The sequence below is a fragment of the Bactrocera oleae genome, chromosome 3 (genome assembly GCF_042242935.1).
Source record: "Bactrocera oleae isolate idBacOlea1 chromosome 3, idBacOlea1, whole genome shotgun sequence".
NCBI lineage: Eukaryota > Metazoa > Arthropoda > Insecta > Diptera > Tephritidae > Bactrocera > Bactrocera oleae.
This window is the reverse complement of record NC_091537.1, coordinates 23,598,310-23,742,488: the sequence shown is the minus strand read 5'-3', so window position 1 is coordinate 23,742,488 and position 144,179 is coordinate 23,598,310. Positions and strand designations below refer to the sequence as shown.

Genomic DNA, 144,179 nt, shown 5'->3' with positions numbered 1-144,179 from the left:
GCGCTAACCACCATATCTCACCAGTTACAGACACCAACCACCCCACCGCATGGGTTGACACTTTGCTGTGGCTAAAGTAGCAGATATGTCGAATGAAGCACGCATGAACTACCAAATTGGCCGCTCCGTTCAGCAGCCACGAACTTATAACTTACATACATACATATGTATGTATAATGTAATACAGCATACATATGGTATAAATAGTATATTTATAATCTTATAAGTAAATCTAAATACCCTGCAGGGAATTATACTATTTTTATTTTGACCTCTTTAAAAGAGTTACGGGCTAAACGATATTTTGAAACAGCTCAAAACAAATCTAAATAAATCAGACTATATCATCCCAAGGTCGGATTTCAATAGTTACTTCCAGGTGAGAATACCCTCTTGACGTGAATGGAGAAGAGGTTAAGTAGGGGAGGAGGACACTATCTCAATCTATACCGACGGGACTAAACGGACTGCTCCGAGGATCTTGATATCTCTCTCTATCCGTCTACTAGGAAATACTAGGCATAAAGAAGGCCTTGTAATTCTATCGAATAATTACAGAAAGCTACCATATACCCAGATTGCCAGACGGCATTGCTAGACTTGTAATCGCCAAAAAATAATTACAGCGTAGTCAACAAATGTTAGAAGGCTCTAAGTTTATTAGCAGGTCAACTCCATTTGTCCATAATTTGGGTTCCCGGTCACAGGAACATTTGCGTCAACGAAAAAGCAGACGAGTTTACCAAGTTAGGAGTTTCTCTGAATCTGAGGCAGAGTTCAATACACAATTTGAACCAATAGCTCAGAACAGTTGGAAATCTATAACTACTACAATATAAATGTAAGCTAGCGAAGCAGATATGGCCAAAATATGGCAATACTTAAATTTGAACAGATAGCAAGATGTAAAGGTCTACGATAGTGTATCAAAATAGCGCATCTACCTAGCTACCTACCTACTAATAAATTATTGACTTTATTTGAAATTGAAATGTTGAAGTTTCAATCAACCGCGTGAAACACAGGCTTCCACAAAAATGCCAGTTTTTCACTAAACATTTTGAGAGTGGTTCGCATTTCCTACAGGGTACTCACATATATGAATTTACCAAATGTATGTAAAGCTGCTAGTGTAACTGTGTGTATAAAATTAGCTTTTTGTTCAAACATGGTCACACTTTTCAAACACCAAAAGCGACTACTAAACAATAAGAATAGTAATACTATTTACTCAATGGCTGAAAAATCCGTACCTATTAAGTATACATGCATATGTATATATACATATGTACATACGTACGCACACATATTTAGATGTGCACATGGCTGCCGAATTGTCATATTGTACTCAAAGTTGTGGTGACTTTAAATTAATAAAACAGGGGGCGTATGGGCAGTTGCCGCCGCACATGCTGCAGGCGATGGCGTCCATCGCTCTAACGGGTCTTATCAGCTGTGTTTTATTATTATTGTTGCTGCTGGTGCTTATTTACTGTTATGTTTCTTTTATTGCCTTTGATTGGTATTATTAATACGGTTGTTGTTGCTGTTGTCGCTGTGGCTATAAATATACTTAGGTATGTGTACATAACTGAACCGCTGAGAATTTGATTTGATTTGTTGCTATTAAATAATAACACAGCATATTGTACACACATACATATAATGAATTTTTGACTTTACACACACGTTAAATAGTTTTGTCTCCAAAATTTACACTTACAGCTTATGTCTCTTATCTACTGGAATGCTATGTTAAGTACGTACTTATGTATGTTATATATGTACATTTACTTAATTTAATCGAAGTAAACATTTTTGTTGTTGTGCGTACAACACAACAACAGTGTGGCTGCTGCTAATATCGTTTTTGTTTATATATACTTAAATACATAGATTTATACATGCATATATGAATGTATGTACATATGGTATATAGACCGGCTATACACAAAGATCGCCTTTTTGTTTTCGTTTTCATTTAATTTTTGCTTTATTTGCCGTTTAGTTATGAGTGTTGTTCGAGTTAATGAAATAAGAGAGGGCTGGCTGGCTGGTGGATTAGCTGGAGCTGGTGGGGTGCATTTGTGGTTTTATTGCGTGCTGTATTTAATTTGTTGCGGCATGTAACGCTTATCGCCAACAACACCAAAAATTATTCCTTGTATGAATATATTGTCGATACTACTGTACAGATGTATATATGTGTATATTAGGGTGTTCCTTATTTCCCATATTGATTTTTGTTTTTGCAAACTATCCTATCCTAAAACAAGCATGCAACGTAAACAAGATTTTTATTTTCAGTTTAAATCGTGCCTAAATCATTTTTCTTTTCCTAAATAAGTATATAACTAGGGAATTTCTTGTTCAATATCATTAACCCACTACTTTGAAAAACATTATATTTTAATTTAAAATTTAGCGCTCTACAAAAAAATATTTAAATTGGTTTTTTTTCCATAAAAACATTATTTTAAAAAGTATATGCAATGAAAGTAGTACACCAAAAGGCCTTCATACAAGTGATTTATAAATTCTATAAAGATCTACTTTACGTTGCATGCTATTTTTAGAACAAAAATTTACACTTCAAGGCTGTTTTAAAAAAAAATGTAATTGGGACATTACGAACACCCTAGTATATATGTACACATGTTCATAAGATTCATAAAGAAAGCAATAAAATAAGTTCTTACAAAAGACTATTATCAGTTACATTAAACCGAATTTAAGTACGTACATACAGACATGAACATCAAAAGCGGTTTTCATCTCCACCAGTTGTGTGATATAAACCCACAGAAAAGTCTCCACTTAAAAAATATACAAATACCATACTTGTAGTTGCCGAGAAGAAACTTCTAATTGTGTTTGTAATTAAGTGCAACACAAAGAACACTTGTTAAAAGAATGGAGTTCATATAAAGCAACAACGCAAACTCGTTAATTTTTTCGTGACTTCAGATAAGTAGTCGGGTTAACACGTAGTTAGTTATAATTACCTGAAGACTGATATACATATGTATCAGAAATTTCAATAAAAGTAATATGTCGACAAAAGACTCTAATAATTTTTCTTAGACAATACATCCGTCACGCTTTGAAGAAAACAACGTAAAGATAATAAAATTATTAATTATAAGTTCTGATATCTTAAACTAGTTATGACTTTCTACTCCTTAATAGATTTCTTTTTGTACTTTTTAATATCGTAAATGTCTGAGATCAAGAGCCAGATGGATAATTTATAGTTGTGTCCCGCGCGAAACAACTTTTTTAAGGTTTTAGGGAAGTGCAAGATGTGTTATATGGAAACGCTAAATTTTTTCTTACAACTTGTTGCGTTTTGATTACGTACTACTTACTCGTATATAGGATGAGGAATTGAAAATAGTAAGAAGTGAGTTGTGATACCAAATACTTACTAGCACGCCGTTGTTTTAGTTATTGGCAATTTCCTTCAAATTCAGGTTTTCTTTTACAGTATACATATGTATGTAAAACATAAGTGAGCTCGTTATTACCTGGCGGTTTTGGAAGTGAATTAGTTGACACAAGTTTGAAGATCTTTTAAAGTATTATTTGGTATATTATCCTATTTAAATGTCAGATAAAATATAAGATTAATAAATGTTTCCTTGATTCCAACTATTACTCTCTTTCGTCTTAATTTTGATTTTAATATTAGAATTTTAAATTTTACTTCCAACTTTTGACAAAATGTTTTTTATAAAGTAACAAAATTATTTAATTATACCCTAAACAATAAACGATTTTTTTTTTTCGCTTGGTACTTTGAAAAGCAGCTTTTTCAACACCTCTAAGAAAGTATTTCCAAGTATGAGCTCTTAATTGTATCGGAAAGATTCTCTGCCTTACAGTTTTCTATTTTCTCTTGTTATCAGACAGTGAAATTCAAAGCTCGCTTCAAACTACTTGAATAAACATATCGTTTCATAGATTTTGTAGGAAATTTAACCTCTACAAAAAAGTATCGTACAATATTTTCGTTAACCCAACCTTTTAAAAGATATAAACGATTAAAGTTTGGTTATTTTAAGGCAAATTTTATTTTTTCTTATAAGTTTTATAACTACACCCAATAAAATATATACATACAGTTTATAATTAGCGTGACGAGATGAGTTGATTTAACCATGTCAATCTGTCTGTCTGTCTATCTGGATATACTCGACCTAGTACCTCAGTTTTTGAGATATCGATCTCAAATTTTGCATACGTCCTTTTCTCTCCAGAAAGCTGCTTATTTTTCGAAACCGCGGGTATCGGACCACTTCAGGATATAAGTGGTTCAACGGTACAATCTCCTAAGGAAGTGTTCAGATCAGTTTGCTATATCACATATGTAGCTGTCATACAAATTGAATTATTAAAATGAAGTTCTTATATAGAAAACGTTTTTATTTGACAAGATATCTTCACGAATTTTGGCGTGGGTTATAATCTAAAGCAACGGTATAACTTCCGAAGAAAATGTGCAGATCGGAGCACTTTAGCATACAGCTGCGATACAAATTGATCGATCTACATAAAGCCAGTCTTTGTATGTATCTATTAGCGTTTTCTTTTCTCACAAAAATGCTTTTCTCTGAATGTTGTCTTCTAGCCTGAAAAAAGTGCAACATTTTCTGTCCTTCTCAAAATGTAAGGATGAGAGTTAGCGATGTTTATTTATCGTTTTTGATAGTTATTTATTTTTAAATCAAGTACTAATTATATCTAATGGATTAGTTTTGTTAAGCTGAATAATAAATATTGCAAATGAGTCGGCTGGCATTTTTTTTGTTTTTTATCATGTAAAAAATGGAAATGCACCTGTAAAGGGTATTATAGCTTCAGTACTACCGAAGTTAAATTTTTTTCTTGTTTTGTAAAAATAAAATAAATTAAAAAGAATTTTAAAAAAGTAGTTCTTTTAAGTTTAATCACTTCTAAACCCATTTGATTTTCGAATTCACACTAAGACATTTTTTTATGATTAATTATTAATTTAAAGGTTACTTCCGTTCACATTTATGTCTGTGCTATTCGTAGAAAACAAAATTTCACACATATAGTGCATACTATGCATAGCGAACATTCATAATCCACTTGTTCGCTTTTATGGCTAAAATCAGTTTTAATTCGCGTAAATAGTGTAATCATTAAAACTGCCGCACAAAAACGCAGTAAATATTTCATCAAACGCTAGAAATTCAATAACCACGGAAAACAACAATATACAGACAGTGTTCGATGATTACGATTATTAGCCAACTAACAGCAGTTGCTGGCAATTGCGCTGATCAACCGAATAAAGAAAACTCAACTACGAATTGATTGCCGTAATGATCGATTGAATAAATGAATGAATGGGCAACGGAGTGAGTATGTGTGTGTGCATGCATCAATGGCGACATAGGCCAGTGGAAAAACAATAACAGCTATGGCGCTTGTACGAGTAATAACTTCCACAGCAGACGCGCTGCAGTGAAAAGTAAACAACAAGCAACAAAAACAAAACAAATTCGAAGGAAATTAGCGGCACAAGCAAACATACAACTGCGCGCACCTTTGTATGCATGAGAGTAAGTGTGTGTGTGTGTGCGTCGAACAAATGTACAAAAACAGTTGTTGATTGAAAAAGGCAAACATAATGAATACAAAGTGAAATGGACATAATTAACTTATGTAATTTTGTTGTTTTTGCTGCCTATGCACAGTGGCACACACACACACAGCCTAATGCAAGCGCAAACTTCATACAAGCTTATAAACAAATTTATGTCTATTTATATTTTCAAACATAACATACATACATACATCCCCAAATATACATACATTTGTACATTTCCAAATATGTCCATCTGCTTGCATTAAGCGCTTACAGGCATACACATGTACATAAATATTAATCGCGTAATCATCATACTTTATTGTTGTTGTCGCCACTTTGTTATTGTTTTCATTTTGCCGCTGTATTTATACGCTTGTTGCCATTTGCAGCACACATTATTACTTAATTGCACTTTTGTTTTGCGCGCTGCGTTCAATCGCCATTACACACACACACACACACGCACATATGCATAGCTAAATAGACAGGTGTTCGCGAGTACAAAACGTTCACATATGTATGTATGTATACAAAAGTTTCTCAGCTTCTTATTATAACCTCTTTTTGCACATGCAAATCGCTTGAATTTTTTCGACAAAAGTCAATGTTTTCAGTTGTTTTTATTGTTTTACCTTTTTATACCCTGAACAGGGTATATTAAGTTTGCCATGAAGTTTCTAACACACAGAAGGAAATGCCGGAGATCCCAAGCCCCAATTTTATATATAAATGATCAGCGTTATGAGCCGAGCCGATTTCTGTCTGTCCGTCTGTCTGTATATACTTGTATGTATATACGCGAACTAGTTTCTCACTGCTTGAGATATCGATTTGAAATCTTTTACACATTGCTTTTCTCCCCAAGAAGCTGTTCATTTGTCGAAATCACCGATATACTTATATAGTTTTGTATATTTTGGCGCTCTTATAAAATTGACGCGTGTATACAAGTAATTTTCTTTTGCGCCGGAGGTTCGCATTAGTTTTTCCACAAATGTTTAAAGAGTGGCTTTTTTATGTCTACGAGAAGAACTAACATCTATATGTTTAAAAGTTTGAAAGAAAAACTGGACTATTAACAGAGGCTCAAAACTTCAACCAACATCACTAAATCTCTGAACTAACGTCAATATACTAAAGAAAACACCAAAAACTTAGTTTATAACATATTTTGAACTTCTTCCTAAATATAAAGCTGCTTAGAGTTCGTGTATTGTAGTAGCATAAATAAATATTCATACAAAGCAAGTAAAGCTCCACTTTAATGAGGTATTCACCTACTTCCTTGTATTAAATTCTGCTGAATTACTTTGTTGTCGTTTTAAGATGTAACATTTTAGAAAAAAGCGGGTGGTCTAGAAAGAACAATATCGACTTTTTCTTTTATAAGTCCCTCCTTTATTATGGGAAAAAATTATAAAAAGAAGATTACAATGTGAGTGTCTGTTTACGACGCCAAAAGTTTATCTGGTGATTTTTATATATTATGTCAATGGGCTTATCGTTGAATAGAACGCGACGATTTTAAGCACTGTTTGTTGTTTACTTTTGCGATGTTATCGTCATTAACAGAGGTTGATGGACAACTCCACTGAATGCTTTGTGCCACTCAAACACTTGTATTCGTCATAAAGTAGACTCCGCAAAACACTTCTGAAACATTTTCAACAATTCTGTAGCCGTGTCGGCATTGTGCCAAATTTTTTATCGCTTATGTTTGCACGCGCTGTTTATGCGGACTAGTCGAGGTTAAATTTTAAGTGTAAATTTCCTAATTTCATTTTTTATAAACAGTAAACTAAGTACATTACTCTCAGTTTATTGATAGATTTTACCTGGGTAAATTTTATATATTAATAATAAATTAAGATTGAATTCTGAGTTATTATATTGTGAACAAAGCATTACCTACATTTTAACGGTTGTAAGTTTTCATATAAACATCATATTCAATTATTTACAACATCATCTAATTAAATTTACTTAAGAGACAGCAATTAGACTTGCGTTTCGTTGTATTTATGAATATAAAATGATAGAGTGTTATCATACTTTGAATCAGGGTTGCAAATTTTTTAATTCAAAAATTTTGGATTAAAAATTAAATTTTCATTTTTTAATCCAATATTTTTGGGATTAAAAATAAAAAATTGTAAATTGAAAATATTATTTTCTGATTTGAATGAACGCGAAAAAATGTCAATTTTACAGAAATTCTTTTTGAATTCTTTACTATTTGCTTGATATTAAAATTTTTATTTTTTTTTGTTCAATTAAATTAATATTTTTAATTCGGTGTGTGGGATTAATTTTTTTTTTTAATTTTTAATCCTGTATGTGTAATTTTAAAAAAACATCCCGTTTTTGGGATTACAAAATATAAAAAAATTCTAATTCATATGTTAATTCGATTATTTTTTCAATGCATTATTTGCAACCCTGCTTTAAATTTAGACAAAATATCTAATAAAAACTTGCTCACCAAAGGTTCACTTAATAATACTGATAAGCTGATAAATTTAATTCACTGGTAATTGTTTTATAAAGGGTGTGTGTTTTCAGAAGTATGGCTGTCAAATAAAAGAACTTGTGTGGTTTTTATTTAATTTATTTAACAAACTTTGACAAATTAACGTGGAACGAATTTTAACTGGCAACGTTTATTTCTCGCAAATTTTATTTTGCACTACAGATGGAGTAATTTTTTTTAAACCAGTTACGACTCAACAGCTGGAAACTAATAATATATGGGCTAGTACCTAAATTCTTGCTGGAAAATTAGTGCAAAATTGGACCATCGGTATGGTCTTCATGTACTCGTATAAGGGCTTTCTTACTTATTGCTTAAAAATTTATGAACTAATGAGGCCAAACTATTCACCATTTAATCAATTTATTTAAAGCAAAGCTTAAAACGCCCAACAAAACACCCTTTACTATGAAAGCAAATAAGTAAAAGTTAATTTCACGATTTTCATTATCTTCGCTGATGTGTGACCAGATAAAATTTTAAATAAATAAGATAACTGAGCCACATGATCCACTCACTTTTTTCATTAACTTCAATAATTGCCGCATTTCAAAACATAATATTCTATAAACACTCGTATATTAAAGCTTAGAAAAGCTTTTTGAGCCATTTGCAATTCAGTTCTTATAAATTATATATTATATATTACATATTTTTTCATACTGGCGTTGAGTTTTGTTGTATTAATTTAGGCATATTTTACTATAGCAAAATTTGTTTATTATTTTTAAAATTCCAAAATCATAAATTCAGTTGTTGATCTGCATTCCATGACCGGTAGATATATGGTACACTACAATTATATACATGTCTAATATACTTGATATGTATGTAAAGTTAAACACAATACCCACATTGTCACTATTGAATGCGTTTTCGTTGGTGTCATCGTTTCACCTTTTTGCCACAATACTTGAGAAAGCCAATTCAATGCCGTGGCGAAAGGCTAATACTTTCTAGATTGCGCATTGTCATTGTAATCTTCTTCATTGTTGTTCGCAACATTTTAACATAGAAAGCATGTGAATGACGCAGCTATTACTTTTCGGCCGATAAATGCGTGAGATTTACATATATAAATACATAGTAACGTATTCATGCTTAAACCCTAAAAATTAGTTTAACGCAACTGAAAGTGAGTATATGAAAATTAGGAGCGAATTAAAAACTACTACTACTACTACTATGCAACAATCAAGATGTTATGGGTACACAATTAGCTACCGTAAGGGGTTAGGGTAGACATGTAAAAATTACAATTATAAATATTTTTTTTGCCAGTAAATTATTTAATTTTATAAAAGTAACAACATAGTATCATTAAAAAGGTTCGATTTGCCTTGACAGAAAATTAAAAAAAATAAATAAACCGTTCGTTGGCACACCTATTAAATTAATGCATACCGCGGCGCCACCCAAACAATCTATCTCAAGGTAGCCCGAGATTTCCCGTGACCAACTTGATACAAACAGCGAAAATAGCAGTCGCTACCCACTTCTATTCCTCACGGGAGATTTCAGTGCAAAGAAGGATTCATCTCAACTTACACTATCACATCAACTTTATTATGACGGGAGGGAACGTACTTCGAGACCTGGCAGGGTTTTAACTGAACGGTGGCAGCTTTGGTAGTAACTCATCAGCCATTTCTGCGTGGTGTCACCCCTGCATACTCAGGTGACAGAATACCTTGATCAGTAGCCCAGGGTTCAAACCAATCCATCTAATAGTAGTCTAAAGGCAGCAGGTCATTTAGCGTTACGCAGTATGCACCGTATGGAAGCGAACCTGCTCTACTCCCCTTTGCCAATTATCGACTAACTCGAAAAGTATTTGTCTTATTATTTGCTTAAAATCAAATAATCTCAAAGAATATTTCTACGATAATATACTTTAAGAAACCGCAAAAAATCTCGATTTTTCGAAAATTCTGACTACTGCTAAACCCATATTTAAGAATTCGTTTTCGTAAGTAATGTTTTTAAATATAAAAGAAAGATATACATATGTATATAAATATAAATAAATGAAGCATGTGGTCACATTTAAGATAAGGAAATTTGGAATGTTGTATAATTAGATGATTACAGAAAACCTACAAACTGAGCTGCGTTAAACAAAACGTATAAATGAAATAATAATAAATACTATATAACTGTTCATAACTACACATATTCACATATGTATGTATATACATATGCTCACTCAAAAGCAAAATAAAGTTCCTGGCGTCATATTTTGAACCTCGCATCCGCCTCTCATTCGCTTTCTCGGTTTCAAGGGAACCTCATATGCACATGCCGAAAGAGCTCTCTTTCGCTCTATCTCTCTCTTTAGCACAGCAACCGTCATGCGCCAATTTTCGCGCGCGCTTGTAAAGAGTACTGGCTAAAAATCCATTTCCGTGGCCACTTTGCACACAATATTTGTATAACTTTATTTAATGTTTGTTTACGAAAATCTTTTCTCTACATGCTTTTGAGATTTTTGCGAAAGGAGAAATGCCAAAACACAGACTCCTCGCATTAATCTCATTATTGTTTGTTTTGTTGCTATAACAGCAGCTCTCTTCTGCTCACACAGATAAGTAATTGTATCTAGATATTGTGTTTAACCTACTGTGCATTGATGATTCCCTGTGCCCCCATGGATATTCGTTGTTGCAGGTAACTTGTTGCTTCCAAGAAAAATTATCGCTGCAATGTAACGCAACCAGCTACCAAGCGACCGAGCAATCAAGTGTGAGATTGTCGCATGCGACTTGTGATTTTTGAAAGCTTGCAACTTTTTGCGGCAACTTGGTAACTAGGTATGAGGGTGCATACAAACTTTGGTAATCATGTGGGTATGTGTAGTGGCTGGTTCGTATGCAAGATTTTTCAATTCTTACGTTTTTAAGTTAATTTTTTAATTAAATGCAAGAAAAGCTGTCACGATGTTATAAAAAACAACAAAAAATAGATTATAAAATATTATCTATTTGCGTTGAAATTTAATTTCTGAGATTTAAAAGCTCGCAAGAAATGATTTTGGAACACACTGCTAAAATAATTTTCACGCAATACTTAACGGTGCTGCTGTCATTAGGACAGGGTACGAACTGAATAATAATCGGTCAGAAGCAGAGTGTCATTGGAGAGAGTCTACCGTTAGCACTATTTCTTAGAGACGACCTTACCAAGAAAATTTATTTCGAAATGGGATTCAAAGTCTCACTGAGCAGTAAAAGTGAATGGTTGGTCTCCATCCTCGAGGAGTACCATGGGCAGGTTTCTAAGCATTTTTGAAGCTGAGATCTATGCCACTAGCAGATGTGCAGATATTACTCCAGAAAAAAACTATCACTCTCAATCAAGCAATATCGTCCATTGAAATCAACAATGCTTGGGAGTTCATAAAGATGCTTAACAGGGTAGCCAACGAAAATAACATCTAACTAGCATGAACCCTGGACATAGAAACATCAATGGAAAGAGCAGAGACACCAGAGAACATACTCCTGCATTGCCCGGAATCACAATAAGAAGTAGTCAGGCTATCGGGCAAATAACACCGGTGAGAGAACACATTACAACTATTAACCCAGGGGCTTTACTATGGCTCTTTGATTTGACCGGGTTAAACGAAGTGTTGTGATAACAGGAGAGAGCACAATAGACCACAGTTCGGAGTACACTCCTCAAATTTCTATATATCTACGTATCTAATGTTACTGATTCAACAGGCTGCCATTAGGTTCACCTTGTATACGAGTATGTGCTCCTATCTTCGGCGGCAATCAACTACCGACAATTTGAAAGTTGCCCATTGTTAGTTAGGTATTGCTTCTATGTACTTCATTGCAATATTTTTGTTGTTGCGATTGTTTAAGCGCACGCTTTGAACATGCATCATTGACTTTTCCTTCGAATAGACAACCCAGCTGGGAAGCTTGTACGCCTAGAAAGTGCAGGCACTCGAGCCAAGGTAATAAGTATATGTAGAAATTGTGCTAAGCAGCCCCATGAGGTAATGAACTTCTGGCAGTTCCACGAATAGAGAATTCTTGAAGTGAGATTAAAAGTGAGAAGACTGTGCAGTATATAAATTCTAGAAGAATATGGCTTATAACTGTAGCTTTGCCATAAAATTCAAGTCATTTGAAGAGTGGTTTAATAAAAAAGTGCAGATTTTCTTTTGTGAGTAAATATGCCGCAATCTGAGTTATACTTTCGCCGACTCTTTTGAAGAAAAGTAAATTTTGCTGTTATTCTTGTTGCTGTAAACAATTTAAGATTTTGACTGAGTCTGAATTAAGAGTATTTCGAGATATTTAATTCTAGAACCCTACCTTAACACAAAGACCTTGTTTACTTTTTTATTGAGCTCCCGGTTCTCGACAAGCTAGGACGGATGACGTACAGTTCTTTTAATAGCTCATGTAATCCATCGGTGTGTTTATAATAGTTGTCCCTCTACGCTGTTAAACCTGAAAGGTATACAACTCACTGTTTACTCTGTTGACACTTCAAAATGCCGTATATACAACCAATGAAAATGACTGCAAATACTTCCACCTGGGAGCTTTAATAAACTCACATACGTCATTGAAAAATATGACGGTATGTACACATGTGCATGTGCCTATTCCCAAAGCGTCTCTACTTGTCTGACAGCTATGCCATTGGAGTGATGGAGGGTCACGATGGGGCCGCATAACTGTGGTTGTGGCGTCGCCGAACGTGTCGCTATGCTGGCAGCAAGTTTTTTCGTAGTTTCGCTTGACTTCAACGACATACTATTTCCTTCGCCGCTACGTGTTTATCCCGTGATTGCCTGCAACACTACGCTACCTCATATATGTTTGTCGTCATTTTGTTATTTTTTTATTTTTCCACCCAACAGGTTTGACTAGAATAATTTCTAATTTTCTTGACTAACGCTTCTGCACCCAGCCGCAGTTTGCGTAAAATTTCTGAGTACACACTTCATAGTTGTATTGTTTGTGGAATTTTCATTTCAGACAATTCACAAGAGTGCATGGCCAATGGTCCCGTATGCGTACCTTGTCATAAATCACGTCGCGCTTCAACCAATTCTTTATCAAAACGAAAAATTGCTTTAATTACACTTCAAATATGTTTTCTAAGGTAAATGTATAATGTGTGTAAATAAATGTGACGAACATGAAAGTGGGAACACACTGTAAATATATACATACTTGTATATATCGTGTTTATTTTATGGCTGAAAATTAAGTTTTTGCGACTTACAATTTTCGTGTAAGATCTGGTTGTAGAGTATTAATAAAGAATGACGGAACACTCTCAAGAAGTAGAAGAATAAGTAGGGAGTCCTAAAGGATAGTTAGGTTAGGTTAGGTTATACTGGTCGGCTGCCATAACATTTATAGACCTATTGGTCCTTAATAATGTCAGATGGAGGTTCAATTTTGTTTGAGCTGAATTATTCGTTACATAGGACGTCTACGCTGTTTGCGAACTTTAAGAGCGACTTGGTATCTTGAACTGCGAAGCTCCTAGATATCTAAGACGGGTTCTACATAAGGCTGAACAGAAGTATAGGAGTTATTCCAGTATATATGTTGCCTCTTTTTGGCAGCTACTACTGCTTCCCTGCTTCTAAGGACATTTTCTGACGTAATGAGATGTGAAATGATTGCCTTAATCCATCAAGCGCGTCGCAAGGTCGGTGAACGGTCCAAAACGATATGGCTACCGATACCAATTTTCATAAAAAAGATTTGTACAGCGATGAAACTCACTTTTGGTTTAATTGATACGTTAATAAAGAAAATTGTCGCTATTGGAGTATTGATAATCCTTAAGACATTGTTGAGACGCCGATACATCCTTAAAATTTTACTGTTTTCTGTGCTCTATTGGTGGAGGAAATCATTGGTCCATATTACATTCAAAATGAAACCGGTCATAATGTTAATGTGGCGTGATCTCTAAGATCTTGCGATTAAATACCACTGGACTATTTTTCGTGGGGTTATGTGAAGTTGCTTGTCTAAGCAAATAAACCTAAGGCAATTGACGCCTTGCTAGAGAATATTCGGCGAGTTATTGCAAAGATGGGTCCCAATCGATGAAAAAGTGTCGAAAGTTGGAACTTTCGACTGGAATTTATTCATACCTGTCGCGGCGGTCACTTGCCAAAAACCATTTTTAAAACAAAAAGGCAAACACTTGTCTTCACATGCCTAAAACATGCTCTTCTGGTTGTTGCAAGCTTCGTGTCAAAGTTAATAAATCATGTAGAGGGTAAAAAATATATTATGTCATTGAAGCTAAAGTAATCATAATCATTCGATTCGACAACCATATGAGAAATTTCCCATAATAGCAACAAATAACCTCCAAATACCTTTCATTCCATTTCTAAACAATTTTCTTCGCAATTACCTTAATGAAACACTCACTTGCACAATCACGTAGAACAACTGGAAAACAAATAAATACACTTGTTCACACGTACATAGGTATGCATAGGTGAATGTGTCGGTGAGTATGTTTTACATGTCTATTGAATCACTTTTGATGCCGCGCTAATTTTCCAATGCACTTAATAAACAAGTTGCGCCACGAAATGGAGTAAATGAGCGGGTGATCGGGTGATCGGAGCGGTGACTGTGCATTTGCAAAGCGAGAGTGTAAATGAATTCATTATTATTGTACAATATTTGGCAGTCAATAGGCTCAACACTTGCCACACTTTTGTTTTTGTTGCGTAAACGCAGACATACCTCAATGCGTGCCACATGTGGCTAGGCCGAGCAGTGAAACGAGCATTCCACTTTTAACAGATTCTGGCGGTTAGCAGTAGGCGTTGGGTGGCTGCGGCTGCGGCAGACAGACACTCCACAAACAAACACACGCCAATTTTAGAATTTGCCTCTATTTGTAAACAAAGAATTGGGTAAGACGACAAACAGCGCCGATGAAGACGCCGTAGAAGTAACAAAAACGCTATAAAAGCAAATAGTAAAACGCATAAACATTTGAATGCGAAGCTAATAAAGTCTAACAAAAACAAGAATTGTAAGAAGAAACAAAATTACAAAAAAAAAAACCACAAAATTTTTGTTAGAAAAACTGAAAATTTTGGTTCAAAGCATTTCTAGCGCATTTTTGGAGGCTGTTTGGGCATTGCTTTAGGTCTTATGCGAACAGTACGAATTGATTGTGCGTGGCGGCGAGAAGTTAGCGAGAATTTACTTAAGTACGTGTACGAAAATAGCGTAGAAGCCAAAATTGTGGGCGCTTTTAATCACCCGTAAGTTGCAGCAGATTCTAAACTGTCCGCAGTATTCAGTAGAAACTAAAAACAAAAAAATAAGAGATTATTTTAAGGCAAATAATCAAACAGATAAAAAAACAAAGCAGTAGTCCATTTGAAACGATAATTAATTTTCGCCACTTTAGCAAAGAATGTCTAAATTTGCTTTCGCTACTCGTTAGTTTTTATACCTTACGCTCGAATAACGGAAATGAGGCAATTTTTGGTCACTACATACTTCTATGTAATATATGAACTAAAAACCAACTAACCAATAAAAAACAATCTGTATTTGGTTTTTGGTATATGCTATAATGGTTCGATGTAGCTTACGTCATATTTTGTGAATATATCGTGTCAAATAAAAAAGTTTTCCTTGCAAGGACTTGAGTCGGATTGGTCAGTTTGTGTGGCAGCTACATATGTGCTATAGTGGTTCAATATCGGCGGTTCCAACAAATAAGCATCTTTTTTTTTAAGAAAAAGATGTGTGCAGAAATTCTGATCGATATCTCAAAAACTGAGAGACTAGTTCTCGCATATGCAGGCAGACAGACGGACATGGCAAAATCGACTGACCTCGTTAAGCTAATCGTTTATATATACATATACTTTATGGGGTCTCCAACGTTTACTTTTGAGTATTACAAACGTTGTGGCAAACTTAATATATCCTGTTCAGGGTATAAAAATAATATCCGTTTGAACGTGAGTGAGAAAATAAAAATTTAAGTAGCATTGTCGGGATACGCAATTTCGATCTCTTTCGTTTGTCCTGAGAAAACAAAAATCCAGTAGCCAAACTAAAGTAATTAAGTTAACTGACGACAGCTTTCATATCAACCTAAGTTGTATAATTTTCATATACAGTTTAGCACCAATAAAACTTAAAAATTTGCATGTTAATTCTTCATTCTAAAAAATCTGTTTACCTTGAGCTGTCTTCGGAACTGTGGAGAGTAGCAAATAGAAAAGGCAACTGGTATTAAGTAAAAGTAAACTAGTAAACTAACTGATCAAACAGCGATAAAAATTAATTTTTATAATGAGCGTTGATCTCAAATATAATATAACGAGTAAAAACGAGTGTTTTCAAAAACTAACCTTTTTTATACCCTGAACCGGGTATATTAGGTTTGCCACGAAGTTTGCAACACCCAGAACGAAACATCGGAGATCCTATAAGAAATATGTATATATAAATGAGTAGGACGAGCTGAGTAGATTTACCCTTATCCGTCTGTCTGTCTATCTGTATATCCGCGAACCAGTCACTCAGTTTTTGAGATATCGGCCTTTTGCACACGTTTTTCTCACCGAGATCGGATTACTATAGCATATAGCTGCCATACAAAGTGAAAAATCGGAATCAAGTACTTGTATGGGAAACTTTTTTATTTGACAAGGTATCAAGGTAACTGTAGAATCTCTGAAAAACTTAAGCAGATCAGATCACTATAGCATATAATTTTCACACAAACTGAATGATCAAAAGCAAGTTGTTGTATGGAAACTTTTTTATTTATGAAAATGTGTGAAGCTCGCGTTTTTTCTTGTTATCTTCTAAGCTTATAACTGTCTGTAAACAACACTAAACGTAAGATATTAAATAAACTTTTATTTTAAACCATTTTTTGCTTAAATGTAGATTAAGAGTTGACTGTGCGTGGTCAAAACTGTAAATTTAAAATATTCTCATTTTCTTTTAATACAATATACATACTTATGTTTATATGAGTATTTTCCAAATCAGAACAAAAAAGTAGATGCCTTAAAAAAATACCCAAGCTTTCAGATTGATTTAATGAGCACGCTCCTCCGTAAGTAAACACCCGAGCTGGCAAGATAAGCATAGTTGCTACTGAGCTCGCGTCTCTATTGAGTGAAATAACCGATACGAACATACAGACACAAACATATTTATATGCCTGTATGCTTATATAAGAATAAATGCGGTGCCAACAGATTTCATGACACCCACACATGCAAACAGTTCCACTCATACGAGCACACAGCGGCTTCTTTATTGTTTTATTTGAGTGGCCATTTTTTCGAAATGGAGCCAATTTCATCCCGGGACCCATAAATCGGCGAAAGTGACAAAGCACCGTAACCGTTTGCATTCATTTTAACCATATGGATATATGTCTGTTTGTATATTCATGTACATACCTATATGTACATGTAGGCGCACACAGGCACTAACTTACTTCACAGATGTGCATGAGTCAACTCACTGAATTGCGCACAGACGTCGGTACAGCTGAACCCACTCACAGCCAACCACGCACACTAGAGTGACTAATGCCATTGTAACTCTCTGGCAGCAACAGCAGGCAGTCGTGGTGAATAGAGCTGCAGCTGGGCATGCAAATTCTGCAGGAGCCGGAAATCGGGTCAAGGCTGCAGTCCCGCCAACCACTCACACACGCAGACACTTTGGCGAATTTCGCAACTACTTCCGCCCACCTAACGGCATTGATTGATTGCAAATCGATGGGCTGTGTATGTGCCAAGCATAGCCCGGACAAGCAGGTGCATGTGTGTGTGTTTGTGCGCATGCATAGCTGCAACGAGCAACAAGCCCCAAACATTTGCGTCCAACTTGGAATGGCACTGGCACTGGATGAACGATGCCTGGGTGCTCGGACATCTTAGTTCCATTTGTTTTATCAGCCTTGCTGACGCACGCGTACACTCACAGCTGCAGTGCTGCCAACTGCGGCAAAAACAGCTGCAACCACCGCCATCTCGCTGCAGGCCGACGTTTGCATTGCTTTCATCCTGAAATGAACAGCGTTGCGTAACTTCTGTGTTTGGCATTTTGCGCTATTTGTATGGCAACACCATACATGACTACATTTTGCATGAGTATGGGAGAGTGTGCCCGCTGCTGCACAGTAGCGCAGCTTGTTGTTGGTAGTGTCAGACAATAAAAAATTACCATCAGTTGCACAAGAACTTGGTTTTGATCGTTCAATTCGTATGCCATATGCTATATGCTATAGTGGTCCGATCTTAAAAATTTGTTTGGAGATTATAGCATTGTCTTAGAAAATATTTTGTGCCAAATTTCGTGAAGATACCTCGTCAAATAAAAAAAGTTTTCTATACAAGGAGTGGATTTTGATCGATCAGTTTGTATGCCAGCTATATGCTGTAGTCGTCCGATAACACCGTTACTGTCAGATGAGCAGCTTCTTGAAGAGAAAATGACGCGTACAAAATTTCAGATCGACATCTTTAAAACTATGGGACTAGTTCGCGTATATCATCATGTTGATCATTTATATCGACATACACTTTAAGGGGTATCCAACGTTTGCATCATTATATTTGAGCTGATCATACTCACGTAAAAATATTTCCATTACAAAAACCTTTCGTTAGTCTTCGCATACTCATTGTACACTGTATTTAAGTGCATATTCTCTAATTTTCCTTGTCTAAACTATACTTAGCATAGCACTAAAACACATTCAATAATAGGTAATTAAATATGCAAAAATTATGTGTAAATGCGTGACAATAAAATTTTGGCGCACAAAAACACACGCTAATGACTGACAACCTAATAGCTTGAACACAGCAGGATGCACAGGTCTGTTAAGCGCCTAAGATGCGATAGACGTTTATTTGCAAGCTCACTAGTTTTTAATATATGGCAGCAACGAGACATCATCCAAAGATGTATGCAACCAAGTGGCAGCATAGCTACTTATATGTGTGCGTATATATGTATGCCAAATATTAAATAATACCCGTTACTTAGGTATACATACGAGTACAGGCCTCACGGTTGCCGGCACTTTATTGAAAGTATACTATTTAGTAAAGCAAATGGCGTGTCATCGTCAGTCTTTGCATATGTATGCGTGTGTACGTAGGTAATTATCGTGTCCGGAAGTATGGAATGCGGAACCGGAAGAGAGTAATTGAATAATGTACTTTTAATTAGTGAAGGGCGAAGAGTTGGGACGATTATATTAATTTTAAGTTCAAACAATATCAGGATCTGATACAATCTTTAAGCTTCTGTAAGTGAGATCTCAAGAACAAGTGCTCTTTGATTAAATAAGCTTCAAATACGATTCACCATCCACACTACCCCAAAGTAATTTTGTGGTACATCTTGTATTGTTGGGCTCCAAAACCTGATTTGGTCTCTGAAAGAACTGAACTCTTCTGAATTACTGTGTACTACTTCCCCTGTGTTTGTTTGAATATTTATATCACCTGTGTAGCGGCTGTTTTTTTTTAGATGTCTGGTTTTCACAGAGACAACACTTTTATTTTCCATAGTCTGCTTGACAGTTGTTACTAGATTTATACTCAGTATGGCTTGCCATTTCATAACGAGCAGACTTATCTTGGTAATTCGCGCAACTAAAGATCGGTTTCGCACCACATTTACTCTAGTGGATCCTCAGAGACACCGTACAGTTCGCACCGAAGACGCTATTGTTGCTGTGGAGCAGAGTATCGAAAGAGACCCGAATGAGTCCATCCACCATCGCGTGCAACAATTGGATTCTATCCACTTTATGGAAGATAAGTGGAAGGATCTTGGCTTGCGGGCTTACAAAATCCAACTCGTACAAGAATTAAAGTCGAACGACCATCAAGCGCGTCACATAGTCATTGAATGGGCCCAAAACGAGATGGCCACCCGTTCAGATTTTGATAAGAAAATTTTGTTCAGCGACGAAGCTCACTTTTGTTTGAATGTAACAGTCAAAGAGAACCGCTATAGAGCCATGATTAAGGACTGGAATTTGAAAATTTTGATGTGGACGAACTTTTGTTCCACAAGACGGCGCTACAAGCCGCACTGCCAACCAAACAATCCATTTCTTGAAGGAAACTTTTGAAGGGAATTTTTGTGGTGAGCGCATTTTCTATCTACACAGATAACCCCGAGCCGATTGACGCCTTGAAAGAGAATATCTGGCGCGTTATTGCGGACATTAATTGCAGCAAAAAATATTCGGAAAGTGGGCCTCTCGGCTGGAATATATTCTGTCACGTAGCCGAAATCATTTTTAAAACATAATTGCAAACCGTTGTCTTGATAATAAAGTTAAATTCTTAGCCATAGCATTAAAATGCGTGCGTTTTATTACTTCTTGGAAAACACATTACCAAAAATAAACACCCTTTTATATACAATTCAAAATAAAATAAACAAGACAAGAATCAGTTACTCCAAAGCTATAACACCCTTTACATGTGCTTTTCTTATAGTTTAAAAGAGTATATGAAGACGTTTTGCTTGATTTTCAACTGTCAGTTTCTATAGCAGCTATATGCTATAGTAATCCGATCTGAGCAAATCATTCAAAGATTATAGCGCTGCCTTGGATAATAGTTATATAACTAAGTATCTATGTTCTTTGTATGGCTTTGTTCGTAAACACTAAACAATCTCAGCAAAGTTTTATGTGCGTTTCGACACTTTTTAATGGCCAATTTGACGCGTCGTGTGTTTTGTTCGACCTAGCGCCGTATTTATGTTATTCTAAACTGTTTAATATTGTCATTAAGTTTTATCGCTTTTCTTATGAGAACTAAATAAAAACAAACGGTGAAAAACTAATCAAGTGAAAATGATCTGTCGAATTTAAAGCGGCATTGAGTTACTTTTTACTCGCTGAAATGTGTGCGTGTGCATGTGCGGCAAGATTAATAGCTGCAGCAATTAGATCGATAATGGGGAAACTGATAAAAGCTGTAACATTGAAAATGAGATAAAAATAGTAAAATTACATGAAGCAATGCCAGGCCATGCGCTCTCATCCACTCAGCCATATGTAGGAGGCACCTACTGGGCGTTGACGCACAGCAAGTAGCGAAAAAAATGTCATTGCGCAGATAGTAGTCAGATAAGGCGACGCACTGTCAGCCAGCGAGTCGGTGCAGCGAGCAGAGCATATGTTTCTCATTGCCAAGCAATCGCGCGAACCAAACGCGTGTGCTGGTTGAGCAAGATGTGCTCCAAAGTGAACAGAAAATCAATCGCACCCATGCGTCGCGTTTCTGTTATCCTGTTGAAAAACCAGGGAAATCTATTTATTGATGTTTTCATGCCGTTGTGACGTCACGATGAAAATGCTGCAACATCGCGTATGGCATGAGATGTGCGACAACATAACATGAAAAATCAATCAAAATAGAGAAGCATGCGAAGCGGTTGAGCACTAGGCGTGGAGAAAGCACAAATGAGTATTTACAGCAAACAACGGCGAAGCGTTGAAATGATAAACTGCAATAGGGCTGCTGTTGCCACATCGACAGCTGCAACAGCTTCAAAAGTCAACTAGAGGAGCATTTACAGAGGCTCACAGCAGTTGGCAGTAAGCAGCTGGCTCGCCATTCCCTAAAGCATTCTGAGCGATGCGTTGGCCACGGCGTATGAGTCAACTGTTAACTGGCTTTGTCCCTACGAATACACTTAACTTGGTTGCTTTGTGTTTGTATGTGTGTGTGCGCACATATTTGCGCCATTCATCCCCGATTGTGGAATGCTAGCAAATAGGGGTGAAGAATTTGTAGACACCGTCAGCGCAAAGCATTTTATCGCATTCCAAGTTGGAGCAAATGGAGCGACTTTTAATACATATACTTATATGTATATTATATACCAATATGTTTACATAATGCGTACATACATATGTATGTATGTTGTTAACAAAATTCTTGTCGCATGCCATAGACTTCGCGCAGACGGCGCCATTTTTCTTCAACCACCTTTCTGCGTGTCTCTATGTCCTTTGTGGCGCCATTTGTATTGTGTTTGCTCAGACACTCACCAGTGTTGTCCTGTGTGCCAAAAGCTCTAATTTATAATAACAAATTTACAGTTACGCAATTTTTAATATTTTCTTAATTTACTCATTGTATTTGTATATCCTTTTCTAAAAATACTAATTTTTATATATTTTTTTGTTTATTTTAGAGTTTCGTTAATATTATAGAGGGCATTATAAGGTATGTAATTGCTGCTTAATTATTTATATTAGGTAGTTAAGATTCTTTATACGTTTAATTAAAACTAGCGCTTTCGATTTCGAGCCTTCAAACATTGAATTATTTTGTTAAAAAACAAATTTCGCGAAGATTATCTAATATTATATAAAAGTTGTTTATAAAAGGCATATGTAGGGAACTTTTCTATGTTGTCTAAAAAGGGAAAGAGTAGGTAAATAAGGGACTAGGCTTAGACATCCGTTGTTTTTAATACAACTCGAAGCTCCGGCTACCACCAGAGGAGATTTCCATCACCTCATATGTAGATAATTCTACAATAAGATATTGACGTCTCACCGATATTTCTTGCTTCTCTTCTGCAAGGAGCCAGACACTCTCCCCCACTAAATCCACAGCGACAATTTTTACGAATTGGATGAAGGAATACAGACTGATTCTTAATATCACAGTTGGTGAATATACCCTTGGCAACCTTTGCTCCTTCACTCGGCATACGATCGTGATTATTGCCAGAGCATATAGCAAAAACAAAATTCTCAATTCGCTTACTGACAGCACTTAGGGAAAAGACAAAGAAATGATGTTCGCAACATACAAGGCCGGCCGGTTAACAGCTATGCAGCACCGATATGGTCGCCTGGTCGATGTGTTGAACCGAAGAAGCTTCATACGCGTCATGTCTCCTGTCGAACATCTGCAGTCGAAACGGAGCCTCCTCCTAAGAGCATCAATCGGTCAACCCTTGATTACGTCGACGAAATTGAACAATACGCCGACCAAACTACGGAAGCCACTAGCTTCTGTCGCGCACTGACGACCATTAACAGTAAAGCCATTAACACCTTCACCCAGTGAATGGCTTATTTGAAGTTAAACCACCATAGCAGACGAAGAGTTCGAGTCGCCTCGAGAATCAGGAGTAATCCTTGCGCAATTTCGTTGTGAATATTGTAGCAGGTTAAACTCCTACTTATCCAGACCAATTGAGCCCGACATTCCAGATATATGTATATCCTAACCTCATATTTGCATGCCGGGGCTTGAAAACTGACAAAAAGACAATCAATAGACTTTTAGTGGCAAACTCAGTAAATATCATTTAAGCGGAGTCCCCATTAGCTGCCCAAGACAGGACCTTCAAAGGTTTTTGTGCTATGAATGTTAAAAGTACAGCTCAGATCTTGGAATGCCACTAATATATTAGGTTGTATGGATGGTGGACAGACTAAAATGCAGCTATTTTTTAGAAAAGAGGGAATTTAGTAAAAGTCATTACATATCACTTACTCATGCGTTCTAACCTTTAGAAACTCGGTTATCTCACATTGCTCTGGAGTGGAAAAATCTCATGATTTTAACCAAATTTACCGAATTGTTGAATAGAGCTTAGTTTGACACATTACTTACTTGAAAGCTAAACGTGTCTAATGATGACTAAGGCGGCCATTTGCGTTTCAGCTGTTCCTTTAAACTCCTTTAAACCAACCAACCGTTTATAATTTAACTTTTACTCTGAATTCAGATTTTGACCTTCAACAAGTTTTTTTATATGTACCCTGAAGAAAGTATCGCCACGAAACTTGTATTACGCCACAATTTTTGAGATAGCGATCTGAAATTTTGCATACGCCTTTTCTTCCAAAGAAGCTGACATAGAAACTGATCGATCAAAATTCAATACTGGTATGTCTTTTTTATTTAAGGAGATATCTTCTTCGAAATTTGTCCTGGATTATTGCGGTATAATCTCCATAGAAATTGTTCAGATCAGACTACTAGAGCATATAGTTGCCATAAAAACTAAACGACTAAGGTTCAAGTTATTGTATGGAGCTTTTTTATTTTGAGAAAGCGAAGTAACGTTTCTTCTTGTTTTTCGCCATGTAACTACTAAATTTCTTCAGTAATTTATTGATATTGGTTGTACTTGGCAACTCTTACGCCCTTTGTGACTGCTGACTAAACATGTGCCACAAAATATGCATTTCCCACAAATCATTGGCATTTCTAAATCGTTTTATGTAGACACATAACTGCTTTCTTATATACAAATATAAATTTATATATATACATATACTTTTTAATATGTATTTAGTTATACACATAATTATGTATGTACATATATGTTATTTTTGACAACATACAGTTCACATGAAATTTAGTCACTCTCACTCGGTGGTTGAAACCCCTTTCTTCAAATTTCGCTTAACTGCCATTGTTCGTGCTTATCTATAAAGTAACCACTCGGCAACTGTAGGTAATTGCTGTTACTGGCTGGCTTTCAGTGCTTGTATGTAGCTTTCCTTGTTTTTGCTTGTGATTGTTATGGGGAGCACGCGCATATCTTCCAGATAATTTTGTTCGCCTGTTATATTGAGACGAAGTATTTGAGTTAGAGTTGCTTAAGCATTGAGTTTAGGCTCCAATACACCGGATAGACCACCGCCTGTGTGGAGCGTTCGCACTCAAATTGCATCTAGTTGGGGAATCTAAAGCGATTGGAGAGGGAGCGTGTGAATATTTGTTTATAACAGTGTGTGTGTCGCATGTAAAGTAAACAGTCTAATCATATAAAAAAGAATTATGTGTATATGTGGGTGTGAGTGTTTGGAGTGTACAGGGTGCGTGAGTGCAGTTTGTATTCTCACAAAGGGAACAATGTAAACTTAAACAGGGGAAGAATTCAGAATCGTTATAGGGAGTATACTTAGATAGTGCGTGGAGTGGAATCAAACCTTGCGATTCAGAATATTTATTGTGCTGAATTTAAAAAGGGATGTTTTAGTATAGGCTTACCATAATAAAATTTAGCGATTTTTATATTCAATAATTAATTTCATTTTGATCAAGTTAAAAATTAAATTTGCAACTATTAAATTAAAAAATTATATTTGCGGTTTTAAATTTTTAATCTTAAGGGGCGAAACCAGTTTAGGAGGCCGACATTCGAGTGTTTTTTGTGATTTTATTTAACTGAGAAAGAATACTTAGAATTCGTTTAAACTTGCAGGGTAGTTTATTCCTAATTTGAACTACACTTTTAAATCTTTCGATGCCATTTTCTCCGGAAGTGGTGTAGTTAGAGGGTGGTGTCCATTGACTGTCGATATTAGAGTTGATTGCTGGCGGAACACCTGGAGGTCACAGTTTTGATCTGAAATCATTAATCTTTTTTTTTTCGTTAATAACATATTTTCTAAGAATATGAACCAAACTCTGGCCAAAGAAGTTGAAAATTTAATGTTATGGAGGTGTTTGAACAAAATGGTATGTGTTTTTATATTATATTGTGTTTCCCCTTTCCTACATAACAAAATATATTTTACTTAATAATATAACTCCACAGTGTGGTTAATATTTTTCGGACTTGAATGGAGAATAATCACACAAATTTTCGGATCGATTCGGAACTAATTGGAATTGCGTTTTGAAACTTAAGTAACATATTCTTGAATAAATGAACTAACAATTTATACAATAAAAAATTTTTTTTTTAAATTATCTAAACTGGTTTCCCTCTTTAAACATCTTGGATAAAAGTTACATTATTTCCAGCATTATAGATTATAAATTAAAATTAAAATTCGTATTTAAATAGTAAGCCGTTTCTAAATGAGAAGAACAATAAAAGCTTACGAAAAAATCAAATCAGATCCAATGCCATCCTTTTTCGTTAAAGTTTCAATTAAAATCTTCCAGCAACCTGTCTCTCACACTTTGTCTCCCCTAATTCCCATTTCCCCAGGCATGCTTCGTCTGCCTCCCAATTTGTGTATGCATTTCGCTCATCTCTCGCATTTAAGGTAGTTGTACCGCACATTTTTGTTTTTGTACTGCTCTATGCGTTGCTTTGTCAGTCGTGTGCAGCCAGCAACCTCCACTCGCCAGCTAAAGGCCTTGTGCTCACTTCCGATTTTCCATGCTAAGTTCTAATATTTTATTTTTCACATTTGTGCGGCCATTTTCCTCATGGAGCAAAATTTTCCCAGGAAAGCAGAATTGCTCCGCAGGACTTATTAATATAGATATTTTCCATTCCACACATATCACTTGAGTGTACTTCTAGTACATGGTCGTATTATCGAGACGCGTTTTGCCACAACTAAAACCAATAACAATATTATACAGCAACAAAATTAAAGTGAACAAAAACAATTATCGCAAATAATGAGGGATATATATAGGTGGCAGGCAGCAGGAGGCAGCCAATGTGTGAACTATATGAGGCGTTGTGCTACTGTTGTTATTGTGAGCCTGTTTTTGCGAAGCTTACACGAGCTTATGTAGGTCAAGGTTTTTCATTGACAATTTTGGAGGTCGCTCAGATGTTGCAACAAATGCTACACATACACACACACATGCAAATTTGCAAATGTGTTGTATAAGTATTGATATGTGGGGTCTTGTTTCGCACAGCTACTATGAATTTTCGCTTTGCGCGCTTTTTTCTGTTTGTTTATTTTGCTCTCTCTCTCTTGCGTTTACGGCGGAAAAGGCTGCGCCACTGAAAGTTTTGCTGTAACCTCAGCCTGCCTTTGATGACCATGAATAAGCTTTCAAGTTATTAAAATGACTGAAGGTAAGGAACGCTAAAACTAAAATACAAATTATGAGTGCTGGAGATGTGTGTGTACAAACAGCTTGAACCGAAGCTCGTTCCGGTGACTTATCACTAACCCTTGCAGGTTCATGTAAAATTAATTTTTTATTTTATTTTTTATTTATTTCATCTGGTACATGTCTATAGAGATGTTTAACATCTGTGCATAGATTATACAAATACAATATATTTAACAGCTTATTTCCTAATATTATAAATATTCTAGCATAGATAATAGTATAGTACACGTAATATTTCGTAACAAAATTATACATATAAATTATAAATTATACCAAGTAAGAGCAAAAATGAAACACTTAATAGATAGCTACAATTTACTTGATCAAGGGATTTTTTTGTTTATTATAAATTAAAATAATTTCAGAAAATCAAAAACTTTTTTGTGTTATTTTTTTATAAAAAATCGAAATTATTTCAAAAAAACTATCCTTCTATCAGGTACTAGTTTTTCCTGTTTTCAAAAAGCTGAATAAACTTCATTGAAATTTGCCAAATTTCCAACTACCACCGACTGCTTACAGCTGCTGCTAGCTACCTGCTCCGGAGAGCCCGAGAACTCTTTGCTAATTATCGAATAACTTGACAAGTATTTGGATATACTTAAAATTTTCAGAGAATAGTTCTTAGATATTACACTTATAGAAAAATTTTGAAAATTCTCCTAACCCTTTAAAGGCCTGATGCGGTAGCCATTATTTCTCTCTCTCAAACAAACTCATCCGAAAAATTAATGATGAATATATGCGATTTTGGAGAACTTTCTTGCATATAAGTCACAAGCCCTTCTTCAATGTAGCTAGCAATTGAGATGAGCCAGAAGCGCAATAACAAGGTGCCATGATCTTAAGAAATATGAGCAACCCTGATTCGCCGAGGTTTTATGATCTTGGAAGCAATCTGATTCTGTATGTACAATATATATATTATAAACATGTAATATTTATATAGAACTAAAGATTATAATAATGTCTTCCTAAAATTTCCCTAAATACCTTTAATAATAATCTTCAAGAGTACTGATGATTCTGAAACAATGCAAATATTAGGTGCGCGATTAAGTTCCCGCTGTTTGTTAATAGATGGCTCCATCAGTTAGTGGTGATCGATTCTGATATATCCAAAACATGATAAATTTAACCCAGACATTTTAAAAAGAAACTGCGTTTCTACATTAGTGACGTTTTCTATGTCATATACTTTTGGTTGTGCGAATAGGTCCGATTTTTTCTATCAGTCAAAGAAATCGGCAGCTGAAGCACATTGCGAGCATCGGCTTTACGGAGGTGCTGCTCCAAGTGATACAACGAGCAGTGTTTGGTTTCGTCGCTTCAAAGACGGTGATTTCAATATTAACGTCTGTCAGCGTGCAGAAGGGCCAAATATTTTCGAAGACGGTGACTTGGAGACATTGCGCGAGGAGGATCCGTGTCAAATGCAAGAAGAGATTGCTTCTGCAGTGAGAGTCACCCGCCAAGCCATTTAAAAGCGACTGCATGCGCTGTAAAAAAAAACAATGTGATTCTCCTGCATGACAACGCTCGTCCTCACGTTGCCAAATCCACTGAAACCTACCTGGAAACACCTAAATGGGAAGTCCTACCTACCCGCAATATTCTTCAGATATTGCACCGTCCGATTTTTATTTGTTCCATTCGATGTCACACGATCTGAATTAGAAGCAGTTCCACTCACAAGACGATACCGAAAAATGGCTTGATTCTTGGAAAGCATCACAAGATAAACAGTTTTACCTTAATGATATTCGAACTTTATAATAATATAACAAACAAAAATGTCTTTCTAGAAACATATAGAAATATACCTGTATTATTGAATACTCCACCGGAAATTGTCTTAAAGATGTTTAAAACATAGAAAAATATACAGTTTGGCTGAGTTTATTTGCGTGGCATTGTGAAGGTTTGCTATAGCAGAGCAGATTACGCCACTCAAAGTCAAAATATTTCTTATGCCCCAGTAACGAGTTTCGAACAGAGTTCTCATTGATTGCTTCGGTAGTAAAAAAGTAAAGTTCTAGCAATATAAATTTATTATTTTTATTTTTCTGCCTTATTATAGCTTCGGTGCAACCGAAGTTAACGTTTTTTACATCTCTTAATTTTAACAAAAAGCCGTATTTATTCAAACTTTTAGGGCAAATTCGTATAAATGGAGAATATTTGCCTTCATTAGTAGTTCAAGCAGACAATTCGTGTGTACTATTTACATGTGCGCACTTGTAGCAGATTTCAGCGTGCAACCTATTTATATTGTATACGAATTATGCCTGCTGAGTAAGTAAAATGTATTTATAAACACTACAGCAGTTATTGACATGAATATTCCGAAAATACTCGTGCCACACTCAAATTACCAGCTGCTGCACCACTCTCCAAACGAGCACCTAGCAGATTGCACCGCCTTTGCCAACTCGCCCGGCTTTAAATGCACCATTACACTCTCACTTTTAATACCTTGGCAGGATTAACCGATTATGTGTAAGCCTGAAAATGACTCCGAGCACTCGTGTACGGTGTTGTTGCATTTCGAAAATGCCGTGCCTAAAACTAGGCCAAACAATTCAAAGCATAGTTCCGATACACACACAGGCAAACGTACCGACGTGTGTGTGTGTGTGTGTCGGTGCATTTTCCGCCCCAGTGCTGCACAACTGTTGCTAAATATAGTGCAAATTTATTATCAGTAACTGCACAGTGGGTTGAGCATGTGCGTGTCTCGTTAAACTTAAAAATATGTATCGATTCTCGAAAATTCAAAGCGGCAACTCTCTTCGCGAAAAAATCGCACGGAAAAAGGAGTTAGAGTCCTGGTAAAGGATCTAACTTTCAGATTTTATACTAGGCGTAAAGAAAAATAAATCGAATTTCGCTTTTCCAAGCTTTATAAAATATGCGTGTATACAATTTTTGATGTACTGAAATTTTATTACAAAATGGCGGCTACAGTACCAATCTTTGGAATCATCTTCTTCAAACGACCCATCGATAGATGACGATGTTTCTTGAAACTCGTGCTATCTTATGTTTAAGGTGCGCCAAGAAGCGACATCCGCAGGGAACATGTTTTCACTATTATTGTTTAATAATAGAAGTATAGATAGAAGTGTAAATAATATAATAATAGAATGCTTTGAATATCAGATTACGCCATGCAGCGATCTCGTAATTTAACAGTTATTTCGAAAGGCATAATTCCATTTATTTAAATAGATATCAATAAAAGTATTTTTGATTATTCTTGACTTTAAAGGTACTCGATGAAGTGGGGAAGGGTTAAGGTTATCCCACAGCGGCTTTTGGAGTTTCAAAATCTTATAAAGGGTGCTTTTTCTAGAAAATTAGTATTCAAGAAGAAATGAATCGCATATAATTTAATGTTCGGGCCAAAACTTAACTTTATTATAAAAATAAGGGTTTGCCATTACCGAGGAGAGACAACATTTTTGACCACGTTTTTGCAACACTTGGGACCGTGTGTCTGCAATTACGGGCCAACTATTCTCTTTCCCTTTGCATCACAGCATCTATGACGATTATCCACTAAGAGCGGTAATTTGATCACCATTTACGCCCATACGAAACACTGCTCGCCGATGCGCAGTTTGCTTGCTTGGAATTGAAATAGCAAGGCATGAGGCTATCGTCATTTAAGTATTGATTTTTGCGCCCACCTTGACGATAATACGCCGCAGCGCTGCTCCACACGACTCGCAACAATTGCTGCAACTGCTTGCGGCACGGTGCATTCGGGGAGTATTCGTGCGCCTCGACTTGGCTTACGACTAGTTACGGCAACATGTGGCGCCTCTCGGCCGTGTTTAAGTGTGACTTTGGCGTGCTCGATGTCAGACGGACTGCTGCGAGCGGACGGACACAGCAGCGTGTGGAAAGTGAAAACAACGGAAAGGCTTTGCAACACAAAGCAGCAAATGAATGCAACTAAATAGAAGCGTATGTGTGAGGTTTAAATAGAATAGAATAAAATAGAATAAAATGGAATAAATGTTAAGTGTAAGGCAGATAGTAAACAATTAGAACAACAAAGTGTCAGTCGTCAGTCAGCTTGTGACAATGACAAGTGGGGGCAACGACGCTGCTCACATAACAAAGCAGCGCTACACAGCTAAAAGGAAGCTTGCTTGCTGCTGCTGCGGTGGCCGGATTGTGTTGTATCTGTCGGGGAATCAGCGCAGAAGCGCCGAGAATGGCGATTGCAGTGGCAAAGTTGCAGGCAAAGCTGCGGCAGTGGGCAACAAAATAGGCAATCGAATTGATTAATCGCACACGCCGACAGTATTTAAATATTTAACTAGTGTTTTGCGCGCGGCAACAACTTCATTAAAGGAAATAAAAAATAAAATAAAAACATTTCAATAAAAAAGTGCGAAAAACAAAAAAAAATTGCATTGTCACAGTCATTCAAATTCAATTAAACCCGTTGTTTAATTCAGTTAGCAAAATCGATTGGCAACGGCAGCACAACGGCATTCAATGAGCCGGCAGACCAGCACGCGGCGCGACCAGTCAGACAACGACATTTTGCGTGGCAAAAGCATAAACGGACAACGCATTAGTTGTTATTAGTGTTATTGAACGTGTTAATCACATTTTTGTGGATCTGAAATTGAAATGTAACATTAAATGAAACCACTGTGATTTTATAACAGCTGCCACGACACGCTTAAACAACTTGCCGTTTTGCATTGCAACCAACAGTGGCAGCGTTTCCACGGCGCATAAACTATAACTACAGACGTTAAAAATAATAAAAAAATATTCAAAAGTAAACACTAAAACCGAAAGTAATTTGAAAAAAAAATAAACAAAATAATAATAAATCAGCCAGACTTATTAAAATGAGTCGCACGCACATCTCGTCCGGCATAATGAGCCGCATGCGAGTTTTCGAAAGTGAGTGCAACCGATTTGCGTGCTTTTCGTAACAACTGTTGTTGCTGTTGTCATTTAGTTGCGCTTGACATGTATTTGGCTACATTTTTGCTTATCATTGTTTTATTGGTTACAAAACGAATTTCACTTGTTGTTTTTGTATTTCACTAATTTGGTAACTCAATCAACGCCTCCGGCTTTAAAGCCACTGAAATAGCCAAAAAGTGTTTCGACACAGGCGCACGGTCACAGCAAAATGAGCAAACTTTTAAAATAGCTTTTGAATTTTGTCCAAAAACTGCTAATTATTTAAAAGCCAAGCGATTTTACAGCGTCACTTAATTAAATCGATTTGCTATAAGCAAAAAGAAAAATGCATAAAAAACAACGGTACTTATTTCATAACACAGTGGTATTGTTAGTGAGTGAGTGTGTTTGTGTGCATCGAGATGTGAGGTTAAACCGTTTGCAACTAATAGCAAGTGGCAACTTTGAGTACAATCTTCTCCTCGAAGCTTCTTGCGATGACCATTACAAATTCTTGGAGATTCGAAGTTTCATCTAAACTCAATCGGACAAAATTTGTTTTATTAACGTTAATGAATAATATACTGTCTTGCTGAAGTGGTGCCATCAGTAATTTTTTTCCAGATTTTCGGAAAAAAATCAACAGTTAAATGTTTATAAAAAATCGAAATTCAAACAGAAAACAAATCCTTTAATCAGGCACTAATTGTTCATGTTTTCAGAAAGCTGTATAAATTTTATTGAAATCTAACGAGCGGGCTTAGTGCTACAGTGGTCACCAATTCAAAAAACGTTGTTTTGAGAAAAACTTATTTAAAGTTTGACACTTTATTTACGGTCCGCTTGCAGCTGCTGCTAGCTATCTGCTGTCGAACGTTCCAGAGCGCCCGGCAACCTTTTGCTAATTGTGGAATAACTCAAAAAGTATTTGTCGGATATACTTGAAAATTTCAGAAGAATAAAATATGTATAAAGGGTTTACCAACAAGAACGACGTACTATTGCAATGAAATAAAACACTTAAATTTCCTCAAAATAGGTCTGTTTTTTTTTTTGGTTTGGCAGATAATTTCACGCCATTTATAATTTGAATAAAATGTCTGCCAATGGCCCATCACGGCTTCATTTGCATATCTCCACCTGTTTACGCCAATTTTCGATGACCCGGTGCCACATTTCGACCAAAATTTCAGCAATAGTGCGCTGAATGTTGTCATCATTTCGAAAGAAGTAAGGCCCGATGATGCCGCCATACCATAATCCACACCAAACGGTCAATTTTTGGGGATGCAATTGCGTTTCCTGAAGTTAAACCAAAGTTAAAGATGAATTGGCAAACCTTACAGAACACACTGACAAAAGCCGCAAGCTGTCAAAATCACGTTTTCCCTATTGGTAGACACTGTATCTTAAGAAAATGCAAAATAAATAAATTTTTGTTATCATTAAAATGTTAAAAAATGTGTGATAAAAAATTAAAATTTTATATTTTAATACCGCTGTTGGGATTAACAATTAGATTTTAATTTTTTAATCCCAGATGTTTGGGATTAAAATTGAAAATTGATATTACTTTTTGATTTGAATGATCTGAAAAAAATGTTAATTCTAAAGCAAATTAAAATATATTATTAAGATCGAATTTTAATACTCTCGCAACTTGTTGCTACAGAGTATAATAGTTTTGTTCAGCTAACGGTTGTTTGTATCACCTAAAACTAATCGAGTTAGATATAGGGTTATGTATATATAAATGATCGGGATGAAGAGACGAGTTGAAATCCGGCTGACTGTCTGTCCGTCCGTCCGTGCAAACTGTAACTTAAGTAAAAATTGAGATATCTTCACGAAACTTGGTACACATGTTTCTTGGAACCGTAAGACGGTTGGTAGTGAAGATGGGCGTAATCGGACCACTACCACGCCCACAAAACGCCATTAATCAAAAACAAATAAATTCTCATAACTAAGCGCCGCAATAAGATACAAGACTGTTATTTGGTACAAAGGATCACATTAGGGAGGGGCATCTGTAGTTAAAATTTTTTTTAAAAAGTGGGCGTGGTCCCGCGCGACAAACCACGCACTAAACACGCCAGAGACATTAAATTTTATCTCTGGGATTGTATGAGATGACTTTATAGGAACCGCGTTCAATATTAGTCAGTGGGTGTGGCACCGCCCACTTTTAGGTGAAAACCCATATCTTGGGATCCACTTAACCAAATTCGGTGCATAACGTTCTCTCCATATTTCTATGTTATAGTGCGAAAATGGGCGAAATTGGACTACAACCACGCCTATTTCCCATATAACACCATTTTCAATTCCATCTGATTCTTTCACTTTCCACTATGCATATCAAGAAACAATGATTATATCGGGGTAAAACTTTGCATGAATAATACGTTTAAAGTATGCCACCTTGTGACCAAAAATTGTGTAAATCGAACCAAAACTAAACTTAGGCCCTAAGTACTAAATATGTGGACCCCAGTGCCTATAGTTGACCTTCTATCGAAAATATCAGTCAATCCACAAAGAAATCTCGAACGAGTATACCATTTGACTTTGCGAGAGTATAAAATGTTCGGTTACATCCGAACTAAGCCCTTCCTTACTTGTTTCTTTTCAATCCGGAAGTTTATTTTAATTTTTAATCCCGTATTTTAGATTACAAAATAAAAAAAAGTCAATTATTTGGCAATGCATTATTTGCACCCATGCTCCTAACCCCTTATGACTTTGTTGTGAAATATTAAAGTATAGTGATACATTCTAAAACAAACAAATCGATAGGTATATGGTACATTATATATTTTCAGTAAAAATCACCAAAAGATACCACTTGAAATGAGAAGAAAATGGTTATGATATTGTATTATATATGTTTTCAAATAGAGAAAGGTTCAAGAATTAAAAAAGCAAAATTGGGGAAACGTCGCATAGCTCGAGTAGAGTTGTAGATTGGTTTACTAATTTCGAATCAGAGTCAATTGTACACGAATGAATAGATTGAAGAATGATAAGAAGAAGCGTCGACAAATAGGGTGTTCGATTTGAAAGGGCCAACCAAACAACTTTTGACAGTTTGAATTCGTTGAATAACAGAGATTTTCTTCGTTGTCTTGTTGTTATAAATTTAGTGGTTATAGAAACATTTCTATAAAGAGAAAATCACTTTTACCTTGAGCAACTAAAACAGACTTTCAATTACTAAATAAATAAACTAAGTTATATCAAGTTTCATGATCAACTTTTCGCTTCAGAAAATTTAAAGTACACCATAACCTGGTGTATCACCGGAGGGCAATTAACCCCTTTTTAGGTGCCAAACAAGCCGTGTCGTTGTAGAATTATCAAACGTGAAATCAACTGTTCGACATAACTAAATGGATATACCATTACATACATATGAGTATATGGTACATACTCGTATGAGTAGGTTTTTATGTAGCATAAGTGGTTATCAGTGAACTCGCAAGTCATTTATAAATCTTCTTTGGCGCTGTTTATTATTACTATAAGCATTCCAGGCTGCTGATTGCTCAATAGGTCAAAGCGATGAATGAGTACGAACACTGAATACACATGTATGTATGTTCAATTCTTCACAGCCTTTGTGTAAAAGTTTAAAATGGAACTCCAAAAACTGGTTGCAGAAAAACGTCCATTAAGCGCGTAAACATTGGAAACGCTAAGCTTTTTGTTTGCGAAATTTCTCCAAAAATGAAAATAAAACAAGAAAAAACGTTAAATTCGGCTGCACCGAAGCTATAATGCCCTTCACAGGACCATTTTTGAAAGCATAAAAGGGTATTAAACGATTTTTATTCAGATTTTGATCGGCCAGTTTGTATGGCAGCTGTAAGCTATAGTGGTCCGATCTGAACAATTTCTTTGGAAACTGTAGCGCTGCCTTTGATAGTATTCTGTTCTGTGAAGATAACTGGTCAAATAAAAAAGTTTTCCATACAGCGACCTTAGTTTGATCGATCATTTTTTATGGCAGTTATATCCTACAGTGGTATAGGCGCTTCCAACAAATGAGCAGCTACTTGGAGAAAAAAGGACATGTGCAAAATTTCAGATCGATATCTCGAATTTACTCGCATATACAGACAGACAGAAGGACAGACAGGCGAATCGACTCATCTCGTCACGCTAATCATTTTTATATATATTTATAGTGTCTTCGACGTTTCCTTCTAAAAGTTAGCAACTTCGTGACAAACTTAATTTACACTGTTTAGGGCATAAAAATTAAAAAAATGGGGAAAAACAAACTCATAAAGCCCAAAAGCTAAGAACAGCCAGCGATTTTGTAAACAAGCTGCAAGAGCTGTTAATATGCTCACCCGTATACGACCACGGGCGCTGAACTTTATTGCACACACATTTCGAGCTAGTTAACATTTCAGCCAGTGACGACGTGTAGCTCGTTAACCCGAACATTTCAGTGTCAGTTGGCGCGACGTTTTTATAGTAGTAAAAGAAGCAGAGCAATAAGAAATGAACAATAGAACATGTCTCTAATGCGAGAAGGGCTTTTGCGAATGTGAAATTCCAACTAAATTATTAAACTTTAGACGCCTTTGTGTTGTCTGTGGGCCACATCACTATTCTAAGCTCTAAGAGCTCTACAGCGGTTCTTTTTGTGCCGCATTAATTTGATGCGTGAAAATATGGGTTAATATGATGACTGATAGCTGTAATATGTATGGCAATAGAATAGCGGTAACAATTGTTTAAGGTTGATGCGTTGAATTGGCTGCTGTTGTCTCTTTTGTAGTGTCTTCCGCTGCCGTCAGGTGGCACATGGCGGCACAGTGTGATGATACTGAAAAAGAGAGTACTTACGTACTTATCGATGTATGTATGTATATTGTTGCGGTTGGGAGTTTGGCTGAGAAGCATGTCATCTTATAGGTGCCTATTGCCGTTTGCTGCATTCTAATAGTGGCGCGGCAATTATGGACACCGCCAGCATGCGACAAAAAAATTCACGCCACATTGTCGCGCGGTGAGCATCTGCAAAACTATTAAGTTATTTTCCTAAGTACTCACCCAGCCACAAATTGGTGGCCCAGTGTTCTTCGTTCGTACTTTCTTTGGACTCGTCGCTGCATTTGTGTTCTATTACAATTGTCTCTGCCTTGTCTACTATTAACCTTAATCTATCTGAGACACGCTCGTAAGAATATTTGACTTTTGTGTTGTTTGTGACAAATGTGGCAAGGTATTTGTTGCACTATGGCATGCGGTATGCTGGCACAAGTACCTTAGTGCTCCGGTAGTCTACTTTTTGTTTCAATTATGTTTTAACGCTGGTTTGTTTTTCTTTTTTCTTCGATAGAGCGCAGGTTATAATTTGCGGTTAGCTTTTTTGTTCCCTTTTAAGCTTTCTTTCTTACTCATCATTGGTTCTTGTTATTTAAGCTTATAGGAAGGTATGTCGGGAACGAAATGTGGAAATAATATGCATAAAGAAGAATTTGCTTGAAACTGCAAAATGCAAAATGGAAAATTGAAATTTGATAAAGGTTTCGTAATTCTCTACTGATTGAACTCTTCTGCAGTTATTCAAGAGAATTTTGCTTATTAATTCTTTGCCCCAGACATTAATAAAATTATAAATTAACTTATTTGAGTTACAATTAAGACCCTTTTCTCTGCTCAAAATATAAGATAACCATATGAGATACTTATATATATTCTCAAGAACTTTGATAGTATAAAAGTATATTTGGCCTTGCTCTTCTGAACATTTTTAGGTACACACATTATTCCAGGTTCACTGCACCAATAAATCATTTTATTTTATACATTTTTTGTTTGCCAGTAAATTACTTTATTTTTCAAAAGCAAAAACTTAGCTTCATCAAAGTTGAGACCTTCTTGGCAGAGATTAAAAAAAAAATTAGTAATTTTAAAAGTAAAGGCTGTTTATTGATCCAGTTCCAACCGAGCGGTAACCATTTCGAAGATAGATGATGGAAGCTTTTTTTAAATTAACAAAACGGCGGCCTCAGATTTTCGGGAAAAAACAATAGTTAAATGTTTATAAAGTAATCGAAATTAAAACAGAAAACAAATCGTTCGTTCAGGTACTAGGTTTTCATGTTTTAAAATGTTTCATGTTTGAATTTCATTGAAACCGACCAAGCGGTTTTCGAGATAAAGTGGCCAGCTGTTCAAAAAAAAAAGTTTTACATGAATATTCCAGAGCGCCTAAGAATCCTTTAAAGAACTTGTTAATTGAATAATTTGTAAACCACTTGTTTATTAATGATTTCAAAGAAAGCTAGGAACTAAAGAGATGATGAGACTGTATCGATAGATGCTCTACTTGTTACAGTATTTTTTACATGACTCATTCTCATTACTACATTTTACATTACAGCTTACTAAATATTTGGCCTAAAAGTTTTCCGAATCACTGAAGAATGGTTACAGTGCTTCTTTGAGTTTAGTTTTTGCAGTTGATGTCAGATGAAGACAGTAATTCACGAGTTCAACATGAGCTCTTCTGAATTCGTTTGTTTTGACAGTTGCTGTATGATAGCATATCCAAATATACGATGTTAATGAGATCTCCCTCTTATTAGCTTATATTTCTTTCATAAGTTCTATACACTGAGTTTGCTAACTTTCAGATGTGTATGCTGCCTCTTTAGCTGGATATGTCTGCGGCATTCAATGTGTTCGGACTAAGTGCTATTAATAAAAGTATTTGTATTTTGTGTTCTACTGTCAAAATCCATTATGTACATATATACTTCACCATAATCTCTACAAGACTACTGCCACTTTGCAATCAGTGAACAATTGGATGATGGCAGTTTGAACAATTGTCTATTGTTGGCGGCGATTATGCGGGAAGTGCGGCCAATTGGTATTTCAAAGCGTTCCACCAAGTTCCATGGTGTCGAAAGCACAGGGTAAATACAATATGAAAATATAAAGAAGTACAGAAATGTTGAAGAAATGTAAAAACTAAAATCAAAATAAATAAAAGAAGAGAAGTAAATTACTTTTGTTACATTTCGCTCGCTCGTTTCGCTTTTGTCATAAATCATTCACTTCAGTATTGTTTAGCGCTGTTACTTCTGATCTTTCTCGACGGTCGCTGCTACTATTGTAGGCATTTTAGCTCAGTAATATACTCACTTGTTTGGCAAAAAGTGGCCGCGGCGATCAGTTTTTCTTGCTTTTGTCCTATTTTACTGACCACTACGCATTCCAGAGCGTCTGCAAAATTGTACGAAGCTGTAAATAAAGACCGCTTTGTGTCGCGCTTTCAGTATAAAAAATTTCAAGAAAAGTTCTTACTTAACTTGAGCACTTAATATTTAACCATTTTCTTGCCTTTTCTGTTCTTTCTTGCAGGCACAGATTCTTCAGCTTCCATTACCGACAGTCCGACGAAACGCTCAACAACAGCAACATCTGTGGCAACGTCTTCACAACACTCACCAATAATATTGAAAGCGCCGTTGTCATCGTCAACGTCGTCGACCTCGGAGAAGATTGTGCTACGTGAACCTGAATCCATACCGACCACTGGGCCAGAGTGGTTTGAACATAAACGACAAGCAATTAGCAGTGCACTTGCAGCGAACGAACGCACTACAACAACAATAACAATGATGATGTCGTCGCCACCGCCGGGAGTACAAAAAGATGCGGACGGACTCATACTGCCCAGAAAATTAATAAATCCCTGTTTGGAATCGAATGAACGGCAGCAGCTACATCGAGAGTTAAAATTTAACACTAAAATGTGAGTCTAAATTACATAACTTAAATTTTGTAATATTAATTTAATGTTTATTATAATTTAAACTAATTAAAGCCGATATTGAAATATAAATGATTTCTTTGAGTATATGATATTTTTACCCTGACCTGTCATATTAAGTTTGCAATGAAGTTTCTAAGGCGCACAAGCAAACTTTGGAGACCCTGTAAAATACATATCTAAATGATCAGCCTGACGAGCTTAGTTCACTAAGTCATGTCCGTCTATCGGTATGTACGCGAACTTGTCCCTCAGTTTTTGAAATATCGATCTGAAATTCTAAACTCTACCTAAGAAACTGCTCTTTTGTCGGAACCGCCAACATTTCACCACTATAGCGCCTACATAGCTGCCATAGAAACTGGACGATCAAAATCCAGTAGAAAATATAAAAATTTTCATTACAAGAACTGAATTTTGATCGATCAGTTTGTATTGCAGCTATATGCTATAGTGATCCAATCACAAAAATTTCTTCGGAGACCGTTGGCTTAGGCAATATTTTATTCCAAGTTTCGTGAAGATATCTCGTCAAATAAACAAATTTTCCACGCAAGCACTTTACCCCGATCGTTCAGTTGATATGGCAGCTATATGCTATAGTTATCCGATATATATGCCAAGTTTCGTGAAGATACCTCGTCAAATGAAAGAGTTTTCGAGACAAACACTGGATTCCGATTGTTTAGTTTGTATGGAAGCTATATGCTATAGTGGTCCGATATAGGTCGTTCCGACAAATGAGCAGTTTCTAAGTGAAGAAAGGAAAGGTTTAGAATTTCAGATCGATAGCTTAAAAACTGAGGGACTAGTTTGTATATATACAGACAGACGGACAGACAGACGGGCATGGCTAAATCAACACAGCTCATCATGCTGATCATTTATGTATACATTTTATAGGGTCTCCGACGTTTCCTTCTGGGTGTTACAAACTTCCTGGCAAACTTAATATACCCTGTTCAGGGTATAAAAGCATTCAAACTCATCGATCAAAACACAGTCCCTGTAACGAAAACTTTTGTATTTGACGAGATATCGTCCCGAAATATGGCATGGCCTATTGTCCAAATATCTCCAAAGAAATTAGGTGGATCCAAAAAATCTAGCAAAATATAGATAAACTTAATATTTTCTTGTTGTTCTTTTTCGAACACAGTACAGAGTCATGAAAGAATTGGGAAGAAAAATAAGTGACCGCGATCTTTACAAAATTGGTTTTTTTACAGATGGTTATATAACAGTTTCGTATGATACGGATGTCTTAAGGTTGTGAGAAATACATTGCAGCTCGTATCAGTTATAGAATCTTGATTGTCTTTTGTAAATTTCGTTTTTTATTATATCACTTTAGAAACTTAAGATTATTCCAATTTTCTTAATCGATATTTATTGAGCATACCGTATTAAGGGCAAGTCGATTATAGTGATTACCCAATATACAAAATAATACTTTCTTCTGACTCTAATAAAACTTTTGTTCTACTCTCTCTCTATTCCAAATAGGGGTAAAAGTGTGCTAAATCAGAAATCCGAGCTGCAGCGTGCCTACGAGAAGCAACGCGAACGGCAACAACGCCAACAGCAACAGGAGGATCTCTCACCCACCGCCGGCCTTAAAGCTGAATTGAATCGTGTGATAATGGAGCGTGCGCAAAAGCATGAACGTCAGGAGGGCGACGAGGATGAAGAGGACAAGCAATATGTGAATCCGGAATATTTGAATGCGCGAGCGAAACTGCGTCAGCAACGGGCGAGCGAGCTAAAATAGATGGGGGTGATGGGAGGGAGAGAGTGGAAACCAAAAAGAATACGAACAACAATACAGCACCCGCGCATTCAACAACAACAAGAAAAAATAAGAGAAACGAAATTTCAACGCCCTTTTATTGCATAACCTAATAAGTTTGATTGCTTTACAAATAAGTTTTTCCACTTTATGTTTATTGAAGTCTACTTTTTGGCGTGCAAAGTGATGTAGTATTTGTGTCGTAGTTTGATTTTAGTCGAGACGTTGGGGGCAACTTTTGTTATTTTGCGTACAGTTTGAGTTATCGCACATCACTTTTTGAAACAACACTTTTTAGCGTAAAATATTCGTTAATTCGCTTTAATAGAATCTTTAGAGGTATTTGTTCGATATGACCGACCTACATTAATACACATGCATATTTATGTATGAATGTATGTGTGTGTCTCATATCAATATTTGTAAATTAGCATAATTTTGTTTTTAGTCTTGTCGAGCTTAAATGTACATTGTATTCGAAATTCCACATTTCTGCTCCATAAATTTCACCGATCACCAAAAAAAATAGTTTTTTTGGGTTTCTGTTTTCGTGCGCAAATTCTGATTCTAGACATTAAAAACCACTATAACTTTTATTTTTTACTCTTACAGATTGGTATTATTGTCTGATACGAATGAAAAGAAATACGAAAAAAATTTCTACAAAAGCAAACTTTAATCAATAAAAAATTTTTTCTTCAATTTTGCAGTAGTCAGACTCAAAAATCGTTTCGAACGATGTTTTAATTGTCAAAATGATTGGATATCGGACCCTCAAGAATTATTTTTATACCTAAAATACTTTTCTTTTCGTCACGCTAATCCCGTGAATAACGGTTTCACTTTGTTTTTTTTTTACTATTGACGCTTAATTATAGCTAATTTGCCTATGTATGTGTATGCTTATTCGAATCCCTTTCCAACCGCTTACGTTTCAACCTCACAAACCCTCAAAATGTGCTATCAATCATCAATGTATCTAATAAAATGACGAATGGTGAAATTCAAATGAAGAAATGATATTATTTTTATACATGAAAACCCATTTAACATAACTGTATTTGTAATATTAATTAATAATATATAATTGTACTGTATTATATTGTATTTGTAGTGGAACTCTAACGTAAAAATCCTTTAACAAAAGTCACTCTGTAAGAAACAACAAAACTCATGACCCTGTGTTAAACCTTTAACTAAATATTAAAAAAATACATAAAAGAAAAATTAAATAAGTTAAATACCGAGAAACTGTTAAAAGAGACTACCTTAACGATTATAATAATTACTCATAATGACTTAAGTTACGAGTGTATAAAGCAACAAGTGAAATTATAACGGAGTAAATAGATAAAAATAACTTTGTAAATGTTAAATGCAATGGAAAGGTCTGACAAGCGAAACAGGGAGGTAAAATATACTAAATAAATACATTAAAAAAAAATTAAAAAATCACATTTAAAATAAAGTGTTAAGCGAAATATAAAATCGTTAGCAGTTCTTTAAAAACAAATAAAATCAATAATTATATGAAAACGTAGATAATACTTATAAAAATAGTTTTAAATAAATTCTATTGTAGTAAAAAGTTAAAATGCTATTTTCTCAAATTTCTAAAAGAAAGAAGGGGAGAGGTGAGTTATCAATTATCGGTTACATATGTATTACATTACAATTTTTTTTTGTGCTTTACCTGAGGGAAAAGGGTAGGTTATTAAAAAAGAAAATTTCGAGTTAAAATTTTTTTTGGTTTAAACTCTTTACATTTATATAAAAAATACCGAATTGGAGTGTTTTTGACTCAAAATTTATTATAACGCTTGAGGAAAGCAAGTTGTCGTTTAAGACATTTTTTAAAACTCCAATAAATCCCACACAAAATTTGTTTAAGTTGATCATTTTTAATTGGCCAGAAAGAGGTCTCTAAACAGCTTCTAGAACACTTATAAAACATATTTTAGGAAATAAAAACTTTAACTCGAAACTTTACTTTAAAAGTGAGTGGGCATCTCTAGATGTTAAAAAAAAATTTGTTTCCAAAAAAAATTTTTTTTTTCGCTTCACCCTAATGTACATATATATTATATGTATATACGGGGACTTAGTTTCGATTTCTCAGATTTTCGGTATTAAACTATAGTACTTATATCCAGTTTTATAATTTCACTTAATTTGCCTAATCTGTCTTACATATGGACCGATATATACGGTTAATATATGTACATATATATATATATTATATTGACCCTATTTTATCCGCGCAAAGATAAACTATTACTGGAAAGAGGGTTTCTCTGAATTTCATTAAAATAACTCACATGTTGACCGAAATATGCGGTATAAAGTCAACTGGAAGTTCGAAAATATGAGGGTTAAGGTAGTATTCACGCGATTCTACCCATACTAATATCAGGAAAATATTGTTTCCGAGTCTCAATAATATATTTCACAGATCAAACGATATTTTCGGTAAAAAGTTATATATAATTATACGCTAGAAAGCAAACCTCAAAGGCACTATATGTGCAAAGGTTTATTCTGATACATTCATTGTAGCTTGTTTTATGTACTGGAAAGTGAAAGAATCAGATGGAATTTATAACTGTGTTATATGGGATGTAGGCGTTTTTTTTGTCTGATTTTGTCATTTTCGCACCGAAATATAGAAATGTCAGCAAAGTGTTATCAAATTCGGTTGAAATAAGTCGAGTAGGTTCCGAGGTATGGAATTTCACCTAGAGGTGGGTGGTGACATGCCCACTGCCCAATTATGAAGACCGGCCGTGCCATATATGATATAATAAATGCTTCTGGCGTATTTACTTAATAAAATATAGCGCATTCAGTAGTTTTCAACATAGCTTTTATATGGGGAGTGGTCGTGGTTACTTTCAGATTTCACCCATTTTCACACAGATTGAGAAGGTGCTGAAAGGAATCATCAATAGCAACTTTAGTTGATATCGGTTTAGAGGTTTGTGAGATATTAACAATTGACCTATTAGGGGCGGAGCTACGCCCACTTTTTAAATACATAGTGTCCCCAATTTCGCGATGTCCAGTGCCATATTCCATTTTTTTTTACTTTTTAATTTGGAGCTTGCTTATAGCACTACAGGTTTACGCTTGATGACAATTTGTTGGCGTGATCCCGATTTGACGAAGGACCACTTTTGCAAATTTTCATGACGATATTTTTACTCAAGTTACAGCTTGCACTAGCAGACAGACGTGCGGATTTCAACTCGTCCCGTCATACTGATCTTTTATATAAGTACATTTAGTAAATATGTATATAACTTTATATCTATCACGATTACATTTAGGTGCCCAGCGGGCCCTATGCTAGCTCTGGATGATATATCTAGTCAAGAATAATGCGTGGGTTTGCTATTGGCACCTTCGGACAACTGTTAGTTGAAAATCACATTCGCTTTGGTTGTTGTGAAGCATTATACTGTCGTGGTCGGCACTGATGGATTATGACTAATGAAAATACACGCTAAGCTGCGGTTTGGAGTGCCGTAATGTAACAGTAAGTATTTGTGTTTAAGAAATGATGAGCAACTAAAAATAGGTTTACGGATTACACGTTCCCAAAGAGCTTCGCTAAAAATAGAAAAGCTTTTGAAATTAATAAACAATTCTTCGTCAAGTGTTCCGTAGACCAACTATGCATTTCTCACTGTTTATTTTTGTTTATTGAAAATCAATATTTGGATAGTGAGTCATAGAACCAAGTAATGTGTTTTTGATTTTCGTTAAAATTTGTTGGATTTGCCTTCAAAACATGTTTAAAGAGTGTTGTGGTTATCTGTTAACCTATGACTCACCTCAGCGCCAATTAATTATTTAGAATGAAGCTATACTCAAGTTTATTGAATAATACGGCAAGGGTTTTATTTTACAATTTGCGCCAAAGATTCAAACATGAAAACTTCCTTACACGAACTTTATTTGGATAGGTCAGTTTGTATGGCAACTGTATTTTTACAATAAAATTAGCAGCTTCTTGCGAAGGAAAGGACGTCTTCACAATTTCAGCGTGATATCTCAAAAATTTAAGGACTAGTTCGCATATATACATCATCATCATCTAAATCAACTCATCTCATCATACTGATCATTAAGGTACATATATATAAGTTATTTTATTTCATAGGCTATGATATTCTACGTCTGAATAATAACAGAAGTGATTCTCTGAAGTAATCAAAGTTTCTCTTTATTTTATATAAAATCCCAATAAATAATTTAAATAATGATTTAGCCTACCAGAAATAATCAAATAAACAACATTCAAAGTTGATTATCCCACTGTTGTTTCTAGATTACTCTTTTAAAATCTTTATTGGATTTCTTATAATGTCTTGCATGCTCACTTTGTGGCTTATATTTACTTTTTGCCACATACTTAACAATAAGAATTCTGAATTATCAATATTCAATTCGCGTGAAACGGCTAGAATTATGAGCTACCTACTCTCAGTTTCTTCATCACGATAACGCACCATTTCAGACTGTTATTTGGTTCTGCGCGACTTTTTTCCGAAAACTCGACTCATACCGTTCCGCAGCCATAGCTTCTAAGACTGGAAAAAGCGTTACTTTGGAGGGCATGAAATGGATTTGGAAGAATAAATAAAGAATTTACATATTATAAACAAATTTCCCTTACTTTTTTTTATAGTAGTATGACGAAATTTTGGATGAGGTAATGATGAGGAGTGCGATACCGAGGATATACCAGGATTATGAAAGGCAACAATATAAATTCTACAGATTTCAAAGTTTAATTATTTGTTACAGAACCAGCTGTAGATATGTGTTTTAATTAAAAAGCGAGTGGGAGTTATTATCACATGAATTGTATAATTTGTATGTAGTTGCGAAATAAATAACAGGTCCCATTTAACGGTCGCATAAAAAACACAGAAGACGCGAGCTTGTTTTGAGTTTTCCAACGCAACCATACTGAAGCCAGATATCTATTGACAGGTTTATCGGCGTATCCCCAAAATTGGACGACCACCATGCAACAACTGAAAATTAAAAAAAAAAAGAAGCACAAAGCAAAAGCGAAAAATATAGCGAAAGCAACAAGTAGTTGAGTGCAGCGTACTCGATAACGCCTACCTTACTAAGCGGAATATACCGCGCTCAAAAGCTTAGATGCCAAGCTAACACAACAACCTACTTTCCACGTTGGCTCAGAGCCACTTAAGCCAGGCGAAGCAAATTGGAGGCAGGAGTTAGCCGGGCGTCTGGCGGAGATTGGTGGAATACGAAACGCCATGTGGCGAAGTAAGGAAGTGGGTTATTACGTCATGTTGTGCCAAAGCCATTGATAACAAATAAAAGTAAAAAACAAATATTTGTAAAAAATGTTAAATGGCTTGCAAAATGTCGAAACTTTTTATAGAAAAAGTGTAAATGATTGTTAAAAAAAAAACGAAGTTAAATCATTCGACTTTTAGTGGGAATTGCAGAAACAGCAACAACAATATTTGCGCAAATGGCTGCCATAAGTCTGTATAAATGTGTGTGTGTTTTCTAACGTGTCTTTGGATTGCAGCTCTGAAATGCTTGCAGGATGCCTTTTGCAAGAAAAATACATCTGGCTGCCTCCATCCATACACATATTATTTCTTAGATTAGTTAAAATTCCTCGGCCGTGCGGCAAGTAGCTTTTGCTCATAATGATTATGTTAGAAACATGTGCAATAAATAGCTTGAGTGCCGAAGTAGATGTTGAAAAGATCGCGTAGCAGTCTCCGGGCCTTTCGTAAGTCATATGCCAGCACTTAGGTGTCCGAGTAAAACAGGAGGGGAAAATAAAGAAGAAGACAAAGAAAGTAAAACTAAATATTTCCCCGCTGCACTTAACTAACTAATCAATTTAATTTTGAATAGTTGTCCCGGTCATGCTTCATTTCAACTGCAACTGGTCTTCAGTTCCTTTATTGGCATTTAACATTAATTAATTGTGCACTTCTGACGAACTCATAACGATGTGTTCGATTGCCCGACTTGGAAACTCGTAGTGACTTGAGTTATATTATTGTATAGTATATATATGCACACTTACTTCTTCAATTATCTGCATTCTTGGATTTTCTTCTTTCAAAAGAGCGTAAGTGTTCTTTTAGATATGTAAGTGCCACATCGGCTTTCATGTCTCGGGAGCATTGAAAGAAAGTATAAAAGTAAGAAGGTGGAAGCATCTTTAACATACTCAGATGTATTGACTCACCAAATACCGCATTAGGGTAGTATATAAAGCTAATTATTGTAGGTATGTGTAATACTTGTATGAACAGTGGTTACCAACTATGAAAAAACCAAAGCAAGTTGATTTAAATTTCTTAGAAGCTCAGACATGATTAGCAATATTAGCAAATTTTACTGAAACTTTACTCCAAATTTTGTATCCCGAAGTCTGGGCTATATTGAAGTTATTAGATTTTGGTCATTCTCAACTTAGGTCATTCTAAGATTGTCACAAACATTTTTTTTTCTCTTTAGGGTCTTAAAAAAATCAATTGATAGATTAACTAGTAAAATTATTCTTTCCTGGAACGCGTTTTTCTCGAAACGGCATATTTCAAAATTTACATGCTACTTCACTGTAACATTATCTATAAACGATGTATGTACTTACGATTTTTTATACCATGTAATTTTTTTAAACCATTTATTTCTAATTGTTTTGTAAAAAAATGTAACCTTACTTTAAAAGTGCGTCATTTGATGAAAAATTTATGTAATGGTACAAAGTTATTCCACTAGAGATTCTTACGTATTTAAATTAATATACAGTTTTAATACTTTGAACAGGATATACTAAGTTTACCATGAACCTTGTAACAACCAGAAGGAAGTGCCGGAGCTCTATAAAACATATATATTTATATGACCAGGATGACGAGCTGAGTTAATTTAGCAAGGTCCATCTGTCCGTTTGTCTGTATATACACGAACTAGTTAGTTTTTGAGATATCAATCTGACATTTTGCACACTTCCTTCCAAGAAGCAGCTCATTTGTCGGAACTGCCATTATTGGGCCACTATAGCATATAGCTGACATAGAAACTTAACGATCGGAATCAAGTCCTTGTATGACAAACTTTTTCATTTGAAAACATATCTTCACGAAATTTGGCACGAATTATTGCTAAAGGCAGAACATTATGTCACGGTGCGAAAATGGGCGAAATCGGATGTGTATTTCCCATATATGTAACACAATTTTTAATTATATCTAATTCTTTCACTTTCCAATATGTAACTTAAGCATCAAACAATGTATCGGAATAAAACTTTGCACTGAAGATATGTTTAACATTATGATCAAAAATTGCTAAAATCGGACTGCAACTGTTCAAGCCCCCAGATACCGAATATGTGGTCCCAGCTACTATTGCGAATATTTTTAAGAAAATATTGGTGTGACTGTGAGATATATTTATAAAATTAGGAGCACATCCTTTCCTGATAACAGTTTACCTGTATGTCAAAAATGTGTTGAATCGGTTGAATACTTCTCTTAGCACCCATATACCTAATATAAAGATTTTCGAACTTTTAGTTGACTTTATACCACATATATCGGCCAATGTGCTAGTTATTTTAATAAAATAGAGAAATCAGTGTATCTTTGTGTATAAAATGGATAAAATCGGGCGAAAACTTGCCTTAGCTCCCATATAACTGATATTCACGATTTTGAGACATCCGGATGACTTTACTCCATATATATGTTAATATTTATATACAATATTTATAAAATTGCTTGAAAATATTATAATTACTCAAGTACGAGTATACCTAAGCAATGTCAAAAATTAATGCCCTAATCACTTTAGTATAATATTCGCTGACGGGAAATTAAATATAGTAATAAAACTAAGCGAGTCTATGACTTTCAAAATAAGTTAATACGATACCAAATTTGATTGTAATCCATTCACCATTTAATCGAACAAGGAAGTTGAACCTTTTCCCTACATTTCTTGATATAAAGTTTTGGCAACACCTGAAGATATTTCCCCGGTTTTGAACGTTGCAAGTTGCATGAGTCTGAAATTTTCGGTTACACTCGAACTTAGTCTTCCTTACTTGTTTATTTTTTTTATATACTCAAGCTTAATAAAGCCGGAAAGCATGAAATTCGTCTCCTTTTTTTTTACTCCCAGAATAAAACTTCGGGCTTATTTTAATTGCGGCAAATATTTATACTTCCCAAAAGTTGATTAAAAATACAATTTCTTTGTTGTTATATATATACCCAGGCCAAATAGCCGGTGTTGGAATTTGTCAAAGACGATCTCGTCTCTTTCATCCAGCTCAATGAGGAGCGAAAACGAAATTGAAGAGAGAAATAAATGGGCCCTTTGCTCGAAACGAAATCCCCATAAGTATTATGAAGACACAGTTTTATTGAAATTACAAAAATATTTCGATATAACTTGAACTTTTCTGAGTAGTCAAAACTCAGTTTTTAGTATGCTGTCTGGATCAAAATGTCGAGAAAACATCAAAATATTTTAATTTTTTGACAATATTTGGATTAATGCCGTGTAGATTTGTTATTAACGGAATGTAGTGCTTTCCGATATGTTAAATGAAAGCGAAAGTAGCCGACGGAACCGATCACAACATTTTTTTTCGATTAGTGTTCTTCTTTTTGTCCTAAAAATTTAGAAGTAAAAGCATACATTTTTGACTAACAAGTGGTATTTACCTATCTAATATATGTAAGCCTTAATGCCGACAGGTCTATCAGCTTCCACTATGCGGAGCTTGGTAACAGCTTGGTAACTTCATTTCAATACTATATAAAAAAGCTGATAAAACACATGCAGTGGAAAGTAGTTAGAATAAGCAAAACAACCTACAAAAAACATATGCTGTTAATTGCGGAGCAATGCAACTATTGCAGAATTACACCAAATCTGACCCATATATCATACGCTACAAGATGCCTTTGACTCACCTTAGGGCGGCAAAGCAATCAAAGCACCCACTGCTTATAATATTTAATAATTACCTTTCAGTAGCTGCGATTAGCATGTGATTATTATATGAGAAAATAATCAACCAACAACTGCCAGCGGCGAACATCAACACAATAATAGTCCAACTGGCCACCGATCAAATCATTAGTATTTCAAACGCGCCACTGTAATTCCAACAAATATTTATGCGTTTCCACCACACATACACTCGAGTGTTGTTGCTGTTGCTGTTGCATTTTTAATGTTTATTTATGAGTACTTATGTGTATTTGCTGTTGTTGCAGTGACGTCGGTCAAGTGGCGTGTAATGTGAGCGGCATTTTTCCAGCTACTTAACACGGCATTATGGGCGTGCACTCGCCTTTGCTTATTTATCCGGCCAGCTGCATAGCCAACAATGTTGCGTAGTGTTGATAAAGACCAGTTGTTGGAAGCGAGTAGCTTTTGACGAGTACCTATCGGCAAGCCGCCACTGCAGTGTTAGCCTGCTAGACGAGAGACGGCATGTCTACTTGGCTTGCCATCACCAAGAAATGTGGCTTGCAGCTATGCGCTTGCTCTTATCATAACTTCAAGCCATGAGTCTTGGCTTCCACCTCACGTCTCTCGCGTACATTGTCCTACACAATTTACTACTTTTGTTATTTGTAAAGCATTTTAATGCATTTTGCCATTATATGCAGATTTTCACAGCAATTCCGATTTATTTTTTTTGTACCTATATGTATAGTAGCTAAGCCAGACTTTTATTACGATGATCTGCACCTTAAAGTAATAGGGAAAAGATTAATTGCTAAGGCTCGCATTTAGCTCCCCCAAGTGTAAAAGTTTGTACAGATTAGGCAATTTAATATCCTGTATAATCTTTCAAAATTCCAAAAACTCCCTTAATTTTCGGAAAGTTTGACACGAAAAATAGTCTATGGTACTTGTTTGCTATGTTTTTACCACGCACCCAAAATTAGATAAGTCAAGGGAAAAATGGTATTTTAACTTGGTTTTAAAAATATCCTTTTATACCCTGAATGAGGCATATTAAGTTTTCGTGATGACCTGAGTCGACTTAGCCCTCCCCGTCTGTATATATAAGTACATATCTGATATCTCATCTGAAAATTTAAGCACGTACTTTTATCCCCAAGAAGCTACTCATTTCTCGGAATGGCCGATATCGGGCTAAGCTTCACAATAAGATGGGGGTGGTACGGTACATTTGGGTGAAGTCACATAGCTTCGGACCAACTCAACCAGTTTCAAACAAATTCGATACGTAACATGTTCCTAACATTTCTATGTGCGAAAAAGAAAATAAAACAATTTTCAACTCCATCTGATTCTTTCACTTTCCAATACCGTACACCATACAAATCAAGCACCAATGAATATATCGGAATGAAGCTTTGCACGAATAGTGCCTTTAGAGTTACATATACCGAATATGGGGACCCCAGTGCCAATTGCTAACATTGTACTGAAGATATCAGTCAATCTGTGAGATATTTTATTGAAATTTGAAGAGAAAATTTTTCTGATAGTAGTACGTCTGTTTGTCAAAAATGGTTTGAAGTGGGTCAATACTTCCTTTAGCCCCCAATGCCTTCAAAAAATACCATTTTCGTTTACCAAAATGTAGAAAAGCGTTAATTTGGAAAAATATTGTAATTATAGAGACTACATTGTTTGGTTATATCTGATAACCAATAAAAAACTGGCTAGGGCAAGGGCCCATATAACTAATATCAGGAATTTTAAATATCCATATGATTTTACTCTATTTATATTGGTGATGGTACGTGTGGTACTTTAATGAAATTCGTTCGTGAGCATGGTTTTCTATTAATAATATGTAAAAATAACATCGAGTCCATACTACCCCCATACTATCTCCCTATATATAATATATACCTAATATTAGATTTTCAAACTTCCGGTTGGCTTTATACCGTATACATATGCATATCGGAAAATATCTGAGTTACCTTAATGAAATTGATAAATCTGTGTATAAAATCAGGTGCTTGCCCTAGCTCCGATATAACTAATATAACTCGGTTAGCATCTTTTATGTTAATATCACGTAGTAATCCCAAAAATAGACAAAATCAGGTCAATAATACTAAAAGGATCGACCTTTTTTCCCTCTAATATATGATTTTTAAACTTCCTTACTTATTATATATATAAAAAATTCTGAAATCTAATAATATTAATAATGATACTTTATTTCTTAGTTATTTTTGAACTATTGTTGAAACGCATCTTTTAATTATTCAGCGTGGGTTCGTAAGTATTCGAAAACAATGAAATTCTTGGTCCCTAATTGTTATGTAACATTTTATTTAGGGTATGAAATGGCAATTAAGTTTGAAAATTGTTGTACCTGTCTAAATGTAAATTCCCTCGTTTGATATAAAATGACATTTTGACTAGATTTTTGAAATATTTGGTTTGTGCAAATCGGACAGGGTTGTGCAAGCCAAATGAAACTTTGTACAGTTTTCTACTCTCCTTTGCTCAACAACAAACACCTCTGTTACTGTTGTTTTTGTCTCCACTGTTAAGTGGGGCTGTTTCTCCTACGAGCGAAATGTAAATGTTGTCTTGCTCTCATATGGCACAGATGCGAGAGTGGGGAGTATGTATGTATTATAAACACATGTACCGTGAGCATACCAGCTGCTCCAATGTGTCTCATTTTCTGCCTCCGCTACCTTTCTACCTTCGTTATTGCGGTTGCTCTGCACGAGTTTGTTCGCATTTGACTTCACACTCATGTGAAACGCTCTTGTTAGTCTTTCTCCGTTTCGACATTTTACTTAGTCAACATATTGTTTGTGTTGGCTGCATGGTTTTTCATATTACCATGCGGGTTCCTATCAATGCGCGCCGATGTGTACCTCTACGTTGGTGCCGTCGGTTCGCTTTCGCTCTTCAGCCAAATGCAATGAGAAACTGGCGGCGGCGGCTTGTTGCAGCCGTTTGGGCGCCTAATCGAATATTTCGTGTAGAGGGACCTGCCTCAATGTTGCTAGATTATCTAGGGGCACTTTTAGGTTACCTTTGCGATACCTACGTCGTCTACAGTACAGTTGCTGTGTGCTTACAATAGCTGAAGAGGAGCACACTTCTGTTTCATATATGGTTTCGAGCGAGGCGTCGGCGAGCATACATGCCTTGTATTGTTTAGCTTGACCTTTGTTTGTTTGTATGCAATTGTTGCATTTCAGTTTCAGCGCACGGCTATGGTGTCTTTCTCCTAAGTGGTAACTGAGCGGGATCCTACAGCTATTTCAAACACATTCACACACGAACAAATGTAGTATTGGAGACTACACAGCTGAGAGCTCAACTTTTGCCTTCTTTAGTTTCTCGTATTTTGGTTTGAGAGCTCCAAACGCTAGTGCATGCTTTCTCCGCTTATGAAGCAGCTGTCGTATTTTTTGTTTTTCGAGGTTATTCTGTTTTGTGTTTGTTTCACTCACTTTCTCCAACACCGACAGATGTTTGTACGAGTATATGGAAACACTTTTTTGCGTACTCCACACATCTTTGGCTTCCCCAATTTTCAAGCGCTCGCGATAATCTCAATGGAAGAGAAGCATTTATGGACAGTGTGATGTGATTGTTTAAAAATGAAATTGTATGTACCTTTAAGATATATATCTTGAATACGATTACTGGTCACTATGTCAAACAGTCATGCTGACAATGCATACATATGTATATATATATAGTAGAGACCTGACCATTTTATTTTCGTAATGAAGTATAAAATATATTACGTATTACATAAAATTATAGTTTAGATTCCATAAAGCTTTTACCACTTTGGACTATTGGGCACTTTTTTTGAAGTTAAGCCTTATCTTGATTCAATAACTTACTTCTTACCTCTGAATGCTATGTGAAGAAAGCTGCTATCTTAGAAGTGATTTTTAAACCCTGAACAGGGTATATTAAATTGCTACAATATTTTTGAAACTCAAAAGGAAACGCCAGTGTCCCTATAAAGTATATATTATATATAAACGATCAGCTGATCTGAAGCGTACACAGACATGACAATGTTTTTGAAATATATTTTGACCTCTCTTTAATTTGATCTCTTGCGAATAACTCGCCCTCCAAAAAAGCAAAACAAAAATCAGTCTATATTAGGTAATCTTAAGATTATTTTCGCAAACAAATCACATTCCTGTTTTATTCGTACACATTATAGTAAGAGTAAATCTATATCATATACACAATTGGCCACCCAGCACAGTTTTACCACGTATGAACGTTTTAATTGATCTTTATTATCTTTGTCCTAACGTGTTTAAAAAGAGTATGCATAAAAAAAAATCTAACAACCGTCATATCCGAAAATAAAGCCTTATTCCTTTTGTAATTGTCTACTAACAATTATGAAATGGACTCACTGTGCCGCTGAGTTGCGTTCGTTCGCTAATTCGCAGCGCTTTAAATGTTTCACTCTAAAATGAGCTCCAATGCCCCGTCTTGCATTATGTCTATCTCCTATGTTTTGCTATCTATATATGTATGTACATAGGTATGTTAAAGCGTAAGAGACTATGTGTGTATGTTTATGTATTTGTAGCTCCGCTTGTGGAAGTTGAAGCACTTGATTATTTCATTTTTGTGGTGGCAACGATGTAGCGCTATGCTTCTATTTATTTCTGCGTGCTTGCTATTATAACCGCACCGATGACAATGACGCCATGACAGTCGCTTTCGTTTTAAAGCGTTGCGTTGCGTCGCGTGGCCGAGCGCTTCTTTGCGCGGCACGGCCGCAACGCTTACAATTTTACTTAGCGCGGTACACTGACGATGCAAACCAACAAATTTGGCTTGTAAAATGCAAACAAAATAATTAATGAACCCCTTTGTTAAATATAAATTATATATTGTACAATGAAGTCACGCGTGCTGCGCTGGTGGCGCGTTTAGGTGTGTCAGTCAATTATGTTGCCGTTACTTTTGACAGAGCCACAATGAGAAGTCACTCTATCATGCTTATAAATTTGGTGAAAATTCAGTGGCTACCTAATTTTCACACTTCAAACGCGTTGAAGCGTCTGTGGTGTCAGTGAACGCGCCAACTACTTTGCGCCTCCATTAAACTGTCGCGCGCTGCGTCACTAGTTCACTGATTCGTGCTGGATGTAATTAGCTATAAGCCACAACTTAGGTTGTGTATTTAACCAGCAAGCCACCAATCAGCCACCGAATGGTTCAACCAAATTACCAACCTGTCAACCAGCTAGTCAAACGAGCAACGGAGCTGCAACGGTAGTGTAGCCAACGAATTGCCAACGATTGTACCGACGATTGACAGCTGTCCGGGTTACGTCAGTCAAAATGACGCATCGTATTTTGGTAACAGGGCAACATATTGTTCCAGAAACCAAATGGTAATGCGACGACAAAGCGCCCCAGCGCCACAAGTAGAAGCGCGCTTTCGGACGCAGCGGTGGTCGCAAATGGTGGCGCACGGCACAACCATGGCTGCGTTAGTGCGTTTGTCGTTTGTCGACGGCGCGACGCCACCAAAATGAAATTCGCTTGTATGCTTGTGTAGTTGTGTAAAGAGTGGTGTTTCTAATTTTTCATTGTCGCCGCGTTGTAAAACAGAGAAAAAGCGGCGCCCGGCATTGGTGTGACGTGGGGCTACACCCCAAGTGTCGCAGTAATAGCTCCAATACACTCCGTTACAACTTCATCAGCTCCATGCAAGTTGTTGCTTTACGTTGCCATTGCAGTTATTTGTCTTGCTTTGGCATTCGCCCTCGGTGAAAAAAAATGTGTGACTGCATGTAGGCATATTTGTATATTTCAATGCAGTGGAAGCTATGTTCATTTATGTAAATATTAAAAGAGTGTATGTATGTATATATGTGTATGTGCATAGAGTTCGTTTTCTGTTGCGCCTTTGCTGCGGTCTGAAAAGAGCGCCCATATTTGCACCTTACTTCACTTCTGCAACAAAATGCAGCGATAGTCAAGAAGACGTACTTTTGCCAACGTTCGAAACTTAATGATTATTCTTCCGAAATATGATTTCAATTGAAAAAAAGGTATACCAGTTTTATAAAAAAAAAATCCATTAGCTATCGCATTTCGATTTTCGTTGACAAACTTTCGAGTATATTCTACATTTATCAAGCAAAATAAAGCCACACCTCAAAAATAAATACATACGGAGAGAGTCTTGATAAAGCCTCTAACAAATATCTTAGTTCAAAAATATATATAGTTATATTAGGGTGGTACTTAGAATGTCAAATGTACTATATATTTCTTTCTGGGATGCTTTCACAGAAACCATACCTGCAGTCGTCTGCTTGAAGCGGAGCCGCCTCCTAAGAACGTCAAGAGGTATTTTCTTAATTCTGTCGACGACATTGAACAGTACGCCGACCAGACTACGCACACAACAAACTTCAGAAACGCACTGACAGCCATTCATAGTGGAGCCATTAACACCTTCACTGGGAGGCAGAATGGCGTACTTGGAGTTAAACCACCACCCATTGCAGGCGAAGAGCTCGAACTGCCTCGAGAATGTAGAATAATCCTTGCGCAACTTCGCTCTGGATATTGTAGCAGGTTAAACTCCTACTTATCCATAACAGAGCCCGACATACCAAACATACTCTGTCCTGCGTGCAACGAGTACCCGCATATTTCTAACCACCTCTTTGCATGCCCACTCATTTAACACTCCTCTTTCTATGGTCCGACCTCGATGAAAACCTGAATCATACTACTTAATTGGGGATTAGGTAACCGCTACAAGAACAGCAACAACAACAACTGGTAACACCACGGTATGTCACATGATGACCGAGTTCACATTTCACTTTGGAGATTAGATTTCAACAACGATTATTTTCTATGTAAGCATTTGATTGATTTTTTTAACTTCCCGCTAAGAAAATGGAAAATTTTCTAAAAATCGGGAAGATATTGGTTTCACTCCATTTTGCAAAAATCGAGTTCTCAACAGATCTCGACGTTCTGAGGGTCGAGGAAGCTTCCCCGAACATTTCTACGATGATGTCCGTATGTCTGTATGTATGTGTGTGTGTGTGGATGTATGTGACCCTCTTATAACTATTAAACTGCTCAACCGATTTGAATAAACTAAACGGCATTCCAAAGGGTTTCATTGCACTTGAATTTCGTGTAAGTTTGCACCCAATCGGACCAGTAGATTTCGAGAAATCTCAAAAATAAAAATTTTGAAAAATCGTTTTTTTCGAATTTTTTCCAAACGACTTGACCGATCGACACCAAAAACTAATCAGTTCTAAACCTTGAAGAAACACATCGTTTGCCGCAAACCGGGTCGAAATCGGTTGATTTACTTGCTAGATATCGAAAACGAAAAATTTCGAAGAGCTCAAAAGCAGGGATGGCCCTTGAGGCCAACCGTTTTCCAAATTTTTTTTAAATGTGTAGCTTATTCTCAGGCCTTTGACAGCTTCAGCTGCGTCTCGGACCCTCGTGAAAATTTAGCGATCGTATTTCTATTTCAAGACATTTCCACTATAATTCTAATATGAATAACCATACTTTTCAGTGTGAAAAAAATTCCCACCAATGCTTGACTTACCCGAACTTTGAACAAAATTCCATTAATTCTATAATTGCAGTTCCAGCATGAAGACCAAGAACCACTCAAGCACCCGCAGTTCGTGCCTCCTCACACCTCTTTCCAGATAAACCAGCCTTTCGTATATTTCTACATATGTGTTTACTTCCATGCAGAAACGTATACTTATGCTCGTTTTCATTCCCTCATTCCATTCCTTTATGCGGCCTTCATGCACTTTTGGGTTGCTCCCCTGCGTCAACAGCCATTGCTTCCCCTGCGCCACAGCGCAACCACAAACGCTAGCAGCAACCGACACTTGGCTGTTGGCTGGAGTTCTCACTTCACTTTGCTCTCTGTTTACCGCCATCTTTCACATTGTTTGCGCATACAATTTTAGGATTTTTTCTGTTTCGCTTCGAAAGCATTTTTTTCAATATGTTTTTGTTGGTCTTCCACTCCACCGACATTCATTCATTCATGCCATTGCATTCGCTGACGGCACATTGTTATTGTATTTCTCCACACGGACGACGTTTAGGTCCCGGCCCCTTTAGTTGTGATTGACGCTTGTGGCTTGCTTTGCTTGCGATGCCGGCTGATTGCCTATTGAAAATACCAGTTGGGGATTTCCCATGTGACCGGTATACGCCCACGCGGCCTTAGTGGGGAACGAGCTTAACAACATCGGGATCCAAGTAGGAGATGTTATGGCTTTGTATGCTTCGCCGGTACAAGCATTTCGCTTCCAATTGGGAAACTGTGCCGCTACCCCGGTAAACAAAGCTTACAAGAGGGAGTACCAACAAAACGTAGTCATGTGGTTGGCTGGGTAGCTGACTCATACAGATGCTAATATGTTTCCCTTTAGGTTGAATTACACAATTGTGTGTCGGCTAACAGAAGCTGGGGCGGACGACTTATGATGTCTGCTTGATTTCGCATTTCGCCTTTTTGCATTGTTGGTCGTGTAGTTCTTCCAAGATGCACTACGGTAAATCTTCAGATTCAACAGTATGCAGCTTATTTGCTTTCGGTATGTTAGTGCATTTTGTGCTTTCTCTGGAAGCACATGTCGCAGATTCGGCAGCAAAAGTGATGCTTTCTATAAATATCGGCAGACATTTCAAACGCTTGTTATCTTCACAGATGGAGCGTGATTTTTTGTGTACAGCTTTACTCAATGGCGCTCAAATGGCACTAGGAGAGCAGCACTGGTAGGCAGAGTTGGACGAGGGCTACACCTAGTCGTAGTGCTGCCTATCGTAGTATTCATGCGAGCACCAACTTTTCGCTGTTCGTTTGTAAATTTGTGAATTTAAGGGAAATGGCAGTTCGCTGACGGAAATTGCTTTGTGCTAACGGATATGAGCTCAATTGGGCAAATGGCTAGACAAAAGATTGATTTATTATTTCTAGGTAATGTTGCAACTAATTATAAATTTATTACGAATAAATATCAAATAGGAGGTTAATAAATGTAAGTAAATTAATTCGGTGTTTATGACGATGAAAGTAATTTCTATTGCAGACTGAAATGGATACTTGTCCACAAGAAATTAGCTAAAGTCGATGAAGATATTGGTTTTTCTATTTATTCCATTTTCACTTAAAAACATTTTTGAGCGTAGCAGTGACCCGATTCCGCCCATTAACAATATCAACTTAATATTGAAGTTATCGCTTGCAAAGACGATCAGACAAATAGTCACCAGGTTACGTTAGGTTATGACATGAATCATAACAGAGATTTCACACGGACAGCTTAGAATGCCGGTCTGTGGTGCTACTTAAAACTTATATATAATAGATCATAAGACCGTCATAAATCCACGAAGCGCTTTGAGCCTATCACAAATTGGTTGAGACGGTTAATGTCAGTTTTCGCTATAGCTTCTGGTTCGCTGAAGGTAAGAATGCCAAAATGTTTCAACCTCAGTCTTGCAAAGGCTGAACAATGGGGAAGAAAGTGCCTGTATGTATTGACAACTTGGGTCCGCCAAAATTTTTAGAATTACCTCATGAACGGCTATTGGACAATGTCTTGTAAGAACCCCGACGATTGTGGCAAGACGAACTTTGCTAAAGCAAATCTCCTATGTTCTACATTAGGCCTAAAGAATCTTGCAGTCGCACAGGAGCGAGTCGTCGATCAACGCTTGCTAAGCGTACACGAGATCCATTGGCCCAATGCTAGAACGCAAGATGCCAAAAGAGATAAGCACGAATTCAACTCGTCTCGTGATCTAATAAATTATTTTAAATGTTCAATAGGCCCTCATTCCCCAATTGTCACGATTCCAGGCTCTGAGCGTGGTGGCAAAATTTGTAGCAAACCGGTTAGCCTGCTACAATAAAAAAGTATAAGTTTCTATTTAGTTAATTTCTACAAAATTATACCTACTTGAAATTAATAATTTCTTTGACCAAACATTTTAAAGTGAAGCTTACAGGTAGGGTCTTTACGTTATAGTTAGGAATCCTTTAATATGACAAATTTTTCGGTCTAACGAATATTTTTAATCCTGCATCGAAGCATTACAACTGTAACGATTTATCTAGCTGCTTACATTATTACTTAAAAATTACACAATATTTTTTTTTTGTATAATACTTATCGTTCAGGAATGAGTAACCGCTGTCTCTATTTTTATAAGCTATATTAAATTTGCTACAAAGTTCGTAACATCCAGAAGGAAGCGTCAGAAACCCTACAAAATATATATGGTATATAAATGAACAGCTGAGCTGAATCGATTTAGCCATGCCCATCTCTATCTGTCTGTATATACGCAGATTTTTCCCTCAGTTTTTAGATATCGATATCGATTTTTGATCGCGTCCTTTTCGTTCTAAGAAGCTGCTCATTTGTCGAAACCTCCGATATCGGACCACTATAGCGTATCGCTGCCATACGAACTGACCGATGAACAACAAGATAAAGATTTTTTATTTTATTTGTGAAATTTATTATAACTTCGGTGCCGCCAAAGGATAACCTTTTTGATAGATATTCTAATGTAAAAAGAGAAGAACTTTAGCTCATAATAATCTCTCCAATGTTTTATCTTCACGTATGATAAAGAACAAATTGTTATCAAATGCAGGAAATCGCATGATTATACTTACCTTTTTGGACCTTTTATTAGCACACACTCGAGGTAAGTGAGATATGAAAATAGGCGTTGTAGTTCGGATACATATACGTTTATGGCATACCCTAAAAGAAACTGCTGATGGGTTCACCAATACACTCACATTCTTTATGTCAGTCGTGACGTACAGTTTGCCTTTTAACTGACCCCCACTCTTTTTGCTAAAAAGAGATACCTACGACTTATAATGCTTACTATAAATTTACATATGTTACAATGAAATAGTAAGTTACAATGAAATAAGAAGTTAGTACTGTCACTACTGACAGTGAAATGAACAGTCAAATGACTGTCAATGTTTACTGTTTTTCAAACAGCAAATTTTGTGTACGCCACAAAAAGACAGCATACGTTTCCATAGGAGTTTAGAGAAGTTGTGGAATACCTAGCTGTCATTCCTTGCCGTAAGCCAAAAGTGTTGTATGCTTCTGTGCAATAACTTTTTTGAGTTTTGTGTTAAAAATATAAATTTTTATGAAAGAGAGGCTTTTTCAAATATAATAAACGTAAGTTAAATATGCTTAAAAAAATATATATCATTAATAAATTTTCATTTTTACTTAGACATTTTTAAATTCTGAAATAATTATGAATTGAAGAAAGTCTCACGCAGAGACATTGAGTGGAGACAGAAATTCATTATTTAATTTTATATTTTGTTGAATTCCTTTCTATATTTATGTATATTATTATAACCAATTTTAATTAAAAGTTTTAAATGTATTAAAGAAATAAAAATTATATAATATACTGCGGAAAAGAATTTTTTACTTATGATAGATGTGCAGCTATGATAGCTTTTTAGTCATAACTGACATGTTTCAGCTCTGATGGATTTATGATCAGCAATGACTTAGGAAAAGGCTTGAGAGTGAGCAGTATAAATATATAGTGAATCAATTCCGAATATTCGTGTGTTAAAAGAAGATGCAAAATCACACACCTGCGTTTGTTTACATCAGTTTTTGCACAAGGCTCTTAAGAAAATGTTAGAAACTTTGTTCAGCGCGCTGAAAAATTTTTTTCAGCTGTGGCTGAATATATTCATATTACCGGTCAGATGTCTGTCACTGTTCTTGTAGGGTACATAACTATAAATGACTATACAATTTTTCGCAGATAACTTTGAAATGAGACCGAGGGATTTTCATGTTAAGTGAATATTTGTTGTAGTTCACTTGAATGTTAAAATTTATCAGCGATTAAACACAGAGCACGGGATTAGTCAAAAAGTGATGAAGGTCAAAATATCCAAATAAAATAATTTGTGTTAAGAAATTCATGTTATTATGTTAATATTTCATGCTATTCGAATAACAGTAAATCGTTGTCAAATGACTAATTTTTTGTTGCATTCAAAATTGATTCGTTGAGATAGATATAAAATTATATATATGTATGTATATAGAAATGATCAAGATGATGAGATGAATTAAAATCTAGATGAATGTCTGTAAATCCGTTCGTCCGTCTATCTGTGAGAGTAATAACTTAAGTAAATATGGTGATAACTTGATGAAACTTGGACACATATTTATTGGCATTATGAGAACGTTGGTATTGCTGATAGAAACGGATCATTGCTACGCTAGATCAGAACAAATGTTTTTGTTATCTCCCCCGACGGGTTAGTATGGATAAAATCTCTCTTGTTAAAAACTACTAAAAGTGTGAAAACTCAATAAATAAATGCATCAGAGACATTAAATGAGATGATATGAGAAGGCCGATAATAGAAGCCGTTGTCAAAATTTTAACCGAATTAGGTACATAATATTATATTATTATAATAAAATTTTAAATATATAATCAATATTTCCCTTAGCCCCATATACCTAATACAAGATTTTCAAACTTCCGATTGGCTTTATACCGTAAATATCGGTCTATCTTAGCAAAAGTAACTAAACGTTTAATATTGGATATAGTTTAATGCCAAAAATATGTGAAAATATGCATATAAATATATATGATTTTCATTATTTTAACAATGTGTGAGTTATTTATTTATAAAAGTGTCTAACAATATATCCTCAAGAATTCCTGGGCAATGTTAAAGTTAAAACAACCAGCTAAGGCCATTTCTCTGCCCCCAATATACCCTGTATAGTGATTTCCAACTTTCCAGATTACTTCAAAGCGTTTAGGTTAGTCAAAATATGTGCTATTTTCTTGAATTTAAATAAGTGCTGAATATGAATGGAGTTGGTCTAGACCTCATATCCTTAATATAATAATTCCGATTCTCTGGTTAAAGTTTTCCACATCATCTCAATATATCAAAGTTGGCCAATTCGGCTGAGAATTACCCCGGCTCCCATATAATTTATATAATGATTTTATTGTGGTATATTATTCTACCAAACCTTATGCCGAATACAAAGGGTTATATATTTGTAATATTGTACAAGTTTATAATATAATATAAAAATATGTGCTCTAGTATTCCTGAGCAATGTCAAATCTTAGTGCAATCAGCCCAGAACTTATAGAATGAATGTTGAATTCTTTCGCGATATTCTTTGATTTAAATTTTTGAAAAACCTAAAGGTTTTTGCCCGTCTTTTGACGAGTTTGAGTGACATGTGGCATCAATTAACGGAAATAAATGTATCTATGAAAAAATCATAGAGTTGTTTTAAAGAGAGCAAGCTGTTGTTCCTTTATAAAAAAAAAATGTTTATACGCCATGCAAGTTTAATAAATGCCCTACTGTTAAAAGTTTTGTGACTGCAGAAAGCTGGTTTAACAGTTAATATGCAGAAAAAGCTAAAAGCGTTGCCAGCATTAAAAAATTAAAATGCATTACAATTGCGGGAAAGCTTTTGTGTATTGGTATGAAGAAATACAACTGATTACTCTACACTTAAAAGCACACAATTAAGTGGAGTTTAATTCAATATTGAATTTAACATGAGTTTATTGAGGGCACTTATGCAAATCTTTAAAAATGCGCCGAAATTTTATATAAACGAACAAAAATCGATCAAAAATATGATAAAGCTCTAATCTATTATAATATATATGATAAATATTATTTTATTTAAATGTCATCACGTGCCCCAAAAATAATTTTCTTTCCATCCGTTTCATTTCCATTTCGTTATTTTAACATTGAATTTGATACATCATACGAACTAAAAGTTATTTACAGTTATACTTGTGTGCCTTATTCCTTAACTGATAAATTGTATATTTTAATGACGTAATATACTTTTAACTTGCTCATTTCTAACACTGACGTTTGCCTATCAAACAAATTGATGAACCGATTGTCAAGAGTAATAAAAAGCACACGATTAAAAAAAGCATAATTATTTTCAAACCACAATACATATGTATAAACAATTTACTCTTGCAAAAAATTAACACACGTAGTGACATGTTATCTGAAGTGGCTAATAAGCACCATCCCCTCCCTCATGCAATTATTTTCGTGAAATCTCAGGCGTATTTATTATAAACTTGCTGACATTTTCGCGTACTAATTTAGTAGAACACTGGACGTGTGACGGCAAAGTTAGCTGAGAACACAGTTGAATTGAAAAATATAAATTTTGAGCAAATAAATACAAATTGGTGAGTACGAAAGTGTTAAAGCAAGAGACTACAGTGTGGCAGTGCTTCCCCTTTAGCTTACTGAAACAATTTCGCATAAAATTGGAGAAAAATAATTTACACACTAATTAGCAGCGATTTCGTCAATTATTTTTTGAAAGTTATCATTTTATTACAAAATTCTAGCAAAACTAGAAAGAATGTTAACTTCCGTTGCATCAAAGTGAAATAGTCTTAGCAAAAGATGATTTTAATGAATCAGTTTATATCGCAGCTATATGCTATAGTGACTCGATCCAAAAAATGTATACCGAGATAGTAGATAGCCAAATTTCTTTAAGATATTTCATCAAATCAAAAAGTTTTCCATATAAGCACTTGACTCTGAGCGTTCAGATTGTATGACAGCTTTATGGTCAGTAGTAGTATTGGTTGTTGTCCGATATCGACGGTTCCGACAAATGAGCAGCTTCTTGGGGAGAATCGAATCGAAGAATATCTCAAAAATTGATTGACTAGTTCGCGTATGTATTGGAAATATAGAGTCATATTTTGAAATTCTGCTAAATGATCTTCTGCCTCTAAGCTCATTATTAATACAAATAATTCACACGACATATAAATTGAAAACAGACTTCACTTTTTTTTATACTTTTAAGACATTCGGATGTAAACAGCAAATTGATTTACTATCGTGCATTAACTTAATAAAGAGCGAAGTGTTAAAAGTTCGATAAGAAAGTGTGCTCATGGAGAAGTGAAAACTTTTCAAGTGATCAAATGCTCACATACTCGCAGTTTCACACGCGTTCACGGCGAGTTATCAGCTAAAGCTGTTAGTTTTCAAACGAACCTTAACAGAGAGCAATGTTTGCCAGGCAGCAGAGCCGCTTACTGGGCGCTAAAATTATGCGCTGTGTCTCCCACCGCCGTAGCACAACAATAACGAAAGAGCAAAGAGCCATTTGTAAGTGAGTGATGTACGGACTTACATTTTTGAAAGCCGGTTTTACAAGCTAATGTTTTTAAGTTTTACAAACTGGATTTAGTTCGCAACTAGAAGCAGGAACACAAAGAACATATGTGTTTTGCTAGCGCTAAGAATCCTCGAAAAACTTTTTTTCTTTTTTAAAATTTAATCAACTCTGAATTTTACAAACGCAAAATGCGTATACGACATTTATCTATTTTTAAACTTTCTTTGCTCATCGCACTGCTCGTCGCCTCCATCTTCACAACAAAAACAACGGCTGACAACTCAAACTCTAAAAACGTAGGCAAAATGTCCGGCGAAGATGAAAAATTCCGAATTCTTGTTACACACCCGCAAGTACCACAAGAGGCAATCGAATTGTTGTCGCGCGACTGTGAGGTAATCGTCTGTCAGAACTTACCACCAAATCGTTCGGAAATTTTGGAGAAAGCCAAGGGTGTGCACGCCTACCTTTGGGCCGGACATGAGAAGCTCAACGCAGAGGCATTGGATGCTGCCGGTCCACAACTGAAAGCTATATCCACCATGTCTGCTGGCATTGACTTTGTGGATGTGCCAGAGGTTAAGCGACGCAATATACCGCTTGGCCACACCCCAGTTGTGCTTAATGAGGCCGTTGCTGATGTAGCTGTTGGCTTGTTGTTGGCAGCAGCGCGTCGTTTCCAAGAAGGACGTCAAAAGATCGAGACGTAAGTGTGGTTATAAACATGTTTGCCTAATTTATTTGTATGCTTATTCTACAAATATATTACAGCAACAATTGGGAGAAATTCACTCTAAACTGGATGTTGGGTCAGGATGTGCGCGACTCGGTAGTGGGTTTCTATGGTTTTGGTGGTATCGCACAGGCGATCGCCAAACGTTTGTCCGGTTTCGACATTGATAGTGTTCTGTATACCACACGTCGACGCGTGTCTGAGGAAATCGAAAAGGAGTACAATGCCAAAAAAGTAGATTTCGACACCATGCTTGCTCAAAGTGATTTCGTTATCATTGCTGCACCCTTGACTAAAGAGACCGCTGGTGTTTTTAATGCCACTGCTTTTGCTAAAATGAAGAAAACCGCCGTGCTGGTGAATATTGCACGTGGGGGTAAGATGGTATGATGTAGTGCTCAAACGTTCGTGTGCTAATTAAATGAAATATTCTTAGGCCTTGTAAATCAGCAAGATTTGTATGAGGCCTTGAAAACAAATCAGATATTCTCTGCCGGCCTGGATGTAATGACACCAGAACCACTCCCATCGAATGATCCTCTCCTGAGTCTGCCAAATGTTGGTAAGTAAAGACATTATTATAATGAATTTCTATAAGTGTCTATGTGTCTGAAATTCGTCATTTCTAATACAAAAACATGCAGTATAGCGGTAAATACCATTTTTAAGATCGGAACGTACAAACCTGAAGTCGTCGATAAGAACTACCATATTTACCTGTAATTTTGTTTGTTGACAGATAACATCAAATTGTTTTGGGCAGACAAACTTATTTTATTTTGCTTCGTCACAATCTTATCAATTGCTTTCGAATTTTCGGTTCACATGTGTTCTCACTTGGTCTCATAGTTGCACTCGCTTTGATGTATACAATTTTTGATGATTTTGATCGAACAAGGTCAAAATGTTAACAAACATGCTCTTAACATTCCTTTCCCTTGTTTCGGCTTTAATTTCTTAATGATTGTAATCGAGTTATTGTTTTAAAACTATTTTTACTTAAATAAGACAAGTATATAATACATAAATATTCTATATGTATGCAATTTTATGCATATTTATGTATGTATTATAGCTCTTATGTGTAGTTATTCGGTAGTCGGGTTTGTCTAATTATTTAACTTTCATCTCTTTTTTCAGTGCTCCTCCCGCATTTGGGTTCCGCCACCCGCCGCACCCGCACCGATATGGGTACAATAGCAGCGCATAATGTTTTGCGCGGACTCGCTGGGGAACCAATGTTCTCACCTGCATACTAATTTCATAACAGATCGCTTGCTTGGTTAAAACTCATAATTCCAAATTTATATTAATCAACTAATTGCAATAAAAGTAAACAAGAGAAGAAGAAGTTTTAATATGATAAGAATAAAAAAAATAATATTAGATAAATAACTATATTCTTTCGGTTTGATAGAAGATCGTTTTTTGAAGATACATCGCTACAATCTCCGAACAAATTGTTCAAATCGAACAACTATATCATATACCTGTCATACAAACTGATCCATCAAAATCTAGATATCTTCACGAAATTTGGCAGTAAGACGCGCTTCTAAAACCGGGTGAAACCAAAATGCGAAACACTACCAACAACAACTCATTAAATGGAAGCAAGGGATTGCCGAAAAACGCCCGGGATTTGCGACTAGGCAATAAGTTGAAAGACCGGATAAACACTATTTGGAAGACAGCGGCTGGGAAGTTTTGCCCCAGAAGTTATCTTATCACTTAATTTTGTTAAGATATCTTACATTTTGAGCTATATATACGGTATAAAACCAACCGGAACTTTAAAATTTTTTTATAATTCTTATCAGTTTTCTTACATAAGGTAACGGTAGCTAGGGAAATCATTTTGCTGATGTTTGAAAATCCTTGTATTAGCTATATGGCGACAAAGATAGATATTGTCGTGATTTCAGTAATTTTAGGCTAGATCACTTTTATTAGAAATGTATTATTTTTAACTTACATTAAGATATTAACCGATATATGCGGTATAATGTCATTCGAAAGTTTGAAAATATTTATATTAGATATAAAGGAGTTAAGGAAAGTATTGACCCGATTTTACGCGTTTTGAGCACAAAATTCTCCCTGAATTTCAATACCAGAACACCGATATGTTCGGTAAAAAATCAACCATATGCACAGGGATCCTAATATTTGTTATATGGGCCCTTGAAAAGCTATAGCCATATTGGTCACAACGACCGCCAGAATAACGAAAATGATTTAGGCATAACACTCTGTTATTTCAAAGAGATATCTCACATGTTAACCGGTATACACGGAAACAAGCCAACTGGAAATTTGAAAATCTGTGTGTCAGGTATGTGGAAGCTAATGTAAGTATTGACCCGATTTTACCCTATTTTAAACTCAAGGGTAAACAAACGGGTGATCCAAGTAGAGGTGCATTTTTCAATAGCCTTTTTTTGACAGATTACGTATGAGTCGTGTCCAGCTGTCATATTATTTTTGTTCAGTATTGTTTGGCATTTTATCATGCCTTACGCCTGAACAACGTTTACAAATCGTTCAACTTTATTACGAAAATTCATGTTTGAAAAGAATATGTTTCGTGCGCTTCGCTGAACTAATGGTGAACATAATCGGCCTACTGAGCGTACTATTTGCAACACCACCACCCATCTTGCGACTTAGCATTATTGGATAAATTCGACCGAATAGACTACATCCAGCACGCAGTTTAGAAAATATATTATAATTTCATGTTTTGTGAAGGTCGATTGACCACCAAGATCGTGCGATATCACATCGTTAGACTTTTTTCTGTGAAGATATGTAAAGTATGAAGTCTATGCGCACAATCCTGCTTCGATTCAGGCCTTGAAGCAAAATATCACGCGTGTCATTTGATAGTTACCAGTCGAAATGCTCGAACGAGCCATTACAAATTGGACTCAACGGATGGACCATATGAGACTTAGCCGCGACCAACATTTGAAAGAGATAAACTTCAAAAAAAAAATGCCAAAGAATGTTCTTTCGAATGAGAATAAATTTCCCATTAAATTTGAATTTTCTGTGATTTTTTCTTCAAATAAGGAGGGAAATGGAGCACCCTATATTGTAAGAAAAAGGTTCTCTCTCAGTTTTAATGATGTGCCTCAAAGTTTTACCCAGATTTTCAGTTGTAGGCCCTGAAGTTCGGTATCCGGGGACTTAAAAAGCTAGGGTCCGTTTACAGCTATTTTTGGATGTGAGACGGCATAAATTAGAGGCACTATTTGCTCAAAGTTTAATTTCTATTACTTTATTGGTGTTTTTATGTATATTTTATAGGAATTTAAAAGTTTTATATATGGTATTATGCGCGGTTGTTGTACGATGTCGCCTATTTTCACAACGTAACATACGAATTATAAAATAATGTCACGCAGTAAATATCGTTGAAATTAGTCGATTATTTCCTGAGGTATAAAATATCCCCTTAAGGTGGGCGGCGCCATTTGTCCAATTACCAACTTCTATGAAACCCTTACTCTAATTTAACCCATTTTCACAGTAAATAAAGAACCATGTTGGAGGTATCTAAGGAAAAAATTGAAAGTCTTGTTATTATATATATATATATACATATGTTTCTGCAACTTATAATGTAATACATACCATATATAAATATATATAAGGATATATAACACTCAATAGATAGCTAATAACTTAAAGCCTTAAATATTTATCACCTTTCTATGGCCGCCACTGTAGCAAATATTTGTATGTAAAAGTATGTATGTGTTTGAATTGACTAAATTAGAATATACCAATGTAAAAGCTTAGCGCTGTTGAGTGAATCTAGTGTCGTCTGAACTATCTCCTAAGGTAGATATATACAGGTTCAAAAAACTTTTTTATAAAAATGGCCAGCACAACGCGACGTCTTCACAAAGTTCTCGTCTCCCATCCGGAGGTACCCAAAGTAGCCTTGGAGCTTCTCCAACAGCGTGGATGTGAAACAATAGTGTGCGAAAGTGTACCGCCGTCGCGTGCCGAAATAATACGCAAATTACCCGGAGTGGATGCCGTTTACTGGGCCCACTACCAACCGCTCAATGCCGAGATACTTGACGCCGCCGGCAAGCAATTGAAAGCGGTTTCAACCATGTCGTCGGGCATTGATTACGTCGATGTAGCGGAATTTAAGCGCCGTCAAATGCCTTTGGGTCACACTCCAGGCATAGTTAAAAACTCAGTTGCAGATTTGGCAGTTGGATTGATGATATCTGCCGGCAGGCTTTTCCAAGCTGGACGGCGAGAGATTGAGAAGTGTGTATACAAATATTTGCGAAGTTGTAATTTTGATAAATATTTATGTTTCTCAAGCCACCAGCTGATTTAACAGCACTGATAATACTTAGCAGGGAGCGAAGCTTTCAAAGCTTATTCAACTAATGCTGGCATTGCCAACTCAAATTGATTATTCATTTAAGAAATGTTACATCAGTAAAATTTATTTTCTCTTTCAAGTTCTCTTTGGCGCACGGAGCGCATAAACTGGCTGATGGGCCAGGAGGTGCGCGGCTCTGTGGTGGGCTTCTTCGGCTTTGGCGGTATAGGTCAAGCCATTGCGAAGCGTTTGCAGGGTTGGGAGGCAGCGAAAATCCTATACCATACACGTTCGACGCACGAAAATCCATTTGACGCCATTCATGTGCCTTTCGAGCAACTACTGCGTGAAAGTGATTTTATTGTTGTCACTTGCCCATTGACGGTGGAGACGCGTGGTAAATTCAATGCAGACGCTTTTAAACAAATGAAGCCGAATTGTGTATTCGTGAATGTGGGCAGAGGAGGTGAGTTTAAGGCATATTAAACCTACATTTGTAACCCTATTTATTATTTATAAATATTACATTCGAAATTTAGGCATTGTTGTTCAATCAGCTCTTGTTGACGCTTTGAAAAGTGGTGAAATTGCTGCGGCAGGCTTGGATGTAATGACACCAGAACCACTTCCTGCGGATGATCCCCTTATGAAGCTGCCAAATTGTGGTAAGACTATTAAGATTTTTAAATGAAATCGTTATGCATAAAATTTAAAGCGTTCAAGTAAGAAATCTAGAATCTAGAGCCATCCTAAATACTTTGTAAAAGTCTTTAATACAGTCTCCATTAGCCTAATTATTTATTTAAATATTTTCCATATATTTACAGTTGTCATTCCTCATTTGGGTACCCAAACAATGCAGACGACCTCCGAAATGGCCCTGACAGCTGCCAATAATATACTAAATGCACTGGAGGGTAAACCGATGGTTTGTCCCGCGTACTAAATGCACTTAAATGTAATTATGTTTATATGTATATACATATTCGCATTTATTGTTGTTTTATATTTCAAATACAAATTTAAGAAAATAATGCCAAAAATTCGAAATGGTAAAACATTTTTCTATAGAGCATCATTCCGGAAATGTCTCCCAAAACATGAAATAATCTGCTCACCGAAATGTTCTTTCAATAAATTCATTGATTGATGCGGGAAGTGGAGCCGTCTTGTTGAAACCAAATGTCGCCGAGGTCCTCATTGACAATTACGTTCTCACCGGCATCATTTTTGAATATTTCGTAAATATGACCGATGAATCTACCGGTCCATAAACCTCACCCAACCGTTGTTTTTTCTGAATGAAATAGCAGCTCTTGAATCTCTTCAGGTTGCTTTTCGTCCCAAATGCGGCAATTTTGCTTGTTTAAATACCCCTTGAGTCAGAAATGGTCCTCATCGCCTCATAGATCGAAGCAATGTCATTTGGGAAGGTCCAGTGGCTTCAGTTCTTGCACAGACTGTATTTTGCACGCTTTCAATTTAGGATCTCGGAGTAAAATGCGCCAAGTCGTTCCATACGTCAATATGGTCTTCGTGTACACTCTCAGCTATGACCGGTATATTTTCTAAACAGCGTGCAGGATGTAGTGTATTCGGTCGAATATTATCCAATTATCAATGCTGGATCTCAAGATGGGCGGTGGTGTTGCAAATAGTACACTTAGTATGCCAATTATGTTGACCCTAAGTTGAGCAAAGCGCACGGAACACATTCTTTACAGAACGTGAATTTTCGTAATAAAGTTGAACGATTTGTAAACGTTGTTCAGCCGTGAGTATTTTCATGATGAAATGCCAAACAAAACTGAACAAAAATAATATGACAGCTTGGCACGACCCTCGCGCCATCTGTCAAAATAAAGGCTATTGAAAAAAGAACCTCTACTTGGATCACCCGCTATTATAATAAACTTCAAGTAGAAGTTATGTCCTTTCGTGACTGTAAAATCGGAGACCAAGCAATAGATGTGAAAAAGTAGAAGATCTTTTATAGTATATCATTAAATATAAAAAACAACCAAACAAGGTAACTTTGGCTGCACCAAAGCTATAACCCTTAACAGGTGCATTTCGTATACCATTAAAGGTAACACAAGATTTTTACTTTGCTTCAGGTCAGTAAGTTTGTTTGGGAGCTGTCCTGGGAACGCTTTCGCATTAGTTCAGGGTAAAGCTTCGAAGATAGACCTATTCCAGGTTAATTTCTAATTTCCTCGCGTCTAGGTTTGCCTTCAATTGTATAGCCAGCTTCAAGCTAATTTGCACTCATGTTTCATTAAAGTTCATACGTTAAAGTAGATGCAAAATCTATAGAAATAAAGAAAACGGTCAACAACAAACAAAAGAATTTAATGAGAACTGTCATATCCTTGAACAGTTGAAGAAAACGTTTACACAAACACTCTAATGGTGATTTTTATATAATTAATAAGCAAGTTACCTTTGCTAGATGCTAACCTCTTAACGAAGTTTTTTGTCGAGTATAAATATGTGAACAGAAATGACACTTGTTACTGCGACAAACAAATTTAGACTGATTTAGCAATTTGCCGGTAAAAGTGAGAACCAACATGTAGATTCTTCCAATTTGCAGAAGTGATAAAATGTATTTGCGTTTATGTGTAATCATGTATATATCTAATCGTTTTTTATCTTAAATGTGTCAGGCTTTTTGACACCGCGGAATTAAATGATTAGAATTTGCTTCTGTGACTTTAGTAGTGCGCTGGACGCGGTGCCACTTGGATAGGTACGAACGTTTTTTACGTAAATGTGAGTTTTCAACAAAGTCTAGAGAAGTGCTTTGGTTTGCAGTTATTATATTTTTACATATTATATTTCCACTAATTAAGTTTATGCTAAACAACGGTTGAAATATAGAGATATAAAAATGATTTTAAATTTCAAGATTTCAAAATGTCAATATCGTGCTTTATTATTCATGTGATCTAACAAACACAGAGTATGTACATGCTCTCTCTTTTATTTTCTCTTTTCTTTCTTTGCGCACAAAAAATACGCTCTCTTAGTGATTGTCAATATTTGGAATACGGCACTGCATAAAATGAGTATTAAAGCTTTTTGGTCGGTTATGTTAGCATTCTAAGATATCTGATCTATAATAATAATACTCGATTACTACTCGGTTAAAGCGTAGCGCGTACTTAATTTTTTCTATTATCTTTGCGAATTAACACAAGCTGATTTGCAATTACTGACGCGTACAATTCGGTAATTTTTTTTCGAGCTTCCTAACGTGTCAAGTTGTGCCGCGAAATAAGAAAACGGAGTGCTAAGTGTAAGAAACATTTTTAAACAGCCTTTCTAACGAAGCATCCTAAAGATCTCAAATGGACTATTAAGAAACTGCAAATTATTTAAATACGAGATGTACATTTGTGAAGAGGTCCATTATGGAGAAGCTGAAAACGTACATCACAAGCCAGGAAGAGAGAGAGAAATCACGTGATAGCTAAAAGTGATGGCAAAGCTCCTTTTTGCGAAGAAATCACTGCTTAGTCTAGATAGCTAGGTAGGTAGAGTGGCTGCCTTTCGACACACCTAGGCTTTAATTGGGATACCAGAAGTCCCTTCACTCTACTGGCTACTCTCTAAACCTTCTGATGAACTTCATCAGTAAGACAAGTTTTATCCGTGCAACCTCCAAGCCGTCGTCAAGAAACCCTCGACGATGGCTGCGATTCTTTTCCTATAGAGAGCCGTACAATCGCATAGAAGATGTTTGATGGTATCCTCTTCTTCTACCTTCTGACAGCTTTCACAATAGTCGTTATATGGCGTTTCAAGTCTACTTGCATGTCTGTCTATTAGACAGTGGCCTGTTAGTACTCCTACTAAAGTTCTTATATCATTCCGTTTGAATTTTAACGTTTCGGCATGTGCGGCTCATATTCCATTCATGCCGCGCTTGCCTGCTTGTTGAGCAAATCAGGGATTGCTTCAGGACTTCAAAGATCTGGTATAAAAAACAGTACTGTAATCAGACCATGATTGGATACAGACCCTGTAGACCATTTTGTTACTTAAATTGGTCGTCACGGTCACCAGACGCCTATATACTAGAGAATATGTGTACTTAAATGAAAGCCAAAATATCAAGAAAACATTTACCATCAACAAAAGATTTCATTCGGCTACTCCAACATACCAATATACCTGAAAGTCGCTTTCTGTGGAATATTCAGAAAATTTAATTGCAAGTGGCCATCAAAGACGTCAGGCTTTAATAGAAAATGCGGGAGATTGAAAAAAGTATTGAAAAGTCTGCTATAAAAAAACGCTTCCTACACTTTGGAAAACAAAAACGTTATTTTTTGAAAGCACTGTACTTGTATTAACATTACCTTTTTCCTTTAGTAGCTCATCACCGAAAAGTATCCGAATCACAAACATATCATCTGCTATCGACTGCAAATAGTACGAGTTTGAAATGCCAGGTCAAAAAGAAAAACTGAAAATTTTAGTTACAACTCCAAATATTCCACAAGCTACTATTGACTTATTGTCCCGAGACTACGAAGTAATCGTTTGCCAAAGTGTGCCACCAATACGTTCGGAAATTTTGGAGAAATGCAAGGGTGTGCATGCTGTATTATGGGCGTCGAGTCTTAAGCTCGATAGAGAAATAATTGATGCCATAGGTCCACAACTGAAAGCGATCTCCACTAAATCTGCGGGCATTGATTTTGTAGAAGTAGAAGAGTTTAAGCGACGCAAGATACCGCTGGGTCATGTACCTTATGTTCAAAACGATACAGTGGCAAATATGGCGGTTGGCTTGTTGCTGGCAGCAGCACGTCGTTTCCACGAAGGACGTACGAAGATCGAGACGTTAGTGTGGTTATAAACATGTTTACCTAACTTATTTGTATGCTTATTCTACAAATTTATTACAGCAACAATTGGGAGACATTCACTCTAAACTGGATGTTGGGTCAGGATGTGCGCGATTCGGTAGTGGGTTTCTATGGTTTTGGTGGTATCGCCCAGGCGACCGCCAAACGTTTGTCCGGTTTCGACATTGATAGTGTTCTGTATACCACACGTCGACGCGTGTCTGAGGAAATCGAAAAGGAGTACAATGCCAAAAAAGTAGATTTCGATACCATGCTTGCTCAGAGTGATTTCGTTATCATTGCTGCACCCTTGACTAAAGAGACCGCTGGTGTTTTTAATGCCACTGCTTTTGCTAAAATGAAGAAAACCGCCGTGCTGGTGAATATTGCACGTGGGGGTAAGATGGTATGATGTAGTGCTCAAACGTTCGTGTGCCATTAAATGAAATATTTTTAGGCCTTGTAAATCAGCAAGATTTGTATGAGGCCTTGAAAACAAATCAGATATTCTCTGCCGGCCTGGATGTGATGACACCAGAACCACTCCCATCGAATGATCCTTTGTTGAGTTTGCCAAATGTTGGTAAGTTCTGTAGACTTCTTATCACACAGTTTTAAATATATTTGATTATTAACATAGTTCAGGAATACCTTTTTGTTCTACGCTCTTAACGTCAATCAATTAAACATGTTCATCGCTTTTCTTCTTTCAGTGCTTATGCCTCATTTAGGTTCGGCTATCAAGCGTACACGGGACGACATGTCAATGCTTGCGGCCCATAACATTTTGCACGGACTTGCTGATGAACCCATGCCGGCACCCGCATATTAAATATCCAAGCAATTTTTAAAATTATTAAATTAAACTTGAGATTTTAATAAAGCTAAATCTGTATCACATACTCGTAGTTGGACATATTGTTGGTATGGAAATAGAGTAAACCAAATTCTTTCTTTTCTTTATATATTTGATCTTAACCAGAAGGTAGAAAGTAGTAGTAGTGGTGGAGTTGAGATTTACGCTGCTCTCCTGCTCTCCCAACCGAGATTTCAGAAGGAGTTATTGGGACAGAACTCGAATGTATCAGCACGCAACCACAGAGTCTACATCTACGTGGACAACCAAGCGGTAATCAAGGCTTTAACCAAAACGTGATCAACATGCAAAACCCATGCATTGTCGGCCAGACTACCACTACCAGACTAAACCAACCCAACCTAACCAATTGAGACAGAAAACAAAGTAGCTGCGAAATTTGGCATGCACTAGAGCATTCGCCTTAAGAAGAGTCTTACAACTATTGGACTGCTCCAATACCCTCAAAATTCAACATAAATCCCTTTATTAATAGTAAAACTTTATTCACTTGCATCATTCTCTTTCAGTTGGAACGGTAAAAATACCGCGTCCCATTCATCACGTTGCAAAGCTTTTAAATACCTGCGCCTCTGCTCGAGCACCTTATCTAATAATACGGGTTCATGCTTCTGCGCCACCTCCAGAGCCCGATGCCAATTGTGCATACGTAAGCATAGTGCAACAGCCTCAGAGAACTTCTTATTATGCAATAAAATAGTCTCCGCTTCGATCAGACGTCCGAGCATTAGCGAGTTCTCCGCCATTTGTTCCGGACTTGCAGACGGTAATTCCTAAAAACCAGTTTTGGTAATTTTGAGTAGCAATAGTCATTAAAATTTAACTGTACCTTTATGTATTGCAGATAGCTGACTTTGTCAATCTGTAGTGCGGCCGAATATGCCTCCTCGCTGATTTGTAGTTGATTCTTGCGCGTTGCGACTGCCGCCAGTGTGGCCCAGAGGTTACCATTTTGTACTAGGCGGCAAATTTTTAATGCCTGTTGCCACTGCCCCTCCATCAAAGTGCGATGCAAAATTTCACAATAGATATTCACATTAATGGGCAGCAGCGCGCCGGCGCAACGGAAAGTTACGATAGCGTCCTCAAAAGACTCCAATGTTATGTTTTTACCAAATTCACTAAAATTTAAAATATTACTTCTTTTCCCCTCCCTTAACTAAACTCACTCACGTGGCATCTATAGTGACCGTTGTTAACGCGATCAGCGTTGGGTCGGCTGCGCCCTCGCCCGGGCAATACCAAATGCTATAGCAGGTATCGTGTACGCCTACCAAAATATTTGTCTCACTGCCCCACATAACGGTAGTCACTTGTGTGCCGATTTTGTAAATTTCGCCGCTGTTATTTGTGCGTCCACTTATTCCGCGTTCGGAGTTGCCATTCACACCAGCTACAGCGCTTAAGCCATTTCCACCTCCAACTGCACCGCCACCAGCTCCGACACTGCTATTCAAATTACGTGTCTCTGTGATGTACAATTCTCGATTGTTATCGATAAGCACGACATATTGGTCATCAAGTGTACCGGCGCGACATGCGGAGATCTCGGAAATTTGAGTTTTTGCGCGTATTGAATGTGGTTCATATTGCCGTGAAGCGCCTGGCACAAGGTCGAAGATGTGAATTACTTCATGCGAAAACGAAAGCTTAGTATCAGAAAAATGTGTTAAATATTTATCTAATGCTCACCAGTGTTATCAGAGTTATCTCGTATAGCCAAGACATCCAATCCGAGAGATATCGCGCGCCATGTAAGTAGTGGCACTTGTGCTTGCAAACCTGGGTAGCGGGGATTCAAGTGTAAGCGACCCGTATAAGTGTACACCCAAATCGATATGGCATCCAAGACCATGAAGAATCTAAAACCAAAGAAAGTTTGATATGAATAATCGAGTTCTTGATTTTCCAAAGTAGTTGAATCAACAAAAAATATTAAGGGAGCCAGAGAGCCATAGCAAAGTATTGGTCTACAAATATTGTATTTTATGAAGAAGCAAGCATACTCACTTCTTGCCCACTTCAATCACACGTACATCTGTCCTGCCATCAATAATTATCGGCGTATTGATATATTTCTCATTATAAATATGCAATTGATTCGATGTGGCTACAATTAAGTGACCATAACCTAACCCAAAATTAATGACTCGTTCGGGAAAGTCTAAAACATCGTTGCTACTATTTGAGATATCCTGTAGGACAATGGTTTTGCGACCCGTGGTTGTCGCCTTCAGATTGCGTGAGATCAATTGGCGTTCAACAATATAACCAACCACGAGGTTGCCCGTCGAAGTGCCACAAGCCACTTGTGTTCCATCCGATGACCAAGCCATTGCATAGAAGGAACCGACAGCGGGTTCGCTGAAACGACTGCTACTGTAAGACCACTGATGAGTAGAAGAGATACAGAAGAAGTTAAATGAAAGTGAGCTTGGTTCGTTCTTTCTAATTTATGACTTTGTTTTAAATTACCGATTTTTGTTGCGTTGATATACTACTTACCCCAGCGCTGGAGCACAGTTTTAGCATGTTGAAGGATCCCACTAAAAGCACATCCTTTTCAGAATTGAAGCAAACTGAAGTAATAGCATATTCCTCAGTGGAGCTTGTGAATAAATTGGCACCTTGTGCGTCCCAAATCTTGAAACGAAAGTCTTCGCCACCTGAAGCGATTATATTCGAATGCGTGGACCAGCTTAGTGATAGAACGAGACCATCATGAGAACGCCACTGTAAGAAGTAAACTATGAATATTTCTGCGCTTACTTATCTCAAGATTTTACTATATTCAATACTAGCCGCACCTACCCTTGTTAACTTGCTATTAGCTGCGAGTGGTTTGATAGACATATAGCAGCCCTGACTGAAAACGATTGAAGTAGAATTTGGCGCCCAACGTGCGCAGCTAATAGCTTCATCACTCTGTATTACAGTGGAGCGCAGCATGCCGGAGCGCGACCATATCTTGATAACGCCATCCTCGCCAGCTATATATTTGTATTAAGGAGAAAAAATCAAAAAGAACTGCTGTGTGACTCAAGTTGTGTATGCGTTTCAAGATAAAGAGCGTACCTGTGAGTAGCCCTGCCCCATCCGGACTCCAACGCCCAGTACTTATCGCTGCGCTATGCGCTGAAATATTCCGTTCGACCCGCGCGCTTTTGTTCAGTATAATGAAGCGGCCATCATTGCTGCAGATGAGTAGAGTATCGCTGCCCTTGCCACCACCGCTGTTGCGCCCGCCTAAGAGCAACCAATGCAAATCAGTGGGTATAAAGTCATCCGGCAGCTTGGCGACCTCCACTGAATCACGCGTGACTGCGCTCCATTTGTAGATCTGGTGATCATCACTGTTTTAGAAGAACAAGAAGATGAAATATTACAACAAAAGCTTTGTTTAAATTACGATTGAATCGACTATATTTATTCAGGAAATATTTTATGTTCAATTAGCACCAAATGATATCATTATCATGCGCTGAAAAGCTTCTTACCTGACAAAGTAGATTTCTTCATTGCTACTCCAGTCTACACTGCTTAATGGTATAATATTCGCCTTTTCGTTATTTTCCTTCTCTTTTTGTCCACTCGTGATTCTTTGCGTTGCCGAATTCCGTAGTCGGAAATCCACATTACTTGTATTACTAACCGAGGTTCGCTTGCAGATATCAGTTTTTAAGCGCATCTTAAAAAATGTATAATGAACTTCATAGAAACTTTTCACACACTAATTTTTCTTCAAGCAGACTATTTGTTTGGACAGTGAGGTTGCCATAGGGATTCTATTACAATTTTAAGGGAAGCAACCCTTATTGGCACGGCTACCTTCCACCTGTTGCATTAAGATACAAATGTGCTGGTGGAGAACAATTGTTGTGAACAAGCCTTAATTTATTTTCTGTTTGGTTGCATGACATCTATCAAACATACTCAATAACCTTACAGTCATTAAACAATCAACCTCATATTTTTTCATTGTGTTCAAAATGTCAAATTTTGTACCGGAAAGTGATGATTTGCGGAAAGCATTAATTTTTTCTTTTCATTTGAAGAAAAGTGCTGCAGAGTCGCATCGAATGAATGCCGAGGCATTTCAATGATTTCGAGGTAATTATTTTGATGTGAAAAATGAAGAACGTGGAACACCACCAAAAAAGTTTGAAGACGCCGAACTGCAAGCAATATTGGATGAAGATGATACTTTGAGTCAAACGTAAATGACAGCCATGTTAAATGTTGCACAACAAACAATTTCAGACCGCTTGAAAGCTATGGGAAAGATCCAAAAGTGTGGAAAATGGGTGCCACATGAATGGAATGAAATACAAATGAAAAACTGAAAAAGCACTTGTGAAATTTTGCTTCAAAGACACGAAACAAAATCGGTTTTGAGTCGAATTGTCACTGGCCATGAAAATTGGATTTATTTTATGAATCTTAAACGGAGGAAATCATGGGTTAATCCGGCAAACTATCAACATCGATTACAAAAACAGACCAATTCGGTAGGAAGGCAATGCTCTGTGTTTGGTGGGATCAGAAGGGTGTGGTATATCATGAATTTCTAAGACCTGGTGTAAAAAGCAATGGTCAATACTTTTAATAAATTTTTGTGTACTTTCCATTTAAAATGAGTTTAATTTTCACAAAAAAACGATCATTTCATACCTGTAAGTATAGTGTGTATATGGTATATGTTCATGGTAAATATTTTTGAATTGTAAACTTAAGGAGGCATGCGCATTAGAATAAGAACATATAGAGACGGAGCCACCACAGATCAAAGTTTGAAGCAATTTTTTAAAACCAGTTCTACTTTATTGGAGAATAAACATTAGTATGTCACGAAGAGGCGCAACTGAAACCAAATAGAGATTTTAGTTAGTACAGATATCTCACAAAGCACCATAACTGAATCAACCAAGAGAGAAACTGTGAGAGAGTCTTTTTCCGGTAATAGTAAATCTTAATGCCGAACATAGTTAAAATTGGGTCAATACTTCCACATTTCCCCATATACCAAATAAAAGGACTTTCAGACTTTGATAAACATACATATATGTCGGTCGGTATGAGCGATATCTTAAAGAAATTCAGAGAACATCTTTCCTTCATAAAAGTATCTCTTGATGACAAAAATTGTTAAAATAAGGTCAATACTACCCTATCTAATAAAATATATACATAAATAATCAGCATGATGAGCTGAGCTGATTTAGCCATGTCCGTTCGTCCGTCTGTATATACGCGAACTAGAAGCTGCTCAGCCGATATCGGACCATTGCCATACAAATTGAACGATCGAAATCAAGAACTTGTATGTAAAACTCTTTCATTTTACGAGGCATCTTCACAAATTAAGGCACGGAGTATTGTCTAAGTCAACAATGTAATCTTTTAAGTTGTGTTCAAATTGTTCAGATCAACCTTTTGGAGATTCGATCTTAGAATAGGCATTGTCCCATTCTGATTAGTGTCATATAAGTAATTTGGAAAATAGGTAAACTTTTTCGAAAACAAGTACTAATTAGATATGATAACGGCGTATTTGACGTGCAAGACCGATTTCAGTTGCAGGCAATCATTTCCTTATATGAAATACCGAACATATATGTATGTCTGTAGGTTAATGCAATTTTTCTTAATTTAAAATCACCACCAGTTATGATATCTTCGTTAATTCTGTTGTTATGGTAACCCAATGGTTATTCGTTTATCTGTGTTGTTATGCACAGTGGTGTGGTTTTAATACCGAACCTCTGAGGCAAAGTGCATGCAGGAAACCATTTTCACTAGCACTGCTGGTGTAGTACTTATGATAGCTCAAAATAAATTTTTATTTTCGTCTAAATACTAATTGCTGCTTTTATATTTTGTCATAAAAGGTTTTGTGAAATACAACTCTCACCTCTGTTCACCAATTTTATACTCTATATGTGATATATATTGTACCTACATATGAAAATGATCAGCATGACGAGACGAGTGGAGTTCAGTCAGTTTGTGTAAACGATAACTTGTGCTGCTTTTGTCTATAACATTGATATGCATACTAAGGAAGAAAATAAACATAACACCATTCATATGAAAATAAGCCCATGGATTTTAGGTCTCATTTGTAATTCCTATAACGATTGGAAAATGAGTGAGAGTATTAACAAATCTCAGTTTATTTGTCCACAAAAGGAAAATTATATTTAGTCACTTACTAAGTATTTTTTGTTGATATTTCTAGTTAGCTTTAATTTCACCATAAAAGCTTTTGTAAGAAGCGAAGGCATAAATATGTATATACGGTTGTGTTTGGAAATCCATTCATATGGGGCGTTGTCTTCGAACAGTGTGTCCAAGTATATGTACATATCTCTCAGAGCATATACAAGTATACTGTACATGCATATAAGAATATACATTATATATGCTTAGAATATTCCAGGTGCATTAGAATAATGGTTACGGAAATGACTACACAAGTCTTGACAGACATGCTTTCGCTTCCTAATTTGCTTTCCATGTATGACCTAAAAACCATTAAAGGTATAGTGTTTTTCCATTTCTTAGGCCGGTAGTAATATTGAACACATGAGGGTTGGACTGGTCATTAAATTCATGGCTAATTTGATGTATTCTATTGTAAACGATTTATTTGCATTTTATCAAGCTTTTAATATATCTAACCAGAGTTTTCTTTCTTATATGGTTTGTTCGGCCAATGAACTTAAATTTTTGCTATTTCATTTGCTTGATTATTGACAAAATCAATAGTATGCAGACAAATACTAAGAGAGATACAGGGAGTTTCACAGGCGGCAATGCATATTGAAACAAAGCGTTTGCAAGGCTATAAGTATTTACCTATTGCCTGACGATAAATAACGAGTGCATTCAACTATTTTTTTTTTTAAATAAGAATAAGAAAACCGTTAACTTCAGTTACACCGAAGCTTTAATAGCTTCACAAATACAAAAGATTAAAGATTAGATACAAGAACTTGATTTTGATCGTTCAGTTTGTATGGCAGCTGTATGCTATAGTGATCCGATTTGAACAATTTCTTAGGAGAATATACCGTTACTTTAACAATAATTCGTGCCAAATTTCGTGAAAATATCTTGTCAAAAAAAATTATTTTGATCGTTCAGTTTGTATTGCAAATGTATGCTATAGTGAACCATTTTTTTTTTTGTTTTACATGTTGGGGCACATTATTGACATTTTGGTATGGATCCTAACTTTATTAAACTATAATATAGCTTGTGTTATATTATGAACTTAAAATATATACTAAAACAATTATTACAGGTATTGCATGTCATAACAACCCTGTATGTGGCTTGAAACAAACTACATTTGTAGATGTGTCTATATTTAAAGTGTGCAGCCTATTTTTATTTGCTCCTCGAAGATGGATGACACGTTCCTGTATTACCATTTGACAAATTCACCACTTCGCATGTCAAAGTTGATGGTAATTAAGGTGCACGGAAGGTGCAATTTAGCGTGTCCCACTTACTCACACCCTTCAGGAAATCTAATAATAACGCGAAAAGTGCACGAAAATTTGATTTTGCGTTGACCAAAATGAAAGTGATTTGATTAATAGTCATGCTAAGTAATAGCTTTCTGGCATAACCGCACATACCTAATTTTAAGTTAAAGAAAGGCTAATATGAAGCAGAAGGCTTTAATATAAAACGCTTTAGTGAACGCAAAAAATGTGATGAAGTTTTAAAAGACTTCTGAAATTGGTGTCCAAAGGTGAATCAAAAACAATAAAAAACGTTAACTCCGGTTGCGCCGAAGCTATAATACCCTTCACAAAGACAAAGGCCCCTTACAAGAACTTGATTCCGAACGTTCAATTTGTATGGCAGCTATATGATATAGTGATCTGATCTGACCAATTTCTGTGGAGAATAATTTGTTGCCTTAAGCAATAACTCGTGCCTAATTTCGTGAAGATACCTCGTCCAATAAAAAATGGTCCATGCAAGCACTTTACTCCGATCGTTCAGTTAATATGGCAGCTATATGCTATAGTCATCCGATCCATACAATTTCTTCGGAGATTAGATTAATGCTTTAAATAATAATACATGCCAAATTTCATGAAGATACCTCGTCAACAATCGGATTGTTCAGTTTGTATGGCAGCTATATGCTATAGTGGTCCGATATCGGCCGTTCCGACAAATGAGCAGCTTCTTGGGGAGAAAAAGAAGTGTTCAAAATTTCAGATCGATATCTCAAAAACTGAGGGACTAGTTCGCGTATATACAGACGGACAGACGGACGGACGGACAGACAGACGGACATGGCTAAATCAACTCAGCTCGTCACGGTGATCATTTATATATATACTTTATATGGTCTCCGACGTTTCCTTCTGGGTGTTACAAACTTCGTGGCAAAATTAATATACCCTGTTCAGGGTATAATAAAAGTGTTAATTAAGGAAGAAAATATAATTCTTTAGCTATATTTTTCTCGATATTGAGTTTCCATGGGAGCTTCTAGTGCAGAAGGAGCCCTAGACACGTTGCTCTGTCCACAGGCAAGTTCCTTCTATCGATGGGAGAGGCTTCCGAAATTTTGTATTTCTTATGGAGCAAAACCAGTTTTGTCTTACTAGGATTAATGACTAGATTATTTTCAGCCTCCCAGTTAGTTACGGTGTAGAGTGATCCTTGAGTTAGCGCCTACATGGTATTTAGAAAGATTTCCTCCACCATAAAGGCTCATGTCGGCATAGACAATCATTCGGCAGCCAGTTTCCTTAAGCTTTTTTAGACCATCATTGACAACCTGATCCAAAAAACCAGAGAAATGGCAAGAGAAATCCAGCAATGTGTAATTAAAAAAAAAAATTTTTATTACTCAAGACAGTCTTCCATCTTTTCAATACCTTTTTTGTGGTACGATTGAGTTTTTCTCTTAAATCGCGGAGATTTCAACGACTATTCCCTTCACCAGAGTCTGGGGATACGAGAAAATTGTTGGTAGTCGGTCAGCCAACTCGTTAGATCCGAAAGCAATCGAAGTCCAATTCATGAAAATTTGCTACCACTTTCATTTATTTTAGACACGTTGTTCCGTTTCGATGCTGTATTCGCTTCATTGTGAAACTTGTGCAAATATGTGATCACACAAACACGAATTGGCGCTTGTAAATGTATCCAGATTCTGCTCTATGTTCAAATTACTATTGTAACAGGTCGAAATTCGCAAAATATTTTGTCCCCTGCTATCTTTAATAGTTATAATAATAACCTTGTACAACAGCTACGGTATTAACGAAATTGGTCAAATTGGGATCAAATTGGAATAGAGATTGACATTTCGGTGCATGTAAATTTTTTTTAAGATTAGTATGATATTGGTATAATTGTATACTATATACATACATACATATATTGTAAATAAATTAAGATGCCATAAGTTCTGTTACAAAGTTTACAACGCATATAGCGGTGGTAAATTCGCAGAAAAGAGTGCGGTTACTATTTTTTTAAAAATATATATGCAGTGTCTACTGATATATAATAAGCAGTTAGGGGTAGTCAGAATTTACAAAAAAGATTTTTTTTTTGTATTATAGTTTAATGTTTGCAACGGCCTGAACTTGTAACAGCATTTATGGTTGGATAAGTAAGTCGAGGTACTATATAATAATCACATTGCTGAACTACTTCCAACCAATGTAATACTAATTTGACACCCTATATCGTAAAATAGTATACTTATGCAAAAGGCAGGAAGTGAAAGTTAACGGTCTCCAATATGTCAAAGATACTCTTCAGTTCACAACGCTCGCTTGAGATCCAATAGATGAACGAAATAAACTTACCTAATATATTAGCTTCACCATTTCTCTGCTCGCTATCTTTCCGTGCTGCTCTCTTTTTAAAAAATTGCCGAGTAGAATTTGTACAAGAGAGTATGCGGATACCTGCTTCAATGCTAGCAAGTTTTGATTTACACATTTTAGAGCAGTTTTACCAAATGAAAGGCTCAAATGATAAATTATTGTCGGACCACTATAGCATACAGCTGTTATACAAACTGACTGATCAAAACCAAGCTAAAGATCTTTTTATACATATTTATGTTATAAGATTTTTTTTTTGTTTTTAATTTAATAACTTTAAACTAAGAGAATTCATAATTGCTTATAGAAAGCCAAAGTAAGGAGTTACTAAAATGCTTTTTGAAGAGGAAAGAAGAATTTCTCCATCAAAGAAAGGAGCGGTATACAATTGCACATGTGCCAGAAAATATATTAGTGCAGGTTTGCATCGTTTCCTTGAACTTCTTCTAAAGTTTGTTCGATTCGCTACTCTATAACGCTTGTTGATACAAAATACATGAAATTAAGACTTTTGCAGCATAAGTTTCATTGCTTCAGAACTAGGTCTTTTGAAAAAATTACGAAAATAAATTGGTCCTCAAGAGATTTCGTTGGAACGCGTAGATGCATACACATATATATGTATATGAAAATATATAGATATGAATATATTACATGCATGCTTGTGCAAGTCGTTACGTCTCTGAATATCTACAGACAATGATGTCGGAAAATGTCTGCTGACAATGACAATGACGATGCAGCTGTCTTAAATATTTACACTTGTAGTAGTGAAAATTATATGTATTCGCATAAGTTTCCCCGCCATCAGCGACCAAAAGACCATTAAGTTTCAAAAGGTTTATAATTTTGAATAGAGACAAAGAGGTGTAGAGATATTTAAAAATAGAGCGTCATTCAAAAACAATAAGAAAAATTAATTATAAAACAGTGTTATAAAGAGTCTTGTGATTGATTTCTTTTTTCAATACTATGAAATAAATATAGATTTATTTGATAGTGAAAACATACGGAGCGAATGAAAAAATATTATAATATTCTTAAACAGTTAAAGATTATTTTGACTATTTAAGATGTGGAGGAAGAGAGTTTTAGGCCATACTAGGCAGAAAGGTAGCCACTCGACTTAACTTTCAAAAGAGATGTGAATAAATTACGCTGCTGTTGGCCAATTGTTGATACGTTGCAAAAACAAAGATGGTTCTATTGTTTTACTCAAAAATCCAATTAACGGTCATCCGAGCGAACTGATGAACGGAATTAAATGTGCGTAAAGTCAGAAAGTTATATTTTCTCTTCTGTGACCTGAAAAAGTTCGTATATATTTTTAGTAGGAAGTATCGCATCTATTATTTACAATCACGTTCCAGAAGATACACTATTATTAGAAAGAGAGTCTTTCTGAATCTCATTAAGATTTGTTACATATGGAACGTTAAAAGTCAACCCGAAGTTAGAAAATATTTAGCATAAGAGTCTACTGTCATCATAAAAATATTCTCCCCGATTTTCAATACTAGAACTCACAGATTGACCGATATATTTGGTAAAAAATCAGCCAAACGCACTGGGATCCGGATATTTGGTGTCTGGGTCCTTGAAAAGTTATAGCCCGATTTTGACAATTTTGAGGCATAAAATTAAATATCTTAAGGACACTACTTGTGCAAGTTTTATCCCAAGATATTCATTGGTGTTTGATTTTTGTACTGGAAGGGGAAGAATCAGATGGATTTAAGGTTATGTTATGGGAGTAGGCGTGGTTGTTGTCCGATTTCGCCCATTTTCATTGATAGGAATGGTTGGATAATCTCACATACCAAATTTACTTAAAATTGGTCGGTAAGTTCCTGAGATATAGGATTTCACCTAAAGGTGGACGGTGCCACGCCCATTGCACACTTTTCACACTTGCTCCTATAAAGCCCATCCCTACTATCCTGGTTGTGATATTTATTGTTTGTGGCTCATTTATTCAGTGAGTTATCGCACTTTTTGTAGTTTTCAACATAACAGTCGTGGTTATTACCTGATTTTACGCCTTTGTATAGCAAATCAAGAGGTGCAGAAAGACATCTTCCCAGAAAATTTGATAGAGTTAGCTTCAGGGCTTTGTAAGATATGTACCTTTGACCATTTAGCATTTATCTTAATATAGCGGTTAGTTGTAGAACTTTATAAGTTTTCGTTTAACAGCGTTTTGTGGACGTAGCAGTAGTCCGATTACCTTCATATGCAATACCGACTGCCCTAGGTACCAGTTTCACCATGATATCAGTTGCACGGTCAGACGGATAAACGGGCGGTTAGACAGTCACTCAGACTTCAACTTGTCGCGATTAGTTTCAGGTGATACAAACCACTGTTTCGTGAACAAAGCTATTATATTTCTCTAGCAACATGTTGCGAGAACATAAAAATGGCATCAAGAAGTTGGATGATTGTTACCTATATATCACCCGTTGGTGGTAACTATGTTGAATAAAAATATCGAATTTTGACACACAAAAATGTCTTTCTTTAAAAAGATACTATGTTGCCTGCCTTTAAATAATAATTTTCATCCAGCTATAATAAAAGTTTTATTCTAATTAGCATTTAATACATTAAACCATCAGGTGAAAGGCCGCATCATTGATATTATATCGTGTGATTATAGCTCATTTGATCTAATAAGATGTGATTAAAATTTAATTCAAATACATTTCTTATGAACTTTTGAACCCTCTTTTATACAAAACATATGACAAAAAGCTTATTTTAAGCTGGAAGTGCTTACACCTCAATCACATGACAATATATCACGAGATTAACGCCCAAACCAAAAGGGTCCGGAGCGGAGAGGATTTAAACAACTTCCAATGGCAATGCAGTCATCACTCTAACATAAATGTGTGGAGTATTTTTTGCGGAGCTGTGAGAAATTAATTATTTTAAAGCAGTTTCGCACGCATCGTCACGCACGCAAAATATTATTTGTTGATGAAAATTTTGCCATGATTTCCCTTTCCCTGAAATGAGCAACTTTCAGAGCAATGACAGCACGTACCAAAAAAAGATTAAATTTTGTCGAGTTTGACGCGGAGGAATGCATTGAGCTTGACCCATGCGTGCTGCTTATCTCCTTTTTGACTTTAATTTCTAGAACAACAGCCAGCAACAACAAGCGATCTAGTCACAACCCTTAACAAGGCAACAAACTTGCCACTGGAGCTACTACGCTTACAGTTGCTACTTGCCGTTGCGGTTATCTAGTGTTTAGGTGCTTGTGTTTGTATTTGTGCCGGCAACCATTTCCCATTCGGATGTCGCTATAGCTTTTCATATGTGAAAAGTTCTCAGCACATACACAGCAATAGATTTCAGTTCGATTGCAACGAACAACGGCGAACACACACATTCATTCGTATTTGACGAGCTTTGTGGCGCGTATTCAGTCGCTTTAGCCAACGACGTCCGCAGTACTACGACGACTTGTGGAAGTCAACAACGCATCGAGCCATTATTCGAGCAACAGTCAGTCAGCAACATTGTCATCGTCCGGTAGTGTTTAGTGGCCACCTGCGAGAAGCGCGCGTTTTCGAAAATTCTCGAGCAAAACTAATAAAGTATTAAATTTTCGTGGAAAATATCGAAATTTTTTCTCTCTCAAATAATATTTGTGTATATTTTGGGAAAAATTTTGAAAATATTCATGCAGTGCTGAGAATAAAACGAGACAAGTGAGCAATAATAAAAATATATGAATAATATCGAAAAAGTTCAATGTGCAATTTGTAATATTTTAAAATTTTCAAAAAGCGAGTGTTAACCCTCGTGTGTGGGCATAAAAATATATTTTTTCTACTTAGCACCAATAAGTGTAAGAAATAACAAAGTACTTTTTTTATTTTCAAATAAAACTACTTGTATAATTAAAAAACAATATATTTTTTCAAATTCACAACGACATAAGTCTACTAAATAAACAGAAAGCATGTCCACTTCAGCATATTTCCTGTCATTACTCTTGGCCTTGGCATTGGGGAGCACTGCAGGTAAGTTACGGCTGTCTCTGTAGATCTTAATTTAGTGCTCTTAAACAAATCAAAGTCATTGGTGTTAGCCAAAGTTATATACATATTGTAAGTACCACATAGGAGATCTACTAAGCTACTTGCCCTTAGCAAAGTTCATCTTGCCGCAATCGTAGATTTTCTTACTGGACACTGTTCAATAGACATTCGAGATTCAATCTTGGCGAACGCTAATTGTCAAAGTTGTATGGCGGAGGGTGAGGTGGAAACACCTAGGCACTTTCTCCTCAATTGTCCAGCCTTTGCAAGACTGAGGTTGAAACGTCTTGGCAGTCTTACCTTCAGCGAACCAGAAGATATAGCGGAAACTGACATTAACCGTGTCAACAAATTTGTGATAGGCCTAAAGCACTTTGTCGATTTGTAAAGATCTTATAATATATTATAAAAGAGTTTTACGTAGCACAACGGACTGGCATTCTAAGCTGTCCAAGTGAAATCCCTGTTAGAATCGACCTTTTAACCTAACCTAACCACATTTCTTCGAAATTTCGCTTAAGAAAAAAATATGTATTTCTAATTGACAAAACATAGCAACGGAACGAAGCATCCATGTGGTTCAACTATGATATGTATATTTTACAAATATATTTGAAGTTTCAACTTGTCACTGCCTGGATTTTTATATACTAACTTTCAGTGGCTTATATTTTAAAGCACACTACTTCTCAAACAACAATAATATGTGTTCCGATTTTATTTGTGCTTTTGCTTTGTGTCTCGTTTCCTTCCCATCCTCCTGCCTTGCATCGCCCTCTACACTAGAATACGTATGCTACTAATCAGTGCATTTCTCTTCTTCAATTACTTGCCACCCGCACTAAGCGTTGCTTGACCTCTTCTCCCGTTTACCCTCAACTAGCAGAATGTACATGTGGCATATAGAAGGGTTGCATTTCGTTTTGTGTTTCATTTGTCGGTTTTATACCCATCGTAGCATTGTACGCGGAATAGTGTTATAGACTTGTTCAACCAACGGTGACTTGTGATGGTCAAGTTATTACGAAAAATATTATTTATGGTAGTTAGTGCATATTGGGAATATATATGGTATATTCCAGGGTCAGTAAAAATGTGTGTCAAAACTTCCGTTTATTACCAATACTTAGTATAATACACTGATATTATATTCGAAATATATATATGTATAGCAATAAGGGCGAGGGCACCGTGTTTGCAAAATATTAATAGCTGAATAAGAACGAGAGGCTTTAAAACCTTTAAATTTAGCTGAATAAGCGTTTCCAAGAATAAAAAAAAATTTTAGTATTTCCAAAAGTAAGTTAGTGTAGATTCATATGGAAATACATACCGAGCAACGTCATCTTTTCAATAATTTTTCACATTTTACAGTAGTTAAAGCTTTTATTCATACGTGTTATTATGTGTGCCGGTAACTGTTGCACGTTTGGGGCCAGACCTAACCCACCCTTATTGGACCTTTTGGTAAGGCGTCCGCCGCTTTTGCACATAAAAATCCGTTAATTGCGTTTGTACGAGTTTCGCCGCGTTATGTTTCAAATGAATTTTTAACTCTATAGCCCCTCTATGACCGCCTTTCCTTTCGCTGTTGCATTCATACGAGTTCAGTGAACTATTTCCACTTCCATTTTACGGTATCGGTTGGCACCGTGTCAAAAGAGCAACTAAATATTTGTATGCAACTTTAAATACCTCATATGATATAATTTGAGCAAAAATCGGACGGATTCTTTCTACCCTTTATTAAGTAATTAAACCATTTTTAAATATTAAGTTGATAATAGTGATCAATTCAAGGGGAATATTGATTTAGAGTGTTGTTTCTTCACATGAAATATGTTTCTGTCAATGAAAAGAGCAGTGCCCTACACACAGTGACAGAGTCTTTCTCAAAAGTGACCTTAAGTAAACCTTTAATTTTGGAGGAGGACTTTTATGGTACTTGGATTTACCCTTATATTAGGATCTTAATAAACAATGCCAACAAAAATTGCTTCTGGAAGCAGTGAGTTTGTAAACAAAGCTTTTTCCTGGTCACAGATGTAATATCTTCAATCGAAGGGATCGAATGAAACATATTTGAGAATTTATCCTTAGTATGCTTAGTAAGCTCAGCAAGTGTTGGTCAACTAGTAGCAGCTGTGCAGTCGCAAAATCCTTCTGACCCAGGGTTAATCGTAAGGGGTCTAGTGAACTATTCGCTATCTGCAAAGTCCACTTTTGAATGGTTGTAGGTACTTTAACTGGACATTGTCCCTTCGAGATTCATGCGGTAAGGCTGAAAATTTTACCGGATGCCAGTTGTATCAGCTGCTTGAAAAAAGGTGAAATAGCATCATCTCAACACATCCTCCTCCAATGTCCCGCCTTTGGCAGATCAAGGTTAAAATTCCTCAGATCTCATACTTCTTGACATCCAGGCGAAATAGCGGAAATAGAAATATGGTAAATCACCTAAGCAGATGTGTGATAGATTCAGAGCGCTTTGCCGATAGCTGATATCCGACTATAGGAGTTTTTTATGTGGCTTCACAAAGGACTGTTCATAACAGTATAAGAGTGATTATCGCGGGGGATCAGGGATCAGCCTAACCTTAGTAATTACAGCTACAGAGATCTTTTAGCAAATGGAAATTTGAACTGTTATATAAAATAAACGCCGTTCTAATATCATAAATGTTAGATATTTATTAAGAATATTGGATTTTATTCAGGCACCGATTCATACACATTTTTTACAAGGAGTACGTTTTCTACTAAGGCATTGTACTAGCCAATGAAGTAGGGTTTAAAACCCGGATAAAATGTAATCAAACATTTACGGAGTTGCCTTTGCGAGGTTCCGTCAAAAAAAGATTATTACGGTACTTAACATACTAAAAACAAGAAAAAACGTTAACTTGCACAATCCATAATACCCTTTACAAATTCTATAGATTCCATACAAAAACTGATTGATTTTGACCGGTCAGTTTGTATGGCATCTATATGATATAGTGATCCGAGCTGAACAATTTCTTCGAAGATTTTAGCATTATCTTAGGCAATAATTCATGCCAAACATGAAGATATCTTGCCAAATAAAAAAGTTTTCTATACAAGGGCATGATTTCGATTGTTCAGTTTATATGACAGAAATATGGTTCCGATAATTAAACCGCGTCTTGGAGATAAAAGTACGTGTGGAAAATTTTTAATAGATATCTCAAAAACTTAGAGAACAGTTCGCTAATTCGTGGCAGTCTAATATACCTCGTTTAGAGTATAAAAATATAAAATCCTTCTACTTTACATTCTTACTAATTAAAATTGAATAACCTGAATAACTATGGTAAATTATATCAATCACAACTACATACATATTTGCCACGACTTCAATGTCGGATAAAAATAAAAGCAATGGGCATGAAAATCTATGCCTGCTAAAGCCTCAATAGCGAATAGTATTGTGGAGCGAATGCGGTGACCAACATAAATGAGTCACTCGAGAAATCGACAACCGGCAGGAAAATCTCATGTAATGGTGTTTCAATGTTTTCTATGATTGCATTAAAATGTGTAAAACGTTCTAGACAGCTGTTATTGCTACCGACACCACAATAGTCAGTGCCGACAGTCACTGCAAAAAAGGTGTAACCGTCAGTTAGTAGTTGTTGAAGAGTGCCATTGCGTGCTGCTCACAACTTGGGATGAGGCGGAAAGTCATAAGGCAACAAAAAAAAAAATACGTAAGCTAACATTTGCTTACAACAACAATACTAGCAAGATTACAAAGATTTGGGCCTTGACGAGTCAAGCAACGACAAGCCTTAAGTGAAACACACAAATGGAAAATTGAAAACGCAAACAAGAAGTTAACGTCTTCTTCACACAATAGCAGCTAAAACGCGACGTTAGTAGCAAATCACGTACGAAAACTAGTATTGACCTCATTCTGCCGATTTGCCCTTAAGCATAAATGAAATTTTATTTTGAATTATATGGGGTGTTTGAAAACTTTTTGTCGGATATTTAGTGAAATATAGCTGAGATCTACGTTACAAATATACTCGTAAAGTTACGTACATACGCTAAAGAATATAGTTATACGAGGCCGTTAAGGATATTTATTATACCCTGAACTAGAAATATTAAGTTTGCCACGATGTTTGGAAATAGGGTCGAAGACCATATAAGTATTTTAAACTAACTGACTGAATTCAAACTGACCGATTAAAATCAAGATAAACATCTTTCTATTCCCTTTTATGCTAAAAAAATGCACCTGTAAAGGGTATTATAGCTTGGGTGCAGCCGAAGTTAACATTTTTTCTGGTTTTTCTTTTAAAGTCTTGGGTTATGAATGAAATTCGGTATAATTAACGGTAAAAATAGATTTTCCATCCTACAAGGAGTATTCATATCGTTTTTGCAAAATTTAATCTGCAACAAATCGGTATAGATACATATAATATGAATGTATTGAAATAGATAGTATTTCAACCCAAACCCCAACGCTTATATTCCGTCTTAACTTCTAATTAGTTGATTTATTATTATATAATATTTGACTCAGTTTATGTCGTGCAACTGGCATTTATATAAGGCATTCGTGCTAGTCACGAAATCTCTATATTTTGTGACTTGACTTCGAAGTGGAAAATGATAGGTCTAGCAACATTCTCTTTGCGACTGGTAAACTGTTTCAACCGGCTAATGACAAGCAATTAACACACACGCACACGGTGCTGATAAAGACATTTCCGTCAATTGTTTTCGAGAAAAATTAAGTAAAAAATTTAATTATGCGTATTATTGAAATATGGAATTATCGTGTAGATCTGTAGAACTGATTTAATTTCCAGAGTCAGAAACTTAATTAAAACACGAAAAAACGTTTACTTTGACTGCCCCGAAGCTATAATACCCTTTACAGGTGCATTCCTTATAACATAAAAGGGTATAAAGAGAGTTTTATCTTACTTTTCATCAGTCAGTTTGTATGGCAGCTATATGCTATAGTGGTCCGATCTGAATAATATCTTCGGATAATATAGCCATTGGACAATAATCTATCCCAAATTTCATGAAGATATCTTCTCCAATAAAATTGCTTTGTACACAAAAACTTAATTTTTATCGATCTGTTTGTATGGCAGTTATGTGCTATAGTGATCTCATATCGGCGTGTTCAAAATATCAGATCGATACCTCAAAAAATGTGGGACTAGTTCCCGTATATACAGACGAAAAGACAGACGAACGTGGTTAACACTATGTACTTATATATTGGGTATCCTACGATTTCTTCTGGGTATTACAAACTTCGCATCAAACTTAATATACCCTGTCCAGGGTATAAAAATTGATGTTCATAATAAAAGTGCACATATGTAATTACAAAGTTAGCGTATTTCGTGGCCCGAATGTCATTACTGTGGTACGTAACTGGCCGCTGTCATGTCTCATTTAAATAAGCCACCGAAAAACGTGCAAAAAATCTGGATTTAAAAGTTGAAATATCGTGCGAATCTTTGTGGTGCAGATGAGTGGGTGGATGTAATCACATACATACCAATGTATGTATATTTGTCATTGGTGCGTACATACAAACTTATTGCACGAGTAAGGTTGCCTTAATTTGCATGAGAATGCTAAAATTGATGTGTGGCAAGATGGGTGAGTAAAAAACATAGAGAACCCATGCGAAAATAAAGTTTACAAATAAGGAATGGCTAAGTTTGGATGTAACCGAACATTTTATACTCTCGCAAATCGCGAAGATCAAAGGTGGGGATATATTCGGAATAGAGTCTGCTAAAATAACGTAAATATTTGCTTATACTTGTAGTATATGGGAGCTGAGGTTACAGGGGATGGGATTTCACATATTTTCAACATTATGGTAATGTGTGGCCAGTGTTATGTTATGTTCACTTAATATATCTAAGATACCTCGCAGATTCACCGATATGTACGATATAAAGCCAACCGGCAGTTTGAAATTATTATATTGGGTATATGGAGCTTACGGGTAGTATTACCCGTTTTTATTTATTTTGACATATCATTACCAAAAAAATATGCTCTCTGAGTTTTATTAATAGCAATTTTGGTGTACCATTACGATATAGACCATTAGATTAGTAAGATGACTGATAGATTGACCAATCTGTGTAGTATAAAGTTGGCCGTATATTTGAAAATTCTTATATGTGATATATGGGGGCTAGGAGCATATTCACGTGTACCAAGTTATATCAAGATATCTTAATTTTTACTATCACTTGCACGAACAGATGGACGGACAGGCGGACAGAGATTCAGCCGGATTTCAACTCGTCTCGTTATCCTGATCATTTGTATATATGTACATATATAGTTTTAAATGATATAAACAATCGTTAGGTGAACAAAACTATTATACTCTGCAACATGTTGCGAGAGTATAAAAATTGCAAGAGTCAAAGTAATAATCAAACATATATACAAGTATGTGTGTGTGTAAATGTTCAAATACACTCAGTGCATTTACTGCCCAAATTAGTTCACTTCAAACCCACGCAATTGACAGTTTAAAAGAAATTTTCGAATTTAGTAATAATTATTTCTACAATAGGCTGCTACTTTGCTTTGTAATTATCATTTTTGCGCATTTTCTTTTTCACAAAAACGTCTTACGATAATTTATAAATTACCATAATTTCTATAGTTTGTACATACCTACATACTACATACACACACGTACACATTTGTATATACATATGTTCCACTTAAATACTTATCGTGGCGAGCAACAGTTTTTCTTTTAGTGCGGGAAATTTTGCACTTGCTTGCAAGGTTTGTCGCAAATCGTTCGTTGTCTTTCGTTATTTCTCATAATGCAAATCGTACGTTCTCGTATGTACTACATATGTGTGCAGTTATAACTTATGCAATTGCACATGTTGCACAAATTTTTCACAAAACTTATTCGCATTTGCAATTTAGATATATACAAAAGCCCTCATAATGGTATTTTACTTTAAATAGTTCACTGCCCTTTCGACACACCATTTCACTTTTAATCTATAATAATCAATAGTGAATTCTGTCGAAACTTTCAATAAAAGGTTAAACGGTTCTCGATGATGGGTCGAATACAGTTAGCTAGAATACATTCTTGCAGAACCTTTCAGCATCGAAAATTATAAACTAAAACTACAAGAGACTTTAGGCAAAATTAAAGCTGATTCTGATAATTTTGATATTTTTAAAACCATTAATTATAAGCAATCATAAGTTCATCGAAGCGATTATACTTACTTCAATACCGCTTTCAATTAATTGATAACATCAGTTCCAATATTTGTACACGCCATTGTAACACAAATATTAATTTTCATCCGCATGTCGGTCCACCGGCTGCACCAAAGCTATAATACTCTTCACCAGTGCATTTGTTTATAACATTAAAAGGTATAAAAAGATATTTATCTTAAATTTGATCGGTCAGTTTATGAAGCAGCTATATGCTATAGTGATGCGATCTAAATAATTTCTTCGAAAATTGCATCGTTGCCTTAGACAATAACTCATTCCAAATTTCTTGAAGATATCTCTTAAAAAGCAAAAGGGGTTTATTCCGATTGTTCAGGTTGTATGGCTAGCATATAGCTGCCATATATAGTTGTCCGATATCGACCATTCCGACAAATGAACAGTTTTTTGGTGAGAAAAGGACGTGTGCGAAAATTCAGATACATAGGTATATCAGAATCTGAGGGACTAGTTCGTATATATACAGACGGACAGACGGGCATGGCTAAATCGACTCAGCATATCCTCCTGTACATTTATGGTATATATACGAGTACAGTTTATACGGTCTTCGACGTTTCGTATTCATAATCCAAAAACAAAAAAAAACAATTTATCTAAGAAATTGCCGAAGGTTTTGATGTAGCTTTCCAAAGCGAACCTCTAAATGGCCTCTTAGGTGAATAATTATTCGAGAAAAATTAGTTAATCTTTTGCAAATTATTTGTATTTATGATTTACAATGTTATTTAAAATACACACCAACAATATATTAAATTACAATAGATTATCAACTATTAAAATATATGAAAAATATTTTCTCCTCTATCTCTACTATAATATTATATTTGTTTAAGAAAGACCAGCTTCTGCTCTTACGTTTCTTCTCTCTTGCTCACATCTACCTCGACAACTGCGCAACGTTTCAATCGAGCGAAAGTTGTGCGCGCCATATGACGAGTGACAGTAACGGCATACTTAGAGTTTAGCCAAACAAATCGTGGTGGTTTGTGGCGTTTTGAATAAACCCTTTTCGCTTCCAAAGCGCCCTTTGCAAAATCGTTTTTCCGATAAGTGCATTCAATCCACAGCCAATTCCTTGCTTTCAGCTCCAGTTCCCTGGCCACGAGGAAGTGTATCCACATGCTAATAAGATATATTCACCAAGCAAATGTCAAATGTATAACACAGGTGGATACCACTTAGTCCACAGCACGCGCGGCCGAACAAAGTGTCTCACTAATTGATGTGAGACTGATAGAGTGTAATAGCATGCCACCTGTTCCGCTGTAAACAAAACTCAATATATATACCTATATACACATGTATATAACCGAGTTATTATTTGAGTTTGTGGTGTTGTTGTCACCTTTTCGGCTACGAAAACAAGCACAACAACCTGTTAAGCCAGCTCTAGTGTGTTAAAGCCGCTACTCGCTTTGAGCCAGAATGTAAATGCGAACGTTGAGTTAGGTTCAACATGCGAGTCTAGGCATTTTATAAACAAAATAGAAATATCGAACTCTGTTGTTCACAGATCTCTTTTATTTTCACCGTATTTTCTAGAGCAGTACGGTGTAGACATTTTTATTAAAACTCAACTCTCCACACATTTTTATAAGCGCAGCAATAGTTGTCTCACAGACCTGTCAAATATTTCAACTGGGAGACAAAACTGTCAAATTAGTTACCAGTCAACCAGTATCAAAACATATTGACAGTTATGTGGTTTATGCGCTTTGAAAAATGTAGAAAATAAAAAAAAATCTGGTTTAGACTTATTATGTGTATATAGTGTAAGTATGTACATATATATTATACTATGTATATAAGTTTATGCCTTATGCAAGTCATTCTAACTACCTATCACACAATTACCATCTAGTCAGGAAAAATATACTAGTTACAGTCCCGAATTTTCATTGCAAATCGAACTAAGTTAAAAAGCATCATATTTACGTATACAACTTCATAAGAGTTAGTCACCCTAAAGCACATAGTTACGTCGTTATTCAGTATATTTTCAATAAAAACTTGGAGTACTTGAACTAGATCCCGGCTAAAATTTTTGCGTAAGTATAAATTGAATCATCTGCTTTGAACTAGTATTAAACTGGTATACTTCTGACTAAAATCTGGGTACAAAAAACCGTTATAAATGGAAAAAGTAAGGATTCGACTGACTGGTTGGGTCTGCGTTAAATACTAGTTGTAAAATAGTTAATTTATCCGCACGAGTACTTGTTGCTTAGGTATATTCGAATATGATCACTACGAGCTACAAAGTATACGGCGTAATCTCAGTGGCCAATCTAAAATTCCCATTGCGCTCATTAATTTAAATTTAAGCGAGCGACTAAATCATTTTCTTGCGCTTTATGACGTTTATGCTAAGCTAAAATATCTCGTTGCTATGAACATGCAATCTCAAATAACAAAGTACATATATATACTCATGTAGGTATATGAATTAGTACTAGATATACAGTTAAGTGACCACCCGATACCCGATGGTGATAAATTTGCGTGTTGTGTAAACTCGCCGCCTTTTGCAAGCAAATACAAATGTAGTTCATTTAAGAGCATATATATATATGTATATATGTATTAACCTTTTCCTTGTACTCTTGTATATTCCAAAGCTTCGAGAAGTGTGAAGAAATTTAAAACATATGTATATTATAAGGATAACGGCAAATGCATGATTGCGTATATATGCAAAGGTTTTAATTTACTTACTTGCTTATTGTCCGGCTGCATACTGCACTAATAAAATTCTGTGAGAAAATTAGGAAAGGTTATAATATAAGTTCTAATAATAATGGTCACTTTGTGTACATAGATTATATTTTTACATACTTACATAATATTAAAGGCAATTTTTACTCAAAACAAACGGTGCCGACGCAAATAGATTAACAAATACATATGTACCTATATAACGATTTCTCTTCAAGCGTCAAACTCAAACTGGCCAAAACAACACTGTACCATTATGTTTTTGGATAAACGGAAGACATATTTTCTCCAAACATTATTTTCTATAAATCTCACGGTTTATGGTGCCTTTAGTAACAAATGATGCTGTTTTTTTTTTTTACGAAATGAGCAGATCGCTTGCCAAACGATAAATTTTGTGGCATATTTTTCCATTCCCACTTTTTTAAATTTTCCTTTTACTTTACCTATTCTAATTGTGACATCAAGTTTTTTACCTGGAAGCTGTTAAACATTTGTTTTGACATACATTTTATCGTCCATCAAAACACATTTAAACATTGTTAACAAGGCTCTCGATTTGTTTTTCTTTAGTCGGCATCTTTATTAATAATATTTTTAAATAAATTTTCCCTTGGTACGAGGAACGATAAACATAAGAATGTGTAATAGAACAATAACGAAAAACCAATCACAACAAATAGTGCTGCCATCTTTTAAACATTTTCGGATTTTTTCTCACGCACGCCTTATGTCTGGTTATTTTCAATGGCTGAACCAGGGATCGCACTAAGCCTACTATATGGTATGTGGTATGAGCTCCCAAGTGTTTAAGTCTTGATCGTAGAAAGCGGGACCATCAAGAAAGATGTATTGAAATATTTTCACCCTATCGCCTACCATACAGCTTCCGCAGCTGAAATCTGGGAAAATGCTGAACCTTACAGCGTGCACGCCGTTAAAGTAATGGCCTGTTAGAACCCCCATAACAACTAGGGAGAGGATAGCCTAACTGAGGGCAACTAGCTCACTGTATGATTCGTTCCCACTCAACTGATAGCGGAGCTAGGGTTCCTTTCCCAGCTAGCTTGTCAGCTTTGCGGTAACCTGCGATTCCGCTGCGGCGTAGCACTCATAGTAGTGTTATTACAAAGTGTCTCGATGTAATTGATAACGAGTTTAGGCATTTCTTAACCAGCCTTGAATGAAAGAAGCTCAATCCTCTCCTCCAGTGGCTTCTACCCACCCTCAACTGTCCGCTAAGTGGTATGTGGGCAGAGAAAAAGCGGCCAAATTAAATGTATATAAGGCAAACTTTCGCATAAAACTTCAGAGAATGTATAAGTATAAATATATTCCTTTCTTCATGCTAAGCATTAAGTGTTTACATTCTAAAAAGCAACTGTTAATTGAATAAAGCTGTTACACTCTTTTGCGATAGCATAACAATTCCATAGGTGACGAATCCAAAAACCGCAGTTTGGTTATGCGACATTTCGTAAAGCACTTCTGACATACATACCTCTTTTATTTTCACATACATTTCCCATATGGTTTGACTTATTTTTTCTGATTAAAATCTCCAACTACTTCGTTAATTTAATTTCCTTTCTAACTTCGTTCTAATTAAAACTATTTTATAGCCCTCTAACGCTCGCACGAGTAAAGGAAGTTTTACTTTCGTTCTAATTACTTCAATGCGTGTTCGGCTTTGCATTCATTCTTAACCTGATTCCACTAAACTGAAAAATAACGGTTTCCTTTTTGTTCCACAGACAATTAAAATAATTAGTGGCGAAGTAATGAGCCACATTTAAGAGTTGAAGACGCCCTTTTAAAATTAAATTCATGCCAGTTTCGCTAGATACACGCGGACAAGGTTCGCATTCAAACTAATCACTCACTTAGTTTCGTAATCAGTGCTGTAATAATAATGTGGTGTTCACACACTTACTTTTTATACTTTTTTTATTTAATGGTATCCTTAAATAGGAGGTTTCTGATTTTTATTAGATTATTACAAATATATTTGTCTATTTGTTTCCGAGTGTTCACGAGCATGCTCGCTCTTACTTTTTAAACATTTACCTCCATCCATTTTTGAATAGTTATTTGCTGTGATTCTTGTACACCACGTACAGGATACATCAGCATCTGCCATTGTCTAGTCAAGCGTTAAATTTAAATATTCATTTTGAATTCGGGGCTTGGAAAAATTGCATCAATTGATTTCCGAAATATTTGTTCTTAAAAATGCTCTACTTCCGCAACTCTATTTGTGCGAAGTGCATAGTGCTCATGATCCAGATCACGCTCTCAACCTGTTTTAAGGGCGTAGGCCGCAGTAAATTGCTAAACGTTATGTCGTGCCCAATAAATATAAATTCAATATAATTATGCATTACTTAGATGAATAAATATTTTCTAAATAAATAGCTCATTTGCATAATGTTGAGATACTCGTATTCAATTCTTCATAAATATGCATTAATCGATGAGCAATATCTTATCGTACTCAAAATTTTATGCACGTAATAGCTTTTGTAAGTGAGCTTTCGAAGCGAATGCTGTTCCACGTGTTAGGTGGTAAAATTAATATAATTTGAAGCTTTGTTTTATGCAGCAGATAATTAAATGTGATGCATTTAAACAACATAATCTTTATAAAAGCTTGTGTGAGTACAGACAGCTTGATGAGATTTGATTTGAATTGTAATACAGATTAAGTATGAGTATATTCATTTTGAAATTTGAAGCATCAAACTAAATTTTAACTAAACAAGTTTTTTAGAACTTTAATTCCAAAACTAATTTCATGTTCCGGTCAATTAAAGCCTTTGTATGAAACTCGCCATAGAAGTTCAGGTAAATGAATCTATATGGTATCTCCATTATTTTTCTTCCTTTTGCCAAATATGAAACTCTCCCTTTACTTTCTCTAATAAATCAGCGTTGGTCGCCTTGCCGTGGTGAAGGGGGTTAAGTAATAGTAATGGGTGCATCCCCAATGGAAATGAACTAAGACCTCATAATTCACACAATATGCGGATGTGGATGCATCAACACCACCCTAAGCCAATGTTCCGAGGTAAACGTGCTGATGGTTGAATGTTCAGCGGGCGGTAAGCAAGTAGCTGATCGCAAACGGCCCCTCCGATGCCCATCGAGGTCGGTGGTAATAAATGCCTTTTCTACGCATACCGGCTCTGCGGACGAATGACCAACCCTTTCCGGCTGACTTATGGGATCAAACATGAACCTAAACAATGATAACAAAACAACAACAGCAACGGATGACACTTCAATTACAGGGACAACGAGAAACATTGTGACATATCGCATTCCTATAACGGAATCCGATGAAGACAACCTCCTCGCCTCCAGTCAGTAGACGATAAAGAGTACTACCGGATGTACCGGTCAAAGTACGCCAGTAGTGAAAGCTGTAAATTTGAAGGTATCAACTAAAGTACCCAAAACTTAAATATGGAACCGTCCACCTTCAAAGCAAACAAAAGTACCAACCAGGGTATACTGGCAGCTAAAAAAGAAGTACAGCGCAAGAAGTGGAAATAATATAAAAATCAATTAAGGAAAAGCCGGTACCAGAGGGCAATCTTTTTACTCGAGAACATAGCCAAAGAAAAGGCTGCTGGCACCGCAGTTGGCTTAGAGCAGATAAAGCGTTAAACACAGATAGCCGAGGAATACGAAAGTTTCCTGAAAAGGAAGCGATCGGAGCCTCCCCCGAAAACCGCCAAATTAAGCAGCTCCCACAAAAGAACCACCCCTACAACGAAATGATGGAAACTCTGTCCAAAAAACTCAAATAGCAGGAGCCGAGCTAAACAGAACAAATACAGCAAGACACAGTGATGTGGCTAGAGACAGCATCCAAATGTCCATTATAGACGAAAACTCCTCCTCGCCAAACACCATTCAGGAGAGATGAATGATGATAGACGCCAGATTGTCGAGTCTAGTATTAACCGGGTCCCCACCCGGAGTTTGACTCCTCGGAAACCCTTAGGGTCATCAAGTGGGCGGACCAGGCCTCCTTGAATTTCCTGACAGGTAACGTTACAAAAATTAGAGACGAAAAAATTATGGCTTCTCCTCTTTAGCTCCTCACTGACAATCATGTTCATACTAATCAACCTGCTGAGATGGCATGCGGAATTCGACACCAATATAGCAGTGATACAAATTTTACTGTTATACGAGTATTGTTAGCAATCAAGGGCGAACTTAAATATTATTACGTTGACATAAAGTTGTAGGAGTGCCTATCTTACATAGAGGTAGTGTCAATCTCATCAAATCCTGCATATAAGCTCAATATCAGATCTATTTTCAATATACTCGAAAACCAGTTCAATTAAAAATCTAAAATATAATAATGAATAATAAACCTAATATATATTAATTATTTGTATATGGTTATTTATATTGTGAAAAACAAAATCAATAGATGTCGTAAAAACTCATTTTCACCGTTAAAGTCTTATTTACCTACACTCTCGATTCAAAGTTTTAATGAATATTGATTTTAAATATTTTCAATTTCAGTCGACGCTTTGCTAAAATGTTGGCGCTGCTCAACAGATGTATCCAATGGTGGCTTCTGCGATGATCCATTCGATCCGGAATTCATTTCCGACCAACAACGTTACTGGAGTTACGTGAATTGCTCATATTCTTCTGGTTTCAAGGCGGTCAACGCACGACCAGTGTGTAAAAAACTTGTACAAGAAGGTGAGTAAGCGAAATCGTTTGGGAAATAAAGCAAACACTATATTATGTGTCTACTAAGTTGGCGTATAGATGAAATGTTAGTAAGAAATTGAAATGCTAAAGTCAATCAAAGTCGAAGGTTTCAAAATACTGACACTTATTTATTATAGCTTATAAAGAAAAATCAAAATAAACTCTGACTTCTTAATAATAATTGCAAATTATGCTTACAATCGTTTACATAGGCCGAACACAGCGCACAAACTGCGCACGCGTACGTGACCCGCATTACAAATGTCGGCGTCTTCTATAACTTTTTCTATTAAGTATATTTGGATTTCGGTTAGGTATTGAGGTTGGATATATGTAAGAAAAACTTTTTTAATGGACGGCCAAAATTGATAGGCCTGTGTCCATATCAAGTGCGAGCCCTTAGAAATCAACCGCATTCTTCAAAATTGTAAACAAATAAAAATTATTTTATTATATAATAATTTAAATGAAACCTATTGGTTTTTACGCATACATACATCAATATGAGACCCTTTCTTTGAGTTGCACCGAAGCTACATATAATACCTTTTACAAATAAATTTGAGATTTTGATCGGACACAAACTGACCGTAGCTATATGCTATAGTAATCCGATCTGAACAATGTAATGTAACCTAGGTAAAATTTCGTAATGATATTTTGTCATGTAGAAAAGTTTTTGATAGAGGAATTTGATTTGGTTCGATCAGTTTGCATGACAGCTATATGCTAAAGCGGTCCGATATCGACGCTTCCGACAAATGAGCAGCTTCTTGAAGAAAAAAGCTTGTGTGGAAATTTCGCTTATATACAGATAGACGGGCATGACTAAATCGACTCAGCATTTGTAGACATAGTATATAGTTCATGCTGGTTATTACAAACTTTGTGGTAAACTTTATATACCTTGTTCAGGGTATAATTTAAGTCTAACACTTGTTATTTGAATTGTTTTCACTAAGTCAAATTTTAGTCATTTTATTTGGCATATTGAAAATATTGAATATGCATAAATATTGTAGAAAATACTGTTAGAGCAAGGTTACTCTGAAAAGGGGCTTGGTCATGAAGCTTTCGGCCAATTTATAGAAAGAGGGGAAAATAAAAAATTAATGGTAATATTTTGCAATAATTGCCATTAAATTTAGTCAAGTTTTAAAGCCCAGAATCCCACGTATTGCTTATATTAAAGTATGTTCAAAATATATTTACTTATTTAGTATCTACTATCAATTTGTTTAAGTGATTTGTTCGAATTCCAATTGTATCCGCTAAATTTGTAGCAATTAGTAGCACCTATTTGGGCAAACGCACAGTGACTAAGCAAATATACTTGCGGAAAATAGAGCTCTGAACATACAAAGGAAACACGGCCTACTGTTACAAGCGTAGCCGCATTGATTTCGGAACCTTATTTAGACAACTACAAATTAATTTGGCACAGAAACTGCGGTGGTCCGAAAATTCAAAATTCAATGTGACGTTCTGTTTGTACACAAATTATACAAAATCCACTAATTTCGTAGACAAAACTGCGCGCCCATTGGCGGAGCGTCAAAAATATTAAAATTTATTAGGTTAGTGAAAGAGTGGGTAACATACACTCAAGCGAACACAACATGTGGCTGAGGTGCGATTCGCGACACTGACAGTGATATCACAGTGTTGCATTTCAAATGCGCTGGGTAGTGTTGTGTCTATTTATCGTCTCACTGTCAAAAATTGCACTCACACCTCACCCCCGTCAGCCCATGCCGTCCGCCCGCATTCGAAGCTTTTTGCTACTTTTTTCTTTTAATACAAAAATTCAGCAGTTGCTCTACGACACATGGGTCACAATTCGCGTGGCGTTGCTGCTCTCGCTGTATGTGGCGCTAATTTGTGGCAATTTATTACACAATTTTTCCAAGCCCCGTTGCCACAAATTCGCTTTATCATCGGCGATCGCAAAAGTCGTGACAACGTCGGAGTCGCAGTCGCCGCAGTCGTTGATTTGTGGAAATGTTGTAAAATGGCAAAAATGTGTTAGTACAAAAGTGTGTGCATGTGCGTCAAAATTCGCATGCATTGCTTGCCGTTACTCTCAGCGCGCAATGTATTTGATTATTCGCGCTCCAGCGCAGCTCTTGTATGCGTAGATCACAATTTTCACAAAAAAAAATCCAACCATCGGGCGGGTATCGTAGCAAATTCAATAATGCTCTGTTAGCTGTTTTCAAAGGGAGAGCCCAGAAACCCCTAAAAATTCAATCCCAAATACAAAATCTTCAAAATTGAAGTCCCCAAACTGCATAATCAAGCTCGACGTGAAAGAATATAATATTTATATATTTTTATTAAATAATACAATTAAACATATGTATGAAAAGAGTGCGGATATTGAATTCGAGGTTTTCAAGCCTAACCCATAACTCTAGAATATTGAACATTTGAATATACGATTTTAATACCAATCAAGCTTCAGTATCACATATCAAGTTTTGATTATGAATTCAATAAGGAAACGTCACATATTTCGACAGTTAAGAAGTTACCAGGGTTGTCAAATTCGATTCCATTTACTGATGTTGCCATTTTGTGTCTGAGTCATTAAAAAGTGTTCTCAATTGAACAAGAGTAAAACCAATTAAATTGTCATAATATTCGGTTCCGTTCGAGTTTCACCCCACCTTAGTTGTTATCATTTTAAGTGTTTCATGCTTTAGTTTTGATTTTTACGGTTGCTTTGTTATTGCGTTTGTTTCCATTTTATCGCGCATGCAACAAATTGTTGCTTGTATCTTCATTGCATTTATTCTCTGCACGAGTGCATTTGTATATATTAGGGTGTCCGTTATTTTCCAACTTGATTTTTGTTTTGCGAACGGATTCTGAATTTTTAATTTTTGTCCTAAAACAAGAAACAACTTTAACTTCGATTGCACCGAAACTATAATACCCTTCACACGTACAAAAGATTCCTTATAAGAATTTTGACCGGTAAGTTTGCATGGCAGCTTTGTGCTATAGTGACTCGAACTAAACAATTTCTTCCGAGATTGCACCATTGCCTAAAACAAGAAGAAGATTTCAGTTTGTATGGCAGTTATATTCTATAGTGGTCGGATGTCGTTTTCGACAAGTTGGTAGCTTCTTGGGAAGAAAAGGACGTGTGCGAAATTCCAGATCGATATCTTAAAAACTGAGGGACTAGTTCGCGTATATACAGAGAGACGAACGATCAGATGGACAGACAGACGAACATGGATAAATCGACTCTGCTCGTCATTTTGATTATTTACCTACTTATATAGTATATTTTATAGGGTTTCCACTCAGCTTTCAATTTGAACAGTGCCTAAATCATTTTACTATTCCCATATATCTAACATGGAATTTTTTGTTCTTGAGGACAAAAACTGAAACTTCAGAGAGCTTTTCCAAAAAATAATTAACTTTGAAAATATCGGACACCTTAATACATATGTACATATAAAGTTTGCAATCAGGTAATTGCGTCAGTCGCGCATTTTTATGACGTTGCTTAATATTGCCTATTTGCTAACCATTTCCTACGACACTTCGCAGTTATTCCAGTAAAGCACCTTAAAGTAGATTTGCATGTCTCAATTGCTCAATTGCGTAAAAGAATAACTGTAGCCAAAGCTCTAGGTTTACGTACAACAAAATTTCGTATTAAAAACGAATATTTCACAGCACTTTTTGTAGAAGCTCGTGTGACTTCGCGAAAACCTTATGAATTGGGATTCGTTGTTTTACATTTCTCATCTGTTCATTTATTTGTAACTATTTCTACAATCAAGTCTCTCCACTGCTATGTTAATATGAAAACAGCATAGTCTATTTATTGGTTCCTTGCTCAATTACGTTCGTATATACCTATAATTATTTGAATCAACATTTTTAGAAAAATACTTTTGATGGAGCGTATCATATCGTAAACTGTACTCTAACGACACTTAATACGGTTTCAGTAAAAAAAAACATACAAATCATACAAATACTTAATATTTACGAATTTATACCATATTTCGCTCAAAAATACAATCATGTAAGTTGTTGGAACTGTTTTTGTTTGAAAAACTTTCATTCTTCACAAAAACTACAACTACTACCTGAGGAACAAAAAATGCGCGAATTGTGTTAAAAAATTACGCGAATTTTAAAATTGAAAATTTCATGGGTTTGGAGAATAAAATATTCAATAGTTTTTTATTATGTAGATATACATTCATGTCCCTCAAGTACGACAAATCAGCTTATGAACTTGGCAATTAATATTGTAACTATATATGCCCCAGCTTCCATATTCGCCAGACATGCTGCGTGTGGCTTTTTACTATATCCAAAAATAAAGAAAACCTTAAAGGACTTTCGTTTTATGAAATAGATAAAAAACGCTGAAAGAGCTAAAGGCTATCCCAAAAATTGAGTTTAAAATGTGTTTTGACAATTGAAAGAAATTGTTTAAGTGCATAATATGGGGACTATTTTGAAGGCGACAACAATAATATAGGAAAAAGAATAAATATCCCGAATATTTCAGTTTTTAGAGTCAATCCTTATTCCTATAGTACGGATTTAATTTGCTGCTTTAACTATTCTATCGACAAAAAACTCTTCACCTTGGGAACAAGATCCGAGGAGAAATTAATTACACAGCAATATACATATGTACATCACGATCTTCGAATTCATCACCCATATATCTCTTCAAAAGACTTTTCTCGTAGTACAACTCTCGAACAGAAGAAAAAAATCAACCGATTACGGAATTTGAACCAAATTTCGGTTCGTTCAAATTTATCAACATATAACATATAATATATTACTATATCACATATAAAACATATAAATAAATATTTTCTTTTATTTTGACCTTCATGAATGGATTGTGAAGAAACAATCACGGTGCATCCACGGCCGTTGTATGGCTTTCCAATTGGTCAAACAAACTGATCGATCAAAATCAACCCCTTGTATGGAAAACTCTTTTATTTGACAAGATATCTGCATAATGGTATGGTATGGCATGGATTATTGTTAAAAGCAACGGCATAATCTCCACAGAAATTGTCCCGATCGGGTAATTATAGCATATAGCTGCCCTACAAATCAAACGATCAAAATCCAGTTCCTTGACAAGATATCTTCACGAAATTTGGTATGGATTATTTTTCGAAGTGCGGCTACAATCACCGAATATATTGTCCAGATCGGGCAACTATATCATATAACTAATAAAGATCTTTTTATATCATTTTATGCTACTAAAAATGCACCTATGAGGGGTGTTATAGCTTCGGTGCAACCAAAGTTAACTTTTTTTCTTGTTTCTATTTTGATAACATACATATTTATACAAATTTATAATTACTTACAATTAGTTAAACTAATTCAGATTAAAAATTTTAATTTGTAAAGTTCACCCAATGTAAGTAAACTTTCTTAATATATAAAAATTAAATTTGCCGTTTGTAAGCCCTAAATCTTCAACAAAGTTCGTTCATACTTAAATATATTATATTATATTGTGTAATATATATATTAAGTAAAATAAAACGCCTATGGTTATACCCATAATACATATGCGTATTGATTGGCTGCATTCGTGTTAACTGTCTAGTTCCATGACAGTTGCACATACGCATTAAATAGGTTCAAGGACTTCCAGCAGACAAGTTTGACCAACCACATACCTTACAGAGACTCGGTGACCAGCAAGCGATCATTGCCGCACATATTCCTCTAATGCTTTACCCCCTTCCCCACACGTTGAAAACTAATTTTCTAAATATGCTCACCACTCGCGGTTCACTTCATCCAACTATTTGCCTACTTGTCTACATTATCTGTTTCCGAAACTTATTTAAAAGCAATAAAGTCAACAACAACAAAGGCTGTACTGAACAACCAACAAAAAAAAAACAAAATACAAAAATGCGCCTAACTTCAGACTTCGAAAAATAAAACTAATAAAAAAGCGAAAACGCATTTTCACAATTTGCTATTCGCTCAAATCGCTTTTTTTCCAAGCACAACAAAAAACAAAAAAAACAAACAACAATAAACAACTTTAACTTCGGCTGCACCAAAGCTGTAATACCCTTCCAAGTTGCTTTGCTTACAGCATAAAAGGGTATACCAAGATTATATTGATTTTGATCGGTCAGTTTTTAAGGCAGTTGTACGCTATAGTGATGCGAAATCGGCGATTTCGACAAAGGAGCAGCTTATCGGGACGAAAAAAACGTGTGCTAAACTTCAGATCGATATGTCAAAAACTGAGGAACTACAAGTAGTTCGCGTATATACAGACGGAGAGACAGACATTGCAAACATCGTAGCAAATTTAATATAACCTGTGCAGGGTATAAGAAATAGAATTGTATGTTTTCATCAAATTTTGCTCATTTTTGCTTGGATTTTTTATGTTTCGTGTTACTTCTGTGATGTGGAATTCTCAGTGATTGTCTCAAATTGTAAACGCATTGGAAAATAAAAAACGAAACTTGCAAACAAAAGCAAATGTTAAGCAGCGAAAATGCAAAAACTTGCAAGCGACAAATAAAAATGTACGCACATACGATTATATACTATACATATACAACTAACAACCCAACTTCAACGGAGCAAACAATCAAATCAACACCAAAACAACTTGAGCGTGAGTTCATTCTGCTGCAACCATTTTCGATTTGTTTCGGTTTTTATGCGTCCATTTGTTTATTTTATCGGACATGATTTCACTACCAATCAAAAGTTACTACATACGCCCAGGATATCTTGACACTTGAATATGAATATGTTATTCAGCAAAGCCATATCCGAAAATACCACTGTACACACTTGTTTTGCTGGGCCTTATCTCCATTTGAAATGTGTGTATGTATGTGTCGCTGACCGATGGCTGCAGTGATAAAACCTTTATGGTCATTAGGTTGGGCACCCTTCTAACTGACTAGCTGATTGAAACTTCAACTTGTGGTTGCTAAAGTATTGCCATATTTTTACAATATTTTGTAATTTAAATTAAGTGATTGTATTTGAAGGTGTGTGCATTGGGAAAAAATATAAATGTATAATCTATTTTTTAAGTACAAACTTCGGCGTTAGTAATTTGTGAAAGAAATTTAAATTAGGCTATTGGAAGACTCTTACTTCTATTGAATTAGCTATATAAACTAAGTCTACAGTGGTTCTAGCTATAAAATCGATATCGGATATATGTAACTGGGCTCACATCAATGATTTTGTAAGTTTTGTTCCTATTTATTTTTAAATCTTTATTTCCATTTCACATTACAAAAGTCAGAAAACATGTAACAAAATAATAGATATATTTATAATATTAGTTTTTTTATGAAAAATAAGGATACATAGAAGTAAACAGGGAGAAAAATGTGGTTACATTTCAATAAAACTCCTTTTTTGAGCTTTTCTCTCAAAATCTTTTAGTTGCCAATTTCTTTTTAAATACCACTGTAATCTGGCGACCCCTTCAACATTGACATCTTTCATCTATTAATTATAGGTACTGATGAATGATTTTTCTAAATGATTGTGCAGATGGCCTAGCTTGATACTTAAATTTCATTCTAGAGTCTGACAGTTCAAAAACATATTTTGCACAATTTCTTCGTAATTTGATATCTTGTTTACCTAGCATAATTTCGACAATCAAGAGAAAACTTTTTCACGATTTCAGAACAGTCATAACTTTGGTAAAAGCTATATTAAACATTCCACCTTTAAATTTTTCCATACTAAGTTGGGAAATTTTCCACAAATGTCACCACAAACGGTACCCTTCCACGTGCAATGCTTTGACAAATTGCTTTATAATTCCTAACTTGATCACGTATTAAATCACTTAGTTCATTTTGAGACAATAACTTTGGCGTAGATGTTTCACAAGTAAAACAAAAAATTATTTTTTTTTGCTATTTTTTGCAGACCTGTGTAATTCGTTTAATTTTTTTTCGCTATCTTTTGTAGCTATTACAATGTTACTTAACAGTTATGTTAGTTTTAGTTTTTAATAGTCTGCTTAATCTTCTTTAGAAAATTTATCGAGTTTTTATTGAGTCGCTTACTAACAAATTTCCATCATTGAAATAGAGTACATTACATACTAGAAAATAGAAGTGGTTTCTGTTGGTTTTCAAGACAATTGCATATACCTGTATAGGTTTGTCGACAGCTTTTGACTAAATTCCTGAAAAATTTTACTGTTTGGGGTTTCTTTTTATACCTAGAACTAGTCCCTCAGTTTCTGATATGTCGATTGTGCACACCTTTTTTTCTCCTCAAGAAGTTGCCCGTTGGTTCAAACCGCCTATATCGAACCATTATAGGATATACCTGCCATATAAACTGATCTACTAAAATCATATTCTTGTAGGGAAATATATTTCGTTTGACAAGATACAAGTTCTTGTATGGAAATTTGTTTGTGGAGGGTATTAGGTGTAACCGAACGTATTTTCTTATTTGTTTTTAATATAATACAATAATACAATAAATAAGAAAAAAAGAAAAAAAGAAGTACCGCAAAATCAGAAAAGCTTTTTATGACTTATGAGCATAACTTTGACGTTTATTAATTAGTTATAAAATTTATAAAATTTTTCTATTTTGTCATCCACTCCCAATAATTGTGCTCACTGGACGACCTTCCTATTGATTTCTGCCATATTTTCATTAAGAGTATCCACTAGTATACACTTTACGCCTTCTGCTTGCCATAAGGGTTAACTTCAATAAACTTTGCAACCACCCTGTATGTAATTTGAATACAAGGGTATAATTAAGGCATTCTGTGTAAATTTTTTGGTTATTGAAAGCGAAAAATTGTGCAATATTAAGGACAAATGCATTAATTATTCATTAAAAAATATATTACATTAATGAATCATCTAACGGCAAAGAAAATTGAAAACGGTTAAATGCGGGAAAAAGCAAATTTCACATTTAACGTAACTGTATAAAACGACTGCCAATAGTGCTCAGCAGAAAAGTAATTAAGTCGTTAAATAATGAGTGCAATAATCACAGCGAAATGAATTACAGTGACATTTTTACACCAAACAACCAAATTACCGTTGGAACAAAAAAGCACTGAGTTATTATTGATATAGTTTTTACTCGAGCGCATAAATTTACTGTTTTGCTTTGTTGCTAATTCGTCATGCAACTGACAATCGCTAGCTTGTAATTATGGTTTTTGGTCACAAATGTCAATTCTTATTAAAACTCGATGATAATTGACATTTAAAGTTCCTCCTTAATATTGGCAATTCGCAACAAAAACTTACAGTTAGAACGATGGCGCAAAGTTAATTGGTTTTATTGTTTTTACCGCTTCTTAAAGTGATTTTTAATTTTTATTTCTATTTAAATTTTTTGTTCTATACTTCATTTCAAATCTCTTGCGATTACAGTAGCAATAAGTGGCTCAAAATAAACAAACGCATCGAGATCGCTTTGCCTGTTGTTGTTGTTGGTCGTCATTATGGAGTGGTTTTAAGAGTTTCGCCCATTTTGGTAACGGCAAGTTGCTTTTTAAGGCAGTTGCCAATATTTTTCAACAATTGCGTTTATACTGAAAAATAGTCAGAAGTGTTGGAGTGTAGCAACAGTTATGTAAGCTGTCGATTTGAAGTTCGTCACGAGTACTGGCGAGGCAAAGTTTTTCTTTTTAATTGGGGCTTGCTGAAAATTGGTGGTTGGATTACTATAATTGTTAAGAAGTGGCAGAGCGGTTTGAAAGGTAGTTAATCACTTTTTTACACACAGATTCTCAGTTTATAATACTAGACAATATAAAATGGAATCTAAGTAGTGTCGAGATTAGAAATATAAATGGAGGGTGCTTTGTTAAACAAGTAGTTTTCATGATGAAATAAAATGTGTCTATGGTCAAAAATTGAGCTTTATTATAAAGATAAGGGTTTGTCATTATCTCGAAAAAATATTATGGGCTGGCTAGAACAAATTCCAGCCGAGAGGCCCAATTTTCGACCACTTCTTGCAGCAATTGGGGTCGTATGTAAGCAATAACGCGCCGAATATTTTCTTCCAAGGTGTCACTCGTCTCGGGCGAAAGTAATCACGATACATACATATATATAATATACCGAATGTAAACTGTGTCAGCTAATTTTTTACACATGTATAGTGGATGATCATACTCCACCAACTCATGTCATTGTAAAAAAGCGAGTTTAACTTATTTAGATTAGGTGTCATAATAATATTAATTGCCATTGTGGTTTTCAGACAAAAAGATTTGAGTTTTAGGTTGATTTTAATTTTTTTTTTTCATGGATATACTTGTATTCACACAATATTAAGTTAATTTCGCTACCATTTAAAGAACACAACATCCTGTGAATTTGCTTAATAGGTATAAACAGTTTTTGAGACATCTCTCTTAAATTTGTTCCTTAAAAAAGCTTCGGAACTGCCGATATCAGATGACTATAGCTTATAGCTACCATAAAAAACTGACCGATTCTAACAAAGTTTTTGTATCGAAATATTTTTTTATTTGATTAGATATCTTTACGAAATTTGACATGGACTATTACGCAAGGCAATGATACAATATTCCCAAAAAATGTTTCAGATCGGACCATTAAGCATATACCTATGTACTCAGGATGAAATATCTGTTTTCCTTATTAAATAACATTAATTCGACTTGAAGGTTGTTTAAACATCACTGAACACAGATCATGGCACATTAAAAATGCCGAAACGACACTTAGAAATCATATCATCCCTACTTAAAAACCCGATATGTGTACATATGTACATACATAATTGGTATAAGAAATACCGTAGTTGACGTTTTTTTTGTTTTTAATATTAAGATACATACTGTATGCCAATATATTGTATTGAATCTCTGTTGTTTTCTTATTACAGTTTATGGCAAACGTGTTATTTCCCGCTCTTGTTTTTACGAAGACTATGAAGACTCCTCCGATCGCTGCGGTCATGAAACTAGTTCATCATACATCAAAACGATTTTCTGTCAAACATGCAGCAGCGATGGCTGCAATGGCGCTGTCACTTTCACGCCTTACGTCGCGTTAGTCCTACTACCTATCGCCACGCTGCTAATCAAGCTGTTCAAATGAAGTTCGTAGAAGCGGGAGCGCAGTTGAGGTTATGGCGAGAATCGTTCGGAGTCCACCTTTGCAATGCTTTGTAATCTTAAGATAAAACCAGCTCTTTAAATAGTTTTATGTTTTAAACACATAAGTCACTTTTAAACATACTATAAGTTAGCGAATTAATTTTGCAATGAATATAAAAAAAAATTAAATATAATTCGTTGGAGTCGTCGTTATTTAAACTGTAGAATATGTGTTAAATATGTAGTTAAATTTTTTCACTTCAAACCGAAAATATTTAGAGGAAAAATTTTTCAAAACATTTTAAATAAATTATTAACAACTCAAAACTATAACTAATATAATTCGCACAAAACACAAAGATTTTTAATAGCAAGAAAATTTGTATTCAGCACCGCTAAGCAAAACATGCAGAGTTTTGCACTAATTCCTTACTAATCAGGAAATTATGGTATAACGGTTTCTAGTACACGAAATATGCAGTAAGTTTTGAAATACCCATCAACATGCGAGGCTGCAACACAAAGTCTATATAATCTTAAAACTAAATAATATCGTTTATACAAACATACAAACATGTATTACCGTTATTCACATAATAGCCAACTATGGTAAATGATTTTGAACGTCCAAATACAGTGTAAATTAGTGTTCAAATTATCATTTTTAAAGTAAAATAAATAACATAGCAACAGCGTTGTCATACAATTTACATATTTACTGTATTGTACAATTTTATTAATTTAAGAACATCAGAAGTCCCAATAAACTGAGTGATTATGAAATGATGGATTTTTCATATTTCTATCCTATTCTTGGTAAATGGAATGGAAATTTGTCGTAATTTATTGTTTTGTCATAAGGTTCACGGTTTCTGGTCAAATAACGTTTTTTGATTAAAGAAAATATGTTGATATATGGAAAATCTGCCAAGGGATGGTGTGAAATTCATACTTGTCCTATGTGGAAAACGAAAAGCTGACCATAGAACTATGCTGTACTGTTAGACAGCTTCCAATAACTTCAATCTGTCAATATTCTTCGCTGGCGCCAAGCAAAACTTTAGTTACGTTTAATTTACGTTACGACTTGAAGTTGACTACTGACACAAGAGTTAAAAAGAAAGGGGAAAAGACAGACATGTATGTGTTTATTAAGTCTCATATTAATAAATATTTATACCCTAAACAGGGTATATTAAGTTTGCTACGAAGTTTGTCACATCCAGAAGGAAACGTCGGAGACCCTATAAAATATAAGCTGTCTGCTTTTGTTTTTTTTCCTGCGTTTCGATATCGATCTGATTGAGCATAAGAATAAATGTGCCATACAAACTGATTGATTAAAACCAAGTTCTGGTGTGGAATACTTTTTTATTTAACAAGATATCTTCACGAAATTCATAAGCCTCGAACATATTGTTCGAATTGAATCACTATAGCATATATCTGCCTCAATCAAACTTACAAACAAAATCAAGATAAAGATATTTTTTCCTTGTTAAGTAACCTTAATTCAACTTGTGGGTTTTATTTAATAACGTGCTAAAAGAAATGCACCTATGAAGCATATTACAGCTTCGGTGCAGCCAATAATAACGTATTTTCTTATTTTATTGAATTAACGGCAAAGTTTTTCTTTTTAATTGGGGCTTGCTGAAAATTGGTGGTTGGATTACTATAATTGTTAAGAAGTGGCAGAGCGGTTTGAAGGGTAGTTAATCACTTTTTTACACACAGATTCTCAGTTTAAAATACTAGACAATATAAAATGGAATCTAAGTAGTGTCGAGATTAGAAATATAAATGGAGGGTGCTTTGTTAAACAAGTAGTTTTCATGATGAAATAAAATGTGTCTATGGTCAAAAATTGAGCTTTATTATAAAGATAAGGGTTTGTCATTATCTCGAAAAAATATTATGGGCTGGCTAGAACAAATTCCAGCCGAGAGGCCCAATTTTCGACCACTTCTTGCAGCAATTGGGGTCGTATGTAAGCAATAACGCGCCGAATATTTTCTTCCAAGGTGTCACTCGTCTCGGGCGAAAGTAATCACGATACATACATATATATAATATACCGAATGTAAACTGTGTCAGCTAATTTTTTACACATGTATAGTGGATGATCATACTCCACCAACTCATGTCATTGTAAAAAAGCGAGTTTAACTTATTTAGATTAGGTGTCATAATAATATTAATTGCCATTGTGGTTTTCAGACAAAAAGATTTGAGTTTTAGGTTGATTTTAATTTTTTTTTTTCATGGATATACTTGTATTCACACAATATTAAGTTAATTTCGCTACCATTTAAAGAACACAACATCCTGTGCATTTGCTTTATAGGTATATAGGTATATACAGTTTTTGAGACATCTATCTTAAATTTGTTCCTTCAAAAAGCTTCGGAACTGCCGATATCAGATGACTATAGCTTATAGCTACCATAAAAAACTGACCGATTCTAACAAAGTTTTTGTATGGAAACCTTTTTTATTTGATTAGATATCTTTACGAAATTTGACATGGACTATTACGCAAGGCAATGATACAATCTTCGAACAAATTGTTCAGATCGGACCATTAAGCGTATACCTATGTACTCAAGATGAAATATCTGTTTTCCTTATTAAATAACATTAATTCGACTTGAAGGTTGTTTAAACATCACTGAACACAGATCATGGCACATTAAAAATGCCGAAACGACACTTAGAAATCATATCATCCCTACTTAAAAACCCGATATGTGTACATATGTCCATACATAGTTGCTATAAGAAATGCCGTAGTTAACGTTTTTTTTTTTTGTTTTTAATATAATATTAAGATACATACTGTATGCCAATATATTGTATTGAATCTCTGTTGTTTTCTTATTACAGTTTACGGCAAACGTGTTATTTCCCGCTCTTGTTTTTACGAAGACTATGAAGACTCCTCCGATCGCTGCGGTCATGAAACTAGCTCATCCTACATCAAAACGATTTTCTGTCAAACATGCAGCAGCGATGGCTGCAATGGCGCTGTTACTTTCACGCCTTACGTCGCGTTAGTCCTACTACCTATCGGCACGCTGCTAATCAAGCTGTTTAAATGAAGTTCGTAGAAGCGGGAGCGCAGTTGAGGTTATGGCGAGAATCGTTCGGAGTCCACCTTTGCAATGCTTTGTAATCTTAAGATAAAACCAGCTCTTTAAATAGTTTTATGTTTTAAACACATAAGTCACTTTTAAACATACTATAAGTTAGCGAATTAATTTTGCAATGAATATAAAAAAAAATTAAATATAATTCGTTGGAGTTGTCGTTTTTTAAACTGTAGAATATGTGTTAAATATGTAGTTAAATTTTTTCACTTCAAACCCAAAACATTTAGAGGAAAAATTTTTCAAAACATTTTAAATAAATTATTAACAACTCAAAACTATAACTAATATAATTCGCACAAAACACAAAGATTTTTAATAGCAAGAAAATTTGTATTCAGCACCGCTAAGCAAAACATGCAGAGTTTTGCACTAATTCCTTACTAATCAGGAAATTATGGTATAACGGTTTCTAGTACACGTAATATGCAGTAAGTTTTGAAATACCCATCAACATGCGTGGCTGCAACACAAAGTCTATATAATCTTAAAAATAAATAATATCATTTATACAAGCATACAAACATCTATTACCGTTATTCACATAATAGCCAACTATGGTAAATGATTTTGAACGTCCAAATACAGTGTAAATTAGTGTTCAAATGATCATTTTTTAAAGTAAAATAAATAACATAGCAACAGCGGTGTCATACAATTTACATATTTACTGTATTGTACAATTTTATTAATTTAAGAACATCAGAAGTCCCAATAAACTGAGTGATTATGAAATGATGGATTTTTCATATTTCTATCCTATTCTTGGTAAATGGAATGGAAATTTGTCGTAATTTATTGTTTTGTCATAAGGTTCACGGTTTCTGGTCAAATAACGTTTTTTGATTAAAGAAAATATGTTGATATATGGAAAATCTGCCAAGGGATGGTGTGAAATTCATACTTGTCCTATGTGGAAAACGAAAAGCTGACCATAGAACTATGCTGTACTGTTAGACAGCTTCCAATAACTTCAATCTGTCAATATTCTTCGCTGGCGCCAAGCAAAACTTTAGTTACGTTTAATTTACGTTACGACTTGAAGTTGACTACTGACACAAGAGTTAAAAAGAAAGGTGAAAAGACAGACATGTATGTGTTTATTAAGTCTCATATTAATAAATATTTATACCCTAAACAGGGTATATTAAGTTTGCTACGAAGTTTGTCACATCCAGAAGGAAACGTCGGAGACCCTATAAAATATAAGCTGTCTGCTTTTGTTTTTTTTCCTGCGTTTCGATATCGATCTGATTGAACATAAGAATAAATGTGCCATACAAACTGATTGATCAAAACCAAGTTCTGGTGTGGAATACTTTTTTATTTAAATATTCATAAGCCTCGAACATATTGTTCGAATTGAATCACTATAGCATATATCTGCCTCAATCAAACTTACAAACAAAATCAAGATAAAGATATTTTTTCCTTGTTAAGTAACCTTAATTCAACTTGTGGGTTTTATTTAATAACGTGCTAAAAGAAATGCACCTATGAAGCATATTACAGCTTCGGTGCAGCCAATAATAACGTATTTTCTTATTTTATTGAATTAACGGGTGTTCTTTTTAAGCGTGTGGTTTTCAATAAGGCAGTGATGATCTTTTTGACAGGTTTTATTCGATTTATACTCAGTTTCGTTTGCTATTTCATAATGAATCGACTTGCTCCCGAACAATGGGCACAAAACGAGATAGTCACTGATCCTTTTTTTCAGCAAGCCATTGTTGAGATCCCGTTACATCCTCAAAAAGTCCCTGATGCTCCAAGGTCAGAGAGAACTATTGGTCCATATTTCTCAAAAATGAAGCCGGCCACAATGTTACAGTCAATGGGAAACACTATAGAGCCTTGATTAATGACTTTTTCGTGCGTGAAAACAAGACGGAGCGACATGCCATACAGTCAACGAAACAACCAATTTATTGAAGGACACTTTTGGTGAGCGTATTATCTCGCGTCGTGGGCATGTGACGTGACATCCAAGTTCTCTTTTTTGTGTGGTTATGTGAGGTCGCTTGTCTAAGCAGATAAGCCCGAGATGATTGACGCCTTGGAAGAGGTTATTCGGTGCAATTGTCGTAAATTGTGGTCGACAATTAAGCTTCTCGACTGGAATTTATTCGGTCACTTACTCGAAATCATTTTTAAAACATAATTGCAAGACCTTATCTTTATAATAAAGCTCAATTCTTGGCCATAACATTAAACTATATGCGTTTTATTTCTTCTTGAAAACTACTTGTCTAGAAAACACCCTTTACATGTACATTGTGGTATTTCATAGCATCATTCTTTTTGATTGCACTATATACAGAAATAAACTTCGAAAGAATGTGGAAACTTCAAAATGATGCAAAATATTTTATATTTCTTAAAAGTAAAGTTTCTTTAAGAAAGTGTTGTGTGGTGTGATTCCCTAAGGAAATATTGCTACGTTTCCGTAGTCTGCTCTTGATGCCTCTTGTTTACTGCGCTGCATAAGTTTCTACTTCTATGACTATTCGAGCTCTCGAAGAAAATACATAATAACATTTGTCAATAACTACTCTCGTGTTTGTTTCATGTTTGTACTATTCACCAGTGTAGTTTTCAAACCACTCTCTGAAATCAGCGGAAATGCAATTATGTTTAATTGCTCCTTTTTTATTCTTTCCAACGTTCCTTTGTCATGATTTAATTTTTTGTGTAACCACTGCACTCTAATCTTCCTCGTTGATTGCAGCTGTGTGTTATTTAGAATGCTGCGTTCACCGCCTACGCTTAGCTCTGCGACTCTTCGCCGGCACGTCTGGCCTTTGACCGTTGCCTTAGTTTGTTTGTACATAATTGACAATGACCGTGTCTGCTCATCGGGGTAAAATTGGTATGAAAAAAATTGTATGTATATGCAGTTTTAAGTTTTATACACGCATACATATGCCAATTAATGTCACGATACTTGGTGACTGACCTTACTGCCTGGAGGGCTACTTACTCATTTTGAGCGCTACAGAGCTAGAGCTAAAACTTATGTCGGGTAGGGTGGATGTCAGCCGACGCTCCCATGCCTTTAGGAGGCCCATTATGAAACCACCGGAATTAAAATCTATTCAATCTGTTATGTCCTCTCTGCACCACCCTCTTGAGAATTTCATATGCCATTCATGCTACGTTTGTCTGCTTATGAAGCAAGTTAGGCATTGCCCCCGTCCAGATTCTATATTATATATATATATATTAGCTATATCTATAACATATTTGTCGATTAAATATCTACACCTCTACCTCGGAGTCTAGTGGTATGGTGGTTCTTGCTCTGACCAGTTCATCTGCTTCACAATTACCAGGAACAAGAATCAGAACAAGAAGGCTTCCCTTCCTTTACTTTTACTGTGATCTCCGTTTGAACGACACTACAGTGGACTGGTCGAAAGGCAATTCTGGTATCTAATTTTGCTGCAAAGACACTACCTTCTACTCGATTATCTAGTTTGGACCCATCCGTATATATACTTATCCCTGATCTTCATTTATTTCTATTTGTCGTATGAGATGATTTCCTCCCTTTCAGTTAGTTTATTATATACTCGTATATTTATTACGGCAACACTTATCAGTCACACTATATTTATTTTTATATTTATTCTTTTTGCAAAAAATTAATTAACTGCAAACAGTTTTATAATTCTGATAGTTAATTAACCGTTGACACTTTTTTTAGTCGCAGTGGGAATTGAAAATACCTCTTGGTGAGCTCGTGTGTTTGCAAATGTGGATTTGCCGTTAATGTCTTTCTTATAATATATAGTCGGTTGATTGATTGAACATGTAAGAGCATCGCATTTAAGCCAGCATTAGATCCTTTGTGCACTCTAGTGGCGACCAATTAAACCCTATTTAGTAACTTCGTGGATTTAATGAAATGTCTAACTTTTTTTCATCCAAACTTTCCAATATCATTTCGGTTGGAATATTGGGAGCCATGGAAAATATCCTGTCTTAACTGGCTGAAGGCTCGGCATGTTAGCGTATCATCATTCTCCGCATATTTTGCAGACGGACTTGAGAAAGTTTCTGAATATGGGATCTAGTTCTTTCTCATCTCCTCTAGAGTCCATTGCTTCACGCGTCTTTTGAAAGAGCGGAATACTCTAAGACACCTTAAAGGAACTGCATTCCCGTCTGCGCCCCTTTCGTCTAACTTTAAATTTCCTTCTTTAGCCTTGCAGGATGTTAAAAGTTTAAGATTAGATAAAATATATTTTTATACCTTCAACAGAGTATGTTAAGTTTCCCACGATGTTTGTAATACCCTAAACGGAACGTCAGAGCCCCTATAAAATATATACATAAATGATGTATGGAATGCTTTTTCATTTGACGAGATATCCTCACGAAATTTGGCATGGAATATTGTCTAAGGCAGTAATGCAATCTTTGAAGAAATTGTTCAAATTAATTCACTATAGTATATAGCTGCCATACAAACTGACCGGCAAAAATTCTTGTAAGGAATATTTTGTAATTGAAAGGTATTATAGCTTCAGTACAACCGAAGTTAACGTTTTTTCTTGTTATTCTGGAAATAAGCTAATGCGATCTGAAATGCTTAGGTCACTTTAATATTGTCTTTAGAATACACTGAATTAAAAATGTGTACCTTCTGAGATATCAACATTTGTTCATATGACCATGCGCAATGCCTTTTAAATCGACAATCCTCATACAAAGTTGTCGCCTATGGCAGTTTGATTGGCAATTGGCACGCAGTTTTTAGTTCAATATTTATTTTACTGCAACTTTTTTCCAAAGCAAAGATTTATTTTGCATTATCGGTAAATATTGTAAACAATATGAGGCAAATATATGCTGCCATGTTTAGAATTCATGTTATTGTTTTTTATCTGCCATTTGCATGGCAACTAATTGCAGGCAAGAACAAATAATGCGACTCGAAACGCATTGCGCATACGCGCCGTCGACTTTCAACTATTTAACTGTCACGCACTTTGACTCACACACACATATATTTAACTATTTTTGTTTACATATAATTTAAGTATTATATATATCATTCTTGTTAGCGCTCCTCCTTTTTGGTCCCGCCAATTCGCTCCGTCGCTCGCGTCCGACTTCACTGCCGTTTAATGAATAAGATTAATGTCAAGATTTGCATACAGACGCATAGATTTTGCCAAATCGAGTTTGCTGCTGCTTTTGAGTTTTTTACGAATTTATTGTACATTGCAATTGTTTTTGTTGCTTTTAATATTAATTGGTTAATAAATGCGTAGCGATTACTGGTGTAAAAGTAATAACACTAAATTTGGTTGTCGAGTTGCTCGGATAGTGTTAATTTTATTAGAAAGATTTAAAACAAGAAAAAACATTTAATAAAAAAAATAATATATTAAAAAAAACAATAATTATAAGTGCGAAATTTCGTGTGAAATATCTTGTCAAATACAAAAAATTTTCTCAAAAGGACTTGATATTCGTGGCAGCTATATACTATTGTAGTCCGATATCGGCGGTCGCGACAGATTAGAAAAAAGAGATAACTCAACAACTGAGGGACGAAATCGATTAATCTTATGATACTGATGATTTAAATATATTTTATAGAGTCTTCGATATTTCCTTCGCGGTGTAACAAACTTCGTGGCAAACTTAACATACCCTGTTCAGGGTATAATTATGTAAGGGTAGGTGCGCACGTAATAGGTGGGATGCTTTCAATTACCAGTTAGTTTGTGAAAAAGACACATATTTTGAGCTTCCGCCTTCTTTCTGAATTTATTTGCTCTGGAAAGGAGGGTAAAGTCACATGCAATCATGGATACGAAATTTCGCCATACGCGAAGAAGCCAAAATGTTTGTCTCTTTGTTTCAGTAAAGACGCACACGACATTAAATTAGCATTATAAAATGTTTCATAGAGTTATTGCGTATCAAGCTTTCTTTACTTTTTCGAACATCATATCGAAATTTGTTATGTTTTGACACGATTACATAAATATTGAATTAAATTTTAATCAAAGCAGCACGAAAGCCATTCAAGCAGACTCATGCCATTCAAGCAGCCTAAGCTTTTCGTCGAGTTTCGTCTTTAAGTCTTTATATTTTTACAATTTAGCAATAAGAAGTAAGTCCTTAAACTTACATAGCTTGCACGGCCTTTTTACGGATTCGACCTAAAATTTAACGTTTGACAGAAGTCTTGACAAGCATTTATATTTTTATTCATGAATATTGTGAACTCTACGAATACCGTGTCGCGGCGTAAGAGAATATTTCGTTTATATAGATTAAGAAACAGATGCATAAGCAAACTGTCCGTTTCCAAACCGATTATTCACATCATTATCCTATACGGAGGTGAATTTGATTTGGTTCATTAGCAAAGGTGAAATACATAAGTATGGTGGAATCACTTAAGTTAACGAACACACTATCAGCAGAGTTAATAAATAGAGCAGATGCAAACAGAGAATGTTAATAAAATATATATAATAAAATTTATTAACATTCTCTGGTTAAAATTGACGGAAATCCGTTGTTAACAGTCGTTGACATACAATAGCTTCCAAACTGTTAACATTATGTGGCATAAACGAAAAATTTATTAACACAGCGCCTCTCACATATGTCTGTTATACACAGTTGTTACCAAATAGTGACTTTTATACCATCCCCCTTCCGAAAGGACTAATGAAATACTTCGTATTTTATGTTAGCGTTCGTATGGCGCCATTAGGACTGCCACCTTCTTCAGCACCATCGATGTCATCAGCATCGTCACCACGGCGCCATGGGAGGCTTACAGAAGCAAGTGCCCCACTGCTAGTAACAAATACAACAGTAGAATTACGGCCGACAGCCAACAGCCGAACTAACAACCAAGTGACGAAAACTGTTTACAGTTCTTAGCACTATGGAAATATATCAATGTATGTATTTAAATGCGAAACAGCAGCAGCCTCAGCCGCAGCAGCGACGAACGATATCACTTGTAGAAATTTGCAAATTACCATGTATTGTTTTTGTAACTATTAGAGCTGTTTGGCGGCGCTCGCCTTTCTAGACATTTGTGAGTTTGGTAGCTTCTTTCGTCGGCACAAGCAGCTGCTCGCTTCAGTCGAAGTCCGCTAGAGAAAGTGTTAACATCGCTTTCTGCTTGCTGCTCACGTGCGAGTAATTACTTGAAGACCATTACACATTGTTTTTTATATTAACGGTTATTGGCGTCACATTGTCGCGAGCTTTGTTTAAGTATCTAAGAAGTGACTAAATGGGGTTATACTTATTCATCATTTGTGAAGTGAAATAGAAACAAATTTCTAGATTAATTATTAGAAAGCGAAAGGAAAGATTTAAAACAAACCGAAAAAAATTCAGAGTCTGCAATTGCTCAAGGTCAAAGCGGCATTTAGAAATCAAACGGAAATACCTGCCAATCATTGCTGATAACTAGCCGGAAGTAAGCGATTGCAACGAAAAAATGCAAAAGGACCTGAAAATTATATTAAGTGGAGTTTGCCTTATTTTGGCGTTGCATTGCAGTAAAGGTTGGTATATAATTGACAAAACTTATCAAATAACGACGCTCAGCTAATAGCTGAACAAATAAAAAGTAGTATAAAATTTTTCCCAATACTTTTTGAATAGACTTTTCGAAAAAGGGATACCGTTTATGCCCTGTTTGCCACGAAGTTTGTAACACCCCGAAGTAAACGTCAGAGACCCTATAAAAATAAATTTTTATTACCAGTGTGACGAGCTAAGTGATTTAGCCATGTCAAACTGTATGTTTTTATATATGCAAGCAAGTCCCTCAATTTTGAGATACCGATCCGAAATTTTGCACATGCCCTTTTCTCCCCAGAATGTTGCTCATTTGTCGGAACCTCCGATATCGGACCACTATAGTACAAGTATATAACTGCCATATAAAATGAAAGATCAAAATCAGGCTCTTGTATAGAAAACATTTTTATTTGACGAGAGATCTTCACGACATTTGATACGCATGATTACCCTAAACAACGAGATAATCTCCGGAGAAATTGTTCAGATCGGATCACTATAGCATATAACTGCCATACAAACCGAACGATAGGAGTTCAAGTTCTTGTACGGAAAACTATTTTATTTGTAAAGGGAAACTAAAGTACGTTTTTCTGTTTCTTGGTATATTTCTGAAATAGGCAATATCGGCAGAAAAACATTATTATTATTTCGGGCAAAGATAACGGTTAAAATCTCAATAGAAACATTATTTGCAAGTTATTCAAACCAACATAAGAGCATTAAAGGTTAAAAGCAGAATTAAAAAAAATATTTCTGAGCATATTTTGTTGGGATCGGCGTAGTACTGCATAATTATGATATGCGAGCTTCCATTAAATTTGTAGACAAGCGCGTTCACAAAGTATAGAATCATGCCATTGTCCTTACCATTTACTAATGACTTGCAATAAATGATTGCTATTTTACTTTAATTTGAAATCTTTTCAACATAACCTCACACCTAAATAGATACATATATACACATACGGGTGTCTATATTAATGCAACAAAATGTTCACTAATGTACATTTATTTGAAGCGATTAAGTTACACCTATCCATCATCCATATACATACATATGGACATGTCTACTTACAAAGACTAATTAGAGCCTGAGAATAATGAAATAGATACGCAAATTAAGTATTAATGGAATTACTATATCACAAGGGAAATTAAATGTGTCCATGATACACCCTTTAAGGGGGGTAAGGGTTAATTCGTGCAAAAACAAGCACGTTTTTGGGATTTTTTTGTGACAGTCGTACACAGTTAAACACACACACACACACACAACACAGTTATCAATGGTACATGAAAGTATGGCATTCCAAGAACATTATGTGAAATTTTTATGAAGAAATATTAAAAAATACGGCAATGACAGCAATTATTCGAACGTGTCTCATAAAAAGAAAGAGAGGGTTGCGGTGCCTTTAATAACTTTATGCTGTATCATCCGACAATTAAAAACTACTTGCTAAATAGTAGTTTTTCTTAGGTACACTGAGAGGATTTTCTGAAATTTCCCTCTACCAGGCTTAGAAACCACATTGTTAAAGAAGCACGAGTATTTCTCTGTGGCATTATCATGCAGTGAGGTTGCAAATTTCTCTGAAAAACAGAGCAACAGCAATAACAGCAACTTCTGCAATATTAATGAAAACATACTTTTCCATGAAAAAATTAATTTTAAGACATTTTCATTAAGCGTTTGGTTTGTTTTGGTTTTTTGGGCTGAGTCAGTAATTTATGAATAATAAATTCTGCAAGCAGGCGGTAAAGTCCGAAGGGAGTGAGCGTGGAAAGCATCAATTCGGGCAATATATTTCTGGCATACACGCACAGAAAGCCATTTATTCAAGGTGTCGATGCCAAGGCAAGCCATGTATATAGATATAAACATACCCAGCTACTCGTACATGTGTATGTATGAATGTACGATTACTTTACAGCCACTTGTGGCTTTTAATGCGATTTTTAATACCTTTTCGCAATATATTTAAATAGAAACGCCGTGGATCAATGATTCACTGCTGGATAAAAGGTGATTTATAATTTTAATTTCCCTCCTTATACTTGTATGAGGTATCTTGCTAGCTATACATCAGCTAAGCGAATGTAAATAAATGTGTATCATAAGAAAAGTCGCTGTTTTTGTTTTTGCACTGGTTTAGCATGCATGTATATATTATTTATGCATGCACTTATGTATTTATGTATACCATTTAAAGCTTAAAAACTTAAATGTTTTTAGCTTAATAGCCAAATTCACTTTGCCCTTCTTAGTTCTAAAACTTAATCATAAACATTAGTTTTTTATGAACTGGTACTTAGTAGCATTAAAGTAAGGTCAGACTGCTACCTAAAGTACTTAGTTTACATATGATAAAATTGATCAGTAAATCAAGTGCGTTCATACTTGCGAATATTAATTTGTGTGACAGCTTTGTGCGACACTGTAAATAATAATTTATCTGATATGACTGAAAGTAATAAGGAAAACGTCCATTTCTTTTAAATTTTGAAGATATAGACATTAAAAATTTAAAACAATGGACCAAGTTAAACGACCTTTGTACCTCGATGCTAACCTCTACGCTAAAGCGGTTTTACTATTTTTGATTTTAACGTAGCGTAACGATTTAGGAAGTAGATTATCAAGTCAGTAGCAATAATGGCCGATCCACATAAACATTTTGCTTTGTTTTGCTCCAGACATTTGCTCTGACCGCTAAGCTCGATTTTGTTGAGTTCGCTTATATCGACCCAAAGCAAAGCAAAGCTAAGCAAAATGCTTTACAGATGTAATTTTTTTATGCTTTACGAAATAACAGTCGCCATGTTAAAAGGTGATTTTTTAGACTGTTTAGTTTTCAGTGTGGTCAATACATTTTCGGAGTTGGTATTTTTGACATGTTACTTGATTTATACAAGTAATCAGTTTGGTTTGTTGGACCAGCAGAGTGGGTAGTAGTATAATGACCATCCTCAGAGATGTCGTACAGTGCGCAACGACGACGTTATTGCTGATGAGAAGCAGAGTATCGAAGAGGACCCGAATGACCATCGGCCATTGTCGGCTTACAAAATCCAACTCGTGCAAGAATTGAAGCGGAACGACCATCAATCGCGTCGCATGTTTGGTGAATTAGCTCAAAACAAGATAGCCAACCCTTCCATTTTTCACAAGACAATTTTTGGGCAATGAAGCTCACTTTTAGTTAAATGGGTACGTTATTAAACAAAATTGTGGCATTTGGAGTGATGATAATTCCCAAATCCACGACGTCTCAACCGTTATATTCTCAAAAAGTCATCGTTTTGTGTGTCTTAAAGTCAATGGGGAACGCTATAGACGCATTATTAATGGCTTTATCGTGCTTGAATTGGAGGATTTTGATGCAGACGAGCTTTGGTTCCAACAAGACGGAGCGACATGCAATACAATAAACAAAAAAATCAATTTATTGAAGGAAGTCCGAGACGATTGAAAATAATATTTGGTTTATTATTGCCGACATACGCACCCAATTGTTACACACGAAAATTGGACATCTTGGCGGGCCACGGTCACTTGGCGGCGGTCACTTGCCCGAAATCATTCACTCAAAACATAATGGCAAAGCCTTATCTTAATAATAAAATTAATTCCTGGCCATACCATTAAATTATATGCTTTTTAAAAACATCCTTTATTAGAGAGAAGCACATAAAACAAAACTTTCTTTCTGACAAACTCTTTGCGTTCTTCGCTTCGTTGTTAAATTGTTCAGAAAAGCGAGGAAAGTTGTATGTGAAAGTCGTTGCGCTGCCTTTTATTTTCGCTTGCTCCAAAGGGTTTCACTAGTGCTAACAATATATCGATAACTGATGTTTTGGAGGGTAAGTCTATCAAAGCAATTCCAAGTAAAATATTTAGAGCAATTTTATGAACGGCATAATATATACAATATTTAAATGTATTGCTAGAAAAAATTTTCATTTCTGAAAGATTTCATGTGAAGCAAAGTGCGATAAACAATTGTGTAGCAAAGCAGCGGTTCAGCGCACATGTCCGAAAAGATGGAAGAGAGGTGGAGATAGAAAACAGTTTCTGTTTGAGACTATAAGCCACTTGTAATTGTTCATTTCTACAGGTGTTTTTATTTATGAAGAATTGCAAATAGCATTTTTGGTTGTTCTTGTGTTTTTCTTGTTTGTGGATTGGCGCGTCGTTTTGCTTCGCCACAATTTATAGCTTTGTTAAATAATTTTAAAAACAATCACTGAACTTGCCGATGCATAAGTGTCAGCAAGGTGATTAGAAAATACTTATGACCTTGAATAAACAGATACAGTTACACATTGCAATTTTTGTTGGTAGTCTTGCCCGCACATACATATATCATATGTAGATAAATGTAAGAATTAATTGTTTATGTTCTAAGTGTGCGCCCTGTTATTTGCTGGTTTTGGGATGAGCAGAAAGCAAATGCAAATATTATCTCATAAGCTTTCCACAGTTCCGCAGATAGCCCAAAAAAAATTTTAAATATTTTAGTATTCTCAATCCACATATTGTACAATATATTTTGTAATCGAATGAAAACATATGCCCCGGTAATAATTGCTTTCAAATGGCGAATATTTCCAATGCTTGACTCCCCGCAACCACTTTAGATGAGCGGGCTATGCACATGATTGTTACTTCAGTCATGATATAACATTAAATGTACTGATTAACACGAGTTTAAGTTTGAGAGCTTCGTAGAACTTCGTGATGCGATATCGACGGTTCCGACAAATAATCTGTTCAGGAAAAAAAGGGCGTGTGCAAAAATTCATATCGGTGTCTCCAAAATTGAGGGACAGACAGACAGGCCTGGGTAAATTGACTCAGCTGATCATTTATACACAGTGAACCAAAATAAAAACTTGTACAGGGAGATGTTTTGGTATGAAGTGAGTTATCTCCTAAATTATTAAAACTTTTGAGTTGCATTTAAAAATGAGATAAATACCGGTTTAAAAAAAAAACTTGTACAATTTGCATAAATTAATATTATAACACTCTTCAAGAAAAATTAATACTTTCTATGTCAAACTTTATTTTCTATCATGGTTTGCAGTCTTTCACTCATAGAATGCACGAATTTTTTTATAAGCTCAAGAGGTATATTTGCTCATATTTCCTGAACCTCATTTTTGCTATTAACTTTGCGCTCTCGTATTTTCTATCGCTTAGACTAAATTACGTCATACAAATCGATCGGATCTGATGGTCATCCAAATAAATTAAATTTGGACTCATCTGTAAAACTTACAGAATCCCAAAATTCGTTATCACGGTGGTTATACTCTTTGGAATATAGTAAACGTTTCGCAATAGTTCTCTTTGGTTTGCTTCGTGGTGCTTACGCTGTAAAATTAGATGAAACTAAGAAGTTCCGAACAGTTTGGAAATTTTGTAATGCCAACTTCCTTCAACTCCTTGGCGATAGCGACAGCGGATATTTTGGGGTGTTCCTTGACAATCCGAGCAACTTTACTTTTAGCCTGGGGCTCGCAAATTTTTTTGTGCGTTCCACAACTATTAAGTATTTCAAGTTCACCAGTCTTTTTGAATTTAGCAATAATATACTGCACAGTAGTATGTGATCTTTTTACAATGTTGTCTAATTCGCGAGTACTTTTGTTCTATTGCCATCATTTGTCTACCAGAGCCTGTAAATCTAGAGATGTTCGTTTGTTCACCATTTTATCTTCAGAAACTACGACCGCACAAAAGAAATTCGCTCACCAAATAATACAGTTTGACCACACGCAAATATTCGGATACAAAAATAACGGTACCTACTAGATAACTGCATTAAGTGTTTTTTTCAAAAAATCTCTCTTTGCAAATTTTTTTTTTTTTTGGTTCACTGTATATATTATATTTTGCTTGGGTTGAATTAAGCGTTCATTCTGACTTACTTTATGAAGAAGCTCTGGTCCGCCTTTGTAAAGTTAGCAATTTGATATTTCTAATACTATTTGACCTTCGAATGCCGTGAATCAACTATCAAAATTTACATATTATTATACCGACACATTTATCGTACTTATATGTATTTGAGCTTGTTTCGTTGCACATTTTTTTTTATTATTTGGAAAGCTATAAAAACCTCAGCTCCAATATGTAATAAGTGCGTTATATTTGTATGGGGGTGTATATTGTGGTAATTTACCTGAAATGAAAACATTCGCAACAAATTGGTAATTAGTATAATGTAAATATTTACATAAGGCATATTTACATAATTTACACGCATTTATTATTAGCGCAAAATTACTTAATAGAATTGTTGATCAAGCAAAATATTGCTAATTTTAGCATGAAAGGGAAAGGTAAGCAAATAAATGCTAAAATGTTTATTAAATCGACACGTTATGCTCGATTCTACATTATTGGTATGTATAGGTTCATACCCTGTGGGAAAATACAAACATACATACTTGTGTACTCGTAAAACGTTGCAAACGTAAACATAGGCGCTATAATACTTGTATTACAGTATGAACATTAGGGTTAGTTTCTACGTTCGTTCCTCACCACTTGGAAATGGCATTTTACTTTACCTCAGAATATTTCACAACAAGCAATGTTACCGTCTTTGAATCAATATATTCACATTGATAAATATTTGAATCAATATTTTGACACAACCTAATAACCTTTTCTTTGCAATGAACTTCACACATTTTTCAAACTATCACTAAAGCCTTGAAGAAAATGTTCAAGTCAAAAACGTGATCTAGAGATTTTCTTGTAGAGTTACGCAGTTTATGAAGTCTGGCAACGAGAGGTTGAGAAATTATTCTCTACGCAAGAGAAAGTTAATTTTTGAGACCAAATGGCATCTATGTATATGGTATTCCTAAAGTTAGCTAAGGGCACCAAAATCCCAGTGCTTAACATATAGAGCTAGCGAAACATATAGATGTTGCCAATCAGATCTGAGTAGCTATATTTCTGAGACAATATTTGCGCTAGGTTTCACATTGTCGATGGCTTTGTTGGTTCTTAAACTATCAGTGTATATTGTAAAAAAACTAAGCTGATCATATTCAAAATAGGCTTATCTTAGAACAGAGCGTGGCTGTTTCTCTCAAACTATGTCCAAAAGGCAAAATTGGTATTAGAAAAATCAATTTTGATTCACTTTTCAAAACAATTACATTATTAGTTGCATTGAGTGGAGTACTCGCGTACATGAATTCTAAATATTTTCAAAAATATTTCTGAAGAAGATGTCCCTAGTAAATTCATGAACATATATAGAACACCTTAAGAAAATACTATTCAGCAGATTCATATATCCGTAGGAAAAAATATTATAAATAATAATAATTGTTACACAGCAAATTCCATAGTTTATTTTTATTAAAAAAACACTATAATTTATGCTCCAATAAATTTTCTTCTGCAATGCTAGATATTTACTGTCAATTAGAAACTAATTAATAATACTGAAAATGAAATGAATTGAAATAATTTTAATTGTACATTCATTCATTTATATTTTACTTTGAAGAAATTAAGAGTCGATATGTAACGGGTGTTTTTTTAGACGCCTGATTTTCAAGAAAGCCATACGTTTTTCAGAGTTGGTCTTTTTGACAGCTGTTACTTGATTTATGCTCAGTTTGCTTTGCCATTTCTCCGGAACAACGTTTGTAAATGCTACAAATTCAATCAGTCAATGGAGAACGCTATAGAGCCATCATGCCTGAATTAGAGAATGTTGATGTGAACGACTTTGGGCTCCAAGAAAACAGCGCTACATAGCCAACGAAATAATCAATTTATTGAAGGAAACTTTTGGTGAGCCCATTAAGTCACGTCATGGGCCTGTAGCGTGGCCTCCAATACCGTGCGATTTAACACCGCTGAAATATTTTTTATGTGTTATTATGTTATGTGAAGTCGCTTGTGTACGCAGATAAGCCCGTGAGAATTGAAGACATAATTCGGAGCGTTATTGCTGACGCACGCACCCAATTGTTGCAAAAAGTGGTCGAAAATTGGGCGTGTCGGCAGAAATTCGAGCCAGTCGCAGCGGTCATTTGACCGAAATCATTTTTAAAATATAATAGCAAAACCCTTATCGTTATAATAAAGCTAAGCTCTTGGTCATAACATTAAATTATATGCATTTTATTTCATCTTGAAAATCACCTATCTAAAAAAAACACCTCTTATTAATAAAATCAAGAGACCACTGTTGCTGAAAGTTTTTCTGTTAACAAAACTTAATTCCTTTGTATCAGCTAGGAAACTTAGGTCTGGGGTCGGAGGCGATTATCTATACCTATATTGAAGTAAGTCAGTCCCCATTTTACTGAGCTTCGCCCCAGTTAAAGTGATTCGATGAAGTTTAACTTGCTCATTGTTCATTACATGAAATCTCTGAATGCTAGTGAAGTATGCCACTTGATTCAATAACTTGTCATTGCAAACGATGAAACCTCTTTTAACTAGGAGAAATGAAATACGATACAAGTAGCAGAAAGCAGTAAAATGTAGAAGCCTTCTATTGTGTCCCAACAAAGGGCAGCTGATAACAAAAGAAGCTGATGTTGATATAAACTCAAAGTCGCCAATTTACCATAACGGCAGAGCTCTATAGGATATTATTGCAATCAATGATGCCACACAAATTGTGTTGTTTGTTAATATTTAATATTTGCCAATATTGATAATTTTTATGTATAAAGAGTGCACGCAGCTTTTTGCAATAACTAAATACTTGAGACTTCAACGCTGTAATGGACAGCAAGATAAATAAATTATGGTTGTACGTGGCGTATGAGTAACCGGTCATGCAAACGTCGCGGCACACCCCCAGCAACACCATAAACGGTGCGTGTAAGTATTAATTACTAACTAAGGTGGTAGTAGACTCCATCAACGCTACTTAATGACAATTGAAGGCTTCAGTACGTCGGCATGAGAACGAGGATCGGTGAAGACTTCAACTTGTTGTTGTTTGAGTTTTGTTTGCACTTTGAGGTGCAGCCTTGACAGCAGGCACACGCGAGTTTTGTTCTGTTTTTGCGAAACTAGGTTATAATTCGCCATGACAACACCAAACAAGCGAATGGTCATTGTGCGTACTATGTGAGAATCCTTCTACCTGTCCAACAACATGTATGGATATGTAACATATCTATACAAGTATATTCATAACATAGACAATAAACAAAAGTTCAACATGCAACAGTGAAAGAAGTTCATAGAAAACAGCTGGATGTTTCATGGCTTCCATATAAGTACATAGTCAGTATACATATTTACATACATACTTATACATATATACATAGAAGCTGAAGTCATATTTGTGCTACTAGGTTATGTATGATGTGCATCATACCTATATATGCATCACTGTTTATTTGCCAATTTTTATTAACCCATTTTCATTTGCGCAATTTCAGTAATTCTAGCGGTAATGGGCGAGAATTTCACTTTTTAAGGGTCGTTGCTCTTCGTAGGACAACTGAAATTCTTATTAATACTATTTGAATGGCAGTTGAGGACGTCCTGCTTCTCCTACTCTTTACTCTAATGAAACTAAATAAATAACAATTTCAATGGAGACAGTTTTTCAGAAGCCATTTATCAGTAAAATCTACCAGTTGCCACAGTATGTGCTGAGCTATTCGCAAAGTCATAGTTCGATGAAATTGTGGATGCCATTGTTATATTGTAGAAGATAAATCATTCGTAATAATAAATAAATTATATTAAATCCATTAAAATAAATTGTAATCCTGATGCATCCTTACGATAACCTTCTCGCTATGAGATCTCGTCATTTATGAATACATCGAAGACTAAACTTCACACAAATGGGGATATGAGGCAGCTCTCATCTAAATGAGGTGGAAATCGAGACATTCTCTTTATAGCTACCACTTATGTTAGGTTAGGTTAAGTAAATAGGCAGATTTTTTTTATGAAGCCAAAAATACTCCCACTTGGATAGCTAGAGACGCCTGTTCATTGTAATACCCAGAACTCCAAGGTATGGATCAAAAAGACCGTCGCATATCGATAAATTACGTAGAGCCAGCCAATTCGCAAAGTTTGTAACAATTATTCAACCTTAGTTTGGCGAAAGTTAGACAGTGGAGAAGAAAGTGTCAAGATGTTTCCACCTCATCTTCCTCTTTGCAACTTTGATAAACTGCCTTCTTCAAAATCATCGGTTTTACAGTAGCCTCCAGTTACTATCCTACTACATCTTCGTACTTGCGGTTGACTTTCCATCCAATATATCGCTCTATTAATAAGATATCTTTATGAAATGAATTGATGATCCAAATCAAATTTGGCGGGAATTTGGAGCAAAAATTTGGTGAAATTGATAAAGTTTTTCCCCGTTCAAAAAATAATTGTAAGAGATTTCGCTTTTTAAGGGATTATATCCATTTTTGAGTAAAAAAAATTGCATTCTTTGCATACAGGTACTTTTATATGTATACGAAATGCACATACGTGTGAGAATATTCTCCGAAATTTTTAACTTGATCCGGTAAATAGTTTCGATGATATAAGAATGTTTGTAAGAATATTTTAACTTAGTGTTATTTGCTCCCACAACTTTAAACGTGTTGTTTCGAAACACTGTTTTCAGAGTAGGGGGGGAAAATGTCTACGAAAAGGCTGGGCTGGGTGGACCACCTTGAAATTTAACAAGTATGTTTTCCAAGAATCAATAAATGTTTCTGGTTGTTTAATTTGAAATAATTTTAAGCAGAAAAATCTTTCTCACCGCCAGACATATTTCTTCGGAGGTCCTGCTGAAGATCTTATAGGTTAGTTTAGGTGTAATCGTTAATCCTCTTGGACTACTAATTCTCGGTGAAGCCATAATCCTGTATTTAATCTTATAAGTCAGCAAAACGAATTGTAAGCAATACAAATTTGCTCAGGCGTTTAATTTGTATTCACACCAGCTTGCTGAGATATCTGAAAATGCCCAAGTTCCCAAGTGTTTAAGCCTTGGTCTTGCAAACGTGAGTCAATCAAAAAGGAAGTGTTGAAATGTTTCCACTTCATCTTTTTCCATACAACTTCTTCTGCTGGCATCCGATAAGATCCTCAGCAGCAAAACACACGAGGAGAGAGGAGCCCTGCTATCATAGTGGATAGTCACTTCTCTGAAGGAGGCTACACTCCCTAACAATAAGTCTGCTGCTACCTTAATGGCAGTAAATTCGGTTTGAAAAATACCGCAATAGTCAGGAAATCTAAAACAAAAGGTGATTAAGAGTTCCTGACAATATACCTCTGCACCAATATACCTCTTCCCCCCAAGCTTTGACCCAAATAAAGCGTAGGTACTAACAATAAATCAGTATTAAGATATTTAGAACTTAAACAATAAATATTCGCTCCACTTCCATGGTTGGCTTAGAGTTAGTAAATGTGGAGCACGTTGTTTTGTAAGCAAAAAAAATGTTCGAGGGTAGTTAGCCAGCTGCGCTTCTCGTAGCTAAACTACAGCTAGCAGTATGTGTGTGGCGTCGACCAATATCAATGGAGCCAGGACAACTGCGACCATCAGCCAATGATAACAAGAAGAATAATCAACATAGAAAGCTAAAAATTAGAACACGCGCCACAGCGGCGCCACTTGTCTGGCTGCCTTGTGCCTTGTGATGCCCTTTGAAACTATGTTACTCGGGTAGCAATACAAAATTGGCGCCAAGCGTTGACATATCCGGCGGAAGGATTTCGTGTGGCACAGAAACGCAAGAAGATGAATTAAATGAAACGAGAATAATTGTGAAAAGAATTGTGCATATTTTGAAGCGCAATTCATGCAAACACTTAAGTCACTGTTATGAAGATTTTATTACGAAGATATATGCACTGGTCGCTTAATAAATCACTTGAGGATGATGATGATTTATCCTTTGCACCTACACTTTCCAAACAACAAGTTGCTGTTTGCACTTCAATGACATTTAATACAATTTAAAATCCCACAAAAGATTGCCACCAGAGACGTCAATTAATTTTGATTTCTTGCACACACACATATGGATATTTTCAAAAGAGAAAGCAAATCACAGAGCTGGCGTCCAACTGACTGGGACTTCATGCCGGAATGTGCCACTAACTAGTACACAACAGTTATAAAAATTCCCATACTTTCTTTCTCTGTATTTATGAGCGTTCTTTCACGAATCTTATTACCCATCAACATACGCACATACGTATGTATGTACACACATAGTAATAAACATATACATATGTACGAGTATATGCTGATGTCACCACTTTATATATGAAGCATGAGCATATATTACTATAGCCATACACATGTATCTGCAGCCTACATTGACTTTCAGCCACATATATTCCTTTCACTACTTTCAACTATTACAATTTATTTTCATAAGGACAAATATCACATATGCAGATGTGTGTGCGGTGAAGACTTCGGTGATAAATATACATATACATATACTTACAGTACATATTTTTTATAATAAATTAAAAATTCTTTCATATACATATAACAAAATCGATAATTTAAGGTACAGTGCAAAAGTTTGGATTGAAGTTAGGTTAAATAAGGCTGAGGCCAACTGAGATCCACCAGCATGAAAAAAATAAAATTGAAACCTTTTAATCGATCGTGTACTGTTTCGGACTTCATCAACAAGATTTATACTGTGAATCGCAATTATGTGGATCGTCTGAAGAAGTGTAATAGCAACATTTAAGTACATTTAACGAATTATGAGTTTTCCAATTTTGTAGCGTACTTGAAACACTCAACAAATAACTTTGAAGTATCATATCTGCTTTAATTTTTTTATTATATGGACGGTTTGGTTAAGGAGAGTGGATGTCTGATGACGCACCGGGACTAAATTACTCTCACTCTATTATGTCCTCTCTGAACCAATTTGTGCTTGTGATTATGTTCATCAATACAAAAAGTTTTATCTATACAACCTCCGAAGCATTGTTAAGAAATTCTCGACCGATAGTTGCAATTATTTTCCTATATAAAGCTTTACATTCACATAGAAGATGTTTTAAAGTCTCCTAGTTTTTTACCTCTTGACAGCTTCTGCAAAAGTCGTTTTATGGTATTCCCAGTTTACTGGCATGTCTGTCCAATTAGACAGTGACCTGTTAGCACTCCTGCTAGAGTTTCTATGTCATTCCTTTTGAATTTTAATAGTCGGCATGTTCGGCCCATATTTCATTATTGACACATTTGTTTGCTTGATGAGCAATTTAGGCATTGACTCCACCGAGACTAAGCTATATCTATAACATGTTTGTCGATTAAATATCTACGAGTAGCCAGAGGTATATATATGGCATATTCCTTCTTTATCGGATTATAGTTATAGGGTGGTTCCTGCTCTGGCCAGTTCATCTGCTTCACAGTTATTAGGAATATCACTATGGTATGTCTTGAAACCCATTACAGGTCCCTGTCCACCTCACCCCTTTCCTACTCTTCTCTGGTAGTGTAGGTAATATTGGGGACCGAATCAAGTTCAATATGATTTTGAAAATCCGTGGAATTGGGTAGAAACATATATAACCCACAATTGAATTTCATGCTTATACAGTTGGTATGGCAGCTATATGCTTTAGTCAACAGATCTGAAAAATTTATTAAGATAACGTAGTATTGCTTTGGGTAATAATCCATGCCAAATTTCTTGACGATATCTCGTCAAATACAAAATTTTATCATACCGGAACTTGATTTTGATGGGTAAATCAACTCAGCTCGCCATGCTGCCATTTGGTCAAGTAAATATGTATATAAATTTTATAGGGGCTCCGAATATACCTTCTAGGTGTTACAAACTTAGCAAACCCTGTTCAGGGTATACCATAAATATTATCGGCCGTGACACTGGCTGCATTGAATCAATCTTCTGAAATTTTTGTAAGCTCTTCTACTTTCAATTTTTCAGCGGAGCCAAAACAGTTGCAGTGTTGGCACTGCAGCTCGGAGACAATTGGTGCGGAGGACTTCTGTAAAGAGAGCTTCGATGAGGATGGTATTCCCGATGAGGAGATGAGGAGGGAACACAATATCAATGTCTTACGCAACTGCAGCAGCACCGCAAATTCGGAGCATGAGCAAGCCGTTTGCCGTAAGACAGTTGAAGAGAGTAAGTAAAACTTTCACTATATTCAACTAAAATGGCGGTACTGCATTTGTCACGGCTTATGTTCTCTTTGCAGTCAATGGCAAAGTGGTCACAAAACGTTTCTGCTATTACACCAACAAATCCGACTCGTTGGATCGCTGCATGGAAGAGCCAACTGAGAAAAATGTCGTGCGGATCTTCTGTCAGGATTGTCAAAAAGATCGCTGTAACGGCGTTGGCAAACAGTTTGTCACATGGCTCAGTCAACTACTGCCACTGTTTATGGCCAACTCCATGCGCTTTTAAATTCTGCAACGTATGTATGTAATTGCGTGGCAGAAGCGATACTTTGAGTTTTATACGATTTTTGTTAGCGTAGTGAAAGTTAGTTTTTTCCATAAATTTAGATAAAATATGTTTTTTTAAGAACTACACTTACTTGGTAAGTTTCGCTTGATACTCATGTTTCCATTTAAGTTCTAGTATAAGATAGATTATTTTCGTATTATATAAACTTTGTGCCATTGAATAGCCGTAAGTATTTATTTAATTAAACTGAATCTAGTATTATTTGAGGAAATGTTGAAAGACATTTAAGGGGTTAGGTGTAGTCAGAGACACGCAAAAATTACAATTTTAATTTTTGTTTTTTGGCTGTAAATTATTATATTTTATAAAAGTAAAAGCATAGCAGCATTAAATAAAGTTTTGGATTGACTTGACAGAAATATGAAAAAAAAAATTAATAATTTTAAGAGTAATGACTAAAAATTCATCTAGTTATAAACGAAGCTTCTTGCGGTGACCATCACTAATCTAAAATCAATCCAAAAAAAGTTAATTTATTAATAGATAATCTAGTGCCAGATCGAAGCCTTTTTTAAATTAAGCAAATGGTGATCTCAGGAAATTTTCTTCCAGATTTTCGGGCAAAAACCAAAAGTTGATTGTTTATAAAAAATCGAAATTAAAAAAAATCTTCGATCAGGCACCAGTTCTTCGTGTTGTTAAATACAAAACTGTCTAAATTTAATTGAAATCTGCCGAGCGGTTTTGGAGCTTGAGTAGTCACCAGCTCAAAAAACATATTTTTGAAAAAATACGCGATTGAAGTTTTACACTCTATTTACGTAAAGTAATATGCATTATTTAATAGATCCAATATTCTAGAGCTCCTTTGCTAATTATCGAATAACAGAAGAATAAGATATTATTCTTTAAGAAAATATGAAAAAATATTTTAAAATTCTGACTACTTATAACCTCTTAAATATTTAGGCACTTAACATACTTTAAAACTTCACTTAACTTAAGTTAATAATTTAACTTAACTTAACTTAGCACAAATAGTTTATTTTATGTAATTTATTGCAATATTTAAAAGTACTTAATCATAAACTTGTGTGAAAAACCATAAAAGCTGAAATGAAAGCTTTATTCCAAGCGCGGCTGTGTCCTCGTAGCACAATGACGACTTGTTACATTTTTGTTTGAACTATGGCTTCAAACAAATTCGTATCTTTCTTGGAACGCAGTATCAAATTTCGAATTTAAAACAAACCAAAACAATAATGAGGATCGTTATGAATTCACACTCACGTTCAAAAAACATAAAAAAATGTATAAAAACTGATCAAGAAGTAATTGAATCTTGAATCTTTTACAGACATAAGTAGACAAGTTATATGTTGTTGTTAGTCGTATCCATAAACAATATATTAGATAACAAAAAAAAATTTTAATTGTATTCAAAAAGTGTTCATAACTTCACTGCACATAATTACCACACACGTGTATGCACTCCAATTGAAAAAAAAATTGCAGAATTAAATAAATCATATTCAGCGATCTGAGAAATAACGTTCTTTAAATAAAACGTGTGGTTTTATTACAATAACGCGGTAGTTTTTGTAATTCATTTGTAATTCATTTGTGGTTAATTTTGATATTTTTTTTCCAATGAAAAGTAGGTTATGCATAATATTAACTTAACACTTCCGCATCAAGCGGAGTCAAGTACAACTACTAAAACTGGGTCATACAATGTTAAATGTATAATATATGTCATATACATATGTGTAATAATTGCCGTTTATTTTTTAGATATATAGTTTTAAGGAGCCAAACCATTTTCCGGAATTGGCCTTTTTGATACATAGCTATTACCTGATTAATACTCAGTTTGGCTTGCCGTTTCATTATGAGCAGATCTAATCCGGAATAACGTTTGCAAGTACTGCAAATTGATTACCAAATAATGCGTCCAATATAGGTCGACATAATCGTCCAGCAGAGTCGGTAATTCGAGCAACCACGGATCGGGTTCGCACCACGTTTGCTCTAGTGGGTAATGCTCTTTCACAGAGACGTCATACAGTGCGCACCGACGACGTTATTGCTGCTGGGAAGCAGAGTATCGAAGAGGACCCGAATGACTCCATCCGCCATCGCGCGCCTCAATTGGAGCTGTGCCTATCCACTTTATGAAGGACTTTGCTGAAGGATCTTTTTTTGCAGGCTTACAAAATCCAAGTCGTGATCAGCCAATGGGCCCAAAACAAGAGCGCCACCGATCGCGTTTCCACAAGATAATTTTGTTCAGCGATGAAGCTCACTTTTGGTTGAATGGGTACGTTAATAAACAAAATTTTCGGATTCGGAATGATGATAATCCACAAACCATTATTGAGACGCCGTTACATCTACAAAAAGTTACTGTTTAATGTGCTCCATTGGCATATTTCTTCACAAATTAAACCGGCCATAATGTTAC

At 35.6% G+C, this 144,179-nt stretch overlaps 7 protein-coding genes and 2 long non-coding RNA genes across 15 annotated transcripts; 6 read left to right on the top strand and 3 right to left on the bottom strand.

The window, feature by feature from the left end:
- Positions 1-31,154: 31,154 nt before the first annotated feature.
- On the top strand, positions 31,155-43,165 carry LOC106620983 (uncharacterized). The gene is made up of 3 exons (XM_014239659.3): positions 31,155-31,974; positions 39,370-39,763; positions 41,288-43,165. Exons 1-3 carry the CDS (start codon positions 31,920-31,922, stop codon positions 41,550-41,552), a joined length of 714 nt encoding a protein of 237 aa, XP_014095134.3. The 5' UTR covers positions 31,155-31,919; the 3' UTR covers positions 41,553-43,165.
- On the bottom strand, positions 38,244-39,399 carry LOC106620993 (uncharacterized). Its single transcript, XR_001330877.3, has 4 exons — positions 39,313-39,399; positions 39,151-39,249; positions 38,752-38,835; positions 38,244-38,697 (listed from the first exon to the last, which is right to left on the bottom strand). It is a non-coding gene; the product is annotated as an uncharacterized lncRNA (long non-coding RNA).
- A 21,598-nt stretch (positions 43,166-64,763) lies between the features above and the next one.
- LOC106620984 (glyoxylate reductase/hydroxypyruvate reductase) lies at positions 64,764-68,412 on the top strand. 3 transcript variants are annotated; one of them, XM_036367006.2, is made up of 6 exons: positions 64,846-64,919; positions 65,558-65,865; positions 66,176-66,581; positions 66,647-66,984; positions 67,045-67,170; positions 67,749-68,412. In XM_036367006.2, the coding sequence occupies exons 2-6, from the start codon at positions 65,766-65,768 to the stop codon at positions 67,865-67,867; spliced, it is 1,089 nt and encodes a 362-aa protein (XP_036222899.2). In that variant the 5' UTR covers positions 64,846-64,919; positions 65,558-65,765; the 3' UTR covers positions 67,868-68,412. The 3 variants fall into 3 exon arrangements, with proteins under 3 accessions (XP_014095138.1, XP_036222899.2, XP_069962375.1); XM_014239663.3 differs by lacking the exon at positions 65,558-65,865 and having other exon boundaries at positions 64,764-64,919; XM_070106274.1 differs by lacking the exons at positions 64,846-64,919; positions 65,558-65,865 and having other exon boundaries at positions 65,942-66,581.
- A 1,452-nt stretch (positions 68,413-69,864) lies between these two features.
- Positions 69,865-70,457, bottom strand: LOC106620988 (uncharacterized). Its single transcript, XR_001330876.3, has 2 exons — positions 70,322-70,457; positions 69,865-70,169 (listed from the first exon to the last, which is right to left on the bottom strand). It is a non-coding gene; the product is annotated as an uncharacterized lncRNA (long non-coding RNA).
- Positions 70,409-72,012, top strand: LOC106620987 (glyoxylate reductase/hydroxypyruvate reductase). The gene is made up of 4 exons (XM_014239668.3): positions 70,409-70,901; positions 71,103-71,428; positions 71,502-71,627; positions 71,790-72,012. The coding sequence occupies exons 1-4, from the start codon at positions 70,495-70,497 to the stop codon at positions 71,906-71,908; spliced, it is 978 nt and encodes a 325-aa protein (XP_014095143.1). The 5' UTR covers positions 70,409-70,494; the 3' UTR covers positions 71,909-72,012.
- Positions 72,013-73,618: 1,606 nt separating this feature from the next.
- LOC106620986 (glyoxylate reductase/hydroxypyruvate reductase) lies at positions 73,619-76,768 on the top strand. Of its 4 annotated transcripts, none has more exons than XM_036367011.2 (5): positions 73,619-73,714; positions 75,346-75,816; positions 75,882-76,219; positions 76,279-76,404; positions 76,535-76,768. In XM_036367011.2, exons 2-5 carry the CDS (start codon positions 75,416-75,418, stop codon positions 76,651-76,653), a joined length of 984 nt encoding a protein of 327 aa, XP_036222904.2. In that variant the 5' UTR covers positions 73,619-73,714; positions 75,346-75,415; the 3' UTR covers positions 76,654-76,768. The 4 variants fall into 4 exon arrangements, with proteins under 4 accessions (XP_036222904.2, XP_036222905.2, XP_014095142.3 ...); XM_036367012.2 differs by having other exon boundaries at positions 73,625-73,714; positions 75,343-75,816; XM_014239667.3 differs by having other exon boundaries at positions 73,653-73,737; positions 75,343-75,816.
- Positions 76,769-77,162: 394 nt separating this feature from the next.
- Positions 77,163-80,749, bottom strand: Oseg5 (intraflagellar transport protein Oseg5). Its single transcript, XM_070106273.1, has 9 exons — positions 80,196-80,749; positions 79,774-80,051; positions 79,510-79,688; positions 79,204-79,431; positions 78,709-79,088; positions 78,391-78,560; positions 77,872-78,328; positions 77,528-77,819; positions 77,163-77,471 (listed from the first exon to the last, which is right to left on the bottom strand). The coding sequence occupies exons 1-9, from the start codon at positions 80,384-80,386 to the stop codon at positions 77,181-77,183; spliced, it is 2,466 nt and encodes an 821-aa protein (XP_069962374.1). The 5' UTR covers positions 80,387-80,749; the 3' UTR covers positions 77,163-77,180.
- A 9,275-nt stretch (positions 80,750-90,024) lies between these two features.
- On the top strand, positions 90,025-120,421 carry LOC106620992 (UPAR/Ly6 domain-containing protein twit). 2 transcript variants are annotated; one of them, XM_036367020.2, is made up of 3 exons: positions 90,025-90,607; positions 105,194-105,379; positions 116,324-117,320. In XM_036367020.2, exons 1-3 carry the CDS (start codon positions 90,547-90,549, stop codon positions 116,536-116,538), a joined length of 462 nt encoding a protein of 153 aa, XP_036222913.2. In that variant the 5' UTR covers positions 90,025-90,546; the 3' UTR covers positions 116,539-117,320. The 2 variants fall into 2 exon arrangements, with proteins under 2 accessions (XP_036222913.2, XP_069962373.1); XM_070106272.1 differs by lacking the exon at positions 116,324-117,320 and adding an exon at positions 119,424-120,421 and having other exon boundaries at positions 90,026-90,607.
- Positions 120,422-126,801: 6,380 nt separating this feature from the next.
- On the top strand, positions 126,802-143,303 carry twit (target of wit). The gene is made up of 3 exons (XM_014244388.3): positions 126,802-127,239; positions 141,227-141,427; positions 141,501-143,303. Exons 1-3 carry the CDS (start codon positions 127,173-127,175, stop codon positions 141,710-141,712), a joined length of 480 nt encoding a protein of 159 aa, XP_014099863.1. The 5' UTR covers positions 126,802-127,172; the 3' UTR covers positions 141,713-143,303.
- The last annotated feature ends 876 nt before the right edge of the window (positions 143,304-144,179 follow it).

Excerpts from the sequence above, each read along its gene's own strand:
- LOC106620987 (XM_014239668.3), top strand. The coding sequence starts at position 70,495 with ATGGCCAGCACAACGCGACGTCTTCACAAAGTTCTCGTCTCCCATCCG. Across the intron at positions 71,429-71,501 it reads CGTGAATGTGGGCAGAGGAG|GCATTGTTGTTCAATCAGCT; the intron begins GTGAGTTTAAGG and ends TTCGAAATTTAG. Across the intron at positions 71,628-71,789 it reads TATGAAGCTGCCAAATTGTG|TTGTCATTCCTCATTTGGGT; the intron begins GTAAGACTATTA and ends ATATATTTACAG.
- LOC106620986 (XM_036367011.2), top strand. The coding sequence starts at position 75,416 with ATGCCAGGTCAAAAAGAAAAACTGAAAATTTTAGTTACAACTCCAAAT. Across the intron at positions 75,817-75,881 it reads GGACGTACGAAGATCGAGAC|CAACAATTGGGAGACATTCA; the intron begins GTTAGTGTGGTT and ends AATTTATTACAG. Across the intron at positions 76,220-76,278 it reads GGTGAATATTGCACGTGGGG|GCCTTGTAAATCAGCAAGAT; the intron begins GTAAGATGGTAT and ends AAATATTTTTAG.
- twit (XM_014244388.3), top strand. The coding sequence starts at position 127,173 with ATGCAAAAGGACCTGAAAATTATATTAAGTGGAGTTTGCCTTATTTTG. Across the intron at positions 127,240-141,226 it reads GGCGTTGCATTGCAGTAAAG|CGGAGCCAAAACAGTTGCAG; the intron begins GTTGGTATATAA and ends TCAATTTTTCAG. Across the intron at positions 141,428-141,500 it reads CCGTAAGACAGTTGAAGAGA|TCAATGGCAAAGTGGTCACA; the intron begins GTAAGTAAAACT and ends TTCTCTTTGCAG.
- Oseg5 (XM_070106273.1), bottom strand. The coding sequence starts at position 80,386 with ATGCGCTTAAAAACTGATATCTGCAAGCGAACCTCGGTTAGTAATACA. Across the intron at positions 79,689-79,773 it reads TGGGGCAGGGCTACTCACAG|CTGGCGAGGATGGCGTTATC; the intron begins GTACGCTCTTTA and ends ACAAATATATAG. Across the intron at positions 78,561-78,708 it reads GTGATTGAAGTGGGCAAGAA|ATTCTTCATGGTCTTGGATG; the intron begins GTGAGTATGCTT and ends CTTTGGTTTTAG.
- LOC106620983 (XM_014239659.3), top strand. The coding sequence starts at position 31,920 with ATGAGTCGCACGCACATCTCGTCCGGCATAATGAGCCGCATGCGAGTT. Across the intron at positions 31,975-39,369 it reads CCGCATGCGAGTTTTCGAAA|GCACAGATTCTTCAGCTTCC; the intron begins GTGAGTGCAACC and ends TCTTTCTTGCAG. Across the intron at positions 39,764-41,287 it reads TTAAAATTTAACACTAAAAT|GGGTAAAAGTGTGCTAAATC; the intron begins GTGAGTCTAAAT and ends TATTCCAAATAG.
- LOC106620984 (XM_070106274.1), top strand. The coding sequence starts at position 66,064 with ATGCGTATACGACATTTATCTATTTTTAAACTTTCTTTGCTCATCGCA. Across the intron at positions 66,582-66,646 it reads GGACGTCAAAAGATCGAGAC|CAACAATTGGGAGAAATTCA; the intron begins GTAAGTGTGGTT and ends AATATATTACAG. Across the intron at positions 66,985-67,044 it reads GGTGAATATTGCACGTGGGG|GCCTTGTAAATCAGCAAGAT; the intron begins GTAAGATGGTAT and ends AAATATTCTTAG.
- LOC106620992 (XM_070106272.1), top strand. The coding sequence starts at position 90,547 with ATGTCCACTTCAGCATATTTCCTGTCATTACTCTTGGCCTTGGCATTG. Across the intron at positions 90,608-105,193 it reads GGCATTGGGGAGCACTGCAG|TCGACGCTTTGCTAAAATGT; the intron begins GTAAGTTACGGC and ends TTTCAATTTCAG. Across the intron at positions 105,380-119,423 it reads TAAAAAACTTGTACAAGAAG|TTTACGGCAAACGTGTTATT; the intron begins GTGAGTAAGCGA and ends TTCTTATTACAG.